The 143,629-nt window shown below is 50.4% G+C and overlaps 1 protein-coding gene across 1 annotated transcript; it reads right to left on the minus strand.

Annotated features, from left to right (window-relative positions):
* Positions 1 to 18,986: 18,986 nt before the first annotated feature.
* On the minus strand, positions 18,987 to 111,372 carry LOC134434472 (olfactory receptor 14J1-like). Its single transcript, XM_063183125.1, has 2 exons — positions 110,793 to 111,372; positions 18,987 to 19,252 (listed from the first exon to the last, which is right to left on the minus strand). Exons 1-2 carry the CDS (start codon positions 111,355 to 111,357, stop codon positions 18,987 to 18,989), a joined length of 831 nt encoding a protein of 276 aa, XP_063039195.1. The 5' UTR covers positions 111,358 to 111,372.
* Between the last annotated feature and the right edge of the window lie 32,257 nt (positions 111,373 to 143,629).

The following is a 143,629-nucleotide window of genomic DNA, read 5'->3' on the forward strand; positions in this document are numbered from 1 at the left end:
ATAGGAATTGTAATGCCAGAATCCCACGACATTCTGAGTTGAAAGGGACACACAGGATCATCAAAGGAATGTTTGAGCATTTACAGAGACTCCAGAACTGTAACTTTGGGTGGTCAGTCTCTGCTGGGAGCCTCCCAAAGGGCCCTCAGCCTCTCCTCAGCCCTGGACAGCAGCAGCATCACCTCTGCAGGGCCCAGCAGGGCTCTCCTGAGCTGCCCTTGCCCAGCTGCACACAGAGCCTGCCCCAGCCAGGGCCCTGTACACAGGCAGGTTTCTGTAGGGCCCCGGCCAGGGCGCACAGGCTGGGATGGGCTCTGTGAGCGCTGGCAGGGACAAGGCTCCTCTCAGGAGGGAATGTCCAGGCCCAGGGAGATGCTCAGGGAGGGAGAGAGTATTGCAGTGACTTGATGAGGGTTCCTCAGGGTGAGAGAGATAGAAGAGAATCTTGCTTCATGATCAGAAGGCTGGATTTATTGATTTATGATATATAATACATTATGACTATACTAAAAGGAATAGAGAGAGAAGTTGCAGAAGTTGCTAAGCTACGAATATAATAGAATAGAATCCAAAAACAAGAGAGCTGTCTGAGAATCTGTCCCCGAGCTTGGTCCTGTGATTGGTCCTTAATTCTAAACATGGAACATGAGCCAATCACAGGTGCACCTATTGCATTTCGCATCAGCAGATAATAATTGTTTACATTTTTCTTCTGAGGCCTCAGCATCCCAGAAGAGGAAAAATCCCAAAGAGAGGATTTTCTGAAAAAAAGTCTGTGACAAGAGAGGGCTGAAGAGAGCAGTGCTGGGGGAAGGAGGGCACTGTTGGTGTGTGGGAAGTGCCAGGCACAGCTGGGCATGGGAACACTTTCCTGAGTGCCCGGCTGTCTCTGCCCTGCCCTCTCAGGCACAGCACCACAACATCTTCTCTTGGTTCTGCACTGCCCTGATATTGTCACTGTTATCTGCTGCTCTCAGGGAGGCTCTGGCATTTGCAGCAGCTGAGTCAGGCACTGCCCTTGGCATTCCTGCCAGGCAGGGCTGTCCATGGGAATGGGGTGTCCAAGCTTCCCTGGCACCTGTGGGGCTGTGGGCAAAGCAGTCCATGGGAAAGGGGAATGAGCTGAGCCCCCTCCCTGAGATCCCATCATGGGCACAGCCGGGGATCTCCTTGCTGTGCCCTTCCAAGCTCTGAGCTGCCCTCCTGGGTGCAAATCTGTGCCAGAGCCTCTGGGAGCTCCCTGAATGTCCCACGGGGAAGGGCAGAGCTGCCAGAGCTGAGAAAATGCTGTTGGGTTTGCCAAGGGAGCCGTGAGTGTCCTTGGCACATGGGGGTTCTGAGACCTTGCCCAGAGACCTTGAGAGAGAGTGAGACATTCAGGGATCGCTCTGCTCTGGGCAGGGTCTGGTTTATCCCATGGTGATCCAGGAGTGTGATTGTGCTCTGATTGCAGCCTAAGGTGCAAAGCCAGGGCAGTTGGGAACCAGCCCATCCAGCCCCTCACCTTCCTTTAGCCACAGGGAATACTTTCCCTCTCACATGTCTAAGTGGGAAACTCTGAGTGCAGCCGAAATGCTGGGGATTTCTTACCTCAGAGAGCCAGGAATGATGTGTGGGGAGGAAAACAATTCCTAAAACCAACTCCTGCCCTCTATTTCGTTTAGAAATGGGAGTGCAGACACTACCAAGCCGTTCTGCATTAGGAGTGGTTCCTCTGACACATCCTGACTATCCAGGCTTGTCCCTCTGCCCCATGGCCACAAACCCAGGGCAGTGAGGCAGGGATGGCTCCTCAAGAGCCTCCAGGCACAAGCCTGGCTGCTTCTAGCAAACTCAGCCTGCACAACTGGAGCTCAGGCAGGGGACCCAGGTGAAGGTTTTCCCAGAGAAGGAACAAGGGTGGGTGAGTCCCAGCAAGACAGTCTGCAGGGAATGGCCCAGGTTTGGCTCCAAGCAGCCTCTCCTGACCTATCACTGTCCTTTCTCCATGAACAGGTCCCCAAGTGCAGCCCCAGCAAATGTCCAACAGCAGCTCCATCAGCCACTTCCTCCTGCTGGCATTGGCAGACACGCGGCAGCTGCAGCTCCTGAACTTCTGCCTCTTGCTGGGCATCTCCCTGGCTGCCCTCCTGGGCAACGGCCTCATCATCAGCGCCGTAGCCTGCGGCCACCACCTGCACACGCCCATGTTCTTCTTCCTGCTCAACCTGGCCCTCACTGACCTGGGCTCCATCTGCACCACTGTCCCCAAAGCCATGCACAATTCCCTCTTGGGCACCAGGGACATCTCCTACTGTGATGTGCTGCTCAGCTCTTTTTCTTTCTGTTCTTCATTGGAGCAGAGTTTTATCTGCTGACCGTCATGTGCTATGACCGCTACGTGTCCATCTGCAAACCCCTGCACTACGGGACCCTCCTGGGCAGCAGAGCTTGTGCCCACATGGCAGCAGCTGCCTGGGCCAGTGCCTTTCTCCATGTTCTGCTGCATACAGCCAATACATTTTCCCTGCCCCTGTGCCATGGCAATGCCCTGGGCCAGTTCTTCTGTGAAATCCCCCAGATCCTCAAGCTCTCCTGCTCACACTCTAATCTCAGGGAACTTGGTCTTCTTGCTGTTACTGTCTTTTTGGTATTTGGTTGTTTTGTGTTCACTGTTTTGTCCTACACTCAGATTTTCAGGGCTGTGCTGAGGATCCCCTCTGAGCAGGGACGGCACAAAGCCTTTTCCACCTGCCTCCCTCACCTGGCTGTGGTCTCTCTGTTCCTCAGCACTGGCATTTTTGCTTACCTGAAGCCCCCCTCCATGTCCTCCCCATCCCTGGATGTGGCAGTGACAGTTCTGTACTCGGTGGTGTCTCCAGCCCTGAACCCCCTCATCTACAGCCTGAGGAACCAGCAGCTCAAGGAATCTCTCAGGAAAGCTGTGACTGGATGCTTTTCAGCCTTTTTGTTGTCCCATAAGAGCCCTCACAGTGCTTTGCATTGGGAGCCCCAAAGGAGCTGGAAACACACCCCTGCTTTGGCTCCTGCTGTCTCTCAGCATTCTCCCTCTGTTAAGGGGCTGCAAGTGGGTCAGATCCTGGGAAGGGCCAGCAGGCCAGAGACCCAAATTAACCAAAGAGATATTCCAGACTGTGTGGCCCCAGTTCTGGTATAAAAGCTAAGGAAGGAGGAAGAATAGGGGGCATTTCCTATTTACAGTGTTTGTCTTCTTGATAAACCACTCCAACTGCTGAAGTTCTGCTTCCTAGGAAGTGGCTAAACATCACTTGCTGACAGAAGAAGAGATTGAAATTATTGGGGTTTTTCCTCATTGCTGGTGCCTGTAAAAACTTCCCCTTTTGCTATAGAAAACTGCCTTATCTCAGTCCACAATTTGTCCCCATAACATTTTCTTTCCACTGTGCAGCCAAGGAGGGGAATGCTAGAGTGGCTTGGTAGGCACATGGACTCCAGCAGAGGTAACCCACCAGAACAAGCCACAGAAGGCCTGCTTTCTTCTGTCAGCAGCTCTCAGTGCATATCATGAGAGGCCAAGTCTCCCCTTAAGTATATTTTAAATTTTTTTCTGCTTCTGATTCTATACAATAAAAGAAATGATCTTATCCACCCCCTTCAATTTCATTATCCCTCCTACTTGTGTGACTCAGAGAAATTGTGTAAGAAGGGAATCTCACATTGTGTTTAGGTGAAATAAATGAATATGCAACCATTTTGTAAAAAATTTTATACTATTCTTATCACAGCAGGAATGAACAGAAATGGGCACAGCTTTATGGCTGCCCCAGCTTTGGCATGGGCCCTGGGCCTGGAGCAGGAGCAGCTCTTGAGGGCCCCAAGGACGGGGCTCTTGTGCTGCCCTGGGCAGATGGGATGGCAGCAGGGGCTGCAGAGCTCTCAGCATCTCCAGCAGAGGAGAGCAGGGCAGCCAGGGAGCCTCCTTTGGCCTTGGCCCAGCACCTTCCCCCATGGCTGGGGCTGAGTCCTGTGGCAGCTGCAGCTGCTGCTGTGCCCTTGCCAGGGGCTGAGGCCGTGGGGCAGTGCCCAGAGCAGCCTGGCCTGAGCAGAGCTGTGGAGCCAGAGCTGGGCTGGGCTGTGCTGGGCTGGGGAGAGGCCCTAGGTGCTGCCCAGAGCTGAGGACAGCTGGGAGAGCTTGCAGGTAGCTGGGCTGTGCTCAGAGAGCCCAGCCCAGAAACCATCAGTGTCCATCTCAGCCTGGCTGAGCGTGCAGGGGCAGGACTCAGGCCAGGCCATGTGGGGCAGGGCCAGCGCCTGTGCAAGGCATTGCAAACAGGCAAGTGGCCCAGAGAGGAGGCTGCTCTGTGCCCTTGGTGGCATGGACAGAGCAGGGAGGGGGCCCAGGACATTTGTCAGCGCCAGCCTCTGTGCCCGGCCCTTGGCAGCCCTGGCTGCTGAGCCCAGCTTTGGCCTGGGCTGAGTTTGGCTGTGGCCCAGCTCCATCCTCCTGCAGGGCTCAGGGCCTGTTCCTGGCCATGGCCAGCCCTGGCTGCCTCTCTGCTGGCCCAGAGGCCGGCAGAGCCCGGGGCAGGGCTGTCTGTGCAGCCCCACAGGTGCCCCAGGCTCTGCAGGAGCTGGCAGAGGCTGCTCAGCAGAGAGGCCATGGGGCACAGAGCCCCAAGGCTGCTGTGGGCACCACGGCACAGGGGCCGTTCCCAGCCGCAGTGCTCCTGGCCTGGGCTGGGCCTGCACAGGTGCTGGGCGACCATGGCTGGGCCTGCACAGGGCCACAAAGGGGCCACGCAGCCGCTGCTGGGGCTGACAGCAAGGTCAGGCACACACAAGCAATTGCTGAGCATGGCCTGCGCTGGCCAGGCCTGACTGTGCCAAAGGCAGAGCTCAGCTGCCCCTGGGGGCTGCAGGAACATTCCAGAGCCCAAAGAGCCTCCATGGCTGTGCTGGAGACCAAGGCTGCAGGAGGGAAATGCAGGGCTGCTGCGGGATGGGGAGGACATTGAATTCCAGCACACACCTCTGCTCTCTGATGATCCCAGCACCATGCTGGGCCCTGTTTCAGACTGGAGCAGAGCGGATGTTGATGGGACAGGAGCCCTGTGGGGCTGTCAGGGCCTTGCAGCTTGCAAGGTTCTCTGCTCTCCCTCAGGTGCTCTTGGACACATGCAATCCCAGCTGGGCATCTCAGGGCACAAGTGGCACTGCCTGTTCATGGCCACACAGCTGATGTCTGCCTGGAAAGGGGCACAGGTTTTAATACCTGTTAGTTTCATCATATACAGGCACAACTTTATCATCTGGGTCATTTGAGTACTGTTAAGAAACGGCAAAGTTTTCCCACCAGGAACAGGGTTTTCCTGGAGGTGTACAGATGGCAGGAGAAGAAATACTGATCTTGCTTTCTACTGGTGTCACCAGTATTCATTCTATTATATAAATCTCTCTTTTCCATTTGGGGTTTCAAGCTCTCCTATTGAAATGGCCATGTCTAAGGACATCTCTTCACTAGACGAGCTGGATATTTATGCTTCCCATTGCTCCCAGATTTCCTCCTCCAGATGCTCTCTGGTCATGCCTCTCAACTGACTGGCTTCATGCTTTGAGCTGCAGGAAGTTGCCCAGTCATTCCAAAGTGCAAATAAATAATCAACATCTTTATGGTGTTTATATCTATCACAGAACTGCCTTTTCTTATGTCTTTGTCTAAAACTGTTCCTGTACAGAAATCCCTTACGGATGATGGACATGTCAGATGCTGCTGGGACATCATGGAGAACTCTGTTTGCTGCAATATTAAACTGTATCCTGTTCAAATTGTGTTTTTTGGCAAGAAACCCTTCTGTGCCCCTGAATGTCACCAGTTCCTGAGCCCAAAGGACACAAACCTGATAAGTTGTGGTTCCCACTGCAGGGGCTCTGCACAGGAGAGCTCTTCATCCCCTTTCTCTCTTTTCCTCCCTCTGGGCATGGAGGGAGCTCCTGACTTCAGCGTGGGACTCGTGTGTGCAAAGAGCAAAACTGGGCAGAATTGGGGCAGGAAGAGTTTGGGGGGACCTTGGGATCTGTGCTGGGCACAGAAGGTGTTTTCCATTGCGCTGAGACTGTCTGCTGTGGAAAGTGGATTTAATATCCAGCAGAGGAATGACTTTTGCATTTGATGGAGCTGTGCCTTCCCTTGGCTTTGTTGGCTGACAAGAAATGAACAGCCCTCTGTGTCTCGGGCAGCTCCTTCTCCAAGGAAAGCAGGTGGGAGTTGGAGCCAAGGAGCTGAAAGCTGCAGGTGCAGCCTGGGCTGCAGGGAGCTCAGATTTGCACAAGGGTGCTCTGAGTGCCAGGGCTTGGATGGGGGAAATGGTGGGGTGGGGGCAGGGACAGAGTCTGATTGATTGTCAGCCTTGAAGGGTCTTGATTTTCATATCTATTCAAACTGCATGAGGAGGTCCTTGGATTCAGTGTCAGCTGGAGATAGCACGTATCAATAAATTGACAGGGAAAAAACTCTTGAATTTGGCCTAAGTAATCTTTTCTCACTATCTTTTTAGATAGAATCGATTCACCTTGAAAAGACTCCTGGAATTCATCTAATTAACCACAAAAGATTTGAAAATTAAAATCAAATTATTCCCAGAGGCTTGGCTTGTTCAGCTGTTCTGAATGTTAATGAACCCTGGGACACGGAATTCCTGCACTGAAGAGGTGAAGGCTGAACAAGCCCCTGGAGCAGTGAAATTCAGCAGCAGCCTCCAAGGTGCTGAGGATGTCAGTAGCCCCCACTGAGGCCATCCCTGCCCAGAGACCGTGGGGGAATGGGCAGACAAGGAGAGCGTCCCTGGGGCTGGGGCAGAACAACTCAGAGGCAGCAGCGGCTCCAGCTGGGAAATGGAGTGTGGAATGTGGCTGGGAAAGCCCTGCCTGGGCTGGGCCAAGCAGGACAGACAAGCCCTGACTCCCATCCCCCAAAAAACTCTCTCAAGGAGACATTTAAAAGGAATTACAATTGTTTGTGTCCACTGAGTAGGATGTACTGGAGAACTACCAGCAAGAGATTTTCAGGACCCCAAAACAACAAAACAGACTTTGCTGGTAACTTCACAAAATGAGAGAAATTTTAGCAACTGGTTTAAAACGACATTCAATCAACACAGAACACTTCTTAAAGCACTGACTTGGCCCATTCAACTTCACAAACTCTAAACTATTTGAATTTTACATTACTCAAATTTACAAAAGGACAGAAATAGAAGGAAATGACAGAAAGAGGGAAAGGCAAAAAAATACAGAGGAGCACGAACAGAGGTACCAACTCCTGGATTCCAGCACATTTCAGATGGAAATTCCAAGAGGAGGTAGGGCCAAGATATGTGCTTGCCTTGTGGTCAGCCTTAAATACCCCTTGGTTTCCCTGGGCCCTTCCCCCAGGTGGGCCTTGGGCTCATTTGGTCCCTCAGGAGCTGGGCTGGGGCTGCAGAGGTGGCTGTGGAGCATTGCCTGTGCTGTGCCAGGGACTGGCAGACACTGCTGGGCTGGGATAGAGGCTCTGGGGGGATTGGGGTTCCAGGGCACAGAAGCATGGCAGTTCCAGGGCAGGGCAAGGCTGGACCTGCCCCTTCCTCCCCTGTGCAAAAATGTTTTGAGCCAACAATCTCCTCCAGTCTCTCACAACAGGGAATGTTGGAGGTGAAATCCCAATTCTGTCCTTGGATGCCTGGAGAAGAAGGACAGTTCTATTCCACAGGAAGGAAAACGCAGGACTCCAGTGTTTGGAAGGCAGCTGAGAGCCTCACAAGGCCAAGGCCTGTCAGACCTTCCAATAAGGGCAGATTTTGTCTGGGAGCATTTTTGAACTGAAGGAATTTTGGAGGTGGAAGGCCAGTCTTGGCCATGGGCACCTGAAGAAGCAGGACAGTTCTTTCCACAGGAAGGAAAGCATGGAGCCTTCCCCAGTATTTTGGGGACAGATGGGAAGTGACCCTCATGAAACCACTGGCAGCTAGACTTTTCCTGGCAATATTCCTATTGGAACAATCTCTGGATATAAGGAAATTTGGAGGTGAAATCCCAATTCTGGCCATGGGTGCCTGGCGGAAAAGAACGGTTCTTTTCCATTGGGAAGGAAAGCACAGAGTACCAGTGTTTCAGAAGCAGATGACAAGAGAGGTCAGCTGGACCAGTCAGGTGGCCCCGGGGAGGCCAAACCAGCAAGACCTGTTTCATCTTCCCGTGGTTTTGTGGGGCCCCATAGTGTCACAATGGTGCCTTGGATCCATGAGGCCCCACAGTGCCACAATGGTGTTACATGGCTTTGCAACAGTTCCTCAGGGGTGAAGAGATAGACGAGAATCTTGGCTTCATGATCAGAAGGCTGGATTTATTAATTCATTATATGTAATACATTATGACTATACTAAAAGGAATAGAGAGAAAAGTTCAGAAGCTGCTAAGCTAAGAAAAGAATAGGAATAGCAATAAACAAGAGAGTTCTCTGTGAATCTGTCCCAGAGAGCTTGGTCCTGATTGGCCCTTAATTGTAAACATGGAACATGGTCCAATCATAGGTGTACCTGCTACATTCCACAGCAGCAGATAACAATTGTTTACATTTTTCTTCTGGGGCCTCAGCTTCCCAGAAGAGGAAAAACCCCAAAGAAAGGATTTTTATGAAAAAATGTCAGTGACATATTGGTGTCTTGTTTCCATGGGGTCCAGCAGCGTCACAATGTCCCCTCGTCTCTACAAGGCCCTGAAGTCGCACAATGGTCCCACTGATTCCATGAGGCCTTGCAGTGTCACAGTGGTCTCCATGGTTCCCCAGGCCCCACAATGTCACGTGACTCCTCTGTTCCACGAGGCCTGCAATGTCACAATGGACCTTTGTACCCTGGGTGATTGCCGTGTCACAATGGTCTCCATTGGCTCCACAGTGTCACAATGGACCATTGATGACAGGAGGGCCTGCAATGTCACACTGGACCTTTGGTTCCAGGCAGCCCTGCAGTGTCACAAAGGCCTCTTGTTTTCACGAGGCCCCACAGTACCACAATGGTGCTCTTGGTTCTCTGGTGACCTCCAGGGTCCCAGTGGTCTCACTGGTTCCATGAGGCCTCACAGTGACACAATGCTTTAGTTATTCCATGGGGCCTCAAAGTGTCACAATGGTCTCCATGATTCCATGGTGCCCCTCAGTGTCACAATGGTCGCCTTCATTCCATGAGGCTGTAAAGTGTCCTAATGATCTCTCCACGGTTCCATGAGGCCCTGCAATGTCACAGTTTGGACCCTTGGCTCCGTGGAGCCTTGCAGTGTCACAATGGCCCCTCGGTTCCATGACACCCCAAAGTGTCATAATGGTCTCCACAGTTTGAGGACTCCCCGCATTGCCACAATGGACCCTTGGTTTGATGGTGTCTCTCAGTGTCACAATGAACCCTACATTCCATGGAGCCACACAGTGTCAGTACAGTCCCCTTGGTTCCATGAGGCCCAGCAATGTCACAGTGCTCTCCATGATTCCATGAGTACCCACAGTGTCACAATGATCCCTTGGTCTCACAGGGCCCCACAGTATCACAATGGTCCCTTGGTCTCACAGGGCCCCGCAGTGTCACAATGGTCCCTTGGTTCCATGGGCCCTGTGCTGCTGCATTCCCCCCTCCCCTTCTCAGGCAGGCCTGCCAGCTGAGAAATGCTCACTGGGCCTTGGCCTTGGCCAACAGTCCCTGGGCTCAGCTCCTCTGCAGCTCATCACAAACACTGTCTGTTCCAGGCACTGCTGCTGCCCAACCAGCTCCTGCATTCTGTAGGATCAGCCCTGGGAACTGTTTTTGTTCCCTCAGTGGCACAACATCCCTGTTCTCACACTGCCAAAGAAAGCTGTTGGTGCCAAGTGTTGCCAGGATGAGCCATTGCTGGGACTGCAGCCCCTCTCTTGGGGCCCTGCAAACAGCGCTCCAAAAGGAGCCCTTGGAGCTCTCCTGGGCCAGCCACTCCCTCTGAGTGGGGCCTCTCCCAGCCGGGAACTCTCCCATTTGCTGCACTCTGGGATCCCCAACAACGACGGAGCCTGGGCCGATCCTCCCACTCCTCCAGGCTCGGCCCTTTGCCCGCTGGGGAGATGCCAAAGGATCCACAGGGAGCATTCCCTTCCCTCAGGGGAATTTTTCACAGGTGCCTGGCACTGACTCTTTGTGTCTGTGTGCACACAGGAGTGCCTGTGCTGGGGAAATGTGGCAGAAATGCTGCTTCCTTAGGGGCTTCAGTGCCTTGGATAGCTGAGTCAGTCAGGCCTGTAAGTGAGGTTAAGTCATGAGGTCTAAGCTAAGTCAAATGCTTCTAAGAGTTGTTCTTTTGCTACGTATGTTAAATATAACTTATAAGCTAAGTTGAATATTGTTAAATTTTATTCCTCTGGTAAATTTCTAACATAGGTTTTAAGTTAGGTTAAATACTGTTAAGTGCTCTTCTTTTGCTAAATTGTGTAGTTGACTGTATCAGTTAAAATTAAGGTACAAATCCTGGTAAGTTCGAGCTCTGTTAAGCTTTTAGGCCATATTCCTTTAATCCTTGTATGACCGCGCCTGAGTGGGTCGTAGCTGGTGAGAGATAGACGGTGAATCTTGTTTCTCGAATCAGAAGCTGGATTTATTAAGATATTATATGTAATACATTACTACTATACTAAAAGAATATAGAGAGAGGTTTGCAGAGCAGCTAGGCTAGGCTAGGAATAGATAGAAGGAACCTACAACAAAGCGGTGGCCAAGGACTCAGTCCCCTGGCTTGCACTTTGTGATTGGCACTTAATTTTAAACATAGAAAATGAGCCAATCAGGAAACTCATGTTACATTCCACAGCATCTGATAATAATTGTTTACCTTGTCTTCTGAGGCCTCTGGCCTCCAGAAGACGCAGAAATCAGAAAGAAAGGATTTCTGTGGAGAACTGTCTGCGACATCTCACCTTTCTAAATTGTATAAAATAAAAGAAAAATGCTGATGTGGAATGAACAGGAAATTCCTTCACCTATAAAATATAGAATACTCACAAATCACTAAAACAATCCTACAATATAAGAAAAATCCAAAATACAATGTAAAGAGAATTTGAGTCCATGCAGCTGAGTTTCAGGAACAGTCCATCAGCTGAAGTTGTTTCTTTCGGACATCTGAGAGTCCTTTTTTTCCTGAAACAGCATAACACAATTTTAAACACAACTTTAAAACTATTTGAACAATTTTTAGAATGTCCTTTTCTGGCCCTTCAGTGCTTCAGCGCTTCAGAGCTGCTGCCCGCTATTTTCAATCTTTTTTATTTAATTTAATTTTTTTTTTTTTTAATTGAAAAGCAAAAGAGCAGCAGCCAAGCAGAGCAGTGCCAGAGAAGGAAAAGGCCCTGGGGGCCCTGGCCCATGCTGGACCAGGACCCCAAAACTGGCTCACAAAGGGGGACCAGGACCAGTAGGAGAAACCAGAGTCTCCAAAAACATCAGGAGGCCTCGCAGTGGGCCCAGCCCAGAAACTTTCTGAACCCAACAGCCCAGGCCAAACCCATAAAGCAGGCCTGAACCCTGCTGCCAGCACAATGGCAGCACAGGTAGTGAGATGCTTCCTTTCCCCAAAACCACTGAGGCATGCCAGCAGCAGGGAAATAGAAGCTTTCCCCAGAAATCCCATCTGGGGTCTGGAAATGTTTGTTTCCCACAGTAACACGGCACCACCCCCACCGGGCTGGGGATCAGAGGCAGGGCTCTCGGGATCCACTTGCCCCCCCATGCCACTAGGACGCAGGAGAGGTGGCAGAGATGGGAGCTGCCATGGGACAGCAAGCAAAACACCACCCCCCAAACTGCCGCTGGTTTTAAAATCTGGCAGCTGGACTGCCGCAAGAACCAGCTAGCGGGCAGCCCCCGCTCCACTGAAGGAGAGACCAGCCTCTGGGGCCGCTTCCTGGGGCGGGCCCAGGGCTGGTGGGCTGGCCATGGGGGGCGCCGGGCTGGGGTGGGGGCCCGCGGGGCTGTGGGTGATGCTGGGGCTGGCCCGGAACATGACAGTGAATCTGGCCGCGGAGGAGCCGGCCGAGGAGGGAATCATGCTGATTGTAAGATCAGCTGTGGGCTGCTCCGAGGGTCCCGCAGGTTCAGCGCTGTTTTCCGCCGCTGACTCTGGGACGGTCTTGGCTTGAGGCGGTGGGGACGTGCGGGAACACGCCATCGCCGTGTCCCCTGTCCCTGAAAGCGGCGGCAGGCGCGGCACGGGGCCGGCGCCGTCCCCTGCCACTGACTCCGGGGTTCACTGCGGAGGCGCAGTTGCAGTCTCCGTCGCAGCGCAGACAGACAGCAGCGGAGCCGGGAGAAGCGGCAGATCATCGCTGTTGCTTAGCAACAGGTCAATCACCGGAAGTGTTGTCTCTTCTGCCTTCTCTGACGCTGAGCCGGACGCTGGAGACGCACCCTCGTCATTGCCTAGCAACAGCTCAGGGGGCGGGGAGGCCGGTGAAACTGCGGGCGGGCCTGCCTGGAGAGGCGGAGACGGGATCTCCTGGAGTGACGGCTCTGGCAGGGGCGTGGAGGAAACCTCAGAGACCGGTGCCGCCCCATGTGTGAAGGAGGCGGAATCTGAGATGCCGGCGCTGGCTTGAGCACCACCTCCTCCTATCCCCCCGGAGAGAGAGAAGGGGGGGAAGGAGAAAACTCCATCTGAGCATGCTCCGGAGCAAGAGTAAAAAAAACTTCTTCGCTCGGTGAAATTTCAGCCCCCCCACCGTGAAGCAGGGGGGTCCGGGAAAAGCCCAAAGTCATCACCCACCGGGTCTTCTGCCAAGGCCGATGGAAACGGAGCTTGGCCATAACAGTTAGAGATCCATTGAAAGATAACTGCTCTGCGTCTCAGAACTGGGAAAAGATTTATAAATGCTGGGTAGATAGAAGGCAGGACACGTCCCTGGCTCCAGACAAACTGGAAAATGGAGTCAATGCACTCCCAGACAAAAACATCCAAAGTGTACAGGACATGAGTAAAAAACCCAAAAAGATTTGCCCATCTAAAGAATTTATAGAGATCTGTTTCTGAAAAAAAGAAACCGTCTTCCCTACACCAGTATGTCCAGAGGGCAATAAGCTTCTCCTCTGAAGGAGTAAAAGGAACCTCTTCCCGCAAGGCATGTGTCTGCCATACGAACAGCCACAGACTACGAAGGGCTGAATCCTCAGCGATGGAAAATTGAACAGCACCTTTTTCAAAAGTCCAGCTTGCTCTGGCCAGCTGCTCTTTTCCATCATCTTTCCTGAAGGTTTTCCAGAAGGTTCTCTTTGTGGTCAGCCTTGGCTGTGAACTCTGTCCGAATCAGGATCTTCAGTTCTTCAGCTCCTGGCTTGAATCCACTTTTGTGGTCACTTCACAGCAACCATCAAATGCTACACATACAGGATTTTTACCCAGTGCAGCAATTTTGCTCCTCCGGTCTTATAAAATTAATTTCTGCTCTGACACGTCGGGTCACCAGATATTACTGCTCTGACACGTCGGATCACCAGATATTACCGCGCCTGAGTGTGTCGCAGCTGGTGAGAGATAGACGGTGAATCTTGTTTCTCGAATCAGAAGGCTGGATTTATTAAGATATTATATGTAATACATTATTACTATACTAATAGAATAGAGAGAGAGGTTTGCAGAGCAGCTAGGCTAGGCTAGGAATAGATAGAAAGAATCCACAACAATGCTGTGGCGAAGGACACAGTCCCCTGGCTTGCACTTTGTGATTGGCCCTTAATAATAAACATAGAAAATGAGCCAATCAGGAAACTCATGTTACATTCCACAGCATCTGATAATAATTGTTTACCTTGTCTTCTGAGGCCTCTGGCCTGCAGAAGACATAGAAATCAGAAAGAAAGGATTTCTGTGGAGAAATGTCTGCGACATCCTTGCCCTCACTGTCCTTGTGTCACACACACACACAGGGACTGTTCTCGGTTCATTTCTGGTTTGATTGTCTGGATTTGGTTTGGTTTTGTTGTTGCTTTGTTTCCTTGGTGTGCCTTAAATGTCCCCTCAGGAGCAGAGTGACTCTTGCCAAGGAACTTTGTGCTGTTTGAAATAAACAGGGCCAGGAGACTTCTTCTCCTTTTTAATGCCTTTATTAAAAGTGATCAGCTCAGGATTGGGCAGCTCAGCGGGGCTTCAGTCCCCGTCGTCTCTCCCAGGGCGACTCAGAGGAGGAGGACGGCATGCGCAACTTTGTCCACAAGGGGCAAAGCTGGAGGTCCGGTCCTCGTGGGAGCCTTTAGGGCATCAACAATCTCTGATGTTGAATTGGTCTCAGTCTCACTTCCTCCCAGACCCGGCCCAGGGGCTCTCAAACGCAGGGTGAGGAACAACAAAGGTTTTCAGCATCTCTGCAGGCCCAGCACTCCGCTCCTCTCATCCAGACATCACTCCAATCTCTCAACTCTTAGCTGGCTCGTTGTTTTTGGGGTTTTCTCAGCGCATTCGGAACAGCGGTCCCACACAGCATGCTGGTCCTTGGAGTATTTTGCACATCCCTCCCCTCCAAAGTCTCTTCTCCTCGCTGTTCGGGATGTCCCCACCCTTCACCGTCTCAGAGCAGGGCCATTACCTCGCCCCAGCCTGGGCTTTCACTGATACAGAAACAACCATTAACAACAGCGACCCGTAACTACCATAACACAGGCAGAACCCCAGCAGCAACAGTGGTAACCTTTTTCTCACAGAAAAAAATCAACAGAATTTTTGTTCATAACAGTCTCCCCTCTTTCTCTTTGATCGAGCTTAAATTTTAAGCTCGCATCAACTCACAATTTTTGATTCGTGGGTTTCCTATTTAATTTCTTAAATCGACTGTAAATTTCTTGTGCACTTTGGTAATCACGGTTACTTAACTTTGTCACTTTCCTTGGTTTCTTTAGGTTGGTCTGCACGGCAAATGCTGTTTTAGTGAAACAGATAAATAAGTACAGTAAAAAGAGCAATCCTCCAAGTATACACACAGTGACAAAAACTACTCTTCCCCATACATCCTTTTTGAAAATCTCCGGGTTCTCCCACCAACTGGAATCAAGTGGTTTGGGTCCAAAAATGAGAAATTTGTAACACAAAGAAAAAAAGGAGAATTTGTGTCAAAGAAGGGAAAGTTTGGGACTAAAAATGGGAATTTGGGTGCTTAGGTGGGGAGTTTGGGGTCAAAAAGGGAATTTGGGGGATTTTGGGTGTCCCAAGGGGGGAATTTGGGGGGTTTTGGGGAATTTGGGGGATTTGGGGTGTCCTGAGGGGGGATTTGGGGGAGTTTGAGGCATTTTGGGGAAGTTTGGGTTTCCTGAGAGGGGAATTTTGGGGGAGTTTGGGGGGAATTCATGGGAATTTGGGTGTCCTGAGGAGGAAATTTGGAGGATTTTGGGGGGGATTTGGGGTGTCCTGAGGGATAATTCAGGGAATTTGGGGGAATTTGGGGGAATTTGGGAGGGTTTTGGGGGAATTTGAGGGGATTTGGGGCATCCTGAGGGGGGTTTTGGGGGCGTTTGGATGTCTTGAGGGGGGAATTTGGGGAAGAATTTCGGGCATTTTGGGAGAACTTGGGGGATTTGGGGCATCCTGAGGGGGAATTTTGGGGGGAATTTGAGGGAATTTGGGTGTCCCAAGGGTTTTTTTAGGGGGATTCAGGTTGTCCTGAGGAGGGAATTTGGGAAATTTTGGGCAAATTGGGGGAATTTTAGGGAAATTTGGTGGAGTTCATTAATGGGAATTTGGGGGATTTTGGGGGGAATTTGGGCATCCTGAGGGGGAAATCTGGGGCATTTTGGGGGAGTTTGGGTGTTCTGAGGGAGAATTTGGGCGATTTTGGATGTTCTGAGGGGGAGTTTGGGGGGAATTTGGGGACTTTGGGGATTTTGAGGGATTTTAGGTGTCCTGAGGGGGGGATTTGGGAGAATTTGGGGGTTCTGAGAGGGAATTTTGGGGTATTTGAGAGTAATTTGGGGGATTTTTGTTGTCCTGATGGGGGAATTTGGGTTATTTTGAGGAATTTGGGGGATTTTGGGTTTCCTGAGGGGGAATTTTGGGGGAATTTGGGTGTCCTGAGGGGGGAATTTGGGGGAATTTTGAGGGATTTGGGGGATCTGGGGAGAAATTTTGAGGATTTTGAGGGAATTAGTGGAAGTTTGGGAGGAATTGGGGGGATTTTGGGTGTTCTGAGGGGGAATTTGAGGAATTTGGGTGAATTTGGGTGTTCTAAGGGGGAATTTTGGGGGATTTTGGAGGATTTGGGTGTCCTGAGGGGGGAATTTGGGGAGAATTTGGGGAAATTTGGAGGATTTTGGGTGTCCTGAGGGGAGATTTTTGAGGGAATTTGGGGGAAGGAACTTGGAGGAAGTTGAGTGCCCTGAAGGGCAAATTTGGGGAATTTTGGGGGAAATGTGAAGGACTTTGGAAGGAATTTGGGGGATTTTTGAGGCATTTTGGGGGTTTTGGGTGTCCAGAAGGGGGAATTTGGGGATTTTGGGGGAAATTGAGACATTTTGGGTGTCCTGAGCATGGATTTTCGAGGCAATTTGGGGGAAATCTGAGGAGTTTTTGGTTTCCTGAGGGGGGAATTTGGGATGTCCTGAGGGGGAAATTGAGGGATTTTGGGGAGAATTTATGGGAATTTGGGTGTCTTAAGGGGGAATTTGGGGATTTTTGGGGGAATTTGGGGGATTTTGGGTGTCCTGACGGGGAGTTTGTAGATTTTGGGGCAATTTGGGGGATCCTGAGGGGGAGATTTGGGAGATTTTGGGTAAATTTGAGTGATTTTAGGTGTCCTGAGGGGGGAATTTGGGGAATTTTGGGGAGATTTTTGTGGATTTTGGGGTTTCCTGGGGGGAAATTTAGGGGATTTTGGAGGATTTTGGGGATTTGGTGGAAATTTGAGGGATTTTTGATGTCCTGAGGGGGGAATTTGAGGAATTTTGGGAGATTTGTGGATTTTGGGTGTCCTGAGGGGGAATTTGGGGGATTTTTGGAGGAATCTGGGGGAGAATCAGGGGAATTTTGGAGGATTTTTGATGTCCTGAGGGGGAATTTGAGGGAATTTAGAGTATTTGGGGGATTTTGGGGGATTTGGGGAAATTTGGAAAATTTGGGGCATCCTGAGGGGGAATTTGGGGGCATTTTGGGGGATTTTTGGTTTCCTGAGAGGGAAATTGGGGACTTAGGGAAGTTGGGTGTCCCGAGGGGGGATTTGAGAGATTTTGGGGGAATTTGAGGCATTTGGGGGAATTTTGGTTTCCTGAGGGAGGAATTTGTGGATTTTGGGGGAATTTGGGAGATTTTTGTTGTCCTGAGGGGGAATTTGGGTTATTTTGGAGAATTTGGGGGGAATTTGGGAGTCCTGAGGGGATAATTGAGGAAATTTGAAGGATTTGGGGGGAATTTGGGGCATTTTGGATGTCCTGAGGGGGAATTTGTGGATTTTGGGGCCATTTGGGGGATCCTGAGGGGGAAATTTGGGAGATTTTGGGGAAATTGGGGAATCTGGGGAAAATTTGGGGCATTTTGGGAGATTTTGGGTGTCCTGAGGGGCAATTTGAGAGATTTTGGGGGGAATTTGAGGGGGACATTAGGGGGATTTGGGGGGGGGGGGACTCTGATGGGGGAATGGGGACGATTTTGGGGGAATTTGGAGGATTTTTGGGGGGAATTTGGGGAATTTTGGGGGGAATTTGTGGGATTTTGAGTGTCCTGAGGTGGCAGTTTTGAGATTCTGGAGGAATTTTGGGGTGTCCTGAGAGGGGAATTTGGCGGGAAATTTTGGGTGTCCTGAGGAGAGGAATTTGGGGGGGAATTTTAAGGATTTTGGGGGGATTTTGGGGGAGTTTGCTTGTCCTGAGGGGGGATTTGGGATAATTTGTGGGATTTTGTGGGATTTTATAGGATTCTGTGTAATTTTCCCCTCAGAAAGTGTCCCCAGCCGGGCTCCCCACATGCTCGGCCCACCCCGCCCGCTTCTCCCCCGATGACAAATTCTCGCGGCACCACCTGGCTCTGAAACGGAGATTCAGGGTCCTGCCCACCCAGCGGGGCCGGGCCCTGCTCTGAGGGACCCCAAAAACCCCCAAAAACCCAAAATCTCCCCAAAAACCCCCGGTGGAGGAGATGGAGCTCAGTCAAACACGCTGAGCTGAACTCGATGGGAGGGAGGGTTTAAACAGGGGGAAATTGCGAATATTAAAGGATTTGGGAGCTCAGAGGTGTCTGGGTGTTGGTGGTCAAAAAAATTTAGTGTTTTTTCATTGTTTTGGGGGGTTTTTGGGGTGTGGGAGGGAATTAATGGCGATCTGTGGGGGGGTGATTGGAGTTGGAGGCGCAGATATAATGGGGCTATATGGGGCGCGGGGCATGATGGGAGTTGTATGCGCGGATATACTGGAGATGTGGGCGCGGGTATAATGGGGCCCAATGGGGCTTAGGGGATGATGGGAGATGTAGGCGCGGGTATAATAGGGATCTATGGAGCGTGACGGATGATGGGAGTTGTATGCACGGATATAATTGGGCTCTATGGGGCGCGGGGGATGATGAGAGTTGTATGCACGGATATAATAGGGATCTATGGGGCACAGGGGATGATGGGAGTTGGAGGCGCGGGTATAATGAGCTCTATGGAGCACGGGGCATGATGGGAGTTGGAGGCTTGTGTATAAGGGGGCTCTAATGAGCGCGGGGGATGATGGGAGATGTAGGCGTGGGTGTAATAGAGCTCTATGGAGGCCTGTGTATAATGGGGCTCAACGGGGCGCGAGGAATGATGGGAGTTGTATGCACGGGTATAATAGAGCTCTGTAGGGCTCAGGGGATGATGGGAGTTGTATGCACGGATACAATAGGGATTGATGGGGTGCGGAGGATGATGGGAGATATAGGCGCTGCTTTATTAGAGCCCCGGTGCATCAAAGCAGATGAAGGCTTTGTTTAATGAGGCCGGGGGGTCATCATGGGGGATAGAGGCCCTGCTTTAATGGTGCTTAATGGCGCCGCAGGGCACGATGGGAGCTGTAGTCCTGGAACTGCCTGTGACGAGCGCTCGAGGATCCGGGAGGGCACCTGAGAGGACCCTGTGGCCTCGGGGCGCCCTTGGAGGGCACCTGGGGGGGCTCTGAGGGGTCTCCGTGGGGCGCGGGACGTGAACGGGAGTGGCAGGGCCGGACCTCGGCCATGAGAGGGCTCTGTGGCCGCGGGGGATGACGGGAGATGTAGGCCCGAAAGCAGCACTCGGAGGCTTTTGTGTGCCCTGGGGCATTTGGGGGTCCCAGGAGGCATTTGGGGGTCCTGGATTAACTCTGGGGGGCAGCCGGGGGTCCCGCAGGGTCTGGGGGTGCCAATGGGGCACGGGAAGGTGATAACGGGCGCTGTGGGGAGCACGGGGCATGACGGGAGATGTAGGCCCGGTACCATTAGGGTCTATTGGGCCGCCGGGCATGACGGGAGTTGAAGGCCCGGCTCCATTAGGCGAGTTGAAGGCTAAAAGTTTCTAAAATGGCACCGCCTCCTGGCCCCGCCCCGAGGTCGTGTTCCCGGGCGCTGATTGGTCTCAGCAAGTGACGGGCGGGAGTGTCAGCCAATGGCAGGCGGTGGAGGCGGGAACAGCCCCTTTAACCCTCCAGTGCCTCCCAGTCCATCCCAGTATCGCTCCCAGTACATCCCAGTTTGCCCCAGTGCCTCCCAGTATCTCCCAGTCCATCCCAGTACGGACCAGTCCCTCCCAGTATCACTCCCAGTCGCTCCCAGTCCCTCCCAGTTCATCCCAGTATCACTTCCAGTATGTCCGAGTTTGCCCCAGTCCCCTCCCAGTATGTCCCAGTCCCTCCCAGTCCATCCCAGTATGCCCCAGTTTGTCCCAGTCCCTCCCCGGCCCCTCCTCAGCTCTGCCCCCGCCCCTTCTATGACCACGCCCCTTCTTTACTTGGCCCCGCCCCCTCCATTGGCCCCGCCCCCTCACAGTCCCATCCCTCCCGTTTCCAGTTCCAGCGGCTGCTCTGGGAAGGTGTGTGGGGCCCCAGTTCATCCCAGTTCATCCCAGTAACTCCCAGTAACCCCCCAGTAACTCCCAGTAACTCTCCAGTAACTCCCAGTAACTCCCAGTAACTCCCAGTAACCCTGCAGTAACTTCCCAGTCCATCCTAGTAACTCCCAGTTCATCCCAGTAACCCCTAGTACTCCCCAATCCATCCCAGTACCTCCCCAGTTCATCCCAGTACATTCCCAGTAATTCCCAGTAACTCCCAGTCCCTCCCAGTTTGTCCCAGTTCCCCTCCTGTCCCCCCCCAGTTTGTCCCAATCCCTTCCCAGTTCCCTCCCAGTATCCCCCAGTTTGTCCCAGTCTGTCCCATTCCCTCCTCTCAGTATCCCTCCATTCCCTCCCAGTTCATCCCAGTCCCTCCCAGTCCTTCCCAGTTCATCCCAGTCCCTCCCAGTCCGTCCCAGTTCCCTCCCAGTCCCTCCCAGTTCCCTCCCAGTCCATCCCAGTCTGTCCCAGTTCCCTCAAAGGTCACAGAATGGAGTGAGAGCGGCTGCGGGCACTGGTGATACTGGGACAAACTGGGAGGGACTGGGACAAACTGGGACAAACTGGGACAGACTGGGAGGGAACTGGGAAGGACTGGGAGGGAACTGAGGGAGGATTGGGAGGGACTGGGAGATACTGGTTTATACTGGGAGGGAACTGGGAGGGACTGGGGGAGACGGGGGAACTGGGAAGGGACTGGGATTGAACTGGGAGGGACTGGGATGGAACTGGGTTATACTGGGAGGGAACTGGGACAAACTGGGAGGGATTTGGGTTATACCGGGAGGGAACTGGGATGGATTGGGATGAACTGGGACAAACTGGGAGGGACTGGTTTATACTGGGAGGGAACTGGGGGGAACTGGGTCATACTGGGAGGGACTGGGACAAACTGGGGTTACTGGTTTATACTGGGAGGGAGGGTCTGTACTGGTCCATACTGGTTTATATTGGTCCATACTGGTTTATACCGGTCCATACTGGTCCATACTGGTCCATACTGGTCCTTACTGGTTTATACTGGTCCTTACTGGTCCATACTGGTCCGTACTGGTCCATACTGGTCCATATTGCTCCACACTGGTCCATACTGGTCCGTACTGGTTTATACTGGTCCATACTGGTCCGTACTGCTCCACACTGGTCCATACTGGTCCATACTGGTCCATACTGGTCCGTACTGGTCCATACTGGTCCGTATTGCTCCACACTGGTCCATACTGGTCCGTACTGGTTTATACTGGTCCATACTGGTCCGTACTGCTCCACACTGGTCCATACTGGTCCATACTGATCCATACTGGTCTGTACTGGTCTCTGACCCCTCCCCTCCCCCCCAGGTGCCTCCAGTCTGTTCCAGTACGGTGAGTGACAAACTGGGAGGGCCCCAAAATGTCCCCAAATGTCCCCAAATGGCCCCAAATGGCCCAAAATGTCCCCAAATGCCCCCAAAATGTCCCCAAAATGTCCCCAAATGGCCCCAAATGTCCCCAGCAAAGGCAATGAATAAAAATGGATGAAAAAATGGGATTTTGGTCCCTGGGGGAAGGGACACGGGGACACCGGTGGCACCGGGAGGGGACATCGGGGCCATCGTGGTCTTGGGGACATCGGGGCATTGGTGGCCTTGGGGACATCGGGGTGATGGTGGCACCAGGAGGTGGCATCAGGTCACCGGTTGGAGTGCCCCCAGCGTATCACCTGGACATGATGAGATCAGTGGTGGGACCATGGGATGGGTGATGGGAACATGGGGTGGTGATAAGACCATGGGTTGGGTCGGGTTGGGTTGGGCTGAGTTGGGTTGAGTTGGGTTGGGTTGGGTTGAGTTGGGTTGGTTGGATTGAGTTGGGTTAAGTTGCATTGAGTTGGGTTGGTTGGGTTGAGTTGGGTTGAGTTGGGTTGGGATGAGTTGGGTTGAGTTGGGTTGGGTTGGGTTGAAATGGGTTGGGTTGAAATGGGTTGGGTTGGGTTGAGTTGAGTTGGGTTGAGTTGGGTTGGGTGGGTTTTGGGCTCAGTGGTGGGACCATGGGATGGGTGGTGGGACCATGGGGTCAGCAGTGGGCCCATGAGATGGGTGGTGGGACCATGGGGTCAGCAGTGAGACCATGAGATGGGTGGTGGGACCATGGGGTGTTTGGGTTGGGTGGGGTTGGAGCCATCCCAGCACCATCACCTACCTGCACATGGGGTCAGGGGATCAGAGGTGGCTCACGTGACCCCAGTTGGCCCCCGTGGCCATGTGGTGACCATCATGACCCTGGTGGCCCCGCATAGCCCTGGTGATCCCCCTTGACCACATGATCTTAATGGAACCCCATGACCCCATGACCTTGATGGAACTGCATAACCCCATGACCTCCATGTACCCCCATGACCCCATGACCCTGATGGAGCTCCATAACCACACGGACCCTGATGGAACCCCATGACCCCATAACCTTGATAGAACCCCATGACCCCATAACCATGATGTACCCCCATGACCCTGATGGAACCCCATAACCACATGACCCGGATGGACCCCCATAACCCCATAACCCTGATAGACCCCCGTAACCCCATAACCTTGATGGACCTCCATAACCACATGGCCTTGATGGAACCCCATAACCCCATGACTCCATGACCTTGATCGGCCCCCATAACCACATGACCCCATAACCCTGATGGAACCCCATAACCACATGACCGTGATGGAACTCCATAACCCCATGGTCTTGCTGACCCACCATGACCCTGATGGACCCTCATGACCCTGATGGACCCCCATGACCCCATAGCCTTGATGGATCCCCATGATCCCATAACCATGATGGACCCTCATAACCACATGGCCCCATGACCTTGATGGGCCTCCATAACTTCATAACCATGATGGACCCCCATAACCACATGGCCCCATAACCCTGATGAAACCCCCTGGACCCATGACCCTGATGGACCCCCATAACCCCATGATCTATCCCATAACCATGATGGAACCCCATGACCCTGATAGACCTTCATAACCACATGACCGTGATGGAACTCGTAACCCCATAATCATGATGGACCCCCATAACCACAATAAATCCCCATGACCCTGATGGACCTCCATGTTGGGGTGATGAAACCTTGGGGATACTGGGGACATTGGAGACCTTGGGACATCGGAGACAGCTGGGGACCTTTGGGACCTCGGGAATATGGAGGGCATTGGGGACCTTGGGGACATTGGGGTGCTGGGGACCTTGGGGACATTGGGGCTTTGGGACATTGGAGAACGTTAGGGACCTTTGGGACCTTGGGAATATGGAGGGTGTTGGGGCCCTTGGAGATGTTGGGTTGATGGGACCTTGGGGACATTGGAGATGTTGGGGTGATGGGGCCTCGGGGACATTGGAGATATTGGGGACCTTGAGGACCTTGGGAGTATGGAGGACACTGGGGACATTGGGGATGTTGGAGCAATGGGGACCTTGAGGACCCTGGAGACATTTGGGATGATGGGGACCTTGGGGACACTGGAGATGTTTGGGACCTTGGAGACCTTGGGGACCTTGCGAATATGGAGGATGTTGGGGCCGTTGGGGACATTGGGGACCTTGGAGATGTTGGGGTGATGGAGACCTTGGGGACATTGGAGATGTTGGGGACCTTGGAGATGTTGGGGTGATGGGACACTGGGGACATTGGAGATGTTGGGGTGATGGGGACCTTGGGGACATTGGAAAACCTTGGGGACACTGGAGATGTTGGGGCACTGGGGACCTTGGGGACCTTGGGGACATTGGGGGCACTGGGGATGTTGGGGACCTTGGGGACTGTCCTGGTTTAGGGCAAATTTGTTAAAGAATCTGCAAAGGGGGCCCCTCCAGAAAGCAAAACCCACACGGCCCCTCCGCCCAACTGGTTTGGGAAAAAATTCCTTGGAGAGAGGTGGAAAGAACCTGTTTATTTCAGGCACAGCACCCCCCAGCACACAAAGTGAACAATACCAGATGACACTGCTCTGAGAAAGATGACAAAATCAGAAAGTCTCTTCCGGGGGTGGCTGCTCTGTTCTCAGTCCCTCCGGCGCTGGGGCAGCTGCTGCAGCCGAACCTTCGGTGTTCCCGGGTCCCAGTCCGGAGCAGGTTCGAGATGGTCACAGAAACAGGAGAGGAGAAACAGTCCAGGAAGGAATTTGGACTGTTTAGCTAAACTAGCTAATAAGCAGAGGCCAAAGCAGAGCAGAAGCGAGAGCAGAAAAGAGAGCAAGCAAAGCAGCAAGCTGAAAGCAAGAAGTGAAAAATAGCCCTATGTACTGCCTGTCTCTGTGTCCCTGATAAGAGAAACCCAAACAAAACTTCCACTCTTCAGAGCCGGGCTTAAAGGCACAGAACAGATGAATGGGGATACAAGCATCATAACGTCACCCCAGGATACAGCCAGGCAGCCCTGGCTCTGAGCAACAGCATCTGCTGTGGCACAGGGAACTCCCAGCTGACGGGAACAATTTTTCTGGCTGACTGCAGAAGCCAGGACAAAGCTGAGTGGTTTCCCTGGTGTCCCCAAGCCCTTGCTGGCCCCAGGGGCTGATGGCATTTGTGCTCCCTCAGGTTCATGTCCCCACACCAACAGCATTGGGGTGCTCCCCCTGCTGTGTGCAATGCAAACAGGGGCTGCTGAGCCAGTGCTGCCGTGTCTGTGCCTGCAAGGATGGGGCACCTGTGTGAGCTGGGGGAGAGGCCAGGGCTGCAGAGGGGGGATCTTGTTGGCAGCTCCATGAGGACGCTCTGGGACGCTGCCCTGGGCTGTGCAGCGCACTGGGGATGGATCAGCCCCTGCTCTGCTGCTCCTTCCCGTCTGCCCCAGGGCCCATGCAGAGCCCAGGGCCACCGGGGCAGCATGGCAGGGCCACGGCAGCAGCACTGGCAACACCAAGTGCTGCTGCTGCTGCTGGGCACAGCTTCTGGCCCAGCACTGATCTGCCCCCAGCTCGGCACACAGACATTGCTGCTGCAGCTCCAGAGGAGACAACTAAAGAGCATCTCTGCAGAAAACTCTGCTGGGAGATTTTAATTTCTTTAAAGCAACAAAGAGTGCAGTCCCTTATTGGACAGTCTGGGGCCGCAGGGAAGGTGGAGAGAAACAAAACGAAAAATGGCACAAATAATTATATTTATTAGTGGACAAGATTTAAAAAGTAAAATAAATAGATAAAGAACCACCAAAATGGAACCATCAAGAAGTATCAAAGATGACTTTTATTACATGTGATTTGCAGAAACTGGCCAGCAGTTTAATGCTTCTGAAACCATCCAGTCCTCAGTCTCCACACTGCAGCCTTGAGCTCCTGGTTCCTCAGGCTGTAGATGAGGGGGTTCAGGGTTGGAGGCACCACCAAATAAAGAACTGACAGGGCCAGATCCAGGGATGGGGAGGACATGGAGGGGGGCTTAAGATAATAAAATGTACTAGTGCCGAGGAATAGGGAGACCACGGCCAGGTGAGGGAGGCAGGTGGAAAAGGCTTTGTGCCGTCCCTGCTCAGAGGGGATCCTCAGCACAGCCCTGACGATCTGCATATAGGAGAAAACAATGAACACAAAACAACCAAAATACCAAACAGACACTAACTGCAATGAGCCCAAGTTCCCTGAGGTAGGATTTTGAGCAGGAGAGCTTCAGGATCTGTGGGATTTCACAGAAGAACTGGCCCAAGGCATTACCATGGCACAGGGGTAGGGAAAATGTATTGGCTGTGTGCATGAGAGCATTGAGAAAGGCACTGGCCCAGGCAGCTGCTGCCCTGTGGGCACAAGCTCTGCTGCCCAGGAGGGTCCTGTAGTGCAGGGGTTTGCAGATGGACACGTAGCGGTCGTAGCACATGATGGTCAGGAGGAAATACTCTGCTGACAGGAAGAAGAAAATCAGAAAGACTTGGGCAGCACATCCAGTGTAGGAGATGTTCGTGGTTTCCCAGAGGGAATTGTGCATGGCTTTGGGGACTGTGGTGCAGATGGAGCCCAGGTCAGTGAGGGCCAGGTTGAGCAGGAAGAAGAACATGGGCATGTGCAGGTGGTGGTCCCGGGCTACAGCGCTGATGATGAGGCCGTTGCCCAGGAGGGCAGCCAGGGAGATGCCCAGCAAAAGGCAGAAGTACAGGAGCTGCAGCTGCCGCGTGTCTGCCAATGCCAGCAGGAGGAAGTGCCCGGTGGAGCTGCTGTTGGACATTTACTGTGCCTTGGCATGGGGATCTGTAAAAAAGTAATCATGGCATAGTTGGGTTTGGAGAGGACTTTAGATATCCCAGCACAGCCGGTGGGCGCTTTCCTTCCACTGCCTGCCTAGGGCTCTGCTGCCTGGAGCTGTCCCTGCCAGCAGCTGCTTCCCTGTGCCAGTGCTGCCAAAGCCCAGCCCAGCCCTGGGGGCTCAGCTCTGCCCTGCAGACCCCTCCCAGCTCTGGCACTGCCCAGGAGCAGCTCTGGCTCTGCAGGCTCTGATGGCAACATCTGTGCAACCCTGAGGAATCTGGAAAAGTGACACTGATGCTGCCTTTGGTGTCCTGTGCTAATCGCTGTTGCTGCCTGTTTTATTAAGATCACAGAGAATTTAATTTTCCAACCTTAACTGAGTGATGAATATCTATGTGCAATTTCCAACCCAGACCAGTCGATTTTAAAAAGCAGGATTTTCCCTTTTCTGCAGCCCCTGCTTCACTATGCTCCCTGTATAATCTACTTGGAAATATTCTACAGTCAAATGCCCTGCTGGGAGCAGTCCTGAACAATGCAGCATCCTCCCCACACAAGGAGAACACTTCCAAGCCTGACCAACTTTCTCCTCCCACCACAATCTTGTCCCCCAGTGCCGGGAGCAGCTGCCAGGGCTGGCTGAGAGCTGTCCCTGGCAGGCAGCAGAGTCCCTGCCCTAAAAAGGCGCCCTGGACTGCAGGACCCTGCTCTGCACGACAGTCCTGGGCACCCTTAGCTACTCTGCACAAGAGACAGTCAGAGAATGTACTCATAGGGTCTGCAGGCATTTGGATGTTCCAGCTGCAGGAGATGGCTCCAGGAGCTGCAGCTGCATTGTCCTGCAGCCAGAGGTTCCTGTGCCAAGGGCTGGCAGTGATTCTGACCCAGGAACCTCTCGGCACCTTCCCAGCCCTGACTGATTGAAGCTCTCTGTGCCTCTGTGCTTTGCCCGGGGTGGCTGCAGGCCGTGCTCCAGCCCTGCTGGGCTGGCAGAAGAGCTGCTCATCAAGAGAAATGTGCTTTTGAAGCTCTTCTTGGTTACCAGGAGCTGCCTCTGTGCCAGGAGCCCAGCCCAGCTCAGCAGCACAGACACAGCACAAGGACTGTAATGAGCCTCTGGGGCTTTGTGCTCAGGCCCTGAACATCAGTCCCTGAGAGGGAGCTGAAGAAACTTCTCCAGAACTCCAAGGCAGAATCCAACTCCAAAGTTTCTTGGACTTTTAATGGGTCCCACTGAGGAGCACAAATGAGAAAGTGTCCCCAGGCCCCAGGCAGAGCAGAGAACTGGAGGCAGTGATGACAGGAGGGGACAAAGAGAAGCCAAGTCTTGGTGCCCTGGGGCACAGCAGGGTCTGTGCCACCAAGGGCTGTGAGGAGACACCTTGTCCTGAGGCCCTGGGGCCTCCTGGCACAGCCCCAGCCAGGCTGGGCACGGTCAGCCCCTTGTCCTGCCCTCAGCATCCCCCCCTAGCCCACATCCCAGTGGCCTCAAGGATCTGCTGGAAGGAGTCCCTGGAGAGCCTTGCTCAGGAATGGCCCTGGGGGCTCCTTCATGCTCCCTGTAGGGAATGCAGGTTTTTGAAAGGACTTTGGGTTTGGCTTTTGCCTTGGAGTCTCTGAGAGGTTTGTGCAATCATGGCCTCCAATTATCCGCTGTAATTAGTCCCTGGAGAGGCTTTCTCAGTAACAACACTCATTGGGGCTAATTAGTACTTCGGGGTACTTCAGTTATTTTAAGGTACTTGGTGTTTCCCTTTTGATACTGACTCTGTGAGAGGTTTGTGCAATAATGGTCCCAATTTTCTGCTTTAATGAATCCCTTGAGAACTTTGTACTGACACTCAGTGGGGCTCATTAATGGCTTTAGATACGTAAGATTTTTAATGTACTTTATGGATTTAAGAATACTTTTAGGTACTTTTAAGGATTTCCTTGCCCACACTGAGTGTCTGAGAGGTTTTTGTGCCATCCTGACCTCTGATTCTCTTGTCCAAGGAGTTCAGGAGGAGCCTATGTTGGGTATCTTCCCTCTTTTCCGCTTTACAACAAAGATGGAACTGAAAGAATTTTGTAAGACTTTCTAAAAGCATCCAAACAAACATGAGACAATTAACAATACAACAACAGCTAAGAAAATTAAATGTCCTGTTTTAGATAGACATCATCCAACCCTTTAGTCCCTTGGATTGGAAGAGTTCATTGACCCAGTCTTTGTTTTCCACTTGAAGCTTCTTGAACTCTTCATTCAGTACTTGAATGCTCTTGTGGATTGACTCTGTGGCTGGAGAGGTTCATGCAACACATGCCCTCAGAGCCTACACAGCCATGCCCATGTGCCCAGAATAAAAATTCTATCGCTGTTCTGCAATGTAGCATGTCTGATGGTCTCTATGTCTGAGAGCAGGCCACTCAGTGTGAGGGAGTAGCATTGGTTTGCTTACTTAACAGGCACCCAAGATGGTCTGATTGTCCTAAAGCTTTAGCTGCAGCCACCCAAGGTAGTCCAAATTGGGGGTACAACAATGCGATACCTTCATTAAAGCTTTCAAAGCCATCTCTTTGATATCATCCATTACTTCTCTGGGGATACCTGCTGCTTGATCATCTAGTCGGCTTTGCTGTCCTTCTCCAGCTAGATGGTTGATTGTCAGTTCTGCCCTTGCCTCATTATTAGCATAGTCTGCTCTTAATTGATTTAGTAGACACTTCCATCCCCCTCCCACAAGTTGTATTCTGTAGCCGACAACAACATGGTCCTAATACATTTTAAATCATAGGCAGTTATGATGTGCTGTAAACATGGCCCTCATTAGGTCATTAAAACAAAGTAAGTCCTTCCTATGGTCTTTAGCTGCCCTACACAGATCTTTGATTTCCCTGTAAACCAATGGCTGATACCTGGGATTCTGCCCCTTTCTTTCATAACATACCCGGGCAACGAGGAGTTTCAAGACTATTTGCCAGTCTCCTTCCTTAACTGCTTCCTTCCGAATCCTTTCCTAGGCACCTTCTGGGGTTGAGGGGAAAGGTGGCTCTGGGGAATCCAAACTGTCTTCCGGGGAGGAGGAATAACTTGGAGGAGAAACATTTGGATTAGAAATAGTGTGACAGTTGGGCTTAGTATCTGTGACCATAAGGTTATATTATTGCTGGAGGGTGAGGCAAAGGGTACTGCTATTTTGTCAAGGGAGGAAGGGCCTTGATTTATGATGGCGGACTTCTGGGGTAGAGTTCTGGAGGCATGGCCCAGGGTGAAAGTGGAATGATTGACAGTAGGGACACGACCCACAGTTGTGGGGATGGAGTCTGGAGGTTTGTTCAGGGCGGAAGAGAAGGTTGTGGTAGCAGGAAGTGGAGGAGCCAAGATGGAGGGAGGATGATCCGGCTCCCAAGCCACTTTCAGGCTCCTTCCATCTTGAGTCTCCAGGGCATGATATTCCAAGACCACGTGGCAATTGCCATCAGGACCATCGTGGAAGGTCTGAGAAAGGCATGTTTGATGGGAGGTCCTGAGTTAGGAGTGACCAACGGATTGAGTTTTTGAGACACTGCTTGCTGGTGAAGGGTCTCAAGGATGGTATGGAAGATGGGGAGCATGTGGGCTCCAATGGGCTCCCTTTTGATTGAAAGCTTGTACAGTTTAAGTCCCACTCAGTCCTAAAATTCAGTGGTATGGATTTCATCAGCAGAGGCATCTGGGAAATTTTTAATGATCCACCTCATGATTGATTTTAATTTGTTCTTTGAAAATATTTTGTCACGATCTGTTAGAATTAACTTAAAGCATCCATATATGCTCCTTTCTACTTTGGACATCTGGCTGCCCATTTTTGTCCTTCTCTGCCTTAGGGGCAACAGCCACCAGAACACACCAAATCAATAATGGGACTTGGGTGCATATTGTAAAAACACAGTGGCAAAATAGGCAATAAATGTCTTGCATTTCCCCAAACCCACCTGCAATCCTATGCAGGTGAAACCGTTTTTGCCCCTGCTGATCCTGGGCCAAGGTCCCTTGAAGCAACAATGAATCTGCCAGGCTTGGCACAATTCAAAATCCCGGGGAGCACTGACCTATCCATTAGCTAACCCCAGCTGACGTGACTGACACAGGGAGGCCTGAATGTCATGGTGCCTGTTCGGGTGCCAAATGTCACAGTGAGGGTTGCTGCGACAAACCTCTCTGAGTCCTTGACCTCAGGGCGAGGGTGGCAAAAATGAAAAGGAGTGGGTTCGATGGAATTTCCCAAAAAGAACTTTAATTACAGGGTGAAAAACAATAAACATGGAGAAGTTGAGCACAGTAGGAGGGACAGTATCCTAAAACCTGAGACAAAGAGGAAGTCACAACATAGACACCTGGGACTAGGAAACTAGAACAATAACCATATAGAAGAAACAAGTAACCAATAAACCAATACAGGAGTAGAACTTGGACAACTTAGCATAACAACACTAAATGCTTATGGGAAAAGTCTCAAGCTCACCCTAAGTAAATTGAATGATTCCTAGAACTTGAAACTCATGCCCAGTTCTTCCAGGGTAAAATCTCTCTGACTCTGAGTTACAGCTGGGCTAATTGCCACACCGCTGCTTTGCACTGGTCCCTTGGGACCATGCGGCCAAACAGAGCCACAATGCTGTCCTTGGTTCCACAAGGCTCTGCAGTGTCACAATGGCCCCTTCATTTCACAAGGCTCTCAAATGTCACATTGGTCTCCATAGGAAGGAAATCACAAAGCCCCAATGTTTCAGAAGCTGATGAACAGCAGCCATCAGCAGCCAAAGCAAGCCTGACCTGTCTGTCCTGGCAGGTTTGCTTGAAGCAACCCTTGGAGATTTGAAATTACGAATGCGGAGTCGTAATTTAGAACATTTGTGCCTGGAAAAGAGGGATTTTTTTTTCCATACAAAGAAAAGCAGAGAGCCCTTTCCAGTGTTTGGAAAATAGATGACTGCTGCCACTCAGGAGTCAATGACCAGTCAGACTTGTCTGTCTTGGCAACTTTAGTCTGGCAGCAATCCTTGAATACACAGATATTTGGAGGTGGAATCGTAATTTTAGTCATGGATGCCTGGAAAAAATGGACAGTTCTTTTCCATAAAACGAAAAGCTCAGAGCCCCAATATTTCAGGGGCAGATGGGAATGGCCTTCCACATTCCAAGGTCAGGCAGACCTGTCAGGTGACCCCTGGGAAGCCAAGGCAGCCACACCTATTTCATGTTCCCTTGCTTCCACAGGGCCCTGCAGTGTCACAATGGCTCCTTGCTTCCATGGTGCCCTCAGGTGTCATAATGGTCACTTGATTACACAAGTCCTTAAGGATCTTAATGGTCTCCATGGTTCCACAAGGCCCCACAGTGCCATAATGGTCTATAGGTTCCATGAAGTCCCGCTGTGTCCAATGGCCCCTTGGTTCCATTGGGGCCCAGTAGTGCAACAATGATTCCCTTGGTTCCACAACTTCCCATAGTGTCACAATGTCACCTTCCTTCCATGAGACCCTCCAGGGTCACAATTGTCTCCCTGATTCAATGGGGCCTTGCAATGCCACAATGCTCTCCATGGATCCACAGTGTCCTGCAGGATCACAATGGCCCTTTGGCTCCACAAGGCCCTGAAATGCAGCAATGGCCTCTTGGTTCCACAAAGTCCTGCTGCTTCACACTGGTCCCTTGGGACTGTGAGGCCCAGCTGGGCCACATGTTCTTGGTTCGAAGAGAACAGAAAGATGTCCTTGGTTCCACGAGGCCCCAGAGTGTCACAGTGGCCCCTGGGATCCATGGTGCCCTGCAGGGTCACAATGTTCCTCTTGGTTCCTCAAGTCCCTAAGTGTCACCATGGCCCATTGGTTCCACAATGCTCCGCAGTGTCACAATGGTCTCCATAGAAAGGAAACAATTGAGCCTCAGTGGTGCAGGGGCAGTCGCCAGAGAAGCAGTCAGCAGAGGTCAAGTTTAGCCCAACTTGTGTCATCCTGGTTTTTTAACATTTTCTAAGCCTTCTGATGTTGACATTCTTGTAGTGAACTTTCTCACACACTTTCTGAAAGTAACTCATTGTTTCGCATTCCTTTATGGAGGAGGAGAGAGTTGAAGGGCTGTTGGTTTGATCAGTGTCATTGGAGAGGTGGCACTGTCACCCTCCAATCCGCTGTTACTTTTGGAAAACTATAAATGTTGGAGTCAGAATATAAACTGCACATTTTTTCTTCACCTTGAGAACAGCCATGTGTGCTTCTGTTCTTTCCTGTCCTCTAGTGACATCAGGTGACTGACAAAGTGTACTGCAGCCTAGGCTGAGACAGAGTCCGGATTGACGGTGAGGTTTTATTGTCACCCCTCTTTGGTGCTTTGCCTGCTGTTCTTGGGGTAATGGCAACCGCTGTGGGTTTCAAGGAGAATTCCCTCATTTTGGATCTCTGGAGGGGGGGTCCTGGAGTGGAAACAGGTTTCTATTTCCTGGAATGATTTTGAGCGATTGCTGCTGTGGGCCCGAGAGCGAGGGCTCTTTTCGGACTCTGGGAAGGTGTTCTCCAAGGAGGAGTGGTCTCTCGTGGGGGTCCGCCGCATGGAGGCCCTCTTTGATGATTGCACCGTAGACGTGGGGTCGCTGCTGGTGCAGTGGAAAAAGTGTGAGGATCTTTGGCGGGGGTCTGGTTCTTGTACCCCTCGGAGTTCCCAGTGGAGCCCTTCTGTCTCGGACATGGACGAGGGGAAGTTTGAGTTTCTGTGTTATGTGGAGCTCTCTCCCCACCCTGGGACGATGTGCTGAGGGACGGGTCCAACACAGAGGATGGCGATGGTTCCCCTGGGGTGGATTTGGCTGTGCCAGTCTCCCTTGTGCTGCTCTGCAGTAATGCGGCTCCACGGGCTGCACCTCTCTTGGCACCCCTCCCCTCCTCCATGTCGGGGACAGGGCCCCGCGCCAGTCTCGTGCTGTTGCAGGCATCTTTTCATTAAAATCCTTTCATTAGGAGTTTTCCTCCCGAAGCTGAGAAGTTTCAGCACCAAATTGTAAACAATGGTAATCTGCTGCTGTTCAATGCAACAGGTGGATCCGTGATTAGTCTCCTGTGGATGTTTGGATTTACTGACCACTCTCAGCAGAGCTGCTCTTGTTCTCTGACGAGACACAGATCTTTGTTATTCATTCTTTTCGATTCTATTCTTAGCTTAGTCTTCCGAGAAATCTTTTCCTTTATATTACTTTTTAGTACAGTTAAAATGTAGTGTATATATATAATAAAGTAATAAATCAAGCCTTCAGATCATGGAGTCAACATTCGTGTCTCTCTCTCATCCTGAAAACCCTTGTGACCACCATCACATTGTCTCAGTCCACACTGGGTTTGCAGGCCGTGCTGGCCCCTGTGCCCGCCAAGGCGCCCCCTTCCAGGGCTGTGGAACAACAGGGCGCTGAGGTATTTACCTTTAGTGTGAATGCCAACATGGCCAGCGGAAGGCCGTTGGGTGCCCGGGGCCGTGGCGCTTCCTCACCGAATTTGTGGACACTTTCCTCATGCCAGGTGACCGTGTGTCCAAGGAACGCCGAACGTTTCTGGCAAGAAGCCAAAACCAAGTCCGATGAGATGTCTGAGCCTGCCTCCTCATGGCATCTGCAGGGTCATGGAGGGGGCTTCTCTGGCTGCAAGGGGTGCAGGGGCGAGTGGTGTAACCTGGCTCCCAGTCAATCATCTCCTCCTGTCCCTGTGGGGCTCAAGGACTGGGACAGAGCAGGTGCTGTGGCTTTGTCGGAAGGTCCCCAGGCTTTCCCTATGCTCAGGGGTGTTACTCATAACACCCATGAACCGCTTTTGTATAAGCTGGAGAGGGAAGTCCATGATGCGGTTGCTCAGCATGGTTTGGGGTCTGCTGAGGTTATGCAGACCCTCGGGAGGGTTGTTATGGATGTGCTGACATCTCATGACCTCTGTCGTGTAGGACATTCACTTTTTGACTTTGTGTAGTTTGATGTTTTTGAGACCAAGTGGGCTCGTTTGGTGGCCCAGCGGTGGTGCAGAATGCTGCACTGGCGCCGCAGGACCCCAGGCGTGTGGATGTCACTGACATGCTGCTGGGCACAGGGCTTTATGAAAATGCTCAGGGGCACGTTGGCTTCGATCCCCTTGTGCTTGACCAGTGCCACGCACTGGGCATGGCAGCGATTGTTCAGACCCTGGAAATGGCTGCTCCGAGGCAGCCATTTGCAACCATTGTCCAGGGGGATGATGAGCCTTTCATGGCATTTGCAGCAAGGCTGACTGCGTCTGTGGAGTGGCAGGTTCCTGATCCTGTGGCAAAGAGGATTGTGATTGCAAACCATGTGAGGTGTAATTGGAATGATGCTTGTAGGAGGGTCATATTGGCTCTGCCTGGTTTTCCTTCTGTCTCTCAGATGGCGGAGGCCTGTGCGGACATCATCCCCTCGGGCCAGAAGTTGGCTGCCGTGGCTGCCACCGTGCAGCCAGTCTGGGCAGTACCGCAGGGTGGGCGGCCACAGCAGGGGACTGCACAGGCTGGCAAGAAGCAGGGGAAGAAAGCACAGAAGTTCAGATTTCCCATGTTCTTATGAGGTCGGTGTGGTAGGTCGAATCACATGTCCAATATCTGCAAGGGGACTGTTGATGTTAATGGCCAGGCTTTACCGTGCTTGGGAAATGTGAAGCGGAGCACGCAGAAGGGACGCACCCAGACACAAGCTTCTCTCCATACCCAGGAACCGATGGAGGTCTCCTTTGCCGGCTTGTAGCCAGCACCCGCGGATCAGCAGGTGTGGATGTCTGCACCACAGCAACAGTTGTCTTAGAATCTTGTAAAATACACAAGGTTCCCCTGGATTCATTTGATCCCTTGGGTGGGGGCATGAGTGCTCTCCTGATAGGGAGATCTAGTGCCACCCTTCAGGGCATCATTGTGCCCCTGGGGCTCATTGATGCAGATTTCACAGGGCAGATTTTTTCCATGGTCTCCACACCCACCCCCTCCTGTCAACTTGTGCCTTTTAAGTCCTCTGTTGGCAGGACAGCTGACCGGTTGTGTGTAGCTGGTGGCTTTGGATCCACTGGGATGCCTCAAGTTAGCTGAGCTGCTGTCCTGACCAAGGACCGTCCCGAGATGCTGTGTACCCTGTCTGTTCCTGGTGCGATGCCATCAGAAATCCACCTCCGCCGGCTTCTCAACAGCGGTGCTGACCTCATGGTTCTCTCCCTTTCAGCCTGGCCCTCAGAGTGGCCCCTGGATCCAGTGGGGACATCTGTCGCGGGTCTGAAAGGGACAGCGCAATGCTATGTGAGCCTGCGGCCCATGCTGGTTGTGAACCCAGAGGGACAGACAGCCTGGGTTAGGCCTCATGTTACTTCAACTCCTCCCAACCTCTGGGGGAGGGATCTTCTTCTGTCTGGGGGTGTCGCAGGAAGGGGACCAGGACACCAGGTGGTTCATCACTGGTCCAGTTTATTGAAGAAAGCATCAAGCACTTATACAGCAAATAATAACCTTATGAATATTCTGTAAGCCAAGCAATCTACTGGTTAAACTATACCATGAACTCTTCCTCATTCCTTAGGGGTTACATCTCTCTTTTCTCATGTCTCTTTTACTATTTGTTATCCTAGTACAGCTAGGCCAAGGACACACTATCTCACAGGTGCAGGACTTGGAATTAGCCACAGCTTTGTAATTTTCCAATCTCTAGCAGCTAAATTCCCAACATCTCCCCTGTTTTTATTTTTTTAAAAAAGCAAAATTCTATGGGCTAACTGTGTCACACTCTTTGCAACACAAAAATAGGCAATTCTAACAACTAAACAATATTCTCAGCTAGCAAGGTTTCTCCCCTACAAGGGATCTAAGCCAGGGAAACAAACCAAAAAGGCTGTCACTATTTATAAGATATGCTATATAACAGATACAAAAAGAATTCTATGTGCTACAAGGCTCAAACCAAACTCAGCTGTGCTAATACAACCTACAAAAATAAGCTAAAGGAGTAACATGTGCGCAGGTTTCACCCATGTCAACTGTCTGGTCAGTTTGCTTTCTATTCTCAAGCAGCAGATATACTTCAAACAGGAATGGCTCTACTTACAAATGCTTCTGATTGTCCTTTTTTAACTAGAGTTTCTCTGATGTTCACAACAACACTTTACACACAAGTGATAAAAATAAACGCCTATCATAAAAGGATAAATCTATCTAACATCACTTAAACTTTATAGTACCTAGACTTAAAATAATTAAACTTAAAATATTTAAACTTAATAGAACTTAGCATTACTTAAACTTATCTTTACTTAAACTTAACAGATTTTTAAATCAACAGAACTTACATGTAAAATCACTTAAATCTAACAAAACTTTAACAAAACTTAACCGACTTTAAATTCTACATAACTTAAACCTAATATAATTTAAACAGAATCTAGCTCTACTTAAACTTAATAACACCTAATAGATAATTTAACTTTAACTACTTAACAACAGATAAAACTTAGTATAGAAATAGAATATAGCATTTACTATAACTTACTTACAGGCCTGATTCTAAAATACCAAGCTAAAACAACTTCCTTCTTCGTGTATTTGCTGCAGCATTTTTATACTTGAATGCACTTAAACATAAGAAATTTGTTCAAGGTATACCTGTGAAAAAATTCTTTTGAATTCAGTGCTTTAAAAATTTTAAATTTTTCAAAATATAATTTTAGAGTCTGATGTTTCACTCACTGAGTTATTTGGGCTTCTGATGTTAAAGTCTCTTTTACAGTCTCTGCTAGGAAGAACAAAAAGCCTTTTTAACTTGGCTGAGAAACGCTGCCACAATGGTCCTTGTGTCACTTGTTTATTTTCACTGGTCTCTTAATTGCAGTAGGAAGCTTTCTTTTGTTGACAAGAGTTACATTTATTAAGCTGTTAGGTCTCACACTGAAGCTTTTGCCAGCTGCGGGGCGGAGGGAGAGCGCTCCTGCTGCAAGAAGCGCTCCGGTCCCGCGGCGCTTGTGTCGGAGGGGGCAAACCCCCCCGAGGATGCCGCCGCTGCTGCCACTGCGCCCATGCCGAGTTTGGAGCGGCACAGCCCTGCAGCCACCCTGAGCCACAGCTGCTGCTGTGCACTCAGAGACGTGCTGAAGTGTATTGTATATCACCCGCCATGGCTTGCTCGGTTTCTTTGCTGACTTATCATCTTCTAACACTGCTTCCCACAGTATATCCCCAGATTTTCTCCCTTCCGAAAGTTCATGTGGGTTAAGGAAAGGTTCTTCAGCATAAAAGTAGGCTAATAACAAATCTATCCCCTTTATCCCTCGCCATTCTAGATACGGGGCGAATAACTTATATGGTGCTTGCCTTTTCATACCTCTTTCGTGAGCGCTCTTGCAGCTTTCCAGGCTTCTGGCAGCAAGTATGGCTCAGGTCACCGATGTGAACCCCGAGGGTGCCTCAAAATTCTGGCACCTATGATTTAAAATATATTATGTTGTTCTCATTTACAGAATACACCCTGTGGGAAGAGGGATCGAAGTGTTTATTATGCTAATAGCAATGAGTATGCTAATAATGAGGCAAGGGCAGAATTGACAATCAACCATCTAGTTGGAGAAGGACAACACAGCCTACCAGATGATCAAGCAGCAGGTATCCTGAGAGAAGTATTGGATGATATCAAAGAGATGGCTTTGAAAGCTTTAATCCAGGTATTGGATGGCAGCACCCCCAATTTGGACTAGATTGGGTGGCTGCAGCTAAAGCTTTAGGACAATCAGACCATCTTGGGTGCCTGTTAAGTAAGTAAATGTGACCTCACTCACATTGCGTGGCCTGATCTCAGACATAGAGGCCATCAGACATGCTACCTTGCAGAACAGCAATAGAGTTTTTATTCTGGGCACATGGGCATGGCTGTGTAGACTCTGAGAGTATTTGTTGCATGAACCTCTCCAGCCGCAGCGAGTCAATCCACAAGAGCATTCAAGTACTGAATGAAGAGTTCAAGAAGCTTCAAGTGGAAAACAAAGACTGGTTCAATAAACTCTTCCAATCCAAGGGATAAAAGGGTTGGATGATGTCTAGCTAAAACAGGACATTTAATTTTCCTAGTTGTTGTTGTATTGTTAATTGTCTCATCTTTGCTTAGATGCTTTTAGAAAGTCTTCCAAAATTCTTTCAGTTTTTTCTTTGTTGTAAAACAGAAAGAGGGAAGATACCCAACACAGGCTCCTCATGGACTCATTGGAGGAGAGAACTGGAGGTCAGGATGGCACAAAAACCTCTCAGACACTCAATTTTGGAAGGAAATTCCTTAAAAGTACCTAAAAGTATACCTAAATCCATAAAGTACCTTAAAAACCTTGAATATCTAAAGCTATTAATGAGCCCCACTGAGTGTCAGTACAAAGCTCCCCAGGGACTCACTAAAGCAGATAATTGGGGCCATGATTGTAAAACCTCTCACAGAGTCAGTATCAAAATGGAAACACCAAGTACCTTAAAATAACTTAAGTACCTTAAAGCATAAATGAGCCCCACTGAGTGTTGTTACTGAGAAAGCCTCTCCAGGGAATAATTACAGCAGATAATTGGAGGCCATGATTGCACAAACCTCTCAGAGACTCCAAGGCAAAAGCCAAACCCAAAGTTCTTTAAAAAACCTGCAGTGCCTGGGAGCATGAAGGAGCCCCCAGGGCCATTCCTGAGCAAGGCTCTCCAGGGACTCCTTCCAGCAGATCCTTGAGGCCACTGGGATGTGGGCTAGGGGGGGATGCTGAGGGCAGGACAAGGGGCTGACCGTGCCCAGCCTGGCTGGGGCTGTGCCAGGAGGCCCCAGGGCCTCAGGACAAGGTGTCTCCTCACAGCCCTTGGTGGCACAGACCCTGCTGTGCCCCAGGGCACCAAGACTTGGCTTCTCTTTGTCCCCACCTGTCAGCACTGCCTCCAGTTCTCTGCTCTGCCTGGGGCCTGGGGACACTTTCTCATTTGTGCTCCTCAGTGGGACCCATTAAAAGTCCAAGAAACTTTGGAGTTGGATTCTGCCTTGGAGTTCTGGAGAAGTTTCTTCAGCTCCCTCTCAGGGACTGATGTTCAGGGCCTGAGCACAAAGCCCCAGAGGCTCATTAATGTCCTTGTGCTGTGTCTGTGCTGCTGAGCTGGGCTGGGCTCCTGGCACAGAGGCAGCTCCTGGTAACCAAGAAGAGCTTCAAAAGCACATTTCTCTTGATGAGCAGCTTTTCTGCCAGCCCAGCAGGGCTGGGGCACTGCCTGCAGCCACCCCGGGCAAAGCACAGAGGCACAGAGAGCTTCAATCAGTCAGGGCTGGGAAGGTGCTGAGAAGTGCCTGGGGCAGAATCACTGCCAGGCCTTGGCACAGGAACCTCTGGCTGCAGGACAATGCAGCTGCAGCTCCTGGAGTGAATTCCTAAAGCTGGACCATCCCAATGCCTACAGACCCTGTGAGTACATTCTCTGATTGTCTCTTGTGCAGAGCAGCCAGGGGTGCCCAGGGCTGTCCTGCAGAGCAGGGTCCTGCAGCCCAGGGCGCTGTGCTGGGGCAGGGACTCTGCTGCCTGCCAGGGACAGCTCTCAGCCAGCCCTGGCAGCTGCTCCCAGCACGGGGGGACAAGATCTAGGTGGAAGGAGACAGCTGGTGCAGCTTGGAAGTGTTCTCCTTGTGTGTGGAGGTTGCTGCATTGTTCAGGACTGCTCCCAGCAGGGCATTTAACTGCAGAACATTTCCAAGTAGATTATACAGGGAGCACGGCAAGGCAGGGGCTGCATAAAAGGGAAAAAATTATTAATCTACTGCTTTGGGTTGCTGGGATGGAAAATTGCATGTAGATATTCATCTCTCAGTTCATGTTTAGAAAAAATAAATAATTTGATCTCAGCTCTGAATAAATCAAGCAGTGACAGAAATCAGCACAGGACCCCTCACAGGCAGTGTCAATATCACTTCTCCAGCCTCCTCAGGGTTGCACAGATGTTGCCATCAGAGCCTGCAGAGCCAGAACTGCCCCTGGGCAGGGAGGGGTCTGCAGGGCAGAGCTGATCCCCCAGGGCTGGGCTGGGCTTTGGCAGCACTGGCAGGTCATAGCCCTGGGCACAGGGAAGCAGCTGCTGGCAGGGACAGCTCCAGGCAGCAGAGCCCAGGGCAGGCAGAGGGGAGAAAGTGCCCCCATGCTGTGCTGGGATATTTAAAGTCCTCTCCAAACACAACTATTCCATGGTTACTTTTCTTACAGATCCCCATGCCAAGACACAGCCAATGTCCAACAGCAGCTCCACCAGGCACTTCCTCCTTCTGGCATTGGCAGACACGCGGCAGCTGCAGGTCCTGCACTTCTGCCTCTTGCTGGGCATCTCCCTGGCTGCCCTCCTGGGCAATGGCCTCATCATCAGCGCTGTAGCCTGCGGCCACCACCTGCACACGCCCATGTTCTTCTTCCTGCTCAACCTGGCCCTCACTGACCTGGGCTCCATCTGCACCACTGTCCCCAAAGCCATGCACAATTCCCTCTGGGACACCAGCACAATCTCCTACACAGGATGTGCTGCTCAGCTCTTTTTCTTTATGTTCTTCATTGGATCAGAGCTTTCCCTCCTGACCATCATGTGCTACGACCGCTATGTGTCCATCTGCAAACCCCTGCACTACGGGACCCTCCTGGGCAGCAGAGCTTGTGCCCACATGGCAGCAGCTGCCTGGGCCAGTGCCTTCCTCTATTCACTGCTGCACACAGCCAATACATTTTCCCTACCCCTGTGCCATGGCAATGCCCTGGGTCAGTTCCTCTGTGAAATCCCACAGATCCTGAAGCTCTCCTGCTCCAAATCCTACCTCAGGGAATTTTGGCTCATTGTGTTTTCCATTTCTTTACTATTTGGTTGTTTTGTGTTCATTGTTTTCTCCTATGTGCAGATCTTCAGGGCCGTACTGAAGATCCCCTCTGAGCAGGGACGGCACAAAGCCTTTTCCACCTGCCTCCCTCACCTGGCTGTGCTCTCCCTGTTTTTCAGCACTGGGTTTTTTGCCTACCTGAAGCCCCCCTCCATGTCCTCCCCATCCCTGGATCTGGCCCTGTCAGTTCTGTACTCAGTGGTGCCACCAGTCCTGAACCCCCTCATCTACAGCCTGAGGAACCAAGAGCTCAAGGCTGCTGTGAGGAGACTGCTGACTGGATGGTTTTGGAAATATTAAAGAGCTGGCCTATTTCTGCCAATCATTTGTAATAAAAGTAATTTTTTATACTTTTTGTTCATTTGGTTGTGGGTTTTTTCTTTTATTTACTTTTTTTAATCTTGTCCACAAAGAAAGGTCACTTTTTATGCCATTTCCCATTTTGTTTCTCTCTACCATCCCTATGGTCACAGACTGTGTCAAAGAGGGGCTATGCCCTTGCTTCCTTTAAACGAACTAAAGGATGTCCCAGCAAAGGTTTCTGCAGAGATGCCCTTTTGTTGCCTTCTCTGGAGCTGCAGCAGCAATGTCTGTGTGCAGAGCTGGGGCAGATCAGGGCTGGCCCAGCAGCTGTGCCCAGCAGCAGCAGCACTTGGTGTTGCCAGTGGTGCTGTCGTGGCCCTGCCCCGCTGCCCTGGTGGCCCTGGGGTTGCTGCAGGGCCTGAGTGCTCTCGGTGCCGGGCACAGCCCTGGGGGTGGCAGTGCCGGGGCTGCAGCAGGGACAGACCATGGGCACTGCTGGGGCAGCGCTGACGCCTCAGCCCAGGGCCTGGGGGCTCCAGGCTCCTTGCCCAGGCTCTCACAAGAACATGGACAGGCCAATGCTGAGCACAGAAAACCCCTGTGAGCAGCCCCAGGCTGGCCATGGGCAGGCTGGGGACAAACAGCATGGCTGGGGCTCTGCAGGGGCCATGGAGGAGATGGGAAGGAGTAGCAGAGCAGGGGCTGATCCATCCCCAGTGCGCTGCACAGCCCAGGGCAGCGTCCCAGAGCGTCCTCATGGAGCTGCCAACAACATCCCCCCTCTGCAGCCCTGGCCTCTCCCCCAGCTCACACAGGTGCCCCATCCTTGCAGGCACAGACACAGCAGCGCTGGCTCAGGAGCCCCTGTTTGCATTGCACACAGCAGGCGGGAGCACCCCCATGCTGTTGGTGTGGGGACATGAACCTGAGGGAGCACAAATGCCATCAGCCCCTGGGGCCAGCAAGGCCTGGGGGACACCAGGGAAACCACTCAGCTTTGTCCTGGCCTCTGCAGTCAGCCAGAAAGTTTGTTCCCATCAGCTGGGAATTTCCTGTCCCACTGCAGACACTTGCTCAGAGCCAGGGCTGGCTGGCATCCACCCCCAAAGTGCCCTGAGCATTTCCCTTACTTCACCTTTGCTTTCTGTAGTCTTTGCTTGTAGAAATTTCTTCCTCTTGCTCATCCCTGTTCCCTGCCCTGCAAACAGCTTATCCCTGTTTGCCCTTTCCCCTCTGGCCCCACTCCCCATTGCAGTTCCTGACTTGCCACCATGGGAATGTCCCTCGGGCAGCAGGATCATCCTACAAGTGCTGCAGGAATTGTCTGCAGGCTCCTGCAGTGCCTCCTGCTGCTCCCTTGCCAGAGGCACCCCAGGCCAGGGGGGCACATCTGGGCTGCTGTGTCTGGCTCTGGGGCTCCCTGTTCTGGGTAATGAGGAGGAGCTGCAGAGGCTCTGCAGGACTGACAGGATGGGCTTTGGGGCTGGCAGGAGAAGCTGAGGGACCTGGGCTGCTGGAGCTGCTGAAGAGGAGGCCCAGGGCTCATCCTGCAACTGCTCCAAGGGTGATTTCAGAGAACCCCAGAGTCAGCAAGGCCGGATAAGGCCTTGGATATCATACAGTCCAACCTGTGCCCTGGCACCGCCTTGTCTCCCCTGAGCTTCCTCTTCTCCAGGACAAACAACCCCAGCTCTCTCAGCCACTCCTCACAGCACTTCTGCTGCAGGCCCCTCACCAGCCTCGTTGCCCTTCTCTGGACACGCTCCAGCCTCTCCGTGTCCTTCCTAAACTGGGGGGCCTCAACTGGACACAGCACTCAAGGTGCTGCCCAAGCAGTGCTGAGCAGAGGGGAAGAATCCCTGCCCTGCTCCTGCTGGCCACACCATTCCTGATCCAGGCCAGGAGCCATTGGCCTTCTTGGCCACCTGGGCACACTGCTGCCTCATGTCCAGCCTGCTGTCCATCAGTCCCTGCAGGTCCCTTTCTGCCTGGCTGCTCTCCAGCCACTCTGTCCCCAACCTGCAGCACTGCAGGGGTTGTTGTGGCCAAAGTTCAAGATCCGGCACTTGGACTTGTTCAACCTCCCCTTGTTGGATTTGGGCCCTGGATCCGGCCTGTCCAGGTCCCTGTGCAGAGCCCTCCTACCCTCCAGCAGATCCACACTCACACCTAGCTTTGTGTCATCTGCAAATTTGTTGATGCTGGACTCAGTCCCCTCATGCAGATCATCAGTGCAGATATTGAAATCCACGCTGGCTGGCTCTGATCCCTCAGCCATCCTGTGGGTGCCCTGGGATGGCACTCAGGGTGATCTGTTCCATAACCTTGCTGGGCACCCAGGTCAGGCTGACAGGCCTGGAGTTCCCCAGCTCCTCCTTCCAGCCCTTCTTGGGGATGGGCTCACATTGGCACATCCAGTCCTCTGGGCCCTCCCTGCTGAGACAGCACTGGTGGTAAATGATGGAGAGCAGCTTAGGGAGCTCATCCACAGCTCCCTCATCCCCCTGGGATGGATCCCATCTCCTCCCAGAGACACCTGTGAGCATCTGAGTGGCTCAGCAGGTCCCCAGCTGCTTCCTCCTGGATTACAGGGGCTGTTCTGCTCCCTGTGCCCATCCACATGCTCAGGAGAACTCTTGTCCTGAGGACAACCTGTCTGATTTTTGAAAATTAAGACAAGGAAGCGGTTAGGTACCTCAGCCTTTCCCTCATATTTGGAAACCATATTTCCCCCAATAATGAATGGATATTTGCCTTGTACCTCCTTTTGCTATTAATGTATTTATAGAAACATTTTTATTATCCTTCACAGAAATGGCCTGGTTAAGCCTTAAGCTTTCACCTCTCTAACTTTCTTTCTGCATGACCTAATAACATCCTTAAACATTTCCTGAGTTACCTGCCTCTCTGTCCAAAGATGATGCACCTTCTTTTTTTACCCCAAGTTCCTGCAAAAGGCCCATCACGTACAGAACGTCACCTGTTGCCTAAGGTACACCTCACACGAGAAAAATACAAGAGTCTATAAAGTAAAAGAGGGAAAGCAATCTATTAAGGTAACAGAAGAAGAAGAGGCTGAGAAGGCTGACAAAAACTGGGACCCCCTTGACCACTTACTTCCTCCTACCCTTGCAGTACCTCAAATCCTTCCTCCAATTCCTCTTGCTGTGGACGCAGTTCCTTCTCCTCTCCCAGTTGTCATTCCTTTACCACCTGCTAACCCAGTTATACCTCCACCACCTTCCCCTCAACCCTCTGCTCACTCTCTTTACCCTTCACTACTGTTCCCTTACCTCTGCCATCTCATGCACCCTAATTCACCAGCAAGTTCCTGCTCTGCCTCCCCCACGACAAATGGGAAGCCAAACAACATCTCAGAATCTCATGCCCAAGAGTGAAGTTACCCAGTCAGCCTCCACAACTGATGTTGTAACACCCGGTCCAAAGTGGGTAAAGTGGAAAAATTGTTCCCCCTCAGAGAGGTTCCCATGTGCAGGGTGGCCAGTGAGATTGGCCAGTAGGAATAGCAAATCAAATAATCCATTTTTGGGGAGAATTGAACTCCACCTTTAACATCCTATTTTCCCCAGAAAAGACTCGATTAATAAGAACTGCAGGAATGAAAATTTGGGAGCATAAAAGCCAACCCAGGCCTCCAGGTGACAAAAAAAATGCCTTTAGTGGAGCCTAGCTGGGACTCTAATCAAGAAGAGGGGAGAAGGAACATGAGAGACAACAGGTCCCTGATGACCAGAGGGATAAAAGAATCAGTCCCTAGAGTGAGTAATACCAGGTTAGCGTTTGATGGCACCCAGGAAAAAGATGAGACCCCAGCACCATGGCTTAATAGGCTAAAGCAAAACTTCCAGATTTACTCTAATGTTGACCCAGACAGCCCAGAAGGCCAATCTTGGGTTCCCTGCAGTCGGGGATGACCCCAAGAATCCTTTTTTCTCAGCCTGATATTTCCAAGAAGGAGTCTGAATTCTTCGGCTCTGGTTTCCAAGGTTGTTTATTGTTTCTTATCTATAACATTTTTTCTCTGGCCTGCCAAGATGTTTTTAGCAGGTCAGACAGAGGCACACTCCCCATCCCAGGGCTGGTGTCTACATTTTATACTATGAACTATGTGTACTTTATTTATCATTATTTCCCAATACCTATCACCTATGTTAGACAGTCTACTTCTACTCTAAACCAATCCTAAAATGCCACCATCACCAAGAACATGGAGACTAAGTAGAAGAAGGAAGAAGAATAGGACAACACCCAAGTCCCTCCATCTTGCCTCCTAGACCTCTATATAAAAATCCCCAAAATACCATTTTATACCCTCTGACAGATTCATTATCATTCTACTTAAATTTTGTGACTTGTAATTCTTCATACAAGGGTGGTAATTTGCTCCATGGGTTAAGATCAAAATCCCAGGCGTCTTTGGCTTCCTGCCAGGACTCCCCAGCCCGCTGCCAGGGATCCCCAGCCCCCTGCCAGGGGCACATGTCCTCCAGGGCACCCAGAGGTGTGTCCTGGGTTCCGACAGGCCAAGTCCTTCTCAAGGTACAATTTGTCACTACATCCTGGCAAGATATCAGATGAAAGTTAGAAAGAATAGAGGACTGGCAGGAAAAAAGTATTAATGAACTGCTGTGAGAAGCCATAAGAGTATATATAGAAAGAGAACAAGAAAAGACAAAAAATAAAAATTAAAATTATGGCAGCCATAGCCAGAGAAAGTGTGGGAGCCAGTAGAAATACACGCCAGTAGAACCACTTAGAAGAGACAAAGGTTTTATTGGACCAAAAGGGGCAAGGGCTCTACTCAGTGACAAATATTGTTATTACTGTGGAGAGAAAGGACACCTAAAGAGAAATTGTGAGAAACTCCAATTAGATGAAGCCATAGCCTGGGAGCAAGAAACTCTAGAGAAAAACTTAAGAAGAGATGAGAGGTATGCGAAATAAGTTCTATGCCCTGGAGAATTTAATTAATCATCTAGAAGAGCCCTTTGTAAATTTTGAGATTGGTCCCCAGAATGATGAATTTAAAGTTTTAGTTGATACCAGAGCAGACAAGTCATGTGTGACTAAAATACCAACAGGAATCACAGTTGGTAAAATGGTCTGCAAAGTACAAGGGGCCAAAGGAGAACCATTTGAGGCCCAGATTATAGAAGATGTAGAAATTAGATGAAATTCAAGAGAGTGTTGAGCTAAGTTCATTTACATCCCCAAGTTAGGTTGTAATTTATTAGGACATGATTTACAAATCAAATTGAGAACTGGAGTAATGCCAAAAGAAGGAAAAATGGTAGTACAAATAATGGTCTTAACAAAGGGAGACATAGATGAAATCAACCCAAATGTGTGGGCAGAGGAGGGAAAATTGGTTGTTTGAATAGTTCACCAGTAGAAGTAGAGCTGCAGAAAGACATCTCCCCCATTTGGGTAAGGCAGTATCCAATTTCCCCAGAGGGAAAGAAAGGACTAGCCCCAGTAATTGACCAGCTATTAAAGGAAGGATTTTAGCACCATGCATGTCTCCACATAATACTCCCATACTAGCAGTGAGAAAAGCTGATGGAAGGTATCGATTACTACAAGATTCAAGAGAAGTTAATAAAAGAATGGTTGCGAGGCACCCGGTAGTACAAAACCTGTATACATCGTTTTAAGCCAAGTACCTGAGGAGCATGCATGGGTCTCTGTCATGGATTTAAAGGATGACTTCTGGGCATGTCCCCTGGCTGAAGAGTGCCAGAACTGGTTTGCCTTTGAATGGGAGGACATTGAAAAGAAAAGAAAACAACAACGAAGGTGGACACATCTTCCCTAGGGGTTTAAAGAACCCCCAACCTCTTTGGCAAGCTTTAGAAGAAGTCTTAGAACACTTTAAACCTGAGAATGGGGTGCCTATTTTACAATATATTGATGATTTACTTGTATCTGGGTGAGAACAAGACAAAGTTAGAAGTTCTAACATACTAGCATCTAAAATTCTTAGGGGAAAAAAGGCCTAAAAGTATCACAAAAGAAACTGCAATTTGTGGAACAAGAAGTAACATATCTAGGACATATAATGGGCCAAGGGTATAAAAGGTCAAGCCCCAAGAGAATTTTGGGAATTCCGTCCATCCCTGCCCCAAAGACCAAAAGAGACGTTAGAAAATTACTAGGTTTATTTGGGTATTGCAGATTATGGCTTGATCAGTATACTAAAAGTGTTAAATTTCCATATGACAAATTGATAGACTCAGGGCCTGCAACCTGGACCTCAAATGACGAGGAACAGCTTTGGAATCTGAAAACTAAATTGTCTTCTGCCCCTGTACTGAGCCTATCAGACCTTATAAAGAACTTTGACCTATTGGTAAACGTGGAAGAGGGGATAGCTTGCGGAGTCCTTACACGGGATTGGGGAGGATGCAGGAAGCCGGTCGCATCTCTCTGCAAGTTACCAGATCCAGTAGCCAGAGGGTGGCCAGCCTGTGTGCAAGTGATAGAGGCAACAGCCACCTCAATAGAAGACACACAGAAACTAACCTGAAAGGGGAAGATCCAGGTTCATACCCCACACAATGTGAAAGATGTTTTAAGTCACAAGGCCCCTCAGTGGCTAACCAACGCCCAAATACTAAACCATGAAGTCATCCTAATAAGTACCAAGGGCCTCGAATTAGTCACTTCAAAATGTTTAAATCCAGCCCAGTTCCTCATGGGAGAGCTGTAAACAGACCTGGATCATGATTGTTTAGAAATTATTGAAATGCAGGCTAAAGTGAGAGAAGATATAGAAGATGAGCCCTTCCCATATGGGAGAATTTTATTTACAGGTGGATCATCACAAACGGTAGCCAGTAAACAGGTCTCAGGGTGTTCAATCATAAATGGGCAGAACATGCAAGTTGAGGAAATGGGAAAGCTACCCTCAAATTGATCTGCCCAGTGCTGTGAAATCTATGCCCTGAAGAGAGGCTAGATTTACTAGAAAAAGATAAAGGAACAATCTATACTGACTCCCAGTACGCATTTGGAATTGTCCATACATTTGGAAAAATATGGGAAGAATGGGGGTACCTAAATTCTAAAGGCAAAAATTTAATACATTAGGAGATAAGAAAATTAGTACTAGAGTTCCTAAGGAAACCAATAGAGATAGCCAAAGGTCACATAGAAGGTCATCAAAAAGGAGACACCCTTGAAATAAAGGGAAATAATTTAGCTGATCAAGTAGCAAAAGAAGTAGCCTTGGACCAAGGTAGACCAATTAAAATTCTTAAGATAGAGGGAACACCTAGTAGAGAAAGAAAAGAGGAAAGACCCATCTTTGACGAGAACGAATTAAGAGAGTTAGAAAAGATGAGAGGACAGCAAAAAGAAAATGGAGAATGGTGGACCCCTGATGGATGGCAAATTTTAAATAAAGCTCTAGCCCGAAAGGTGATGACAGAGTTATATGAGTTGACCCATTGGGGAATACAAGGATTATGTGACCCCTTTCCAAGGGATCAAACGTGCATAGGAGTACCTAACATAGCAAAGGCAGTTACCAAGGGATGTTTAACTTGCCAACAAATCAATCAGAAATTAATGAGAAGAGTACTGTCTGATCTGGGAGAAGAGAGTTGTCCTTGCGGCCATTCCAAAGCGTGCAGGTAGACATCACAGAAATGTCCCCTGTCCAGGGACACAGACACTTATTAGTGACCGTGGATCACCTCACCCATTGGGTAGAGGCATTCCTGACAAAAACAGAGACAGCCCAAGCAGCCACAAAAGCAATCCTAGAAAACATCATTCCCCAATATGGGTTGATAAACAATGTTGATTCTGACCGAAGTCCACATTTTGCTGCCAAAGTCTTACAACAAGTTGTTGAGGCCCTGGGAATGAAATGGAGGTTGCACAGCCCATTGGCATCCCCAGAGCTCCAGAAGAGTAGAAAGAATGAATAAAACCATCAAAAACACGTTAACTAAATTAGTTACAGAAATCCAGATGAATTGGCTTAAATGTCTACCCTTAGCACTGTTAAAAATTAGAACAAGGCCTCGAACAGGTATAAGAGTCTCACCTTATGAAATTATGTTTGGACTCCCCTTCTTGAGAACCCCGTATAGCACGGGAATTTATCCAGAAGGAGAGACAGCCACCCAAAAATAGGTAAAGGCCATAGAAAGGAGATTCAAAGATCTTAGGAAAAAGGTCCTTCAAACCTCTCCCTTAGACACTAAGGGACATAACATCAATCCAGGAGACTGGGTGTTAGTTAAATCATGGAACTCTGCACCTTTAACCCCTAAGTTTGAAGGCAATTTTCAGGTCCTACTCACCACCAATACAGCCATACAGACCCAAGAGAAAGGGTGGACACATATAACCCAGACTAAAGGACCTGCATCACCTCCCACTGAAGAGTCAAAACCAACCACATCCCCTACTAAGTCTTCTAATGAATGGATTGTGACCAGTCACGGAGACATCCTAAACCTAACCCTCCAGAGGAGACCTAAAGACTATTGGAGACTGTCTATAGTCAAAAACTTGTTAAGAACTGTTTAAATAATCAAAACTTGTAAAGAAGTGTTAAAAATTTCAGTTAATGTTATTTATATTTTACTTTTGAGTTTGAAAAGCAGATATTTTCCTGCTGCATTTATTATTAGTTAGTGTTTATTAATGAATGTACAGTTTTTATTTTGTGTTGGAGCCTTTGTTTGTTTTGGTGTCTATTGTGATTTTGTAGGATTAGGCGTAAGAGTAAATACCTCGTTATTTGTTTGGAGTATTTTTTCTATAATTTTGGATACCGATAATTCTTAAAGTCATCTGACCATTGAGTTCAAGGTTTTTAGGTCATGTTTTTGTGTGAAAAAGTTTAAATACCCCAGTTAACTCCAATCTTAGTGTACAAAGCAATCTCCTATAAAACATCCCACAGGGCAAAAATAAATTAGTAAAGAAAAGTCAAATGTGTTCACACTGAGAGAATAAAAAACTCTGTACTAAAACCAACGAGCTCTTCTGTATGAGAAAAGCATAACCAGGAGGCAAGGCTGGGTGAGTCTACAGTCCACCTAAAAACAGCCACTCCAATCACTGGGTGCAGCTCAGTAGTTGTAGAGTTTAGGGGAATGCCTCATACCAGACTCCTGGGAATGCTCTTACTGATCTTACTTGTTTAACATCACGCTGGGAAGTCAGAAGAGCCCATGTGCTAAATGTTACTACCCCCTTTACAGAGGGGAAGAAATGGGATCTTTAATACAAGTACATAAAAATTTAAACCTAAACTGTGTAAACCTCTCTCTGTTAGCAACCTGTCAAGGGCACGGGAAGACTTACTGGATTTCACAAAATATAGAATGACTGCAATGACTGCTTGGGAAGCATCCTATAGGAGATGCTTGGCTTTGCTTTGAACGTAAGTCCAATCAAAAAGGCACAGAAAACTTAATAAAAGAGAAAGAAGTAACAACATCAGTAAATGAGAAAGAGGACCTAGAAACATCTCGTGGGAAAAACTTGTTCATAGATTTAGTGGAAAAGATCAGGAAAGAGTTATATTTAACTAATTGCTGGATCTGTGGAAATACACAAATGGCCAAAGTCTCGCCTTGAAAAAGGATCAGCTTAAGACCAATAGATATGTTAAAATGGACACAAACAAGGCAAAAGGTACCAGCTATTGGACAAAAAGGAAAAGAATGGTGGGAATTAAAGTCTAAAATAATTGGAGAAGAGTAGTGTATATCTAGGAAAGGGAAAATGTATAAAATGTATAAATTTATAAAACCCCAGTAGGAGAAATATCCTGTAAGAGATATTTAAAAATAAAACATCCAGTAGCTGGGTATGTCCCTAGAGAACCCAATAAATATTGTAAGTATTATTTATTATTTATATATTGGATAAATAAATATTATTTATTAAATAATAAATAATACCATTTTAGTTTATAATTTTCATATTTATTAAATAATTATAAATAATATTTTATTAAAATATTATTTATAAAATAATAGGAAGCAATATTATTTATTAAAATAATATTTTAATATAGTAATAATAACTATAAATTACTATATATTATTATTATATATAATAATATAAACTAATAATCAATATAAAAGTAACATAACATAACATAACATAACATAACATAACATAGCATAACATAACATAATATATATTATATTATATACTAATAAAGTATATTATTATTAACATGAGTATTGATATGAATATTTTAATATAATAAATTAAACACTGAAAATCCTTTGGGAAGAAAGAAACGGAGTGTATCTACCGAGAACGATCTAAACTCCATAGGTGTACTGGAAAAGGGATAAATAAAGGAATAAATAAAGGAAAAATAAAAGAGTAAATAAAGGAATAAAAGGAATAGACCCATTCTGGGGAGTGAGAGAAATATCCAAGTACTGGGAATTTCCAATGACTATCAGTGATGCTTCCTGGAAAGCTCCAGAAAACCTGGTTTGGATATGTGGGAATGTGGCTTACACTGAATTACCCGGGGAGTGGAGCAGCACTTGCACTATCGGAATTATTAAACCGTCATTTTTCTTACTCCCAAAAGAGTCTGGATCGAACCTAGGGGTCCCAGTATGTGATAATTTCAGCTAATCTAGCTGACCAAAAAGAAACTTAATTGAAATTGGAGGAACACAGACACGGAAAAATACAGTATGGAACACCCAGGAAATAATTTGCACTCATGGACTGGCAACCTGGGCTCAAGATGGGTCCTGGGGACACCGGACCCCAATTTATACGGGGTTAAATCGGATTCTGAGATTACAGGCAGTACTCGAGATGGTATCGAACTGAGCCTCTCTTGCTTTAGACCACTAAATAAATGACCAACTATCCCAGACTAGAACTGCGGTGTATCAAATCAGACTACCAGTAGATTATTTATTATTTGTGGAAAATTTAATTCCCCCAGTGCTGCTTAGAAATGGATGACTGCAGTGAAGTCATTAGAAATATCTCAAAGGAAATTCAGAAATTAGCTTATGTTGGAACACAAGAGTGGACCCCTACATTCGATAACAGCTGGTGGGACAATTTCTGGTCATTAAAAGGAAACTGGTGGGAAAAAAAACCTTTTTCATCCTATGTGAAATTGCTGGTTTGATCCTCTGACCTTGCATGCTCCCTTGTATAATCTGAGTTGTAACATCTGCTGTACAAGCAAGTTTAATGATACCAAAAGAGCTTAATAAAAAAGAAGTAAAAGTAATCATGGTAATGAATGACCAAGAACGTGAAGATGCCAAGCAAATTTACAACCAATATTAAAAATTGTACTTTCAAGAAGAAGTAATTGCTACATGATCAGGCTTGAGCCCAATTGAACAATTAGAGGGGGAAATAGTAGAGAATCGATTGTAAAGGAGTTGATATAAAGTTCATTGTTAAAGGAGCTAATATAAAGTTCCAATGTTAGTTATAGATTGTTTGTTGAATGTTTAATAGTTATGTCAAGTTCCAATGCCAGTTAAAGGATTTATAATTATGTAAATCCCCTCACTGTCAGGTGTCACCCCCACTGCTCCTGTCAGCGTTCAGAAGCTCATAATCATGAGAATGATTCTATGCAGGTGCTTTTATTGAAGAGCTCTGGGTGTCAGGGGTACAAACCCAAATCTGTCTCCGACATGCATTCGGGATGAAAATGTTTTTATAGTCAATCCTTATATAACTTTCATGTTAATTATTAAACTTATATTGTTCTATTGTATACATAGATTTCAGCCAAGCATAGGCTCCTCGTGACGTCCCCCCTCAAACATCTAACATAGTTTCTCATGATTCTTCTTATGATTATACAATAATTGTATTTAATTACTAAACAATCATCACATCTAACAATTATATGTTTTATCATATACTGCTTACGCAGGTGCAATTTCACATGATCTGGCAAACACAAATTCTAACATTTTCAGAGTCTATTTTTAACATTTTTCTAGGGCCCTCCTAAGTCTAACTTCTTTCTACTTCCCTGAATTTTATGATTTTAAAACCTTTTACTATCACTCCCACTCTCATCTAAGATGTTGAACCACCCGACACCATAAAGAAGAGGACTGTGTCACATAATAACCAAATATGAAAATCCCATAAGACCAGGATGAAAAGAATGACCTAACAAAAACCCCTAGAACAATGACCCACCGTGCAAATGAAGAATTAAAATAGCACCTCTTACCAGAGAAAACATAACATCAGGACCATGGTCAGAGCTTTTTGCCTTCGTCACCCTAACCAGAACACGCCAAGAGCAGCACAGGGACCATGGACCTGAAACCAGCAGTGCCTACCCAGAGACTCTTGAAAGGAGAGAAAACCCAGCTCTGCCAGGCCTTGCTCAGCATTGCAGTTCCCTGCTCAGAGCCTTGGGCTCCCTGCAATCCTGCCCTCAAGGATCTGCTCTCACCAGGCCCTGGGCAGCGCTTGGCACTCCCTGCCCTCCCTTGGGCCCAGCCATGCTCCAAGGCACTTGGAGCTTTGCTGCTGACTCCTTGAGCAGCTTCTCCATCCTTCTCTGTCTGCCTGAGGCTCCTGGAGCCAGCCCCAAATCCAGCATGGGGCTGATTAAAATACAGAAAGCTCTCAGGAGCTCTTTGTCTCCCTTCCATTGTCTTCCAGTCTCCGGGGCTTGTGCAGGGATTGGAGTCAGTTTGGAGTTCTCTTCAGGAGGGAGATTCCAAAAAGCACATCAGGATTTTTGGTTTTAGTCAAGGAAATATTTTTTTATTTTTATTTCAGAGAAGAGGGGACAGAAGCATTCCTCAGGTGATCTTGATGCTGAATGTCTCCTTAGGAGGTCTGGGCAGGGAGAAGAATGAGCCCCTTGCAGGCTGAGCCTGTTTGGACAAGCTGTTTCTCACCTCAAACCTCACCATATCTCACATCACAAAACACGAAAAAAATTTAAGCATTTTTCCTTCTAAATAAAATTTAATTAAGTAACAAAATTATATTTATATTATTCTAATTATGATAGTATTATTCAATATTTTACTACCTAATTTTTATATTTATATTTAAAAATCAATACAATTTTAGCAAACAAAAAAATTATTTCTCATTAGTTCAAAGTAAACACATCACCGTTCATTAGATAATTAAGCTTTATTGACTATTTATTTCTTCGTCTTTATGGTAACTAATAATATTTGTAGTCCTTTTGACACCATTTTTATAAACTTTTTCTCCAATAGGGTCAAGGGGCGGCACTTTGGGGTCCACGGAGACATTTCTGGGGCCCATTTAGGGGAGTTTTGGGTCTGGAGAGGGAATTCAGAAAGAACTTGAGGGTCTGGAGGACACTCTGGGGAGCCGGGTGGGCACTTGGAGGGGCACTCAGGGATTCTGAGGGACAGTTCGGGGTGCGGGGCAGCACTTGGGGGTCCAGGAGGGCCCTTGGAGGTCAGGGAGGGGAATTTGGGGCCCTTCGGGATCCGGGCGGGCCCTTGGGGGACTCCAACGGGGCGCTCAGGGGAGCAGGGGGTGATGGGAATTGTAAGCACGGGTATCGAAGAGTTAAACGGGGTCGCGGAGCATCACGGGAGTTCTAGGCGCAGCTGCAATGGCTCTCGGTGAGGCGCGGAGCATGGTGGGAGCTGTAGTTACGGAAGTGGTCAAAACACGATGTTTGGGGGTCCGGGAAGGCTCTTGGGGCACACTTCTGTGTCCAAGCCGCGACTTGACGACCTCGGGGGAACTTAAATGGTTTGGGAGCACTTGCAAGAATCTCTGGGTGTTCCAACCAGGCTCCTTAGAGTGCGGGACACGGCAGGATTTTTTGGCACAGGACTGTGTTCTGAGGGGCTCTGGGGCCGCGGGAGATGAGAGGAAATGAATTCCCAGAAGTGGCTGTACCGGACATCTGTGGGGTTGGGAGCACTCAGGGCATTCAGGGACGCTTTTGTCCAGAATGGGCACTGAGGGGGCACTGAAGGATACTGGAGGGTCTGGTGGACACTTAGGGAAGAGATGGGGGAGGATCCCGGGGTTCTGTGGAGCGCTGGACCTGACGGGCTTGTAGTCCCGGCTGCAACAGTGCTATAACCGGCCACGGTGCATGATGGGAGTTGTAGTCAAAAATAAAAGATGGCGTCCATCGAGGTACCGCCCCCAGGCCCAGATCTCTGGCGCTGATAGGCTGCTGGAAGTGATGGGCAGGAGCCTCGGCAAATGGTTTGGGGAGGAGGAGGGAACAGCCCATGCACCAGCCTCCACTCCATCCCAGTACAGCCCATTTCAACCCAAGTAGAACCCAGTACAAACCCAGTACCACTCCAATCCCTCCCAGTACAGCCCAGTCCCTCCCAATACACCTGAGTTTCCTCCCTGTCCCTTTCAGTTTCCCCCCAATGTCATGCACAGGATGCACCAGTGTCCCCAGCCTTCCCCGCAATGTCCCCAGTGTCCCAAGTATCGCTAATTATCACTCCCAGTATATCCTGGTACCTTCCAGTATGTCCCAGTGTACCCTCAGTGTCCATCCCAATCCACCCAGTTCAACCCCAGTGGCCCTCCAGTCCCTCCCAGTGCAGCCCTGTCCGTCCCAATACACCTGAGTTCATTCCGAGTCGTTCCCAGTTCCTCCCAATGTGATCCACATGATGCCGCAGTGTCCCCAGTTTTCTCCGCAATGCTCCCAGTGTCCTCAGGTTGTCCCAGTCCTCCCCAGTGTCACTCGTAGTATGTCTCAGTGTCTCCCACAGTGTTCGCAGTGTTCCCAGTATGTCCCATTCCTCCCCAGTGTTTCCAAGGACAGTTTCATTTCTCTCGGTGGCCGTGGCAGCCAAACCCAGCAGTGGGGTCAGTGCAGTGCCCATGGCCACAGCCCCTTGCAGGGGCCCAGTTCAGCTTGGGCTGATGATCCACCCTCACAGCTGGCCCAGGGCAGCTCTGCAGTGCCTTTGGTGGCACCTGGGGCTGGCACACGCCTGAGCAGTGTGTCTGTTTGCAGTGAGAAACTCAACAGTTTCAGATTGCTGCAAAAAGTACAAAAAGAGAAATCCGCTCTTAGGCTTAGTGCATCCAGCTCTGCAAGCACAGCAGGGCTCAGGGCAGTGAGGACAGACAGGATGGGGCTGGGCAATGTGGAGCAAGGTTGTCCACACTGGGTCAGAGCTCCAGGCACGGCTTCTGTGAGCAGACCAGATCTGCTGAGGGGAAACCCTGGGTCAATATCAATCACAGAATCCTGCAACCAGATCTGCTCAAAAGAGAAATAAAATAAAATACTTCCTTTAAAATAGGAATGTGTATTTTTTTACAAGGTGTTTGAAATCTTTCTCCATAACAGGACTTGGAAAATTTTAATGACCCTCTCAGGGCTTTGCTGTTGTTTACGTCAGACTCAGTCCCTGAGAGTGTCTTCAAAAAACTTCTCAAGAACTCAAACTTAAATTGAAAGTTTGAAGTTTCCTGAAGTTTTAATGGTTCCCACTGAGGAACACGACTGAGAAAGGGTCCCCAGGTTCCAGTTAGAGAAGAACACTGGAGGCAGTGATGACAGCTGGGGACAAACAAGGCAAAGGTGTCTCTGGTGCTGAGCAAAGCTGGATGTGTTTGAGGAATGCAAAGGGCCAAGGCCTGAGCTCCAGCCCCTGGCGAGGCAGATCCCGTCCCTCCCTCCTTGCTCAGGGCTCTTCCCGGGATGGGCACTGGCATGTGGGGCTGTGCAATGCCAAGGGCAGGAGCATGGGGCATCCCCTGCCAGGCTGCTGAGCAGGGACAAGGAGGCAATGAGGCCCCAGCCTTGCAAGGGTCACTTGTCTCCTGCTCCTGCCTCAGGCCCAGGGCCAGCAGCCATGGCCAAAGTGTTGCCCAAGGTGGCTCTGGCAGGGCCAACTGGTAGAACTACATGTCCATGTGAGATTGATGGTTATGCCTCCTAGACCTCAGGCCTGAATAAATGATACCCTCTGAAATAGCAAATGAGTGTTAAGGAGCCTTATTCTGATATTTAAGAGATTTGCTGACAGCGGGGCCTCATAGAAGCAAGGAGTCAGCTGTGACACTGAGCAAACCCATGGAACAAAGGGTCCATGGTGACACAGCAGAACCCCATGGAACCAAAATCCATTTTGGCACATTGGGTCCACATTGAACCAATGGCCTGTTGTGATACTGCGGATCCAAGGAGACCATTGTGACCTGAGAAATCTCTTGGAACCAAGGGGCCATTGTGACACAGCAAGGCCTGGTGGAACCATGGGTCCATTGTGACACTGCAGAACCTCACGGAACCAAGGTGACCGTGTTCTACTGCGGAACCTCATGGAACAAAGGGTCCATGGTGACACTGCAGAACCAAGGAGACTGCTACTGGCAGTGTGAAAGCTCATGGAACCACAAGTCCATTGTGACACAGCTAGGCCTCGAGGAACCAAGGGTCCCTTGTTAAACAGTGTGGTCTCATGGAACCATGAGCCATTGTGACACAGCGTGGCCACATGGAGCCAAGGGGCCACTGTGACACTGCGGATCAAAGGAGACCATTGGGACTGAGGAACCTGATGGAACTAAGAGTCCTTTGTTCCACTGTGGGGACCTGTGGGACTAAGGGGAGCGCAGTGACATTGTGGGGCCTCATGGAACAATGGAGACTGTTCTGACACTTTGGGACCCACTGGAACCAAGGGGCCATTAGAGCATGGCAGGACCTGGTGGAATCAAGGGGACAACAGTGAACACTGTTGGTGGCCATGGGATGAAGAGTCCATTCTAAAACCGTGGAAGCAACAATTCCATTGTGACACTCTGGGGCATCATGGAACCAAAGGTCTATTGTGTCACAGCAGGGCCTCATGGAACCATGGAGGCCATTTTTACACTTGGAGGCCTTGTGGAACCAAAGGGCCACTGTGGCATTTCAGAGCCTTGTGGAGCCAAGGGGACCACAGTGACACCGTGGGGCTCCATGAAACCAATGGTCTGTTGTGACACTGCAAGTCCTTATGGGATCATGGAGACCATTGTGACACTACAAGGCCTCATGGAAGCAAGGAACCATTGTGACGCTGTGGGGTCTTGGCAGGCCAAGGGGCAGTTGTCACACTGTGCGGCACCATGGAACCAAGGAGTCCATTGTAACGCTCCAGGGCCCCATGGAACTAAGGATTCATGGATCAGTGCAGGACCCCATGGAACCAAAGGTCCATTGTGACATTGTGAGGCCTCATGGAATCCTGGAGGCCATGATGACACTTGGAGGCCTTTTTGAATCAAGGGGTTCTGCAAGGCCTCATGGAACAAGGAGACCCTTCTGACATTGTGAGTCCCCATGGAACCAAGGGGCCATTGTGACACTGCAGCACCAAGGAGACCCCTATGACACTGCAAAGCCTCATTGAAGCAAGGGACCATTGTGACACTCTGGATCCCCATGGACACAAGAGGCCAGTGTGACACATCTGGGCCTGATGGAACCAAGGATCCAATATGACACCACCACTGTGACACTGCAGGGCCCCATGGATCCCAGGGAACAGGGAACAGGTCTGTTTGGCTTGGCCTGACTGGTCCAACTGCCCTTGGCATGTCGAGGGTCTCTTCTCACATACCCCTGAAACCCTGGAGCTCTGGGCTTTCCTTCAAATGGAAAAGAACTGCCCTTCTCATTCAAGCATTCATGGCCAGAATGGGCTTCCCCCTCCAAAATTCCCAATATCCAGGGTTGCTCCCAGACAAAAGCTGCCTTTCCCAACAAGCCTGCCTGCCCTTGACTTCCTGAGAGCTTCCTCACGTGCCTAATGGAACAATGCAGACCATTGTGACACTTCTGGGCCTTCAGAAATTAAGTAGACATTGTGACTCTGCAAGGTACCATGGATCCAAGAGACCATTGTGACACTGAGCACCAAGGCCATCAGTGTGGCTCTGCTAGGCCACATGGTCCCAAGGGCCCAGTGTGAAGCAGCAGGGCTTTGTGGAACCAAGAGGCCATTGCTGCCTTTCAGGGCCTCGTGGAACCAAAGGGCCGTTGTGATCCTGCAGGGCACTGTGGATCCATGGAGAGCATTGTGGAATTGCAAGGCCCCATGGAATCATGGAGACCATTGTGATACTGTGGGGCCCCATAGAATCAAAAGGCCACTGTGACCCTGCAGGGCCTCATGGAAGCACTGGGCCATTGTGACACTGCAGAAGCAAGGAGAACATTGTGATACTGCAGGGCCTCCTGGAACCAAGGGTAGATGAAACAGGTTTGGCTGGTTTGGCCTCCCAGGGTCCGCCTGACAGGTCCAGCCGATCTTGAATGTTGAGAGCTGCCTCTCATCAGCCCCTGGAGCACTGGAGCTCTGTGCTTTCCTTCCTATGGAAAAGAACCATCCCTCTTTCCAGGTGTCCATGGACAAAACTGATACTCCCCCTGAAAAATTCCCTATGTGCAAGGATTCTCCCAGACAAAACCTGCCAGGACAGAGAGCTCTGGCTGGCCTTGTCCTCTGCTGGTCACCTCTCATCTCAAGGAAGCCCTGAGGAAAGTATTTGAACAGGTTTGACCTCTGAAATATCAATGAGTCTCTCCTCCTCTGAAAAACTCAGATGCTCTTCTGATCATATATGTCTTTTATTACTTATTGTGTATTATGCATGAAATATTATTTTCAGGTAAATAACATTAATCTTCTAGTTCTACCAGTGTTATCTGACACAAAACACCTCCTCCACATATGGATCCAGGTAACCTGTTTAAGCAGACACAAGAAGGAATCCAGCAGGAATGATTTGTCTCTGCTCCCATCTGTCCCATCTCCTCTGGAGCTGGAGGTGCAGCCCCAGCACTTGGCAGGGCTCAAGGGCTCCCAAGCTCAGCTCCCACCCATAGAACTTGCAGACCCTGGGCTGCTCTTCTTGGCCCCTGCACACTCAGCCAGGCTGGGATGGACACTGATGGTTTCTGGGCCAGGCTCTCTGAGCCCAGCCCAGCTCCCTGCAAGCTCTGCCAGCTGCCCTGAGCTCTGGGCAGCACCAAGGGCCTCTCCCCAGCCCAGCCCAGCCGGCTCTGGCCCCACAGCTCTGCTCAGGCCAAGCTGCTCTGGGCACTGCCTCACGGCCTCAGCCCTTGGCAAGGGCACAGCAGCAGCTGCAGCTGCCACAGGAGTCAGCCCCAGCCATGGGGGAAGGTGCTGGGCCAAGGCCAAAGGAGGCTCCCTGGCTGCCCTGCTCCCTTCGGGCTGAGGTGCTGAGTGCTCTGCAGCCCCTGCTGCCATCCCATCTGCCCAGGGCAGCACAAGAGCCGTGGCCTTGGGGCCCTCAGGAGCTGCTCCTGCTCCAGGCCCAGGGCCCATGCCAAAGCTGGGGCAGCCACAAAGCTGTGCCCATTTCTGTTCATTGCTGATCTGATGGGAATGGATCCTCAGCACCTTGGAGGTTGCTGATGAACTTTAGTTTTCAGAGGCCTCTTCTTTGTTGAGCTCTTCAGTTCAGGAATTCAGTGACAAAGGCTCATTCACATTTGTTGAAACCATCCAAACAAGACAAGCCAATGGGAATAATTCAAATCTTCAGTTCTTCTGTGGTTAATTAGACAGATTTCAGAAGTGTTTTCAAAGTGAATCTACTATATCGAAAACAATGAAGAGAGAATTGTTTTGTTCTGTTTAGTTTTCCTGTTTATAGATTGATATCAGCAATCTCCAACTGATAATTCATCCCCAGCACCTCCTCATGCAGTCTGAACAGCTATGAAAATCAAGACCCTTCATGGCTGACAATCAATCACTTTGTCCCCACCCCTCCCCACCATTTCCCTAATCCAATCCCTGGCACTCAGAGCAGCTGAGGAAAGGAGTCACATCCAGGGGTGTCCCCAGGGCTCAGGATTGGGGCCAAGTCAGTGAAATCTCTTTATTGCTGATCTGGACGAGGCCTTTGAGGGCACCCTCAGTCAGTTCCCAGGTGAGCCCAAGCTGGGTGGGACTGTGGCTGTACTGAAGGGCAGGAAGCTCGGCAAAGGGATCTGGCCAGGCTGGAGCCATCCATGGGCCCAGGACAATGGGATGAGGTTCACCAAGGCCAATGGCCGGGTCCTGCCCTGGGCTCACAACCAGGCTCCAAATCCCTGGCTGTGCCCTTCCCCGATCCCCACAGCCTGTCCTGTTTCCTTCATCCCTGCATTGCCAGGGACTCTCTGGGACAAGGGAGCTCTGCTCTCGCCATGGAGGGAGGTGCAGGTGCCACCACTGGAGTGGGAACCAGAACTCACCGGGTTTGTGTCCTTTGGGGGTCAGGAACTGGTGGGACTCAGAGGCACAGGAAGTTTCTCTTAATGGCCAACAGACCACAGTTGAACAGGACAAAATTTAATATCAATCACAGCTCTTCCCTGAGCTATGTGCAATGTCCCAGCAGTGTCTGATGAGTGCACCATTCACGAGTGATTTCCATACTAAAATTATTTAGACAAACATGGTTCTATGATCGATGTAAACACAATTAAGTTCCTGTATCAGGATGCTCATCCTGGAGTGGGTGTAAAACAGCTCGAATGATTCCTGATTTGCAAAGCTGTCAGTGGTGGGTGGAGAAGGGAGGTCAGGCTGATTTTGGTCTTGAGGAAATGCTGAAACCAGCTTGACTCATTTCATCTCCTCATGCCCTGGCTGATGTCTCCTCTTTCGCCTTCCACCCATTGGCTTTTGTCTCCCACCAGCCCCCCAGTGAAGAGCCTGGCTCTGTGTTCTCCATCCCCTCCTCGCTAGCACTGCCAGGCTGGGATGAAGAGACCCTCAGCCTTCCCTGCTCTGGGCTGGACCAGCCCAGCTCCTTCAGCCTCTGCTCACAGCCCAAGGGCTGCAGCCCCACCTTGGAGGCCCTTCCCAGACCCTGCTCCCGCTGCCAGACATCTTTCCTGCCCTGGGCAACCCAACCCAGGCCACAGTGACCTGGATAATCCTTGTCCTTGATGTCCTGGTCACACAGCCCTGGTCCCTTGTCCCCCTGTCAGGCTCTGGGGTGGATCCTGTGGAACATCCTTTGGTGGAGGCTGTGGCTCCAGGTGGGCCAGGGGGATCCCGGGGGACAGGGACCCTGCTGGGCACGAATAGCATTGGACTTTTTGGGAGAAACAGTGAGGGGGAGCTGGGGCTGATCAACCCAGTGACCTGACACAGCCCTGCTGGGATGTCACACAGCCCCTCTGTGATGTCACAGCCCGCTCTGTGATGTCACAGCCACTGTCTAATATCACACAGCTGGTCTCTGATGTCACAGACAACTCTGTGATGTCAGACCACTGCCCTGGGATGTCACAGATATGGCCTATGATGTCACAGCTCCTCCATGACCTCACATCTCCCCCTTTGGAATGTCATAGTCCACGCTGTGACCTCATGCTACGAGATGATAAATTGTCTCCACCTGCTGAGCTGACACGTGGAGCTTGTTCTCCACAACCCCAAGCCTATGGAAACCACACAACGCCCATTGTGTGAGAAGGGGAACAGCAAGTTCAGCAGCCTCAGAGTCCTGCCAGCTCAGCCAGGGCCACTGGAACATTGGGGTCTGAGACCACCAGGGACCACCAGAGAGACCCCCGGGTCTGGAAGAACACATGGGTAAAGAGAAGGGGAAATATGTTAATGATTTTGGGGACATGATCATCATATGTGTGTTTAGTCAGGGAAAATCAATGAATATGTGTGCAAAATACAGAATATAAACAGAAACTTTTCTGTACTCACCATGCACGGCTTTGGGAGGAGCTATCCCCCGTGCATCCAGCTGAATAATGAATGCTGCTTCTTAATGCTACATTGGGGTTCAGGAGTTTTCTTTTTCACCAAATTTTTTGTAACAGTCCCACTGGCAAGGAAAGCTCTGTCTGCTGCTGTTCACAAACAGAGAAGGGCTGGTGGCAGATGTGGGGCTTGGAGGTTGCCTGGACCACAGTGACCATGAAATAATCAAGTTTTCAATGTTCTGGGAAAGAAGGAGGGGCAGCAACAAAACTTCTGGACTGGAATTAGGAAGGGTAGACATTGAACTATTTAGGATGCTGATGTGTGGGGTACTGAATCAGGCACTGATTTTTATTAAGGAAAACATCCCTTAAAAACAAAGGGGTCCAGGAAGGATGGACACATTTCAAGGAAGTAATCTTAAGGGGAAAGGAGCAGCCTGTCCCAGTGTGGCAAAAGATGAGCTAGTGTGGAAAATGACTGGCCTGACTGGCCGTGGAGATTTTGTGGGAACTCAAGGGTAACAAGAGGTGCATCAACTTTGGACAGAAGGTCAAGCAGCTGAGGAAATGTTTAAGGATGTTGTGTAGTCGTGCAGAAAAAAAGTCAAGAGGTGAAAGCTCAATTAGAGTTTAACTTGACCACTTCCGTGAAAAAAAAATGGACAATGTTTCCACAATTAAGTTAATAGCAAAACATGGGATATGGAAAACCTCTACTCTTTATTGGATGCAGTGGGGAATATAGTAACTGAAGATAAGGAGATGGCAGAGCTACTTAACATCTTGTTTCTCTCAATTTTCGATATTAGGACAGGCTGTCCTCAGGACAAGTGCTCTGCTGAGCTGGTTGATGGGCACAGGGAGCAGAACAGCCCCTGTAATCCAGGAGGAAGCAGCTGGTGACCTGCTGAGCCACTCAGATGCTCACAGGTGTCTCTGGGACCAGATGGGATCCATCCCAGGGGGATGAGGGAGCTGTGGATGAGCTCCCCACGCTGCTCTCCATCATTTACCATCAGTCCTGGCTCAGCAGGGAGGGCCCAGAGGACTGGAGGTGCCAGTGTGAGCCCACCCCGAACAAGGGCTGGAAGGAGGAGCTGGGGAACTCCAGGCCTGTCAGCCTGACCTGGGTGCCCGGCAAGGTTATGGAACAGATCACCCTGAGTGCCATCACAGGGCACCCACAGGATGGCCGAGGGATCAGAGCCAGCCAGCGTGGATTCCAGTGTCTGCATGGAATGGTCTGGATGAGGGGATTGTGTCCAACATCAGCAAATCTGCAGATGACACCAAACTGGGTGTGAGTTTGGATCTGATGTGGGATGGAGGTAGGAGGGCTCTGCAGAGGGCCCTGGACAGGCTGGATCCAGGGCCCAAATCCAACAAGGGGAGGTTGAACAAGTCCAAGTGCCGGGTCCTGCAATTTGGCCACAACAACCCCTGCAGCGCTACAGGCTGGGGACAGAGTGGCTGGAGAGCAGCCAGGCAGAAAGGGACCTGCAGGGACTGATGGACAGCAGGCTGGGCATGAGGCAGCAGTGTGCCCAGGTGGGAAAGAAGGCCAATGGCTCCTGGCCTGGGTCAGGAATGGTGTGGCCAGCAGGAGCAGGGCAGGGATTCTTCCCCTGTGCTGGGCACTGGTTGGGCAGCACCTCGAGAGTCTAGTTCTGGGTCCCCCGGGGGGGGGAATTAGTAGAAATTTGTATCAGGAAGAGTAAAGAAAGCCAAGGTGAAGCAGAGGAAATGCTCAGGGCATTTTGGGAGTGGCTGCCAGGCAGCCCTGGCTCTGAGCAACAGCGTCTGCAGTGGGACAGGAAACTCCCAGCTGATGGGAACAAACTTTCTGGCTGAGTGCAGAGGCCAGGACAAAGCTGAGTGGTTTCCCTGGTGTCCCCCAGCCCTTGCTGGCCCCAGGGGCTGATGGCATTTGTGCTCCCTCAGGTTCATGTCCCCACACCAACAGCATGGGGGTGCTCCCCCTGCTGTGTGCAATGCAAACAGGGGCTGCTGAGCCAGTGCTGCCGTGTCTGTGCCTGCAAGGATGGGGCACCTGTGTGAGCTGGGGGAGAGGCCAGGGCTGCAGAGGGGGGGATGTTTTTGGCAGCTCCATCAGGACTCTCTGGGCCGCTGCCCTGGGCTGTGCAGCGCACTGGGGATGGATCAGCCCCTGCTCTGCTGCTCCTTCCCGTCTGCCCCAGGGCCCTTGCAGAGCACCAGCTGTGTCTGTCCTCAGCTGCCACGGCAACCCTCAGGACAAAGCGGTGCCAGGGCTGTTCCAGGTACAATTGCAGTGACACTCGTTGGTGCCACCAGGTGCCATGGCAATGGCCACGGGGACCTGTTCCTTGGTTTGGTGCCATGGCAACCAATGCCCGGCCCCCTTGTGATGGTTGGTGGCCATGGAAAGCTGCCCTGGGCCCTTGCTCAGGGCTGGTGTCAGTGCCCAGAGCCAGAATGGATCCCTTGCTGGGGGCTGTGCCATGGCCACCTGCCCTGTGCCGCGCTGGCCGCTCAGGCACCAGGAACCAGCAGCCACCGGCACTGCCAGGGCCAAAGGCCAGGTCAGCCAGACAGAAAGGGGCAGGGCTGGGCACTGTTTCCATGGCAACCGGCACTGGGGGGGACACCTGGGTCACCTGGCCTGGCAGTTGCCATGGAAACCCCTGGCAGGGACTGAGGGCACAGCCCCTGGCACTGAGACACTGCTGGGCCGGGTGCTGAGCACAGGGCTGAGCACGCAGAGATGGTTTTGTTCTTGCTGAGCGGCAGCACAGCCAAGACCTGTCCTGCCCCTCATCCAGCCACGCTGGGGAGGGCTGGGGCTGCGGGGGAGCTGGGCAGGGGACACAGCCAGGACAGGGGACCGCAACTGACCCTGGGCATAGCCCAGACCAGAGCACATCATGCTCAGGGTATGAAGGGGGGAACAGGGAGAAAGGGGGGAATTTTGGAGTGAGGGCTTTTGCCTTCCCAGGGAACACTTAGGCAAGAGGGGGCCCTGTTTCACCAGTGGGCAGGGTCACGACCAAAGACACAGACACCAACTGAACGGAATTGTGTCATTTATATCATGCACAGCTGCAGAGATTTACAAAAGGATAAGCTCAGCAAAGCACATCATCATTAGCAAAGAATTACAAAAGAGGCTCAGCAATCCATCATAACCCATCATTACATTTTGATGACCAATTCCTTGGTGAAACACCAGATGTGTTTGTGGCAGACAAATATTCTGGCTGACTATCAAGGTACACCTTACAGACATCAGTAGTACTTTAGTGACACTGCTCTTCATTCTTTTTTTTCAATCTCATTCAAGTTAGGAACAAGAATTATGTTGTGCATGGAGCTGGCACCTTTTTAATTCCAGAATAATGCCCCGAGGCCCTTTGCTGTTCAGCTTTACCATGCTGTCTGTGGCTAACAGGGCTTGGGGGGGCCCTTTCCCCTCTGGCTGGAAGGGGCCGGGTCCCAGTCCCTGAGGGGCACCCAGGCTCCTGGATGGAATTCCTGTGCAAGTCCCTCAGTGTCAAAGCAGCCTTCCCATGGAGCCCCGTGGATCAGAGCATGTTCCAAAGGGCCCTTGGGGCAAACAGGGAGATCTGGTCTGGCAGGATGTGTAAAACAATCTCCTGGCAGATCTACTTGTTCTCACACAGAATCCTTGGCTGCAGGGACGCATTCCCATTGTTCCTGCCCAGGGTTCAGGACTCAGAGTTGTCTTTCCTAGGAGCTGCTCCTTCAGCTGCCTTGGGAGGGCCATTTGGCCTCCGGACCCACACTCTGGCTCCATTATCAGGGCTGCTGCATCAAACCCTTTATCTCCACAAATGGTGGTGACTGGAGGTGGATCTCTTTTTTTTCACAATCGTTCTTAAAATTGCAAGATTGATAATTGTGCTACCCTGTCATGGGGTTGAACAATCCAATCCTGGTCACTATAGTTTAACAGAATTACTGTAATTTCTCCTTGATATTCTGCATCATTTCCTCCTGACATGACAGGAATACTTTGCAATGCCAAGCTCCAAGGGAGCAGTTACCAAAGCAAAGTGTCCTGGAGGAATCTGAATTCCTGTTTCAGAATTGACAGCTCTCATTTGCCTTGAATTTCTTCTCATTAATTCCAATGCATGAAGGCCCAGCCCTGAAGCCTCTGGGCTGGCCCTGCCAGGGGCCATCACAGCCAGAACAATTTCCCAGGCAGCCCAAGTCTCACTGCCCATGGCTGGATTTGCAAACTGGGGGCAGCCGTGCACAGCCAGGGGGTTTCCATTTCCCCAGTGGGCCATTGTGAAGGGCATGGAGCACATCTGGGAGATGGGTTCTCCATGGGCAAAGGTTCCCATCTCCTCATTTTTCCAACTGCTCTTTTAACAACCCCTTCACCCTTTTAACCAATCCTGCAGCTTGTGCATAATCTGGTACATGAAAAACCCTGGAGGCAAAATCACTGTATTTTTCACAGGAACAGACAAAGCACTCTGCATCACAGTATCAGCAAACCCTGCAAAAATAGCCAATTTCCTCCCTTTCTCCCTTTTTCATTGTATACAATCTCAAAAAGTTGACCACTGACATGAGGGTCCTGGCCAATCCTGTTCTGTAGGGTATTTAGTGTTACATCCCTGAGCAGGTAAAACTACAAAATTAGTATTGTCAGCACTATTTCACATTATTATATAATTTTATACATAGATAGTGATATAGAAATATAGATAGATACAGACATAAATAAATATATATAAATAGATATATTGAGGTCTTATTATACTATAAATACATATATAATTGTTATGTATATAGATATTTCACTTGCACAAATGCATTTGAGCTCAGGATAAAAACCTTCTTCTCTTGCTCCATGTGGAAGCATTCCAACCATAACTGTTTCTTCTGAAGGTGCTGTTCCAAATGTATTCTCAACAAATTCATCTTTGTCTGCCCAAACCCAAAGGATCTTTTCCATTTGCAATTTTTGGATGCATTTGAAGCCATCCAGGGGTGCAGCTTCTTTTACCTGACTGCCCCACTGCCCACACAGGGATCCAACCTCAGCCCACTCCAGAGCCAGGGAACTCCAGGGAAGAGCTTCCCATCAGGGTATTTCTGAGGGGACTGATTCCTCACATTGACACTGAACAAGTGACATTTTGTTGGGATCTGGCCAGACTGTGCCAGTTTTGTTTTACCAGTGGGCAAAGTCAGCACCAGAGACACAGACTCCAACTGAAGGAATCAGTGTCATTTCCTGCAGTTCAGAGTAGCAAAGAATCACAAAAGGATCAGCTCAGCAATGCACCCAACCATCCCCACCAAAGACTGCCTGCAGTGATTAAGAAAGATCCAGCAGCATTTACCCTCAGCCTTTACCATCCCCCAGACCCACACAGCAGCTGGGGAAGCTGTCACAGCCAAGGGCTGCAGAGCCACTCCTGGGCACTGGGAATTCCTGCAGGTGCCTCCAGACCCAGGTGAGGCTCCAACCCCGCTGGGAGAGGGCCCAGCTCTGACAGTGCTGAATCAACAAGCTGACAGCACTGCTAGGGTGGCAACATCTGCTTTCATCCTCCTCTTGGGTCCCTCCCAAAGCCTGGCCAGGGCTCAAGGAGGAACCAAGGGAGCTGACTTTGATCCTTCAGCCCCAAACAAGGCCAGATGTCAGATTTCATGGCCTTGTCTGTCTTCTAAATACACAAAGGTCAATACATGTTTCACTAATGAGTGGCTACATCTATCTCAGTGCTAAAAACCATGCATACTTCATCAGGCAGCAGATACAAATATAACCTTTGCTTGGAAGGTTCATCCAGAGGCCACCTTTGGCTCAGGGCCTGCTGTCCAGGCCTCACTCAGGCCTGGTGTCCAGGCCTTGGCACTTCAGGGACGTGGTTTAGTGCTGGGCTTGGCACTGCTGGGTGAGCGGCTGCACTGGGCGAGCTCAGAGGGCTTTTCCAACAAAAAGGATTCTGTGATTCCATGATTATATCCACTGCATTCAGCTGGGGCTATTTTAGCAGCATTCCTTTGCTCCAAAAGTTCCGTCTTGCCCAGCTCCTGTGGCCTGAGGCTTCAGCTCCTGGTGCTGAGCTGCTCATGCTGAACGAGACGACTCGGAGAGAAGAACACAGCCCATGCAATTCCTTCTGGGACACGGAGAGGGGAGGCTGTGCAAACAGGAGCATTGTTTGCTGTGGCCTCCTCTCTGCCCTTCACGCCTTTCACTGCTTTGAACCAGCCAAGAGCTTTCTCCAAGAGTGCAATGGAGCAGCTGTTCCTGCTCCCGGGCCTGGCTCTTCCCAGTCTCTGCCCTTGCCTGCTTCTGTCCCTCTTGCTGTGCCCTCTGTTGCCCCAGGGCTCGCTGGCTGCTGCCCAGGACTGTGGCACTGGCACAGATCCAGTGCTCCAGAGCCTCCTTTCTGTGCCCTTGCAGCTGCCTGGGCACAGCAGCCTTTTCCATCTGGAAGCTCCCCATAGACAGGGAGTGCCCAGCTCTGTTCCTTTCACAGCCTCCAGGAGCCCAGGGCTGCCATCTCCAGTCCCTGCTGGCACTGGGGGCTCCCAGGTGCCTCAGGCTGCTGTGACACCGCTGCACACGGGAGGGAAGAGGGGCAGGGGCTGTGCTCAAAGTCAGCTCCATCTGCTGCTGCTGCTGCTGCTGTGGGGTCATTTGTGCAGCCCTGTCTGCCCAGAGTCAGGGATCAGATCCTGCCAGTCTCTTCCAGCCCTGGCTGCTCAGAGTTTGGGCCTTGGAGCCTCAGGTTGGCAAAGGCAGCTGCTGCTGGTCCCTCTGTGTGTGCCCGTGTTGAGCAGTGCTGCTCCATCAGTCTGTGCCCAGCAACGGGGAAAAGCCTCAGCCCTGCAGGGCCAGGAGCTGCCGGGCTCTGCCTGAGCAGCTCAGCCAGCAGGAAGGGAGCTGCTCCACACGGGAATCAGGAGCAAAGGACATTCCTTTTGTAGGACATGTTTTCTATTTAGAGGGAAATAAAAAGAAAAAGGAAAAAAATAGGTAAATTGTAAAAGTTAAGAATAAAATCCAAGTGTTAGTGAACAAACATAACACAACGTTAGTGAAAAAACCAAAACATAAATGCAAAGATACATTCTTTGCATTAAGAGGTAAATGATCTTTTTAAAAAGAGAACTCAGTCATTTACATTGTAAATGTGCTGATGGCATGGATCCATCTTACTGACCTCAGCAGCCTCTTAAAAGATTTTGGGCTTTGTTCCCAACACTGGTGTTTGAAATTGTGCTCGAAGCAAGAGGAAATTGCTTTGTGCCCTTCCAGCTCCAAGCAGGACTGGGAATGGAAACTCTGTCAAAGCCCAAATCCTTTAGAAGATGACCTTCCTTCTCAGCCTGGGAATGAGCTGCACATTCCCTTTGAAACCACCAGGAGTTTCTTAGAGTCACAAAGTCCCACTTACGGCTTTTTGCTCTGGTTTGGCAGTGCAGAAGGGCAATTCTCCATCCACCAGCTCCAGACTGCACTGCCTCAGCAGCACGGCCCACTTGCCAGCTTTGGCCCACTCACAGCACTTCTAGAGGAGGAACAAAGTGCAGTTGCACAATTCCATCCAATCAAGAAGGACGAATGGGACAGACAAAACACCCTGTGCAGATCCAGGCGCTCAGCTGGGACTGTGGAGAGTTTGGGTCCTTGCCAGTTGGATGTGTGTCCCCAGCTGCAATCTCTGGGCCTGCAGCAGAGTCTCACTCACCTGCCAAAGCAGAAAGCTCAGGCGCTGTGCTCACAATGGGCTCGTCTGATGCAAAGCTGTCAGAGCAATGTGAGGGCAGAGCCAGCCCAGCTGGGCCCAGGGCTGAGCCCAGCAGAGCCCTGGCAGAGCCCAGAGCAGCCTTAGCACCCGCAGAGCCCGGCTGCAAGGAGAGAAAGCAGAAAGTGCTCGTCAGCTGAGGGCTCCTGTGCCCTTGTGCCAAGGCCTGCGGTGCCCAGGCCATGCTGGCTGTGCCCAGAGCTGTGCCCAGAGCTGCCCATCCCTGCTGCCTTTGGCACAGAGCAGGAGGGCAGGACATGTTCCCAGCCTGCAGCCAGCCACGGCACATTCAGCCCTCAACAGCTGCCCAGAGCAGGATGCTCCTGTGCTCGCTGCCATCTCCCAAAAACTCTGATCCCACCCTGCCAAGCACACAGGGACCCACCTCACGCCACCCACGGCTGCAAGGAAAGCTGCTCCCAAACCATGGCCTCAGCCTTCTCCAAGGGCATGGCCCATCCACGCCACAGCTGCTCCCAAGTGCTTCCCCATCCACACTGGACCATCTGGAATGCTTCCTCTGGAGAAACAAACAACACATTATTAAAAAGAGTTTAGAGACAAAAAGGGAAAACAAGAAAAACGGTAAAAACTCTTATCTGTTTCAGGGCCTTGAGGAAGGCCCAACCCCTACATGGTAGGGAAAAACCCAGCCATGGCTGTGAAAAACCTACACTTTCTTCCCCCCTGCACTGCCCCCCAAAATCACGGTGACCCTGAAGCAAACAAGGGCAGTGGAGCAGCCCAGCCCTTCCTTGCCTGCACAGCAAATCAGCTGTGCACAGGTTCTGGAGCCCCACCTCTGCTCCCACCATGGGTCTTTGTTTGTGTCGGGCTGGCTTCACCAGCCCCAGCCCCAGCCCGGGGCACGGTGGGTGCTGGGGGCTGTTGGCAGGGCCAGGAGCCCACTCCCATTTCGTACCCACCCCAGCCCATCCTCCCAGCCCTGCCAAAAGCATCTGGGCAGTGACTGAAGAATGAGTTGCATCTGCCCCAGCAAAGGGGAGCCTTTGGTTCCCCGCCACGCTGGGTCATGCCCACATCTGGCAGAATTTCCCCAGATGGGGACTCATCTGCAAATTCCCTGTGGAGTTTGGCTTTGAAGAAGGTGCCAGAATCAAAGTGCATCACCTTCAGCCTCCCGTGGCCAGGCTGAGGAAGAGCTTGTCACCCCTGATGTCACCCTCGCTGTCTCCAGCAGCAACAGCAGCATCCCCACCGGGTACAGCTTCTCCAGGGGCTCCTTCTCCTTCCTTGGGGGCAGACCAGGCTCTCAGGGCTCTGCCCAGGGCCCCAGCTGTCAGGGAACCAGGACACACAAAACCAGCTGGGATGGCGGCCACCAGTGCTGGGCAGAGCAGCTCAGCTCCAGCACAAGGGCTGTGTGTTCCCATCCCATGACCCCAGTGCAGTGACACTGGCAGCACAAAAAGCTCTGGGTTCCTTTGCTTCTCATTGCCAAGGCATATGTAGAGCAGGAACTTACCAGGGCCCTGGATCAAAGTGTGCCTGTGGCTCTCTCCCTTCTTCTATGGCAAAGGAATATCCCACATCCAAGGATCACAGAACAGGTCTTCCAGTGCGGGTCTGTCCAAGGAGTTCACGGATAAACACCACCTGATCAGGTCTTTGCACTCTGGGGAGAGAAAGCAGAAACTGACGGTCAGCCAGAGAAGGCTCCTGTCTGCTTTACCCCACTATTCCCGTGCCCAGGCCATGCTGGATGTGCTCAGAGCTGGGCCTAAACTTTCCCATCAATTCCCTGTTTTGGAGGAGAGCAGGACATGTGCCACCTCCTCAGCAGCTGCCAGAGAGGGATGCCCATGACCTCGCTGCTGGCTCCCAGCACTGGCATTCCCCCCGTGCCCAGAGAAGAGGATCCACCTTGAGAGAGCCTTTGTGGCAGCGGGAGCTGGCCCCAGCTGAGGTTCTGGCCCCTCCTGAAAGGGTGCTCCCCGCAGACCATCTGGTGCAGCAGGATGCCCAGGGACCAGACCGTTGCTGCCTCGCCATGGTACCAGCCAAAGTCGTTCCATTCCGGGGGGCTGTAGGACAGTGTTCCTATGGAATACAGATGGAGTTCATCAGGGGGATGCTGCTGCTCCCAGAGCCTGGCCCCAGCATCCCTGCGGCTGCGGGGGCTGCATCAGGGGGACACAAGGTGACCACTGCCCTCTCGCCAGCACCTGGGACTTGTGCACAAAGTTAGGGTTGGAAAAGAAGCCTCTGGTGCTGGAAGAGGGCAGCCCTGGCTAGGCCCGACCATGACATGCAAAGGAAAAACCCACTCCATGCTGGGGAAAAAACCTGCCTTTATCCTCCCTGCCTACATTGCCCAAAAATATTATGAAGCCAAGGGAAACAGTGCGAGTGGAGCAGTCCAAGCCCTTCCTCTCATCTGCACACCAAAGTGGCTGGGGCACAGGTTCCAGCCCCCCTCTCTGCTACCCCCACCCACGGGGGTTTTGGTCGGGCTGGCTGCCCCAGCCCAGCCCCAGTCTTGGGCGGATTGGCTGGCAAAGGCTGCCAGCAGGGCTGGAAGATGGCTGCCCACCCAGCCCCACTCTAAAGCAACTCAGCTGAAGACTCAGTGCCCTGACTGGCAGCAAAAGGGAGAACTCCCGCTGCCACAGCCAGCTTGGGATGGGAGATGTTGGGCCATGAGATGTCAGCAGCGGGAGCACAGCCCTGTGTAGGCTCACCTGCAAAGTGAGTGTAGACTGTGTCCTGCAGGTAGGTGTCACAGCCAAAGTCAATCAGTTTGGCCTGCCCGGTGTCCAGGTCAACCAGGATGTTCTCTGGCTTGATGTCCCTGTGCAGGACCCCACAGCTGGTGCAGTGCCGCACGGCCTCCAGCACCTGGCGGAACAGCTCCCGCGCCTCCTCCTCGGGCAGGAACCGCCGTGCCCGAATGAAACGCTGCAGGTCCTGACACTGCTCTGGCCGCTCCAGCACCATCACGATGCAGTTGGGGAGCTCGAGCCACTCCAGCAGCTGGACCACACCGGGGAAGCCAGTGGACACCTTGGCCAGCAGCACGACCTCCAGGGGTGCGCTGGTGCCGTCGGGCTGCGGGAGGAGCACGATGCCATCAGTGGGGCTGATGCCATGCCGGGGCTCGGGGAGCCTTCAGCCAGCCCGGGATGCTCTGTGCCCTGTGCTGGCCCCACGCCCGCTCTCCCTCGGGGCATCCTGGCGGCTCCCACCGTGACGGTGCCCGGCTCATCCCCGGCCGGCAACCCCGGCTGCTGGCCCCGCTCACTCACCAGCTCGCCCCAGTGCCGGACGCGGTTCCGTGGCACCCTTTTGATGGCCACCTGCAAGTCAAGGGCAGCAGCGGGGTGAGCTCGCTGCCCGCACTACGAGCCCCATCCTCCGCCCTCTGCCCTCCTCCTCTTCCATCCCCTCCTCCTGCGCCCGCCGCCGGCCCCGCCGCTCACCGGGGCGCCGTCCGAGATCCTCGTGGCCGCGAAGACTCTGCCGAAGCCGCCGCGCCCCAGCAGCGATCCCAGCCGGTACCGCTCCTGCAGGGCCTCCTGCGCCGTCCCTGCGGGCGGGACGCGGCTGTCAGCGCTCGGCCCGGGGCCAGCCAGGGCCCCCGAGCGCCCCTCACCCGCCCCGGGCCGGCCATGCCCAGGCGTTCGCTCCCGGGAACGCGGCACGGGAGGCTCGGGGCCGGCGGCCGCGCTGCCGAGCGGCGGAGCTCGGGCCGGGGAAGCCGCAGCGGAGGCGGCGGCGGTGACCGCGCCGTGTGTCCTCCACGGGGTCCGGGAGGCGCCGGGGCCAGGGCCAGGGCCGGGGCCGGGGCTGGGGCTGGGGCCGGGGCCGCGGTCGGGACTGGACCCTGAGTCGGGTCCGGGGCCGGGCTCGGGCCAGGCGGAGCCGAAGGGTGGCGATGTCGCCCCCGCCCCAAGCACTGATGCCCGCCCAGCAGCGCCACCGCCAGCACGGCCAGAGCCGGGCGGAGGCGAGACCGCGGCGGGACGGCCGGGGCCGGGCACGGGGCAGCCCCGCCCGGGGCCGGGGGCGGGCCGGGGGCATGGCCTGGCCCTGCAGGGGGGAGGGAGGCGGGGAGAGGAGAGGGACGCCGGGCAAGGGACCCCGAGAGAAGGGTGCCCGACAGTGGGAAAGGGAGAGAAAGAGAAAGAGCGAGAGAAAGAACGATTTTTCTAATCTATCTGCTTTTGCTGCTGCCGCCGCTTCTGCTGCCGCTGCTGCCGCCGCTGCCGCCGCTGCAACTGAGGCACCGGGGCTGTTCGTCCCCGTGTCCGTTCCCCGCTCGCCCCACGAGCCCCACGTTCGAGCCCCGCACGCCCCGGGGACAGCCCCTCCGTCTGCCCAAACACGGGAACTTTGCAGTGCTGAGCCCAGATGCAGAGCCCTGACTCCTGCACTCTGCCACAGCGATGCCCTCGCTTGCTGCTGTGCATTGTCCTTGCTGAGCGTCAAACACTGTCGGGCCACCTTCCCTTGGGGTAGGATTCCTACCTGAGCCCAGTACTGCACTTACATCTCCAGTGTTGCTTTCCTGTAAAAACAGGGGAAGGAAAACTGTGTGTGGCTTATGGTATTTTGTAGCATCTAAAAATCACTAAGTCACCAATTTTAGAGGTGAGGCGCATCTGGAATTATTGGGCTGGAGAAGCAGTGCAACATGGAAAAGGGGACTATAGAAATAAACAGAGGAAAACATCTTGGATTGTTTCTTTCATTTTCATTTCACTTCTGGAAAGCTGTTTAAGTTTTCCAGGAATCTTCTCCTGTCTGCTCTTCCCAAGAACCTCTCATGGAGAACAAGGTCAAGCTTCTGTCACAAGATTGCCACCAGCTGCAGCTTCTCTTGGCTTTCCACACTGCGCAGTGTGTGCAGCAGGACTTTTGCAGCAAAGCAGTGTGAGATGCAAAGCTGTGTTTCATGTCAGGTACAAACAGGCGACGTGTATTTGTGAATGCGAAATGTGTGGACCCCGACAATGGGAGAGCTGTGAATTCTAATATTAACTGAAGAAAATAAAGCATGGAAAAAGGCTTTTGAGCTTATCTTTTGTTTGCAATTAACCCTGGTTGATTTAAGAGCACTGGAATTAAGGCGTTAAAGATGTTGCTTTTTGCTTGCATTTAATCAATAATAAGCTCTGCAATAATAACCTTTTGAAGTGTAATTTTAGAGTATTACTTTTATCCTTGAAACTATAGCTTTGGAATATATATAAAGGAAATATGCTTATCTCACGCCTTATTGAAGCAGAGAAAAACAGCTTGAGAAAGGAAGATGAGCATCACCTCAAGGATTTATGGTTTCGACCGAAGGGAAGCTGGACATCACTGTTATGAGATTTAGAGTCTCTGCAGGTCAAAGGTGGACACATCTGGGAAGCTGGACTCCACCAGATGGGATTCGTCTTTCTTCTTTCGGAAACTGGACCGTCACCATCTGAGAATACTCATTTGAGATACATCCTGAGAAATTAAAATCACAATAGTGTATAGAATTTTGATGTAGTAATTTGGAATAAAAATTGCTGATGAGTAAAAGGTTGGAAATAAAAATTGCTGAAAAAAACCTGATGAGTACCCCTATAAATACCTGTAACCCTCAATTATCGGTGTGCAGTTTGAGGGAAAACTTCCCCCACTGTACACAGAGCTGTATTGCTCATACTTTACCATATTAAATAATAAATTGATTGCTGCTTGAATATTGGCCTAGTGAAGCTTCTTATTCATAACAGTGCTGAGCAACCACATCACAGACTTCCCGCTCCAGCTTATGTGAAAGGGGTTCAGGGGTGTTGTGAGTGACACCCCTGAGCATAGGGAAAGCCTGGGAACCCCCTGGCAAAGCCACAGCACCTGCTGTGTCCTGGTCCTTGGGGCCCCACAGGGACAAGAGCAGATGATTGACAGGGAGACAGGTCAACACCACTCCCCCCTGCACCCGCTGCAGCACTGGCAGAGCCAGAGGAGGCCGCTCCACGACCCAGCAGATGCCATGAAGAGACAGGCTCAGTCATCTTGTCAATCTTAGTTTTGGCTTCTCGCCAGAAACGCTCGGGGTTCCTCAGACACACAGTCACCTGGCACGAGGGAAGCGTCCACAATATCAAAGAGGAGGGGCCACGGCCCCCGGAACCCACCAGCCTCCCACCGGCCGTGTCGGCATTCACGCTAAAGGTAAATACCTCAGCGCCCTGTCATGCCACAGTCCTGGCAGGGGCGCCTTGGTGGGCACAGGTTCCAGCATGGCCTGCAAACCCACTGCGGGCTGGGACAATGTGACCGTGGTAACAGTGGTTTTCAGGATGAGAGAGAGACGAGAATGTTGACTCCATGATCTGAAGGCTTGATTTATTATTTTATTATATATGTACTACATTATAACTAAACTAAAAAGAAATAGAAAGAAAAAGGTTTCTCAGAAGGCTTAGCTAAGAATAGAATCGAAAAGAATGAATAACAAAGATCTGTGTCTTGGCAGAGAGCGAGACCCACCTCTGCCGTGAGTGGTCAGTAAATCCAAACATCCACAGGAAACCAATCACGGATCCACCTGTTGCATTGCACAGCAGCAGATAACCATTGTTTACACTTTGTTGCTGAAAGGTCCCAGCTTCAGCAGGAAAAATCCTAATGAAAAGATTTTAATGAAAAGATGTTTGCGACAGGACGAGACCGGCGAGGGGCCCCTGTCCCCAACATGGAGGAGGGGAGGGGTGCCAAGAGAGGTGCAGCCTGTGGAGCCGCATCACTGCAGAGCGGCACAAGGGAGCCTGGCACAGCCAAATCCACCCCAGGGGAACCATCACCATCCCCTGTGTTGGACCCGTCCCTCAGCACATCGTCCCAGGATGGGGAGAGAGCTCCACATAACACAGAAACTCAAACTTCCCCTCGTCCATGTCCGAGACCCCGAAGGGGTCCCCTGGGAACTCCGAGGGGTACAAGAACCAGACCCCCGCCAAAGATCCTCACACCTTTTCCACTGCACCAGCAGCAATCCCACCTCTACAGTGCAATCATCAAAGAGGGCCTCCATGCGGCGGACCCCCACGAGAGACCACTCCTCCTTGGAGAACACCTTCCCAGAGTCCGAAAAGAGCCCTCGCTCTAGGGCCCACAGAAACAATCGCTCAAAATCATTCCAGGAAATAGAAACCTGTTTCCACTCCAGAACCCCCCCTCCAGAGGTCCAAAATGAGGGAATCCTTCTCGAAACCCACAGAGGTTGCCATCACCCCAAGAACAGCAGGCAAAGCACCAAAGAGGGGCGACAATAAAACCTCACCGTCAATCCGGACTCTGTCTCAGCCTAGGCTGCAGTACACTTTGGCAGTCACCAGATGTCACTAGAGGACAGGAAAGAACAGAAGCACACATGGCTGTTCTCAAGGTGAAGGAAAAAAGGGAAGTTTATATTCTGACTCCAACATTTATAGTTTTCCAAAAGTGACAGCGGATTGGAAGGTGACAGTGCCACCTCTCCAATGATACTGGTCAAACCAACAGCCCTTCAACTCTCTCCTCCTCCATAAAGGAATGCTAAACAATGAGTTATTTACAGAAAGTGTGTGAGAAAGTTCACTACAAGAATGTCAACATCAGAAGGCTTAGAAAATCTTAAAAAACCAGGATGACACAAGTCTGGCTAGGCTTGGCCTCTGGTGACTGCTTCTCTGGTGACTGCCCCTGCACCACTGGGGCTCACTTGTTTCCTTCCTATGGAGACCATTGTGACACTGCGGAGCATTGTGGAACCAATGGGCCATGGTGGCACTTAGGGACTTGTGGAACCAAGAGGAACATTGTGACCCCGCAGGGTACCATGGATTCCAGGGGCCACTGTGACACTCTGGGGCCTCGTGGAACCAAGAACATTTTTCTGTTCTATTCGAACATGCGGCCCAGTTGGGCCTCACAGTCCCAAGGGGCCAGTGTGAAGCAGCAGGGCTTTGTAGAACCAAGAGGCCATTGCTGCATTTGAGGGCCTCGTGGAGCCAAAGGGCCATTGTGATCCTGCAGGGCACCATGGATCCATGGAGAGCACCATGGCATTGCAAGGCCCCGTGGAATCATGGAGACCATTGTGACCCTGCAGGGCCTTATGGAAGGAAGGGGCCATTGTGACACTATGGGAAGTTGTGGAACCAAGGGAATCATTGTTGCACTACTGGGCCCCAATGGAACCAGGGGGCCATTGGACACAGTAAGGCTTCATGGAAACCAAAGTCCATTATGGCACTGTGGGACTTTGTGCTTGTGGAGCCATGGAGACCATTAGGATCCTTAAGGACTTGTGTAACTAAGGAGCTATTATGACACCTCAGGGCATCATGGAAGCAAGAGAATCATTGCGGCACTGCAAGGCCTCATAGAAGCAAGGAGCCATTGTGACACTGCAGGGCCCTGTGGAAGCAAGGGAACATGAAATAGGTGTGGCTGCCTTGGCATCCCAGGGTTCACCTGACAGGTCTGACTGACCTTGGAATGTGGAAGGTCACTCCCATCTGCCCCTGAAACTCTGAGGCTCTGCACTTTCTTTCTTATGGAAAAGAACTGTCCATCTTTTCCAGGCATCCATGGCCAAAATTAGTATTCCACCTCCAAATTTCTGTGTATCCAAGGATTGCTCCCAGACAAAAGCTGCCAGGACAGACAGTCTGGCTGGTCTTTGACTCCTGAGGGGCAGCACTCACCTGTTTTCCAAACACTGGAAAGGGCTCTGTGCTTTTCTTTTTATGAAAAACCCCCCATCCCTCTTCTCCAGGCACAAATATTTTAAATTAGGACTTCACATTCATCATTTCAAATATCCAAGGGTTGCTCCAAGCAAACTTGCCAGGACAGACAGGTCAGTCTTGCCTTGGCCTCTGGTGATTGCTGTTCATCAGCTCCTGAAACATGAGGGCTCCGCGATTTCCTTCCTATGGAGACCAATGTGACATCTGGGGGCCTTGTGAAATGAAGGGGCCATTGTGACACTGCAGAGCACCATGGATCCAAGGGACCATTGTGACACTGTGAAACCCAGGATATCTTTGTGGCTCTGTTAGGCCAAATGGTCCCAAGGGACCAGAGCAAAGCAGCGGTGTGTGAGTTAGCCCAGCTGTAACTCAGTCAGACAGATTTTACCTCGGAAGTATCGGGCTCGAGTTTCAAGCCCTGGGAATCATTTGTTTAACTTAAGGTGAGTTAGAGAGTTCCCCCATAAGCCTTTAGTGTATTATGCTAAGTTGTCCAAGTTCTCCTCCCCTACTGGTTACTTGTGTCCCTTATATGATTATTGTTCTAGAGTGTTCTACCCTCGAGTGTATATATTGTTGCTTCGCCTTTATCTCATGTCTTTGAATGCCGCCCCTTGCACTGCGCATGACTTCTCCATGTTAGTTGTTTTTCACCCTGTTACTAAAGTTGTTTTTGGGCAACTCCATTGATCCTGCTTGTAGGATCATCGGAGGCTAGGACGGTTGGGACGGATGGAGACCAGAGATTTCTGAAGCCAGGCCTTGGAAGTTGTGGTTTATTGCAAAGGGTGTGGGTGCAGGGACCTTGTTTGGAGCTGCCAGCCACAGCTCAGAGGAGGCCCAAAAGAGGAGATCGAAAGAGACACCCAAAATGGATGCCCAAAAGAGGAGGGGAGTTCCCATTATTATACCATAAATATTCCTCTGTGCTGTATATTCTAATTTTCACTAACCAATATAGTACAAGATAAAAATCTTATAGCATTTACATACAGCCTATAAAGATCATTACATTACCATACTGTGCTACATTTTAAACCCTAAAAACTACTCTTTGGACTCCTTCTGCCAAGCTAGTAGGGTCTGCTCTGACCCTTGGACCTGTCTGCAAGCAGAGGGTATTGTTTCATCAAAGGAAGATTACCTTCAGCCGGCCATACCATTGTTTTCCAGTTGTTCAGTAACTAAGGCTTGGTGTCTCAAAGCTTGCTTTCATTTCAATCTCACTTATAGTTTCCATATTCTCAAAATCTTTTGCCAGGCAATCATATTTATAAGGCTTTCCTGTTTCATCTTCCCCAGCATCTGCTTCTTTTCGTTTTCACCACCCTTGCCCTGAAGCTGGGGAACCAGAAAGGTTTGTCACACCCACCCTCATTGCGACCTTTGCCGCCTGAAGAGGGACCATGACATTTAGTCACGTCAGAGTGGTTAGCTGATGCATAGACCAGTGCTCCCCAGGATTTTGGATTGTGTCAGGATGGCAGATTCATCACTCCTTTGAGGGATCTCGGCCAGGATCCCCAGGGACAACGACAGTTTCACCTGTGTAGGATTGCAGGTGGGTTTAGGGAAACGCTGGACAATTATTGCCTATTTTGCCACTGCGTTTTTACAATACGCACCCATGTCCCATTATTGATTTGGGGTATTCCAGTGGCTGTTCCACCTAAGGTGGAGAAAGAGAAAAATGGGCAGCCGGATATCCAAAGTAGAAAGGTGCATATATGGATGCTCTAAGTTAATTCTCACTGATCATGACTATGTATCTTCAAAGAACAAATAAAAATCAATTGTGAAGTGGATCATTAAAAATTTTCCAGATGCCCCTGAGCCTGACTGTCCTCCCTCCATCTTGGCTCCTCCACTTCCTGCTACCACAACCTTCTCTTCCACCCTGAATGAACCCCCAGACTCCACCCCCAGAACTGCAGGTCATGCCCCCACTTTCCATCATTCAACCTTCAGCCTGGGCCATGCCTCCAGAATGCCAGCCCAGGGGTATGCCATCCTTAATCAAGACCCTTCCTCCCCAACACCTGACAAAATGGCAGTGCCCTTTGCCTCACCCTCCGGCAAAAATATAACCCCATGGTCACAGATACTAAGCCCAACTGTCACACTATTACTAATCCAAATGTTTCTCCTCCAAGTTATTCTTCCTCCCGAGAATTGGATTCCCCAGAGCCACCCCACCCTTCAACCCCAGATGATCCCTAGGAAACGATCTGGAAAAATCAGTTGAGGAAGGAGACTGGCAAATAGTCTCGAAACTCCTCGTTGCCCCGGTATGTTATGAAAGAAGGGGGCAGAATCCCAGGTATCAGCCATTGGTTAATGTGGAAATCAAGGATCTGTGCAGGGCAGCTAAAGACCATAGGAAGGACTTACCTTGTTTTAATGGACTAATGAGGGCCATGTTTACAGCACATGTCTCAACCTCATATGATTTAAAATATATTATGACCATGTTGTTGTCACCTACAGAATACACCCTTTGGGAAGGGGGTTGGAAGTGTTTATTAAATCAATTAATAGCAGACTATGTTAATAATGAGGCAAGGGTGGAATTGACAAACAATCATCCAGCTGGAGAAGGACAACACAGCCTACTAGATGATCAAGCAGTAGGTGTCCTGAGAGAAGTATTGGATGATATCAAAGAGATGGCTTTGCAAGCTTTAATCCAGGTATCAGATGGTAGCACCCCCAATTTGGACTACCCTGGGTGGCTGCAGCTAAAGCTTTAGGACAATTAGACCATCTTGGGTGCCAGTTAAGTAAGCAAACCAATGCTACCTCCCGCACATTGAGTGGCCTGCTCTCAGACATAGACACCATCAGACATGCCACCTTGCAAAAGAGCGATAAAGTTTTTACTCTGGGCACATGGGCATGGCTGTGTAGACTCTGAGGGCATGTGTTGCATGAACCTCTCCATCCACAGCGAGTCAATCCACAAGAGCATTCAGGTACTGAAGGAAGGGTTGAAGAAACTTCAAGTGGAAAACAAAGATTAATTCAATAAACTCTTCCAATCCTGAGGACTAAAGGGTTGGATGATGTCTACCTAAAAGAAGACTGCTAATTCTCTTTGTGGTTGTTGTTGTGTTGTTAATTGTCCCATGTTTGTTTGGATGCTTTTAGAAAGTATTACAAAATTCTTTCAGTTCCATCTATGTTGTACAAGAGAAAAGGGGGAAGATACCTAACACAGGATCGTCATGGACTACTTGGATGAGAGAACTGGAGGCCAGGGTGGCACAAAAACCTCTCAGAGACTCAGTATTGGAAGCAAAATCCATAAAAGTACCTAAAAGTATTCTTAAATCCATATAGTACCATAAAAACCTTGAGTATCTCAAAGTGTAATTAGCCCTACTGAGTGTCAGTGCAAAGCTCTCAAGGGACTCATTAAGGCACATACTTGGGGCCATGATTGCACAAACCTCTCACAGAGTCAGTATCAAAAGGGAAATACCAAGTACCTTAAAATAACTGAAGTACCTCTAAGTATTAATGCGTCCCACTGAGTGTTGTTACTGACAAAGTCTCTCCAGGGAATAATTACAGCAGATAATTGGAGGCCAGGATGGCAGACAAAACTCAGAGACTCCAACGCAAAAGCCAAACCCAAAGTCCTTTCAAAATCCTGCAGTCCCTACAGGGAGCGTTCAGGAGCCCCCAGGGCCATTGCTGGGCAAGGCTCCCCAGGGACTCCTTCCAGCAGATCCTTGAGGCCACCGGGATGTGGGCTAGGGGGGCCTGCTGAGGGGAAGAAAGGGGCTGACAGTGCCCAGCCTGGCTGGGGCTGTGCCAGGAGGCCCCAGCGCCTCAGGACAAGGTGTCTCCTCACAGCCCTTGGTGGCACAGACACTGCTGTGCCCCAGGGCACCAAGACTTGGCTTCTCTTTGTCCCCACCTGCCATCACTGCCTGCTGTTCTCTGCTCTGCTTGGGGCCTGAGGACACTTTCTCAGTTGTGTCCTTCAGTGGGACCCATTAAAAGTCCAAGAAATTTTGGAGTCGGATTCTGACTTGGAGTTCTGGAGAGGTTTCTTCAGCAGCCTCTCAGGGACTGATGTTCAGGGCCTGAGCACAAAGCCCCAGAGGCTCGTTACAGTCCTTGTGCTGTGTCTGTGCTGCTGAGCTGGGCTGGGCTCATGGCACAGAGGCAGCTCCTGGTAACCAAGAGGAGCTTCAAAAGCACATTTCTCTTGATGAGCAGCTCTTCTTCCAGCCCAGCAGGGCTGGGGCACTGCCTGCAGCCATCCCGGGCAAAGCACAGAGGGACAGAGAGCTTCAATCAGCCAGGGCTGGGTAGGTGCTGAGAAGTGCCTGGGGCAGAATCTCTGCCAGCCCTTGGCACAGGAACCTCTGGCTGCAGGACAATGCAGCTGCAGCTCCTGGAACCATCTCCTAAAGCTGGAACATCCTAATGCCTAAAGACCCTGTGAGTACATCCTCTGATTGTCTCTTGTGCAGAGCAGCCAGGGGTGCCCAGGGCTGTCCTGCAGAGCAGGGTCCTGCAGCCCAGGGCGCTGTGCTGGGGCAGGGACTCTGCTGCCTGCCAGGGACAGCTCTCAGCCATCCCTGGCAGCTGCTCCCAGCACTGGGTGACAAGATCTGGGTGGGAGGAGACAGCTGGTAAAGCTTGGAAGTGTTCTCCTTATGTGTGGAGGTTGCTGCATTGTTCAGGACTGCTCCCATCCCGGCATTTAACTGCAGAACATTTCCAAGTAGATTATAAAGGGAGCACAGCAAGGCAGGGGCTGCATAAAAGAGAAAAATTTATTAATCTACTGCTTTGGATTGCTGGGATGGAAAAATGCACGTAGATATTTATCTCTCAGTTCATGTTTAGAAAAAATAAATAATTTGATCTCAGCTCTGAATAAAGCAAGCAGTGACAGAAATCAGCACAGGACCCCTCATAGGCAGTGTCAATATCACTTCTCCAGCCTCCTCAGGGTTGCACTGATGTCACCATCAGAGCCTGCAGAGCCAGAGCTGCCCCTGGGCAGGGAGGGGTCTGCAGGGCAGAGCTGAGCCCCCAGGGCTGGGCTGGGCTCTGGCAGCACTGGCAGGGCCCAGTCCTGGGCACAGGGAAGCAGCTGCTGGCAGGGACAGCTCCAGGCAGAAGAGCCCTGAGCAGGCAGAGGGGGGAAAGTTCCCCCAGGCTGTGCTGGGATAGTTAAAGTCCTCTCAAAACCCAAATACTCCATGGTTACTTTTCTTACAGATCCCCATGCCAAGACACAGCAAATGTCCAACAGCAGCTCCATCAGGCACTTCCTCCTGCTGGCATTGGCAGACACACGGCAGCTGCAGCTCCTGCACTTCTGCCTCTTGCTGGGCATCTCCCTGGCTGCCCTCCTGGGCAACGGCCTCATCATCAGTGCCGTAGCCTGCAGCCAGCACCTGCACACGCCCATGTTCTTCTTCCTGCTCAACCTGGCCCTCACTGACCTGGGCTCCATCTGCACCACTGTCCCCAAAGCCATGCACAATTCCCTCTGGGACACCAGGGACATCTCCTACACAGGATGTGCTGCTCAGATCTTTTTCTTTATGTTCTTCATTGGATCAGAGCTTTCCCTTCTGACCATCATGTGCTACGACCGCTACGTGTCCATCTGCAAACCCCTGCACTACGGGACCCTCCTGGGCAGCAAAGCTTGTGCCCACATGGCAGCAGCTGCCTGGGCCAGTGCCTTCCTCTATTCACTGCTGCACACAGCCAATACATTTTCCCTGCCCCTGTGCCATGGCAATGCCCTGGGCCAGTTCTTCTGTGAAATCCCGCAGATCCTCAAGCTCTCATGCTCCAAATCCTACCTCAGGGAATTTTGGCTCATTGTTTTTTCCATTTCTTTACTATTTGGTTGTTTTGTGTTCATTGTTGCTACCTATGTGCAGATCTTCAGGGCTGTGCTGAGGATCCCCTCTGAGCAGGGACGGCACAAAGCCTTTTCCACCTGCCTCCCTCACCTGGCTGTGGTCTCCCTGTTTCTCAGCACTGGGTTTTTTGCCTACCTGAAGCCCCCCTCCATGTCCTCCCCATCCCTGGATCTGGCCCTGTCAGTTCTGTACTCGGTGGTGCCTCCACTCCTGAACCCCCTCATCTACAGCCTGAGGAACCAGGAGCTCAAGGCTGCTGTGAGGAGACTGCTGACTGGATGGTTTTGGAAATATTAAAGAGCTGGCCTATTTCTGCCAATCATTTGTAATAAAAGTAATTTTTTATACTTTTTGTTCATTTGGTTGTGGGTTTTTTCTTTTATTTACTTTTTTAATCTTGTCCACAAAGAAAGGTCACTTTTTATGCCATTTCCCATTTTGTTTCTCTCTACCATCCCTATGGTCACAGACTGTGTCAATGAGGGACTATGCCCTTGCTTCCTTTAAACGAACTAAAGGATGTCCCAGCAAAGGTTTCTGCAGAGATGGCCTTTTGTTGCCTTCTCTGGAGCTGCAGCAGCAATGTCTGTGTGCAGAGCTGGGGGCTGATCAGGGCTTCCCCAGAAGCTGTTCCCAGCAGCAGCAGCACTTCGTGTTGCCAGTGCTGCTGCCGTGGCCCTGCCCCACTGCCCTGCTGGCTCTGGTGTTGCTGCAGGGCCTGAGTGCTCTCGGTGCCGGGCACAGCTCTGGGGGTGGCAGTGCCGGGGCTGCAGCAGGGACAGGCCATGGGCACTGCTGGGGCAGCACAGACACCTCAGCCCAGGGCCTGGGGACTCCAGGCCCCTTGCCCAGGCTCTCTCAAGAACATGGACAGGCCAATGCTCAGCACAGAAAATCCCCACGAGCAGCCCCAGGCTGGCCATGGGCAGGCTGAGGGCAAACAGCATGGCTGGGGCTCTGCAAGGGCCCTGGGGCAGACGGGAAGGAGCAGCAGAGCAGGGGCTGATCCATCCCCAGTGCGCTGCACAGCCCAGGGCAGCGTCCCAGAGCATCCTCATGGAGCTGCCAACAACATCCCCCCTCTGCAGCCCTGGCCTCTCCCCCAGCTCACACAGGTGCCCCATCCTTGCAGGCACAGACACGGCAGCACTGGCTCAGCAGCCCGTGTTTGCATTGCACAGAGCAGGGGGAGCACCCCCATGCTGTTGCTGTGGGGACATGAACCTGAGGGAGCACAAATGCCATCAGCCCCTGGGGCCAGCAAGGCCTGGGGGACACCAGGGAAACCACTCAGCTTTGTCGTGGCCTCGGCAGTCAGCCAGAAAGTTTGTTCCCATCAGCTGGGAGTTTCCTGTGCCACTGCAGACGCTGTTGCTCAGAGCCAGGGCTGCCTGGCAGCCACCCCCAAACTGCCCTGAGCATTTCCTTGGCTTCACCTTTACTTTCTTTACTCTTCCTACTACAAATCTCTTCCTATAACACAGCCTTGTTCCCTGCCCTGCAAACAGACCATCTCTGTTTGCCTTTCCCTCTCTGGCCCCACTCCCCATTGCAGTTCCTTACTTGGCACCATGGGAATGTCCCTTGGGCAGCAGGATCATCCTACAAGTGCTGCAGGAATTGTCTGCAGGCTCCTGCAGTGCCTCCTGCTGCTCCCTTGCCAGAGGCACCCCAGGCCAGGGGGGCACATCTGGGCTGCTGTGTCTGGCTCTGGGGCTCCCTGTTCTGGGCAGTGAGGAGGAGCTGCAGAGGCTCTGCAGGACTGACAGGATGGGCTTTGGGGCTGGCAGGAGAAGCTGAGGGACCTGGGCTGCTGGAGCTCCTGAAGAGGAGGCCCAGGGCTCATCCTGCAACTGCTCCAAGGGTGGTTCCAGTAAAATCCCAGAATCAGCAAGGCTGGAAAAGTCTTCGGAGATCATCAAGTCCAGCCTATGCCCTGACACCGCCTTGTCTGCCCTGGGCCTCCTCTTCTCCAGGATAAACAACCCCAGCTGCTCCCTCAGCCACTCCTCACAGGACTTGTGTTCCAGACTCCTCCCCAGCCTTGTTGTCCTTCTATGGACATGCTCCAGCCCCTCCATAGCCTTCCTAAATTGGGGGACCCAGAACTGGACACAGCACTCGAGGTGCTGTCCAACCAGTGCCCAGCACAGGTGAAGAATCACTGCCCTTCCCCTCCTGGCCACACCATTCCTGAGCCAGGCCAGGAGCCATTGGCCTTCTTTGCCACCTGGGCACACTGCTGGCTCATGTCCGGCCTGCTGTCCATCAGTCCCTTCAGGTCCCATTCTGCTTGGCTGGTGTCCAGTCACTCTGTCCACAGCCTGTAGCACTGCAGGGATTGTTGTGGTCAAAGTGCAGGACCTGACACTTGGATTTTTTAAACCTTACCTTGTTGGATTTGGGCCCTGGATCCAGCCTTTCCAGGGCCCTTTACAGAGCCCTCCTACCCTCCAGCTGATCCACACTCCCAGACATCTTGGTTTCACCACGGTTCCATTGGGCCCCAGAGTGTCCCAATTTTCTCCACGATTCCATGAGGCCTCCTGGTGTCACAATGTCCCTTTGGTTCCATGGGACCCCTTGGTGTCACAAAGTCCCTTCGATCCTTGAGCTCCACAGTGTCACAATTGCCCTTGGTCCCCCAAGGCCCTGCAGTGTCACAGTGGATCCTTGGTTCCACGACCTCTGGCAGTGCAGCAATGCTCTCCTTGGTTCCATAGTGTCACAATGGCCTCTTGGTCCCAAGGGCCACCATGGTGTCAAACATGTTTCTTTCATTCCAGGAGTCCCTGAGGAGCTGTACTGGCCCCTTGCTCCCATGGGGCCTGCAGTGTCACAACGGCCCCATCATGACACCAGGTCCAGCTCCGTCACAATGCTCTGCATGGTTCCACAAGGCCCTGCAGGGTCACAGTGGCCTCTTGGTTCCATGAGGCCTCAGATTGCCACAATGAATTCCTTGGTGCTGCAGTGTCACAATCGAGCCCTGACGACACAAGATCCTGCTGTGTCACCAGGGATCCTTGGTTCCACGGGGCACCACAGTGTCACAATTGTTCCCTCAGTTCCCAGAGTCCTTGCAATGCTGCAATGTCTACTTGATTCCATTGTCCCCACGCTCTCCCAAGGGTCTCCTTGGTTCCACAGTGGCACAATGGCCCCTTGGTTCCACAAGGCCCTACAGTGTCCCAGTGGCCTCTGTGGTTCCAGCAGGACCCAGACTGTCTGTCACCATGGACTCCTTGCTTCCATTCAGTCCCACAGTGTCACAGTGGCCCCTTGGCTCTGTGCTGCCATGTCACACGCAGTGTCACCATTGTCCCCTTAGTGCTACCAGGCCCCTTGCTGAGTGTCACAATGGCCCCTTGCTTCCCCAGGGCCTTGCTTAGTGTCACAATCATCAGAGAATTAACCAGGCTGCAAAGGACCTTGGAGTGCATCAAGTCCAACCTGGAACCCAACATCATCATGTCACCCAGACCATGGCACTGAGTGCCACATCCAGTCTTTCCTTATACACTTCCAGGGATGGTATCTTACCTGTTCCTGATCCATACGATTCTCAGGGCTTGGATGAGGGAAATTGTGGGTAAGTGGTGGGGACAAAGCGTTACTGATCGTCAGCTTTAAAGCTCTTGATTTTAATATTTATTCAAACTGCATTAGAAGGTTATGGGGTCAATATGAATTGGACATTGCTGAAATCACTCTATAAAGAGGAAAAGAAAATTTAACAGGATAAATCAGTTCTCTCTTCATTGTTTTCAATACAGTATATTCAGTTTGAATAGACTTCAGAAATGTGTCTAATTAACCACGAAAGAATTGAAAACCTGGAGTATTCCCTGTGGCTTTTCTTGTTCAGGTGTTTTGAACAAATGTTTATGAGCCTTTTCCCATGAATTACTGAACTGAAGAGCTCAAGAAAGAAGAGGCCTCTGCAGGAGGAAAATTCATCAACAAACTCTGAGTGGCTGAGAAACAATCCCCATCAGAGCAGCAAGGAACAGAAATGGGCACAGCTTTGTAGCTGCCCCAGCTTTGGCATGGGCCCTGGGCCTGGAGCAGGAGCAGCTCTTGAGGGCCCCAAGGCCGGGCCTCTTGTGCTGCCCTGGGCAGATGGGATGGCAGCAGGGACTGCAGAGCTCTCAGCACCTCAGCCTGAGGGGAGCAGGGCAGGGCCAGGGAGCCTCCTTTGCCCTTGGCCCAGCACCTTCCCCCAGGGCTGGGGCTGAGTCCTGTGGCAGCTGCAGCTGCTGCTGTGCCCTTGCCAGGCGCTGAGGCCGTGGGGCAGTGCCCAGAGCAGCCTGGCCTGAGCAGAGCTCTGGGGCCAGAGCCGGCTGGGCTGGGCTGGGCTGGGGAGAGGCCCTTGGTGCTGCCCAGAGCTCAGGGCAGCTGGCAGAGCTTGCAGGGAGCTGGGCTGGGCTCAGAGAGCCTGGCCCAGAAACCATCAGTGTCCATCTCAGCCTGGCTGAGCGTGCAGGGGCAGGACTCAGGACAGGCCTTGTGGGGCAGGGCCAGCGCCTGTGCAAGGCATTGCAAACAGGCAAGTGGCCCAGAGAGGAGGCTGCTCTGTGCCCTTGGTGGCATGGACAGAGTAGGGAGGGGCCCAGGACATTTTTGAGCACCAGCTTCTGTCCCCATGCATTGGCAGCCCTGGCTGCTGAGCCCAGCTTTGGCCTGGGCTGAGTTTGGCTGTGGCCCAGCTCCATCCTCCTGCAGGGTTCAGGGCCTGTTCCTGGTCATGGCCGGCCCTGGCTGCCTCTCTGCTGGCCCAGAGGCCGGCAGAGCCCGGGGCAGGGCTGTCTGTGCCAGCCCCACAGGTGCCCTGGGCTCTGCAGGAGCTGGCAGAGGCTGCCCAGCAGGGAGGCCATGGGGCACAGAGCCCCAAGGCTGCTGTGGGCACCACGGCACAGGGGCCGTTCCCAGCTGCAATGCTACTGGCCTGGGCTGGGCCTGCACAGGGGCTGGGCCACCATGGATGGGCCAGCACAGGACCACAAAGGGGCCACGCAGCCACTGCTGGGGCTGACAGCAAGGCCAGGCACACACAGGGAATTACTGAGCATGGCCTGTGCTGGCCAGACGTGACTGTGCCAAAGGCAGAGCTCAGCTGCCCTTGGGGGCTGCAGCAACAGTCCAGAGCCCAAAGAGCCTCCATGGCTGTGCTGGAGACCAAGGCTGCAGGAGGGAAATGCAGGGCTGCTGCGAGATGGGGAGGACATTGAATTCCAGCACACAGCTCTCTGAGGATCCCGGCACCGTGCTGGGCCCTGTTTCAGACTGGAGCAGAGCAGATGTTGATGGGACAGGAGCCCTGCAGGGCTTTCAGGGACCTGCAGCTTGCAAAGTGCTCTGCTCTCCTTCAGGTGCTCTCTGAGAGATCTAATCCCAGCTGGGCACCTCAGGGCACAAGTGGCACTTCCTGTTCATGGGCACACAGCTGATGTCTGCCTGTAAAGGGGCAGAGGTTTTAATACCTGTTAGTTTCCTAATATACAAGCAAATCTTTATTATCTGACTCACTTGAGTACTTTTAGGAGATGGCATATTTTTCCACAAGGAACACGAATTTTCTGGATCTACTGGATTCTTGTACTGATTCCAGGAAAAAATATCAGTCTTCTTCTCTATGTTAGTCTCCAACACTTAGTCTAATATTTCATGATCCTCTTCCTTCCAGTGTTTCCAGTTCTCATGTTTAAATGGCCATGTCTAAGGACATCTCTTCACTCGACCAGCCTGATCTATGACCTTCCCATTGATCCCAGATTTCCTTCTTCAGATGCTCTCTGGTCATTACAGCGCCTCTCAACTGAATGGCTTCATGCTTTGAACTTCAGGGAGTTGTCCAGACATTCTGATGTTCAAATATATATCACATTAGACAACAACCTAATTGTCATTATATCTATCACAGAATTATATTTTCTTATGTCTCTGTCGACGGAAGGGAACCAGGACATCAGTTTGATCATCACAGGCTCAATTTTATTGATCAGTATGGCGGGTTAAATACAGTTAATAATGAGCTTCATACATATTGCAAAAGTTGAGCTCAGGATTGGTCAGTTACATATCAGCACCTACGCCTACTTCTACATTCCTATGGTTCTACTTTTGATACTTTCTACATATTCTTAGGATATATTCAGGACTAATCTCAACTCCCTATCCTCATGTTGCAGCAAGGTCACCGCTGACTTTTCCTTCAGCTTGCTGACTGCTGACTTTTCTCCTTCAGCTTAACCAGCGGCATTATGTCAGTAGGGCCTTTCTCAGCTAACCAATTATTAATAATACTCTCCACATTTCCCCCGTTTTCTTCTTGTGCAAGGAGATTAGTTTGTCATGTTTTTGCTATTGTACGGCTGACCATGTTTTGAATACAGTTAAAGATACAAGGCAAAATAAGCAAAAATAGTAAAATTACACCCAGCAGTCCTATAGCATAGATCACAAGGTTCCTCAGCCACGGTCCAAGTCCTAAGCCTTTAAGCCATTCGTCAATTCCTAAACCGTTTTCTTCTTTATGTTTGTGAAGTCCCTGTTGCAGTTCTTTTATCTTAGTGTGAATGGACACTGAATGATCAGACAAATTCATGCAACACATTCCCTCGAACTCTTCACATCCATGCCCTTGTGCTAAGAGCAAAAAATCTACAGCAGCTCTATTTTGCAAAACAGCATGGTTAACACTTTGCACATCTGCAGTTAGCATGTCTAGAATTTGTGATGTCTTGTTCAGCTCATCCCTTGCCCAGCATCCAAATTGTTTTGCTAAATTCATGGCTTTATTGGCAGATCCTCCTGGCAAGATAGTTGAAACCACCACCTGTTTGAATGTGCCCCAAAACCGTGGATCTCCTATCTTGCTGCAGTCTAAATCATGTATGCTACATTTTCTCCTGTTTGAATTTTGACTCAGCTGCATTAGCAAGGACACATTAGGATGAAACAGTGACAATTTTCCCAAAAAACAGGGTCCACCCTGTGGTTTAGCTGGTATACCATTCCATGCCCTGTCTCCACAAATCAAAAACATTCCTGTGGGGAATTTCATTGGTGCTGTGATATTTGTGCCGTTACATTGACTGTAATGCTGTGGAGAGAATTCACTCACATTCAGGGATGAATCTAGGGTGGCCCATGTTTCTTTAGGTTGGTTTAAATTCTGAGCACCCGACAGTTTGAAGCTAAACCATCCACCAGCTGTAGTGTTAGATAGGCTGGCATTTGTACTTCCAAAAAGATCCAATTCTTCAGGAGGAGAATGCAAAGAGGTGTTAAGCGATTGGATTAGTAAGCATTGACGATAGCCATCACTCTGACCTACAGTATACCCTTGTTGCACCTGCAATGTGATGTTTGACATGTTAGACATACATAAGGTTTGATTGTTTATCAAACTACAAAATTCTCCAGGAGACCACACCGGAAGTCCCACCAGGCATGTTCGAAATGGGTTAGTGACTCCTCCAAGACTAAGACAAAGTGATGATTGGTTAGTTTGATTAGCAAGTGTTACCCATAAATTTTCCCTTGGTTGACTAAAGTGTGTTACTCCTACTGCTTCACTTGCTACAGCATTGAGCAGTACAACAAAAACAAACCTCATTTTTCTTTCTGCTTGCTTTGCTTCTCCTTTTCTTCCTTCTGCTTGCATTGTTTTTCTTTTCTTCGCTGTCTTTTCCCTGGTTTGCTAGATTGTCTATTGTAAGGCTGAGTCAATTTTTGAATATGCTGGTCTAATTCTAAATCAGCATCCTTGCTCACAGGTATAGCATGAGGTAAGTTTGAAGGCAAATCAGCTTTACAGCGAGCTGCTATGATGCGTGAGGCTTTATTAATTTCAAATATTCTAAGTATTTCCTGCAACTTCCATCTAAGATATGCTATAACTACTTGTTCTGCACTTTCAAAAAGCTGTAATCTTGTCCGTCCTGGCAGGCCAGTACTTTGTTCAAGAGCTCTAACTCAGATAAAATTTCAAATCTACCTTCTAAAACAAGGTGCACACTATAAATAATCTACTGACTTCTGTGAATACCAATAAACTTGATTACAATCTGCAAAATGCAAAGCTACTCATGCATAGCACTTATCATTATCTCTTTTGCAAACATAACAAGGAAGTGAATATAAGTAAGGACCAGTATAAAAGTCTGTTTCTTCAATCTAAAGCAACCAATTCAATGGTGGTGATCGCAAAGCCTCTTCAGCTTTTTTACTATATGAGGCTAATAGTTCAAGCTCTTTCTTTAATACAAGGCGTATCTTATTTCGTAATCGTAGTTCTTGTTCGTTAACCTCCTCAACAACTATATCCTCTCGAGGGTCCCACAACTGTAAAATTGTTCTAATCATAGAAAATTAATTAGCAATCACTGATATCCTTATTCAAATGAGACCGTTCCATTTTTGTCTTCTTTTTCTTATCTGTCTTCAATCTTGCTGCTCTTGATTTTACCGGTCTTGCCACTTGCAAACTCAATTTTTGCAACTTGTCAATGCAGCAATCTAATGCCCTATCAGGATCCCCTTTGAAGGGTCTTACAATTGAATGCTGTGTTAAAGGCACTAATTTCCTACACCTTATAGAAACTATATGTGATTTACTTTGAACCTTAATTCTATTCACAATACATTGTACCTCCCATCGATAATAAGCAAGAATTTTCTGTTCAGGAGACTCATAAAGATTTAAAGCTATATATGCGTTTTGCCCTGTTTGTCTCCTTAATTCATCTTGCCAGCTTTTGCCCCACGTGTGCTCGTGTTCACAAGTGTGACACCACAAATCCCACAATAATGATTGTTCTATCCAAAAAGTTCTTTCACAACCCCTACAACGTAGAGCTATCCAGACAGCACAATGTGGATTGTGACAGTCAAGACAATGTTCTTTCGCTGGATTTGTTAAGCGAAAAGTTGATAATGAGTCAATAAAACCAATCAACTCCTGGGCTGTCCGGTAGTGACGTGTCAGTGCTCTTTCCACCGCTTCTGAGTACTCCTTCAATTGTAACAGTAGTGGTTGTAGGACTAGAAGCAGTTTCTTCCCCAGCCGCTCCTTGTCCTCCTCCGTAAGGCGATCCACCAGAGGCTGCATCAAAAACAGGTTTAGTCCACTTAGCAGGCACCCACAAAGGTCCTGTAGGTGAGGAAACACAAAGATACCCCCGACCCCAATATAATACTTTTGCAGGTTTTTCCCATAATCCTGTACTTGGGTTCTTATACTTAACCCAGACCTCTGTTTCCTTAGTATTTTCCTGACCTGACCTCGGATGATGTTTCATTGCATGAGGGGTATCATCTTCCCCAAAAATGCATAAATGATTAATCACATACAAAACCTTAGCCAAACATGCTTGTGGATCTGTCAAATCTTGATGTTTTTCAATATACTGCTTAAGGGTACCGTTTGCTCTTTCCACTATTGCCTGTCCAGTAGAAGAGTGTGGAATACCTGTCACGTGCTTAACAGACCACTGATTCAAAAATTTCCGGACCCTAGCACTTACATAAGCTCGACCATTGTCCGTTTTGATACTCTTTGGAACTCCCATAACAGCGACACAACTTAACAGGCATCTGATAACCTGTATAGCTTTCTCTCCTGCCTGAGCCGTAGCCCATATGTAATGACTATATGTATCTATGGTGGTGCACATGCTTGACCTTACCGAATCTAACTATGTGTGTAACATCCATTTGCCATTTCTCATTTATTTTTAAACCTCGACGATTAACCCCGATGCCTAGACCTATCCCACCATTATGATAACTACATGTTGGACATGCTCTGACAATGGCCTTGGCTTCTGACAAACTCAGCTCAAAGTGTTTTGCTAAACCTCTTGCATTTTTATGATATCTACTATGTGCTTCTCTGGCCAATGTGTGCTTGTCAATAGGACAAGAATTATCAATGGGTAGGGTAACCAATTTATCTGCACGTTCATTCCCTTCTCCTAAACCTTCAGACCATTTATGACTCCTAATATGAATCACAGAATACGCTGCATTTCTCTCTCGTAAAGCCTTCCTTAACTGTATCAGTAACTCATACAATCGTTTATTATTCACTTCCTTAATTGCTGCTTCCTCTATTCGTTTGACTACTCCTGCAACATACATAGAGTCTGTGACCACATTTAAAGGCTCCTGTAAGTTGGACACCGCCCATACTACTGCTAACAATTCCAAAGTTCTTAAGCTATCTGCAGGGTCTGCTGTGAGGAGTTGATGCTTCCATTGTCCTTTTTCTTGCCAGGTAACAGCAGCACGTCTTGATTTCTTTCCTGCATCTGTAAAAACTGTAATAGCTCCTTCTATGGGGTTTTCTTCTCTCAAAGGTCGAGTAATCCAGTTCCATTCTGTCATCCATTGCAAAACTCTAGGCACTAATTTACTAGTCTCTACTTTAGCACGTGACATCAATAATGCTTCTTGTAAATTCTTTGAATTTATCAAGTACCAGTCCAAGGTTTCTTTTTCCATAGGCAATCTAATAGTAGCAGGTTCCCTACCATCCACTTCAAGAATTCTGAGACGCCCCTTTTTGATTAATGCAGCCAATTGTTCAATTTTTGAAGATATTGTTTTCTTGTGCTGTAGTGGTGGTGATAACCATTCCAACACCCGTATCTCCCCCGTTTTCTTTTGCAACTGAGAGATAGCACCAAGCAAGTGGTAAGGGCTATTCCAAATAGTAAGGTCAATGGGGTAGTCGAGTTGTCAACGAGACACATACCCTTGCTGTACACAATTACTAATTTGCTGCAAGGCAAGACGATGCTCCTTTGTCAGGTGTACAGGAGTAGTAGGGTCCACGCCTTTTAACAAAGGCCGTAGGGCTTCTAATAAATGATTTGGTATTCCCACAATAGGCTTCAGCCACTGTAAGTCTCCCAGAAACTTCTGTGCATCATGTAGAGTTTTAATGTCCAATTGTAATTCCAATTTTTGTGGTATCACTATTTGATCCGTCAAAGTCCATCCCAAATATTTCCAGGGCTTTGTAGTCTGAATTTTCTCTGCAGCAATAACAAGTGAATATGCAGCAAGAGTATTTTTAATGGTGTTAATCTGTAAAGAGGAGAATGGCTGTTGCTGTGCAAACAAAATATCGTCCATGTAATGATATATTATAGTTGCTGGCCATTTACGACGTAGTGGCTGTAATGCAGCATCAACATAAAGCTGACATAAAGTGGGGGAGTTGCGCATGCCCTGCGGAAGAGATGTCCATTCAAATCTTTTATCTGGTTCCCCACGATTTATTGCTGGTAAAGTAAAAGCAAATCTCTTCATGTCATCAGGATGCAGGCCAATAGTGAAAAAACAATCCTTTAGGTCAATAATTAAAAGTGGCCAGTGTTCTGGAATCATAGCTGGATTTGGAAGACCAGGCTGTAAGGCCCCCATTGGTTCCATTTGGTCATTTACAGCCCTCAAATCATGTATCAAACGATATTTCCCTGATTTCTTTTTGATTACAAAAATAGGTGTATTCCAAGGGCTTGTGGACAGTCGTAGGTGCCCTTTTGTATATTGTTCCTGTACCAATTCATGGGCATGCATAAGACTCTCCCCTTTTAATGGCCATTGCTTAACCATCACCGGTGTATCCGTTTTCCAGGTGAGTGGAATGGGGAAAGTCCAAGCAATGGCAATTAGCCCAAAGGGTGCTGATTAGTTAACACCACTCCCAATTGTGTTAAAATGTCCCTTCCAATTAAGCAGGAAACTGTAGGAGGCAGTTGAACAATTGAAAACACAGCAGATATTTGTTGATTCTCGATGCACACAGACAAAGACGGTGACCTGCTTGCCAATGTAAATCCTCCCACTCCTGTGAGCATGTTTGATGAAGGAAATAGAGGCCAATGTTGTGGCCATGCTTCTGGAGAAATGATGCTAGTATCTGCTCCTGTATCCAGTAATCCATAAAGGGTTATGCTTTGATGCCCATAGGTAATTTAAACCTTTTGTTTTGGTCTATTTTGTAAATCCACAGTTAAAAGTGTAACACCAGTAGAGCCAAAACCTTTTTCATCCCGTGCGTGCCCAGTAAATGATTGTATTCCTGATGTCATTTGTGACAGTGGTACCAATTGTGCAATGCGTTTTCCTTTTGTAATTTTATTCGGAGGATAAAGGGTGTAAGCCATAATTTGTATTTCCCCTGTAAAGTCCGCATCGATAACACCAGGCAAAACAAATAATCCCAACATAGTTGTAGAAGAACGTCCCAGCAATAATGCTCCACATGTTTGTCCATTTAATATAAGAGGACCCTTTACTCCAGTGGGTATCCTCTCAGGCCGGTTCGTCATTAGTGTGACGTCTACTGCTGCTGATAAGTCCAAGCCGAGGCTCCCTGTTGTTGCGGGTTGCAGACAGGAGGTAGCAGCGATGTTATGGCAGCAGCTGGTGTCTCTGATGTCACGGTGGCAACTTGTATCTGTCCCTCATTGCCACACTTGATGAATGGTTTTGAACCTCCTTGCGTGAATGCCAGTGAGCCGCTTTGGAGAGGAGCAAGAGCAGCTAACACCTGATTTTGAGTAGACTATGCTTTTGCAACCCTAATCCTAATTCGTTTAAGGCTTCTGCTATAAATGCCTGTGAAGCTGTTGGCATTAATGCCATTCGCTCTAATGCTTCCTCAATAGTCCAATTTGCCCCTAAAGTAGCTAACACTCTTTGGGTTGCTGGACTGCTATTTTGCAAGGCACACTGCTTCAATAGCGCCCTGCAACACCAGCCCGATCTATAGCAGTAGCTGTTCTATCAATAAAATTTCCAAATGATTCTTCCCTACCTTGTTTAATGCCCATATAAGCTGGTAACCCTCCTGGCTCTTTAACCATATCTATTGCAGCACACACTAACCACATAGACTCTCTAAGTTTATCAGCTCCCGATATCATCTGTGCCTCTGTACCTAAAAATGCCTCTAAGCCCATCAGCTCCTTTACTGTTACTCCATGTAATGGGTCATGTGCATTAAACAATAACTGCTGATGCTGAGTGAATATCAACCAAACTATTCCTCTTAAATCATTAGGACATAAAATCTGAGTATTAAAAAGATAATCTAACATTTGCCTAACAGGTTCACTTTTTACTCCAAACTGACTAACCGTAGAACATAGCTGAGTTAACAGCTTCCAATCTAAGGGAGTATATTCTGCTATATTATGCGTAAGGTTCCCCTGTGCATCATACTGTGGTGTGTATGTAACTGGACATGCAAGACTAGAAGCTATTTCCACCGCTTCACCATCCCCCATTTGCATTACTTCTTTTGCCAAAGCAGCCCAAGCTTCCCTCCTCTGTTTAGCCATCTCCCCCCATGGATCACGGTGCGCCCCTGGGACGGGATCAGACTCTTTAAGGGTGCTATGCTGCTGGCGCTTCGGTGCAGACACCGAGGTTTCGCGCGGGGGGGGGCAGTGAAGCAGAGGCTGGCTCGCGCGGGGGAAGCCCCGCTGGAGCTGACATTGAAACCGGAGCCGACTCAAGCGGAGTCAGCTCACGCGGGGGAAGCAACCCCCCCGCCGGAGCTGGCTCGCGCGGGGGAAACGCCCCCTCGCCGGAGCCGTAACCGGAGCCGGCTCGCTGAGGGGTAGCGGCGGAGGCGAAGCTGGCTTGCTCCCACCCCCACCTTCCAACCCGCCTGAAGCTGGTGGCGGAGGCAAAGCTGGTTTGCTCTTACCCCCACCATCCGACTCGCCCTCCCCCTCTGACAGAAAAGGTGCAGACGGTTCCACTGCGCCTATAGGAAAATCCTCCACACCACTTTGCTGGGGACTCTTAGGCATAAGTACCTTAGTTACAGAAGGTGCCAGGGGATCATCTTCACGACCATACCCTATATCCTCTTATGAGCTTCTGCTGCCCTTTCTGCTGCCTTTCTCTCAGAGACCTGCTGAAGTAACGTGTTATACACCACCCGCCATAACTTCCCGAATTTCTTTGCTGACTTATCATCGTCTAGTACTGTATCCTACAATATTTCCCCAAACTTCTTCCACTCTGCTAGCTCATGAACTGTATGAGGATTAGAAAAGATACCCTTAGCATGGCCATAAGCTAATAACCCTGGTAACTCCTTTTTTAAATCTATCACTTTTATCCCACGCCGCTCTAAATAGGCGGTAAATAAATCATATGCCGCTTGCCTATTCATACCTATTAATCAGCGCGCGCTGTTGCAGCTCTCCAGGCTCCTGCGACACGTATTGGCTTGATTCGCAGTTGTGACCATCAAGGGTGCTTCAAATTCCGGCACCGTCCCGGCTGCAGGGACCCAAACCCAACTTCCTCGACTGTGGCGTAATACCTTTTCCTTTTAATCCGAGAAAAAGGGCAGAGATTCGGTTATGCCCGCATTCTCCACCATTTGTCGACGGAAGGGAACCAGGACATCAATTTGATCATCACAGGCTCGATTTTATTGATCAGTACGGCGGGTTAAATACAGTTAATAATGAGCTTCATACATATTGCAAAAGTTGAGCTCAGGATTGGTCAGTTACATATCAGCACCTACGCCTACTTCTACATTCCTATGGTTCTACTTTTGATACTTTCTACATATTCTTAGGATATATTCAGGACTAATCTCTACTCCCCATCCTCATGTTGCAGCAAGGTCACAGCTGACTTTTCCTTTCAGCTTGCTGACTGCTGAATTTTCTCCTTCAGCTTAACCAGCGGCATTATGTCAGTATGGCCTTTCTCAGCTAACCAATTATTAATAATACTCTCCACAGTCTCCTTGGATCTGCAGTGTCACAGTGGCCCCTTGCCTCCACGAGGCCTAGCTGTGTCACAATGGACTTGTGGTTCCATGAGCTCTCACACTGCCAGCAGCAGTCTCCTTGGTTCTGCAGTGTCACCATGGACCCTTTGTTCCATGAGGTTCTGCAGTAGGACACGGTCACCTTGGTTCCGTGAGGTTCTGCAGTGTCACAATGGACCCATGGTTCCACCAGGCCTTGCTGTGTCACAATGGCCCCTTGGTTCCAAGAGATTTCTCAGGTCACAATGGTCTCCTTGGATCCGCAGTATCACAACAGGCCATTGGTTCAATGTGGCCCCAATGTGCCAAAATGGATTTTGGTTCCATGGGGTTCTGCTGTGTCACCATGGACCCTTTGTTCCATGAGTTTGCACAGTGTCACAGCTGACTCCTTGCTTCTATGAGGCCCCGCTGTCAGCAAATCTCTTAAATATCAGAATAAGGCTCCTTAACACTCATTTGCTATTTCAGAGGGTATCATTTATTCAGGCCTGAGGTCTAGGAGGCATAACCCTCAATCTCACATGGACATGTAATTCTACCAGTTGGCCCTGCCAGAGCCAACTTGGGCAGCACTTTGGCCATGGCTGCTGGGCCTGGGCCTGAGGCAGGAGCAGGAGACAAGTGACCCTTGCAGGGCTGGGGCCTCATGGCCTCCTTGTCCCTGCTCAGCAGCCTGGCAGGGGCCGCCCCATGCTCCTGCCCTTGGCATTGCGCATCCCCACATGCCACTGCCCATCCCGGCAAGAGCCCTGAGCAAGGAGGGAGGGATGGGATCTGCCTGGCCAGGGCCTGGGGCTCAGGCCTTGGCCCTTTGCATTCCTCAAACACATCCAGCTTTGCTCAGCACCAGAGACACCTTTGCCTTGTTTGTCCCCAGCTGTCATCACCTCCTCCAGCGTTCTGCTCTAACTGGAACCTGGGGACACTTGCTCAGTCGTTTCCTCAGTGGGAGCCATTAAAACTTCAAGAAATTTTGGAGTTTAAATTTAACTTTGAGTTCTTGAGAAGTTTTTTGAAGACACTCTCAGGGACTGAGTCTGACGTAAACAACAGCAAAGCCCCGAGAGTGTCATTAAAATTATCAAAGTCCTGTTATGGAGAAAGATTTCAAACACCTTGTAAAAAATACACATTCCTATTTTAAAGGAAGTATTTTATTTTATTTCTCTTTGGAGCAGATCTGGTTGCAGAATTCTGTGATTGATATTGACCCAGGGTCTCCCCTCAGCAGCTCTGGCCTGCTCACAGAAGCTGTGCCTGGAGCTCTGACCCAGTTTGGACAACCTTGCTCCTCATTGCCCAGCCCCATCCTGTCTGTCCTCACTGCCCTGGGCCCTGCTGTGCTTGGAGAGCTGGCTGCATCCAGCCTAAGAGGGGTTTTCACATTTTTTGGGGTTTTTAAAAGTAATCTGAAACTGCTGAGTTTCGCCAGTGCAAACAGACACACTGCTCAGGTGTGTGCCAGCCCCAGGTGCCACCGAAGGCACTGCAGAGCTGCCCTGGGCCAGCTGTGAGGGTGGATCATCAGCCCAAGCTGCACTGGGCCCCTGCAAGGGGCTGTGGCCATGGGCACTGCACTGACCCCACTGCTGGGTTTGGCTGCCACGGCCACCATGAGAAATGAAACTGACCTTGGAAACACTGGGGAGGACTGGGACATACTGGGGAACGCTGGGAACACTGTGGGAGACACTAGGACATACTGGGAGTGACACTGGGGAGGACTGGGGCAAACTGGGGACTCAAGGAATGCTGAGGGGGAATCTGGGTGGATTGGGATGGACACTGAGGGTACACTGGGACATACTGGAAGGTACCAGGATATACTGGGAGTGATACTTAGCGATACTGGGGACACTAGGGACATTGCGGGGAAGGCTGGGGACACTGGTGCATCCTGTGCATGACATTGGGGGGAATCTGAAAGGGACAGGGAAGAAACTCAGGCGTATTGGGAGGGACTGGGCTGTACCTGGAGGGATTGGAGGGATACTGGGTTTGTACTGGGTTCTACTTGGGTTGAAATGGGCTGTACTGGGATGGAGTGGAGGCTGGTGCATGGGTTGTTCCCTCCTCCTCCACAAACCATTTGCCGAGGCTCCCGCCCATCACTTCCAGCAGCCTATCAGCGCCAGAGATCTGGGCCTGGGGGCGGTACCCCGATGGACGCCATCTTTTATTTTTGACTACAACTCCCATCATGCACCGTGGCCGGTTATAGCACTGTTGCAGCCGGGACTACAAGCCCGTCAGGTCCCGCGCTCCACAGAACCGCGGGATCCGCCCCCATATGTTCCCTAAGTGTCCACCAGACCCTCCAGTATCCTTCAGTGCCCCCTCAGCGCCCATTTCGGACAAAAGCGTCCCCGGATCCCCTGAGTGCTCCCAACCCCACAGATGCCCGGTACAGCCACTTCTGGGAATTCATTTCCTCTCATCTCCCGCGGCCCCAGAGCCCCTCAGAACACAGTCCCGTGCCAAAAAATCCTGCCGTGTCCCGCGCTCTAAGAAGCCCGGTTGGAACACCCAGAGATCCTTGCAAGTGCTCCCAAACCATTTAAGTTCCCCCAAGGTCGTCAAGTCGCGGCTTGGACACAGAAGTGTGCCCCAAGAGCCTTCCTGGACCCCCAAACATCGTGTTTGAACAACTTCCGGGACTACAGCTCCCATCATGCTCCGTGCCTCACCGAGAGCCATTGCAGCTGCGCCTAGAACTCCCGTGATGCTCCGCGACCCCGTTTAACCCTTCGATACCCGTGCTTACAATTCCCATCACCCCCTGCTCCCCTGAGCGCCCCGTTGGAGTCCCCCAAGGGCCCGCCCGGATCCCGAAGGGCCCCAAATTCCCCTCCCTGACCTCCAAGGGCCCTCCTTGACCCCCAAGTGCTTCCCCGCACTCCGAACTGTCCCTCAGAATCCCTGAGTGCCCCTCCAAGTGCCCACCCGGCTCCCCCAAGTGTCCTCCAGACCCTCAAGTTCTCTCTGAATTCCCTCCCCATACCCAAAACTGCCCCATTTGGGCCCCAGAAATGTCTCCATGGACCCCAAAGTGCCGCCCCTTGACCCTATTAGAGAAAAAGTTTATAAAAATGGTGCCAAAAGGACTACAAATATTATTAGTTACCATAAAGAGGAAGAAATAAATAGCCAATAAAGCTTAATTAATTAATGAACGGTATTGTGTTTACTTTGAACTAATGAGAAATAATTTTTTTGTTTGCTAAAATTGTATTGATTTTTAAATATAAATATAAAAATTAGGTAGTAAAATATTGAATAATACTATCATAATTAGAATAATATAAATATAATTTTGTTACTTAATTAAATTTTATTTAGAAGAAAAATGCTTAAATTTTTTTCATGTTTTGTGATGTGAGATATGGTGAGGTTTGAGGTGAGAAACAGCTTGTCCAAACAGGCTCAGCCTGCAAGGGGCTCATTCTTCTCCCTGCCCAGACCTCCTAAGGAGACATTCAGCATCAAGATCACCTGAGGAATGCTTCTGTCCCCTCTTCTCTGAAATAAAAATAAAAAAATATTTCCTTGACTAAAACCAAAAATCCTTATGTGCACTTTGGAATCTCCCTCCTGAAGAGAACTCCAAACTGACTCCAATCCCTGCACAAGCCCTGGAGACTGGAAGACAATGGAAGGGAGACAAAGAGCTCCTGAGGGCTTTCTGTATTTTAATCAGCTCCACGCTGGATTTGGGGCTGGCTCCAGGAGCCTCAGGCACACAGAGAAGGATGGAGAAGCTGCTCAAGGAGTCAGCAGCAAAACTCCAAGTGCCTTGGAGCATGGCTGGGCCCCAGTGAGGGCAGGGAGTGCCCAAGGCTGCCCAGGGCCTGGTGAGAGCAGATCCTTGAGGCCAGGATTGCAGGGAGCCCAAGGCTCTGAGCAGGGAACTGCAGTGCTGGGCAAGGCCCGGCTTGGCTGGGTTTTCTCTCCTTTCAAGAGTCTCTGGGTAGGCACTGCTGGTTTCAGGTCCATGGTCCCTGTGCTGCTTTTGGCCTGTTCTGGTTAGGGTGACAAAGGCAAAAAGCTCTGACCACGGTCCTGATGTTGTATTATGTTTTCTCTGGTAAGAGGTGCTATTTTAATTCTTCATTTGCATGGTGGGTCATTGTTCTAGGGGTTTTTGTTAGGTCATTCTTTTCTTCCTGGTCTTATGGGATTTTCATATTTGGTTATTATGTGACACAGTCCTCTTCTTTATGGTGTCGGGTGGTTCAACATCTTAGATGAGAGTGGGAGTGATAGTATAAGGTTTTAAAATCATAAAATTCGGGGAAGTAGAAAGAAGTTAGACTTTGGAGGGCCCGAGAAAAATGTGAAAAATAGACTCTGAAAATGTTAGGCTTTGTGTTTGCCAGATCATGTGAAATTGCATTTACTTAAGCAATATATGATAAATGATATAATTGTTCAATGTGATGATTGTTTAGTAATTAAATATAATTATTGTATAATCATAAGAAAAATCATGAGAAACTATGTTAGATGTTTGAGGGGGGACGTCACGAGGAGCCATGCTTGGCTGAAATCTATGTATACAATAGAAGAATATAAGTTTAATAATTAACAAGAAAGTTATATAAGGATTGAATGTAAAAACATGTTCATCCTGAATGCATGTCGGAGACAGATTTGGGTTTGTACCCCTGACACCCAGAGCTCTTCAATAAAAGCACCTGCATAGAATCATTCTCATGATTATGTGCTTCTGAACGCTGACAGGAGCAGTGGGGGTGACACCTGACACTGAGGGGATTTACATAATTATAAATCCTTTAACTAGCATTGGAACTTGACATAACTATTAAACATTCAACAAACAATCTATAACTAACATTGGAACTTTATATTAACTCCTTTAACAATGAACTTTATATCAACTCCTTTATAATCGATTCTCTACTATTTCCCCCTCTAATTGTTCGATTGGGCTCAAGCCTGCATCATTCAGCAATTACTTCTTCTTGAAGTACAATTTTTAATACTGGTTGTAAATTTGCTTGGCATCTTCACGTTCTTGATCATTCAATATCATGATTACTTTTACTTCTTTTTTATTAAGCTCTTTTGGTATCGTTAAACTTGCTTGTACAGCAGATGTTACAACTCAGATTATACAGGGGAGCATGCAAGGTAGGAGGATCCAACCAGCAATTTCACATAGATGAAAAAGGTTTTTTTTCCCACCAGTTTCCTTTTAATGACCAGAAATTGTCCCACTAGCTGGTATCGAATGTAGGGGTCCACTCTTGTGTTCCAACATAAGCTAACTTCCAGATTTCCTTTGAGATATTTCTAATTAATTCACTGCGGTAATCCATTTCTAATCAGCACTCGAGGAGTTAAATTTTCCACATGTGCTTCCTTCATGGGCTAGTAAATAATCTACTGCTAGTCTCATTTGATACACCACAGTTCTAGTCTGGGATAGTTGGTCATTTATGGGGTCTAAAGCTAGAGAGGCTCAGTTCGATACCATCTCGAGTACTGCTTGTAATCTCAGAATCTGATTTAACCCCGTATAAATTGGGGTCCGGTGTCCCCAGGACCCATCTTGAGCCTTGGTCACTGGTCCATAAGTGCAAATTATTTCCTGGGGGGTCCATAGTGTGTTTTTTCATGTCTGTGATCCTTCAATTTCAATTCTGTTTCTTTTTGGTCAGCTAGATTTGTTCAAATCATCACATACTGGGACCCCTAGGTTCGATCCATACTCTTTTGGGAGTAAGAAAAATGACGGTTTAATAATTCCAATAGTGCAAGTGCTGCTCCACTCCCTGGGTAATTCAGTGTAAGCCACATTCCCACATATCCAAACCAGGTTTTCTGGAGCTTTCCAGGAAGCATCAGTGATAGTCATTGGAAATTCCCAGTACCTGGGTACTTCTCTCACTCCCTAGACTGGGTTTATTCCTTTTCCAGTACACTCATGGAATTTAGATCCTTCCTGGTAGATACACCCCATTTCTTTCCTCCCAATGGACCAGTATTTATTGGGCTCCCTAGGGATCCGTCTAGCTACTGGATGTTTTACTTTTGAATACCTTACAGGACATTTCTCCTACTGGTGTTTTCTATATTTTCCCTTTCCTAGATATACAGTACTCTTCTCCAATTATTTTGGTCCAATAAAACCTTTGTCCCTTCTAAGTGGTTCTACTGGCCTGTATTCGTTGGCTCCCACACTTTCTCTGGCTAGGGCTACCATCATTTTAATTTTTATTTTTTGTCTTTTCTTCTTCTCTTTCTATATACACTCTTATGGCTTCTCACAGCAGTTCATTAATACTTTTTTCCTGCCAGTCCTCTATTCTTTCTAACTTTCATCTGATATCTTGCCAGGATGTAGTGACAAATTGTATCTTGAGAAGGACTTGGCCTGTCGGAACCCAGGACACACCTCTGGGTGCCCTGGAGGACATGTGCCCCTGGCAGGGGGCTGGGGATCCCTGGCAGCGGGCTGGGGAGTCCTGGCAGGAAGCCAAAGACGCCTGGGATTTTGATCTTAACCCATGGAGCAAATTACCACCTTTGTATGAAGAATTACAAGTCACAACATTTAAGTAGAATGATAATGAATCTGTCAGAGGGTATAAAATGGTATTTTGGGGATTTTTATATAGAGGTCTAGGAGGCAAGATGGAGGGACGTGGATGTTGTCCTGTTCTTCTTCCTTCTTCTTCTTAGTCTCCATGTTCTTGGTGATGGTGGCATTTTAGAATTGGTTTAGAGTAGAAGTAGACTGTCTAACATAGGTGATAGGTATTGGGAAATAATGATAAATAAAGTACACGTAGTTCATAGTATAAAATGTAGACACCAGCCCTGGGATGGGGAGTGTGCCTCTGTCTGACCTGCTAAAAACATCTTGGCAGGCCAGAGAAAAAATGTTATAGATAAGAAACAATAAACAACCTTGGAAACCAGAGCCGAAGAATTCAGACTCCTTCTTAGAAACATCAGGCTGAGAAAAAAGGATTCTTGGGGTCATCCCCGACTGCAGGGAACCCAAGATTGGCCTTCTGGGCTGTCTGGGTCAACATTAGAGTAAATCTGGAAGTTTTGCTTTAGCCTATTAAGCCATGGTGCTGGGGTCTCATCTTTTCCCTGGGTGCCGTCAAACCCTAACCTGGTATTACTCTCTCTAGGGACTGATTCTTTCATCCCTCTGGTCATCAGGGACCTGTAATCTCTCATGTTCCTTCTCCCCTCTTCTTGATTAGGGTCCCAGTCAGGCTCCAGTAAAGGCATTTTTTTTTGTCACCTGGGGGCCTGGGTTGGTTTCCTTGCTCCCAAATTTTCATTCCTGCAGTTCTTATTAATCGAGTCTTTTCTGGGGAAAACAGGATGTTAAAGGTGGAGTTCAATTCTCCCCATATATAAATATTGGGGGCTAAAAATGGATTAATTTGATTTGCTATTCCTACTGGGTCTTCCACTAAATTTTGAACTTCTTTCTTAAAATTTCAAAATTTGGATGCAGTCAAGGGAGCATTTACAAATCCAATCTCACTGGCCACCCTGCACATGGGAACTTCTCTGAGGGGGAACAATTTTTCCACTTTACCCACTTTGGACCGGGTGTTACAACATCAGCTGTGGAGGCTGACTGGTTAACTTCACTCTTGGGCATGAGATTCTGAGATGTTGTTTGGCTTCTCATTTGTGCTGGGGGAGGCAGAGCCGGAACTTGCTGGTGAATAAGGGGTGCATGAGATGGCAGAGGTAAGGGAACAGTAGTGAAGGGTAAAGAGAGTAAGGAGAGGGTTTAGGGGAAGGTGTTGGAGGTATAACTGGGTTAGGAGGTGGTAAAGGAATGACAGCTGGGAGAGGAGGAGGAATTGGGTCCACAGCAAGAAGAATTGGAGGAAGGATTTGAGGTACTGCAAGGGTAGGGTGAAGTAAGTGGTCAAGGAGGTCCCAATTTTTGTTAGCCTTCCCAGCCTCTTCTTCTTTTACTTTCCTAGCTTGCTTTCCCTCTTTTAATTTATAGACTCTTGTATTTTCCTCCTCTGAGGCGTGCTTTAGCCAACAGGTGACATTCTGTATGTGATGGGCCTTTTGCAGGAACTTGGGACAAAACAGAACGTGCATTACCTTCGGACAGAGAGGTAGGTATCTCAGGATATGTTTAAGGATTTGTTAGCTCATGCAAAATGAAAATTAGACAGGTGAAAGCTTAAGACTTAACCAGGCCACATCTGTGAAGAATAATAAAAGTGTTTCTATAAGTACATTAATGGCAAAACAAGGTACAAGGACAATCTCCATTCATTATTAGGGGAGATGTGGTTACCAAATATGAGGGAAAGGCTGAGGTACTTAACCCCTTCTTTGCCTCAGTTTTCAAGAATAAGTCAAGTTGTCCTCAAGAAAAGTATTCTCCTGAGCTGGTGGAAGGGCACAGGGAGCAGAACAGCCCCTGTAATCCAGAAGGAAGCAGCTGGGGACCTGCTCAGCCACTCAGATGCTCACAGGTGTCTCTAGGAGGAGATGAGATCCATCCCAGGGGGATGTGGGAGCTGGTGGATGAGCTCCCCAGGCTGCTCTCCATTATTTACCATCAGTGCTGGCTCAGCAGGGAGGTCCCAGGGGACTGGAGGTGCCAGTGTGAGCCCATACACAAGAAAGGCTGGAAGGAGGATCTGGGGAACTCCAGGCCTGTCAGCCTGCCCTGGGTGCCTGGCAAGGTTTTGGAACAGATCACCCTGAGTGCCATCACAGGGCACCCACAGGATGGCCGAGGGATCAGAGCCAGCCAGCGTGGATTCCAATGTCTGCATGGAATGGTCTGGATGAGGGGATTGTGTCCAACATCAGCAAATCTGCAGATGACACCAAACTGGGTGTGAGTGTGTATCTGATGGAGGATGGAGGTAGGAGGGCTCTGCACAGGGCCCTGGACAAGCTGGATCCAGGGCCCAAATCCAACAAGGGGAGGTTTAACAAGTCCAAGTGCCGGGTCCTGCACTTTGGCCACAACAACCCCTGCAGCACTACAGGCTGGGGACAGAGTGACTGGACAGCAGCCAGGCAGAAAAGGACCTGCAGGGACTGATGGACAGCAGGCTGGACATGAGGCAGCAATGTGGCCAGGTGGGCAAGAAGGCCAATGGCTCCTGGCCTGGATCAGGAATGGTGTGGCCAGCAGGAGCAGGGCAGGGATTGTTCCCCTGTGCTGGGCACTGGTTGGGCAGCACCTCGAGTGCTGTGTCGAGTTCTGGGTCCCCTGGGGTGGGGAATTAGAAGAAATTTGTATCAGGAAGAGTAAAGAAAGCAAATGTGAAGCAGAGGAAATGCTCAGGGCAGTTTGGGGGTGGCTGTCGGGCAGCCCTGGCTCTGAGCAACAGCGTCTGCAGTGGCCCCAGGGGCTGATGGCATTTGTGCTCACTCAGGTTCATGTCCCGACACCAACACCATGGGGGTGCTCCCCCTGCTGTGTGCAATGCAAACAGGGGCTGCTGAGCCAGTGCTGCCGTGTCTGTGCCTGCAAGGATGGGGCACCTGTGTGAGCTGGGGGAGAGGCCAGGGCTGCAGAGGAGGGATGTTGTTGGCAGCTCCATGAGGATGCTCTGGGACGCTGCCCTGGGCTGTGCAGCGCACTGGGGATGGATCAGCCCCTGCTATGCTGTTCCTTCCCATCTGCCCCAGGGCCCTTGCAGAGCCCCAGCCATGCTGTTTGCCCTCAGCCTGCCCACGGCCAGCCTGGGGCTCTTCACGGGGCTTTTCTGTGCTGAGCATTGGCCTGGGTGTGTTCTTGAGAGAGCCTGGGCAAGGAGCCTGGAGCCCCCAGGCCCTGGGCTGAGGCATCAGCGCTGCCCCAGCAGTGCCCATGGCCTGTCCCTGCTGCAGCCCTGGCACTGCCACCCCCAGGGCTGTGCCCGGCCCTGAGAGCACTCAGGCCCTGCAGAGACACCAGGGCCACCAGGGCAGCGGGGCAGGGCCACGGCAGCAGCACTGGCAACACCAAGTGCTGCTGCTGCTGGGCACTGCTACTGTGCCAGCCCTGATCTGCCCCCAGCTCTGCACACAGACATTGCTGCTGCAGCTCCAGAGAAGGCAACAAAAGGGCATCTCTGCAGAAAACTTGGCTGGGAGTTCCTTTATTTACTTTAAAGTCGCCCAGAGTGCAGCCCCTCATTGACATAGTCTGTGGCCACAGGCAAGTTGGAGAGAGAAAAAAAAAGGGAAATGGCAGAAACAACGACATTTTTTCTGGACTATATTTAAACATAAAACAAAGGAAAAGAACCTCCACACTTAAGCAAAAAAGAAGTAGTGAAGATGACTTTGATTACAAGTCATATGCAGATATTGCCCAGCAGTTTAATGTTTATGAAAGCATGCAGTCATCAGTGTCCACACTGCAGCCTTGAGCTCCTGGTTCCTCAGGCTGTAGATGAGGGGGTTCAGGGCTGGAGGCACCACCGAGTACAGAACTGACAGGGCCAGATCCAGGGATGGGGAGGAAATGTTGGGAGGCTTCAAATAGGCAAATGTGGCTGTGCTGATAAACAGGGACAGCACACCCAGGTGAGGGAGGCAGGTGGAAAAGGCTTTGTGCCGTCCCTGCTCAGAGGGGATCCTCAGCACAGCTCTGAAGATCTGCACATAGGAGAAAACAATGAACACAAAACAGCCAAATACCAGACAGGCACTGACAGCAAGAAGTCCCACTTCCCTTAGTTGGGATTTGGAGCAGGAGAGCTTTAGGATCTGTGGGATTTCACAGAAGAACTGGCCCAGGGCATTGCCATGGCACAGGGGCAGGGAAAATGTATTGGCTGTGTGCAGCAGCGAATAGAGAAAGCCACTGGCCCAGGCAGCTGCTGCCATGTGGGCACAAGCTCTGCTGCCCAGGAGGGTCCCGTAGTGCAGGGGTTTGCAGATGGAAACGTAGCGGTCATAGCACATGATGGTCAGAAGGGAAAGCTCTGTTGCAAGAAAAAAAAAATCAGAAAGACTTGGGCAGCACATCCAGTGTAGGAGATGTTCCTGGTATCCCAGAGGGAATTGTGCATGGCTTTGGGGACAGTGGTGCAGATGGAGCCCAGGTCAGTGAGGGCCAGGTTGAGCAGGAAGAAGAACATGGGCGTGTGCAGGTGGTGGCCGCAGGCTACGGTGCTGATGATGAGGCCGTTGGCCAGGAGGGCAGCCAGGGAGATGCCCAGCAAGAGGCAGAAGTGCAGGAGCTGCAGCTGCCGCGTGTCTGCCAATGCCAGCAGGAGGAAATGCCTGATGGAGCTGCTGTTGGACATTTGCTGGGGCTGCACATTGGGACCTGTTCATGGAGAAAGGACAGTAAAGACTTTGGGGAGGTACCTGTAAACAAAATCAAGGCCATTTCCCATACATCCTCCTCTGTAACACACAGACATTGTCTTTAATTTTTAAGAGTTCTGAGGTTTTCTTCATAAGCTCCCCCCATGTCTCTGCTGGTAGTTTTGGATATCAAACCATAAGAGTGTCTGAGGCCCTCAGGGAGAACAGAGTGAGTTCCCTGGGTCAAGGTGATGAATGCAGACTGAGGAGAGATGGTCTGTCATTCTGACCTGTTCAGAGTTTCTTTGGGCTTTAAACTTTCTCAGGTGGAAGGTGAGCACATTCTTATGCTTCCCTTAGAATGCCACCACCTACTGCTGAGAGCAGATGCATCCACCACAGCCCAGCTCCACATTTGTAGCCAAGGACTCACTTTGCTCATTTCACCAACCCAGCAGCATTTTCTGTGTCACAACACCTCTGCCTTTCCCCATCAATCTCATAACTCAGAGATGCTCTAGGACACGTTTGCACCCTGGATTGAAGCTCCCAGCTTGGACTGAGATCTCAGGGACACTTCCAAGTGTCCTTATGATGGCATTGGATGGAGGAAGATGCAGCTCCTTCCCTGGCTGCACTGACAGCATTGCCCAGAGCTGGGCACTGGGGACAGCATCATCCTGAGCCAGCTGTGACCCCTCCAGAGCCCCCAGGGCTGGGCAGCTGCTCCCAGCCCTGTTCTCTGCAGAGGGAACTGGGCCCGGGGCTGCAGAGCTGCCCCACAGCTCTGCTGCAGCTCTGCCTGCAAAGGAAGGGCTGCAGGCCTTGAAGCCCCAGCCCTGAGAGCAGAGGCTTGGCTGGGGGCACAGGAGGGAGGGGGCTTGTTCAGAGGGAGGGGCTGCACTGGAGGGGATCCTGTGCACATCTCTAAACTCTCCCTGCCACAGCATCTCTGGGTATTGTTTTCTCTCCTTGCCTGATCTTCCTTTTGCTTCCTGGAGATTTCCCTCCTGCAGGTGTTTCCCTGTACCTGATCACTCCTTGCCAGCACTCACAGACCACAAATCTCTGTGAACTTATTGATCACTTAAAGTAACAGTTCAGATGTCTCAGGTATTTGTCAAAAATCATAATCAACCTTTAATATTTATCTCTCCTCCCTGCCAATCTCCACTAGTAGGAAACTGAGTAAAAAGTATTAGGACATGTCCTTTTTTTGCCAAAATCATTATCTTGGAAATATTGTATGACTGATCAGAACCCCTCAGCATTTTAGACCTTCACGAGCATTTCACCTCCCCTGCACCAGAAATACCCAAAGTAGTACTCACAGGGTCTCTAGGCATTGCGATGTTTCAGCTTTAGGAGATGGCTCCAGGAGCTGCAGCTGCATTGTCCTGCAGCCAGAGGTTCCTGTGCCAAGGGCTGGCAGAGATTCTGTCCCAGGCACTTCTCAGCACCTTCCCATCCCTGACTGATTGAAGCTCTCTGTGCCTCTGTGCTGTGCCCAGGGTGGCTGCAGGCAGTGCCCCAGCCCTGCTGGGCTGGAAGAAGAGCTGCTCATCAAGAGAAATGTGCTTTTGAAGCTCTTCTTGGTTACCAGGAGCTGCCTTTGTGCCAGGAGCCCAGCCCAGCTCAGCAGCACAGACACAGCACCAGGACTTTAATGAGCCTCTGGGGCTTTGTGCTCAGGCCCTGAACATCAGTCCCTGAGAGGCTGCTGAAGAAACCTCTCCAGAACTCCAAGTCAGAATCCAACTCCAAAGTTTCTTGGACTTTTAATGCGTCCCACTGGGGGACACCACTGAGAAAGCGTCCCCAGGCCCCTGGCAGAGCAGAGAACTGGAGGCAGTGATGACAGGTGGGGACAAAGAGAAGCCAAGTCTTGGTGCCCTGGGGCACAGCAGGGTCTGTGCCACCAAGGCCTGGGAAGAGACACCTTGTCCTGAGGCACTGGGGCCTCCTGGCACAGCCCCAGCCAGGCTGGGCACTGTCAGCCCCTTATCCTGCCCTCAGCATCCCCCCTAGGCCACATCTCAGTGGCCTCAAGGATCTGCTGGAAGGAGTCCCTGGGGAGCCTTGCTCAGGAATGGCCCTGGGGGCTCCTGAATGCTCCCTGTAGGGACTGCAGGATTTTGAAAGGACTTTGGGTTTGGCTATTGCCTTGAGTCTCTGAGATATCTCTGCCATCCTGGCCTCCAATTATCTGCTGTACTTAGTCCCTGGAGAGGCTTTGTCAGTAACAACACTCAGTGGGGCTCATTAATACTACAGGGTACTTCAGTTATTTTAAGGTACTTGGTGTTTCCCTTTTGATAGAGACTCTGTGAGAGGTTTTACAATCATGGCCCCAATTATCTGGTTTAACGAGTCCCTTGCGAGCTTTGCACTGACACTCAGTAGGGCTAATTACACTTTGAGATACTCAAGGTTTTTATGGTACTTTATGGATTTAAGTATAATTTTAGGTACTTTTATGGATTTTTCTTCCGACACTGAGTCTCTGAGAGGTTTTTGTGCCATCCTGGCCTCCAGTTCTCTCGTCCAAGGAGTCCATGACGATCCTGTGTTGGGTATCTTCCCCCTTTTCTCTTGTACAACAAAGATGGAACTGAAAGAATTTTGTGATACTTTCTAAAAGCATCCAAACAAAATTGGACAATTAACAACACAACAACAACCACTAAGAGAATGAATAGTCCTGTTTTAGATAGACATCATCCAACCCTTTAGTCCTCAGGATTGGAAGAGTTTATTGAACCAATCTTTGTTTTCCACTTGAAGCTTCTTCAACCCTTCCTTCAGTACCTGAATGCTCTTGTGGATTGACTCGCTGTGGATGGAGAGGTTCATGCAACACATGCCCTCAGTGTCTACACAGCCATGCCCATGTGCGCAGAATAAAAACTCTATCGCTGTTCTGCAAGGTGGCATGTTTGATGGTGTCTATGTCTGAGAGCAGGCCACTCAATGTGAGGGAGTAGCATTGGTTTGCTTACTTAACAGGCACCCAAGATGGTCTGATTGTCCTAAAGCTTTAGCTGCAGCCACTCAAGGCAGTCCACATTGGGGGTGCTACCATCCGATACCTGGATTAAAGCTTGCAAAGCCATCTCTTTGATATCATCCAATACTTCTCTCAGGACACCTGCTGCTTGGTCATCTGGTAGGCTGTGTTGTCCTTCTCCAGCTGGATGATTGTTTGTCAATTCCGCCCTTACCTCATTATTAGCATAGTCTGCTATTAATTGATTTAATAAACACTTCCATCCCCCTTCCCACAGGGTGTATTCTGTAGGAGACAACAACATGGTCCTAATACATTTTAAATCATATGAGGTTGAGAAATGTGCTGTAAACATGGCCCTCATTAGTCCATTAAAACAAGGTAAGTCCTTCCTATGGTCTTTAGTTGCCCTACAGAGATCCTTGACTTCCCCGTAAACCAATGGCTGATACCTGGGATTCTGCCTCCTTCTTTCATAACATACCGGGGCAACGAGGAGTTTCGAGACTATTTGCCAGTCTCCTTCCTTTACTGCTTCTTTCTGGATCCTTTCCTGGGGATCTTCTGGGGTTGAGGGGCAAGGTGGCTCTGGGGAATCCAAACTGTTTTCTAAGGAGGAAGAATAACTTGGAGGAGAAACATTTGGATTAGAAATAGTGTGACAGTTGGGCTTAGTATCTGTGACCATGGGGTTATATTTTTGCCGGAGGGTGAGGCAAAGGGCACTGCCATTTTGTCAGGTGTTGGGGAGGAAGGGTCTTTATTTAGGATAGCATACCCCTGGGCTGGCATTCTGGAGGCATGGCCCAGGCTGAAGGTGGAATGATTGAAAGTGGGGGCGTGACCTGCAGTGCTGGGGGTGGAGTCTGGAGGTTCATTCAGGGTGGAAGAGAAGGTTGTGGTAGCAGGAAGTGGTGGAGCCAAGATGGAGGGAGGACAGTCAGGCTCAGGGGCATCTGGAAAATTTTTAATGATCCACTTCACAATTGATTTTTATTTGTTCTTTGAAGATATTTGGTCATGATCAGTGAGAATTAACTTAGAGCATCCATATATGCACCTTTCTACTTTGGAGATTTGGCTGCCCATTTTTCTCTTTCTCCACCTTAGGTGGAACAGCCACTGGAGCACCCCAAATCAATAATGGCACTTGGGTGCATATTGTAAAAACACAGTGGCAAAATGAGCAATAATTGTCCTGCGTTTCCCTAAACCCACCTGCAATCCTACACAGGTGAAACTGTCGTTGTCCCTGGGGATCCTGGCCGAGATCCCTCAAAGGAGTGATGAATCTGCCAGCCTGACACAATCCAAAATCCTGGGGAGCACTGGTCTATCCATCAGCTAACCACTCTGATGAGACTAAATGTCAGGGTCTCTGTTTGGGCAGCAAAGGTCGCAATGAGGGTGGCTGTGACAAACCTTTCTGGTTCCCCAGCTTCAGGGCAAGGGTGGTGAAAATGAAAAGAAGCAGATGCTGGGGAAGATGAGACAGGAAAGTCTTATAAATATGATTGCCTGGCAAAAGATTTTGAGTGTATGGAAACTATAAGTGAGATTGAAATGAAATCAAGCTTTGAGACACCAAGCCTTAGTTACTGAACAACTGGAAAAGAATGGTATGGCCAGCTGAAAGTAATCTTCCTTTGATGAAACAATACCCTCTGCTTGCAGACAGATCCAAGGGTCAGAGCAGACCCTACTAGCTTGGCAGAAGGAGTCCAAAGAGTAGTTTTTAGGGTTTAAAATGTAGCACAGTATGGTAATGTAACCATTCTTATAGACTGTATATAAATGCTATAAGATTTGTATCTTGTACTAGATTGGTTAGTGAAAATTAGAATATGCAGCACAGAAGAAGATTTATTGTATTGTAATGGGAACTCCCCTCCTCTTTTGGGCATCCATTTTGGGTGTCTCTTCGATCTCCTCTTTTAGGCCTGCTCCGAGCTGTGGCTGGCAGCTTCAAACAAGGCCCCTGCACCCACACCCTTTGCAATAAACCACAAGTTCCAAGAACTGGCTTCAGATATCTCTTGTCTCTGTCTGTCCCAACCGTCCTAGCCCCCAATGATCCTACAAGCAGGATCAATGGAGTTGCCCAAAAAGAACTTTAGTAACAGGGTGAAAAACAATTAACATGGAGAAGTCAAGCACAGAACAAGGGTTGGGATTCAAAGACCTGAGATAAAGTCGAAGCAACAATATAGTGACCAGTATCTTAATGGTCTATTGGTTCCATGAAGGCTCGCTGTGCCAGTGGCCCCTTGGTTCCATTGGGGCCCAGTAGTGCAACAATGATTCCCTTGGTTACACGAGTTCCCAAAGTGTCACAATGGCCCCTTCCTTCCATGAGGCCCTGCAGTGTCACAATGGTCTCCATGATTCCACGGGGCCTTGCAATGCCACAATGGTCTCCATGGATCCATGGTGCCCTGCAGGAACACAATGGCCCTTTGACTCCATGAGGCCCTAAAATGCTACAATTATCTTTTGGTTCCACAAAGCCTCATGGCTTCAAACTGGCCCCTTGGGATCATGCAGCTCAACAGAGCAACAATTATGCCCTTGGTTCCACAAGGCTCCACAGTGTCACAGTGGCCCCCTAGATCCATGGTACCCTGCAGGATCAAAATGTTCCCCTTGGTTCCACAAGTTCTTACAGTGTAACAGGTTCCACAAGGGCCTGCAGTGTCACCATGGCCCATTGGTTCCTCAATCCTCCACAGTGTCACAACAATCTCCACAGGAAGGAAACAAGTGAGTCCCCGTGTTGCAGGGGCAGATGAGAGGCAGTCACCAGAGGCCAAGTCTAGCCAGGTTTGACTGTATGGGCAGATTTTGTCTGGGAGTAACCCTTGGATATAGAGAATTTTAGACATGGAATCCCAATTTTGGTGAAGGTGCCTAGACAAGAAAGGCAGTTCTTTCCCACAGGAAGGAAAGCACAGAGCCCCAGTGCTTCGCAGCCAGATGGGAAGTGGCCCTTGACATGTCAAATTCAGTGGGACCTGTCAGACAGCCTCCAGGAGGCCAAACCAGGCAGACTTGTTCCATGTTCCTTTGATTTCATCGAGCCCCATACTGTCACAATGGTCTCATTATTCCATGAGGTCTCGCAATGTCACAATGGCTTCTTTGTTTCATGAGCCCCAACAGAGTCACAAGGGTCCATTGTCTCCATGTAGCCCTGCTGTGTCACAATGGTTCCTTTTATATATTGGTCCCACAGTTTCATTATTGACACTTCCTTCCACAGGGCCCCCTGAGTTGCACAACAGTACTCTTGATTCTTTGAGGTTCTGTAGTGTCACCATGGTGTCCCTGGACCTGCATTGTCACAACTGACCCATGAGGTTCCGTAGTGCCACCGTGGTCGCTGTCAGAGGCTAGATGAGATCAATGTCCCGAGACACCTTCGGATGCTCGGAACACCCATGTGGGGCCAGGGCTGGGTCAGGCCTTGGTTTGTGGTGGGACAGAACCCCACCCACAGCCCTGACCTGGCAGATCTCTCAATCATATAGCAGATGCTGTGCCAACCCCACTCTGATTGGCTGAGCTGTCAATGAATCACACACTACCAGCCGGTGCCTACCCTAAATCTGATTGGACAAGCAACTGGCAGTCCCAGCACACGGGCGGGCCCATGAAGGCCCAGGGGGTTAAAAGTCAGAGCACGAGGCCAGTCTCTGGCCTGCATCCCAGTTTCTCCTGGGGTTCCTCTATTGGTGTAGCTGGAATCTGAGTAGTTGGTAGCTATGTGTGTGTCTTTCTATGGATCTTCTGTCTTTCTGATGTTCTCTATTTGTTCTCCTTCTAATCCTACTTACCTGGAACATTTTACGTAACTAAACATCTTAAGGGTTGAAGGTCTTTAGGTTAAATGGGCTAAGTTAATGAAGTTAATGCTTTGATAGAAGTCTTATGTTAAAGTGGATGTTGTAATAAACCCTTTGCCCAAGTTCCTTGACTGTTGATATTTTGCCAGTAAAATTTTGAGTCATTTGGACATCTTAGCTCAGCCGGTTTTTGCATGGTGCTGGTATCACCGAGGCTGTGGATTCAATCCCTGTGTGGGCCATTCACTAAAGAGGTGGACTTGATGATTCTTGTGGGTCCCTTCCTACCAAGAATATTCTTTGCATCTGCTCATGTTGACAATATCTGGTTGGTGTTTCTCCTGTGCACCAAACACAAGTCAATGAACCTTTGGTTACCCCCAGCATTTCAGTGTTCTGGGGTGTTCCAGCCTTGTAGGCTCACAATGGCCTCTTGTTCCCAATAGGCCTCACAGTGTCACACTGGCCCCTTGGTTCCATGGGCCCCAACAGTGCCACAATGATCCCCTTGGTTCCACAACTTCCCACAGTGTCCCACTGGTCCCTTGGTTCCATAAGGATCTGGAGTGTCACACAGTTTTATGACATTCGTCCTTGCTGCCCCTCACATCCCCCTGCCCCACAAACAGCCCCGAGCCACTCGTGAGGGACAGGCCCTGCTGGCCCAGGCTGGGCTCAGGGCTTGGCCTTTCTGCTTTCCCCAGCCAGCCCAGGTCTTGCTCAGCATTGCAGTTCCCTGCACAGAGCCTACGGCTGCCTGCAATCCTGGCCTCAAGGATCTGCTCTCACCAGTCCCTGGGGAGCCTTTGGCACTCCCTGCCCTCAGTGGGGCGCAGCGATGCTCCAAGGCACTTGGAATTTTGCTTCTGACTTCTTGAGCAGCTTCTTCAGCCTTCTCTCAGTGCCTGAGGGTCCTGGACACAGCCCCAAATCCACTGTGGTGATCATCAAAATACAGAAAGCCCTCAGGAGCTCTTTTCCTTCTTTTCCTTCCTTCCTTCCTTCCTTCCTTCCTTCCTTCCTTCCTTCCTTCCTTCCTTCCTTCCTTCCTTCCTTCCTTCCTTCCTTCCTTCCTTCCTTCCTTCCTTCCTTCCTTCCTTCCTTCCTTCCTTCCTTCCTTCCTTCCTTCCTTCCTTCCTTCCTTCCTTCCTTCCTTCCTTCCTTCCTTCCTTCCTTCCTTCCTTCCTTCCTTCCTTCCTTCCTTCCTTCCTTCCTTCCTTCCTTCCTTCCTTCCTTCCTTCCTTCCTTCCTTCCTTCCTTCCTTCCTTCCTTCCTTCCTTCCTTCCTTCCTTCCTTCCTTCCTTCCTTCCTTCCTTCCTTCCTTCCTTCCTTCCTTCCTTCCTTCCATCTCCAGGGTTTGTGCAGCTGATTGGAGTCAGTTTGGAGTTCTGCTAAGGAGGAAGATTTCAAAATGCACCACATACTTTTTTTCTTTAATCAAGTGAGTATTTATTATTTTCCAGATCAGAGAAGAGCTGAGAGAAGCATTACCCAGGTGATCTTGATGCTGAATGTCTCCTTAGGAAGTCTGGGCACAGAGAAGAATGAGCCCCTTGAGGGCTGACCCTGTTTGGACAAGCTGCTCCTCACCCCCAGCCTCACCATGTCTGACATGGTCCACCTGGCACTGACATCCCTGTGCCCTGCAGCAGAACCTTGTCCCCTGAGCTCTGCAGCTCCATGTCCAGCCCATTGCACCATGTCCCACCTACTCTCCTCAGAGCTCTACCTCCACACAGGCCCAGGAGTTTTCCTTTTGGGAAGGAAAGAATGGCAAAGCCTGAGCAGGTTTCCTAAACAACAAACCCACTCAGGAACCACCTGCTCAGTCCAGGCTGCCTGGAATGGTTGTCAACTTTCTCCAAGGGACAGTGTGAGCAGAAATGATCTCTGGGAGCAGAATTCTCTGAGTCTCCCAGCTGAATTTTCTGTCCCTATCCTTTCCCTGGATCTCTGTTGCAGACAGAAGCTGCTGGTGCCATCCTCACCGTTAACATCTCTCTTGAATGCAAACAAATATTTCCAGGTGTATTAAGCAGGATTTTTCCTTGTTTCTACAAAACTTTTGTGTTCCTCAAGGAATGAAGAGGCCCTTTTTTGCAGTGAGGGGGTCACATGGAAGCAAGGAATCAATTGTGACACTCGAGTCCCATGGAACCAAGGGCCCATGCTGATACAGCAGGGCCACGTGGATCCAGTGGTCCATTGTGACACTGTGGATCCAAGGAGACCATGGAGACACCCCCAGAACCTCCTGGAACCAAGGAGTCCATGGTGACCCAGCGGGGCTGCATGGAGCCAATGGTCCATGGTGACACTGCCCATCCAAGGAGTCCATTGTGACACTGCAGAAGCTCATGGAGTGAGGGAGGCCATTGTGACACTGAAGAACTTCATGGCACCAAATATCCATGGTGACATCAGGATCAGCAGGGCATCATGGGAACCAAGGAACTGTTGCTGGCAGTAGGGAAACTCATGGAACCAGGGGCCCTTGTGGCACTGCAGAAGCAACAGAGCTGCTGGACCTTGTCCCCTGGCCCTGCACAGCTCCTTGGGAGGCACGGCAGGAGCAGCTCCCTAGGAGCCTCGGGAATGCCCCTCTGGGATCCATGGCACCCACTCCCAGGGGCTGGAATTCCACTTCCCAGCCAGGAAAAGATGTTTCTGCCCTCAAAGGCAAAGCTCTTAAGAAGGAGCCAAAAGCCAAGTGGAGCAAGATCTTACAGTGACGTTTCACTGCCAACCTCCATAACTTCACCCACGGTTGTTGTAGCTCATGGATTGGGATGTAAATCAGGGCAGGATCTTTGGTGGGAGTTGCCCTGGGTTAAGGGAGACACTGAGAGAGAAACAGAGCAGGCAAAGTGAGGCAGGAGAGAAAGGAGGACACAAACACAATCAGCTGAGAAGGTGACACTCTGAAAAACAGAACTGGAACTGATGGAAAATGAATGGGACAGAAATCGATAGTTCTAAAACTTTTATTTACTATCAAAATAGATCACACACACCCAGACCTACACAATCCTGATCCCACACCCTCAAATTTTGATCTCACTTCTCCCAATCTCCTTCCAACACTATCTCACCCTGGAGATTGTGGAATCAACTAGATATGGCATGGGACTGAGTTTTTCTGAGGTGGGAACAAGGCAATTTGACATGAATTGAGCCATTTTGGGGTAAAATTGAGGTGTTTTCAGTGGGATTGAATAATTTTGAGGTGACAGACCAATTTATCTTGAATTCTGGAGTGCAAGGATATGGAGAATACTTCCTGAAATCCCCCAAGAACACACAAATCTTCCAGAATATGTTCCCAAACCATAAATTCCACCTCAAACACCTTTGAAATAGTAGGATTTTAGATATCCTTGATCAATTACTTTCTTTTTTGTCATATTTCAGGTGTTTTTAAGTGATAAAGAAAAATCAGAAGAAAATTAGGGCCAAACCAAAAGGATAACCAGCCAGGTGTCCTCCCAACATGGATCACAGGAAATGTGGGTCACTAGGGCTCTGACCAATGTGAATCCTCCCATGGGGGATGAAGCTGGAGCGGTGCACGAAGCTCTTCGGCAGTTGGAACATTTCCAGGGCTTCCCTTACCGGTGCCTCCATTGGTGTCTGGTCAAGTCAGAGCTGCCAATAAAACTCTTCCCACACTGGGGACACTCGTAGGGCCTCTCCCCAGTGTGGATGTGCCGGTGGGTGATGGGGATGGAGTTGTCCTTGAAGCCCTTCCCACAGTCAGGGCAGCAGAAGGGCCTCTCCTCAGTGTGAGTCCACTGGTGGCTGAGGAGATTGGAGCTGGTCTGAAACCTCTTCTGACACTCGGGACACTCATAGGGCCTCTCCCCAGTGTGCATCATTTGGTGGATGATCAGCTGGGACCTATGACTGAAGCTCTTCTCACATTCCCCATACTTGTAGGGAGGGCATTCCCTGGTGTGGATCCTCTGGTGGCAGCTAAGGCTGAAGCTCCAGCTGAAGCTCATCTCACATTCCCCACACTCACAGGGCCTCTCCCCAGTGTGGATACGCTGGTGCCTGATGAGGTGGAGGTTTTGCTAGATACTCTTCCCGCAGTCAGGGCAGCGGAAAGGGCCTCTCCTCTGTGTGAATATGCTAGTGGCTGAGGAGATGGGACCTGATGTGAAAACTCTTCTGACACTGGGGACACTCATAGGGACTCTCCCTAGTGTGGATGCATTGGTGGGTCATGAGGGTGGATCTGTAGCTGAAGCTCTTCCCACATTCCCCATACTCATAGGGCCATTCCCTGGTGTGGATCCTCTGGTGGCTGATCAGGGTGCTGCTCTGCCTGAAGTTTTTCCCACACTCCAAGAACTTGTAGGGCTTCTCCCCATCATGAATCTGCTCATGGACCACCAGCTCCAAACTCTGTCTGAAAATCTGTCCACCTTCCTGGCTCAGGGTGGGTCTTTCCTCCTCAGCCACCCTGGGCTGGCTTTGAAGCCCATCCTCCTGCAGGATCTCTGGGGATTTTCCTCCCCATTGGCATTCTGCACTGTGGAGTCACTCAAAATGACATCTTCAATGAGGTTCTGCCATGGAGATTTTTCCTCCACTGTCTCTGAGCTTTGGCTTAAGCTCTGTCCACCTTCCTGGCACAGGGTGGGTCTTTCATCCTCAGAGCACCCTGGGCTGGGTTTGCAGCCCCTCCTCCTGTTCTACCTCAGAGGCTTTTCCTCCCTGCTGGATTCCAGACCGTGGAGCTGCTCACAATGGCCTTTTCTACCATGTCCTGCCATAAGGATTTGTCCTCCCTCCTCAGCTCCTTGTCTGGGGGAAGAAGGACAAGGAGAGGATGGGATTTCCCTCCGTGCCAGAGGGAAGGAGAAGGAGATCCCCTCAATGCATCCCCAGCAGGATGTCACTGGCACCGGGGTTGTCCTGCAGCTGGGGGCCATGCTGGGAGATGGAGCGGGAGAGAAGGGGAAAGGGCACTGATTTTCTCCTCACCTGTCTGGGGGTCCTGGGGGATCCTCATTTTCCTTGCAGCCTTGTGTTCCATCTGGTGAAGGTTTGGGGATGGGAAATTCTGTTGTGGGAGGAAAACAAGGGATAAGCACATTGAATTTTGTACTGGTTTGAAGGCAGACCTGGGGGAGAGTCTAAACCAAAACTGCAATGATACAGAAACTGCGGCGAGGTGTATCTGGCCTGGGAGGTCAGTGTCTGGCTAGCAGAGGGTAGGCCGAAACCCAGCTGCAATCCAAAGCGAGCACCCCTCGGCGTCTGAGGGCCTCGGGCTGTGCACACCTGCGGACTGATCTCGCTGCACACACGATGGCAAATAAGGAGCTGGACTCTCGATGGGGTCAAGTCAGGTTTAAGATGAAGCCCAAGACGACAACCAGGGAGAGACCAGGAATGGAGGGTGGAACAAGGTTATAAAGGGAGTTGGTGTTTCAGGGAGGGGTTTACACAGAACCAATAGGGAAGGGTGAAGGGATGAACTTAACATAACGGGCATGAGGGAATACCCAATCAATACAAAGTAAGGGAGGGGCCCCGGGACCACAGCCAATCATAACCCCCCTAGGGAAGAAGATTCTGGCAAAATAGGAGGAGTGGGGGTGATTGACTGGGCCCAGGGAGGAGAAACAAATGTACATATAAGGGTATTAGGGGGAGGAGGAATTATATAACTAAAAGGACTGACAACCCCAGTGGCAGGAGTTGCCATGGGAACAACATAATAGACAGGCGAGAAAAACAGGGAGGGCAGAACCATTATCAACCGGAGGGGGGAGCAATACAGAAAATAGGGGAGCAAACAAGGAAACTTAACAAACACACTACAACAAGAAACAGTGCCTTAAACTGACAGAGTCAGGATATAATCTGACAAACTGTTAGTCAGGGTGGTGGCAGCAGTCCCAATAAATGGTGGGTGCAGTCCTGTTGGAGTGATGAACGCGATTCTGTTGAAGCAGTGATCCTGTAGAAGGGTCTGGTCTTCCTCTGAAGGTCCCGTGATGGTTATGGAGCTCTTGTCCTCTGGCAATCCAGTAGGCAAGCTGCTCCTGCTGTTGAAAGACTCAGCTTATATCATGGTAGGAATGCTTGGATCCTCCCCCTGGGCGGAGCATCCCACAATGGGATGATGGAATTTTATCAGTCCTGCAGTAAAACTCAATGGCCCATTCACAGAAGATATCTCCCCTGGAGGATGTCATCAGGGGTGAGCCATGGAAGAGATAAAGAACACTGCCCCACCTGTTTATAGCAGTTGATGAAGATGGGAATTGAAAACATGCATTTGGTTACATCTTACATTGCAGCCTGAAACAGTGGGGTAATCCCTGCTCAGGGGGTGAACACCACCCCCCTTACCCAAACTGGCTCAGGTGTAAACCCCCAGCCTGGGATGGCCACACACACACAGGGGACAATGTCACACTTTGCCTGCTTCAGGGGAGGTCTCTGTCCCTGTCACTCCCTTGCTCTTCCCCCCTTTTCTCTTTCCATCTCTCTCTCTACCTCACATTTACTGTTCAATAAAATCCACTTTCGGTTTGGTCTTGTTAGCACCTTACTTGGGGCAGAGGCATCTTTCTAAGAATTTTCTTAACCAAATCGCGACATTATTTTGGCACAGTGAGTTCAGGGCACTGTTGTCTGACCCCAAGTGCCTTTGACAACCACATGGCTCCCTCCTCTGAGGAGGTTGTGGTTCTCTCTGGAGGAACTTCTGGAAACTTTGACACAGCTTCCTCAGAGAGACTTATGGGAGAACTGATGAGGAAAACAGCTGTTGAAGGTGGCCAGTGAAAAAGAAAATATTTTGTTGTCTTTCCTTGAAAACTTTACTAAAATCACTGCAGGAAAGGGATCATGTGATACGAGTGAGCCTGACAAGGTTCATTCACCCCTAGGTGAGGAACACAAGGGGCTGCTGGAAGTCCCACAAGAAGCCCAGCTCAAGTAGCTAAATTCCCAAATAACTCCTGAGTTCACACCGTGGGGGCTTTGCCAAATGTGAGAGTCATTATTCTCTTCGTCCCTGTCACCTTTGTGACAGCTACACAGAACTTCTCCTTCTTTTTAATAATCTGTATTGGGCCAAATTTGCACTTTTCTTTAATTGGAACCTGCAAGCAGCTGAGTTGGAGCTGTGCAAGAATTGATCTGACTTGTAATTGACACAGAATTGCTTCGATTTTCACTGTAATCATGTTTGGGATTTGTTTGCATTTACATCATATGTGACTTGTGGGAAAATCAAATATTCATCAAGTGATTTATGCAGAGTAAAGTTTGATTGCTGCCAAGTTTATTTTGCCCAGTGCCCAGGGGATTCTCAAGGGTCTCTGTGCCTCTCGCACTGGGGGATTCTTGGGAAGAGTTTGGGGGGGTTGTCCCTGTCCCTGTGACCCCAGGCCGTTCCCCAGTGGGTGTCCCTGTCCCTGTCACCCCAGACCATTCCCCAGGGGTCCCCCATCATTCTCACCCCAGGGAATGCCTGGGGGGTCTCCCTCCCTCTCACCCCTGTGCCAGGGGCTGCTCGGGGCAGTGTCTGTCCCTCTCACCCCAGGGGATGCTCGGGGGTCTCTGTCCCCTCATCCTGAGGGATGCTCAGGGGGTCTCCATCCCTCTGGCCTCCGGAAATGCCTGTTCAGGGCTGGGGACCAGGGACTCTGTGTCCCTCTCACCGCTGAGGGTGCTCGGGGCTGGGGGGGCTCTCCGACCTTCTCACACCTGGGGAGGCCGGGGGGGTCTCTGTCCCTCTCAGCCCTGCTGTGACTGCACCCAAACATCATCGGGCTCAGAGGGACAGAGACACCCCAAAGCCCCAGAAGGGCTGAACCTGGGATTTCGTTTGGGACTGCGGATTTAGGAAGGGACTGGAATTAGGGCTGGGGTTGGAGTTGGGACTGAGATTTGGATTCGAGTTGGGATTGAGGTTAAGGCGAGACATGGGATTGGCTTCAGGGCTGGGGTTGGGATTTGGTCTGGGGCTAGTCGAGTCTGGGACTGGGATGAGGTTAAATACAGAACTGTGAGTGTGTCTCAACATGGAGTGAGATTGAGACCAGGATCAGGGTCAGGTTTGGGACTGAGATCACCCAGAGCTGGACAGGGGGGATGTCACTGCAGGATGTCCCTGGCATCGTCCCAGCCCTCCTCAGGCACCTGCAAACATGGGGGGCAGCTGGGTGCTCCAAGATCCAGGTGCTCCCACGCTGCCCCTCAATACCAGGTGAGCATTCCCTAGGGCAGCCCTGACTGTGACCCTTGGGGCTCTGGGATCAGCCCTCACATCCCTGTGGGAGCATCTAGAGGCAGGGCGAGAGATTTCTGCCCCCCCTCTTCCCTGTGGAAGGATGATGCCCAGCTGCCCTTTTCTTCTGGTGCATCCTCCTCTCCTTCGACATGGATATTCAGGGACAGGAGTGGAGGGAACGGCTGCAGCTGAGGGGCAGGGTCAGGTTGGACGTCAGGAAAAGGTTTTTGCCCAGAGGCTGCTGGGGCCATGCCCAGGCTCCCCAGGGAAGGGTCCCAGCTCCAGGGCTCTCTGAGCTCCAGCAGTGTTTGGACAGCGCTGCCAGGCCCAGGCTGGCATTGTTGGGGTGTCCTGTGCAGGGCCAGTAGTTGGATTGGAGGATCCTGATGGGTCCCTCCCAGCTCAGCCAATTCTGTGGTTCTGGGATCCCATGAGCCTGGGGATGGGGTGGCCAATGGTTGCCGTGGCAACGGGCTCTGGCTGCAGGCCTGAGCTGGTGTCCATGGCAACCACCCCTGGCATGGCGTCTCCATGGAGCTGCTGAGGGACTGACCATAGCAACAGGGGGCTGGTGACGGTTGCCATGGAAATTGACCATAGCAACAGGGGTCCTGGTGATGGTTCCCCGCTAAGGGTCAGATTTGTCAGAGGCCTTCAGAGCGGTTCCCTGGGGACTTTCCAAGAGTCTCCAGGCTGTTCCACAGCTGGAATGTCACAGGCACAGACAGGGGCTCCATGGACACCTGGCAGGCATTTCTGGGGACTGTAAAGGGCCGTGTGGTCAGAGGCAGTCACAGCCATTCCATGGTGACATCCCAGGGGACCTTGGGCTGCAAAGGCACCGATCTGTAACAGGCACTCACTGGGGCTCTGTGGTGACATCCCAGGAGTCCCCTGGCTGCCAAAGAGCTGGGGTGTCCCAGACACTCACAGGCGTTCCTGTCATGGGCACAGTGAGACCTTCAGGCAAAATTTATTAGGGAAACTCCTGTTGGGTCACAACGTGCAGAAAGGATTCCCAATAGCCCCCATAGATGCCCAAACATCACCATTGAATCAGAGATGACACAGACTCAGATCAGAAGGCTAAGGGCTAACAGCCACCTGTTTTTTCAATCCTCTTCTTTTATACCTTGGTTTGCTACAGGTGGACTTCACTGGTCCTTTAATCAACACATTTCACATGATTGGCCAATTAAGACAACACCCTTCAGTAAACAATTTTATGGAAAAAAGCCAACTTATTCCAAACATTGTCAGCCAAGTGTTTCCACAAAAATCCACTCAGATAACACCATTTATTGATGTTCGTTTTATGTTGGGCCTTTCTTGGGGATCCCTGGATGGGGGAATCCCTCCTGTAGCAGTTCTATGCCAGGAAAAAAGAGATGCATGGGACTTTTTCAGTCTTCAGCTTCTTGTTTATTGATATCTCATCTAAAGTTTTGCATTGCTGTCCACACCAGGCTCAGTGCACTGGAAAAGCACTGTAAAATGGCCCCAAAATGTACAGTTTCAAGCTCTTTTAACATTGTCTCATCCAATAAACACTTGAAAGGTGCGTTATTTCTACTTATCTACCAATAACTCATCCCTTGACTGTCCACATATCCTCTGCACTGTGCTTTCCATGACCAATCACCTTGTGCTACCAACAGTGCAGAAAATAGAGCAGATGAAGAAGACAGGGACTACACCCCAATTCCTCCATCTTGCTTCCTATCTACACCATACTAACAACCTCAAAAACCTAAATTTCTCACCCAAGGAACATACCATAGTACTCTCTATTACCTATTTCACACTTTGGTAAATTCTAATCTATCTCAAAGTCTTGGAAATCCTCTCCATGGGGGAAGTTGAAAGGCAGTGTTTCTCTGGGGGTCAGGACCTCTCAGAGCAGACAGAGAAATATTCCCTGTGCCTTGGATTCCCACACATTTAACCTAAAATCCTTTAACCCTTAATATGTGAAGTTGCCCAAAAATGTTCCAGGTAAGTAGGATTAGAAGGAGGAGAAAGAGAGAACAACAGAAAGACAGAAGATCCATAGAACGACACGCACATAGGTACCAACTGCTGGGGTTCCAGCATCGCGAAGAGAGGAACCACAGGAGAAGGCAGGATCCAGACCCTGGACTGGCCTCGTGCCCCAGCTTTTAACCCCCTGCTCCTTCATGGGCCCGCCCCTGGGGTGAGACTGCCAGTTGCATGTCCAATCAGAGCCATGGTAGGCACCAGCGGCTGCTGTGTGATTGATTGACAGCTCAGCCAATCAGAACTATGTTAGCACTGCCCGTACTGTGTGATTGACAGCTCTGCCAGGCCAGGGCTGGGGGTGGGGTTTTGTCCCACCACAAACCAAGGCCTGACCCAGCCCTGGCCCCACATGGGCATTCTGAGCATCCCAAGGTGTCTCGGGACATCAATCTCATCCAGCCTCTGACAGCAACCACAATGAATCTCATGGAATCAAGGGTCAGTTGTGACCTCATGGTGCCTCATGGAATCAAGGAGACCATTGTGCAACTCAGGAGCAGTATGCATGCAAGGGTCAAAAATCAAACACTGGGGCCCATAGAAGCAAGGAACCATTGTGACACAGCGGGGCTGCATGGAGCCAATGGACCCTTGTGACTCTGTTGAGGCTCATGAAACCAAGAAGCCATTGTAACCCTGCAAGACTTCATGGAATCAAGGAGAATACTGTGACAGTGTGGGGACCCATGAAATCAAGGAACCATGGAACAGGTCTGCCTGCTTTGACCTCCTGGGGGCTGTTTGACAGGTCCCACTGAATTTGACATGTCAAGGGCCACTTCTCATCTGACTGTGAAGCACTGGGGCTCTGTGCTTTCCTTCCTATGGAAAAGAGTTCTCTTTCTTGTTAAGCTTCTATGCCTGGAATTAGGATTCCACCTCTAAAATTCCCTATATGCAAGGGTTTCTCCCAAACAAATTCTGCCAATACAGTCAAGTGTGGCAAGACTCGGCATCTGGTGACTGCCTCTCATCTGCCCCGGTGCTCAGTTGTTTCCTTTCTATGGAGACCATTGTGACAATGTGGGGGGTTGTGGAGCCAAAGGGCATTGTTACACTGTAGGAACTTGTGGAAGCAAGGGAATCATTGTGACACTGGGAGTACCATGGATCCAAGGGGCCATTATGACACTGTGGAGTCTTGATGAACTATGGGGGCCATTGTGACACTTTGGGGTCTTCCAAAATGCGGGGAACATTGTGACACTGCAGAGTACTACGGATCCACTGAGACACTGTGGAGCCTCATGGAACCAAGGACATCGCTGTGGTTCTGTTGGGCTGCATGGTCCCAAGGGGCCAATGTGAAGCCATGGGGCTTTGTGGAACCAAGAGACAATTGTAGCATTTCAGGCCCTCATGGAGCCAAAGGGTCATTTTGATCCTGCAGGGCACCATGGATCCATGGAGAAAATTGTGGCATTGCAAGGCCCCATGGGATCATGGAGACCATTGTGACACTGCAGGGCCTCGTGGAGGGAAGGGGCCACTGTGACACTATGGGAACTTCTGGAGCCAAGGGGATCATTGTGGTACCAATGGAGGCCATGGAACCAAGGGGCCACGGTGACAAAGAGGAGCTTCATGGAACAAATAGATAATTATGATAGCCTGGGCTTTTGGAACCATGGAGACCATTTAGATCCTTAAAGACTTGTGTAACCAAGGGGCCATTATGACACCTGAGGGCATCATGGAAGCAAGAGAACCATTGTGACACTGCAGGGCCCTGTGGAACCAAGGGAACATGAAATAGGTGTGGCTGCCTTGGACTCCCAGGGTTTACCTGACAGGTCTGGCCGACCTTGGAATGTGGAAGGCCACTCCCATCTGCCCCTGAAACACTGGGGCTCTGGGATTTCCTTTGTATAGAAAAGAATTGTCCATCTTTTCCAGGTATCCATGGCCAAAACTTGGATTCCACCTCCAAATTTCTGTGTATCCAAGGAATACTGCCAGACAAAAGTTGCCAGGACAGACAGGTCTGGCTGGTCTTTGACTCCCAAGTGCCAGCACTTACCTGTTTTGCAAACACTGGAAAGGGCTCTGTGCTTTTCTTTTTATGGAAGAAAAACATCCGTCTTCTCCAGGCACAAATGTCTGAAATTAGGATTCCACATCCATAATTTCAAATATCCAAGGGTTGGTCCAAGCAAACACGCCAGGACAGACAGGTCAGGCTTGCCTTGGCCTCTGGTGGTTGCCATGCATCAGCTGCTGAAACATGGGGGCTCCGTGGCTTTCTTCCTATGGAGACCAATGTGACATTTGGGAGCTTTGTGAAATGAAGGGGCCACTGTGACACTGCAGAGTGCCATGGATCCAAGGGACATTGTGACACTGTGGAGCCTCGTGGAACCAAGGACATCATTGTGGCTCTGTTGGGCTGCATGGTCCCAAGGGACCATTGCAAATCAGCAATGTGAGAATTAGCCCAGCTGTAACTCAGAGTCAGCCAGATTTTACCCCGGAAGAACTGGGCGTGAGTTTCAAGTCCTAGGTGTCATTCAAAGAACAAATTAAAATCAATAATGAGGATGATCATTAACAATTTTCCAGATGCCTGTGCTGATGAAATCCATACCACTGAATTTTGCGACTCAGTGGGAGTTGATCTGTATAATTTTTGATCAAAAGGGACCCCATTGCACCCTGCGTGCTCCTCATCTTCCACACAACACTTGACCAGCAAGCAGCGTTTTGAAAACTCAATCCGTTGGTAACTCGTAACTCGGGAACTCCCCTCAAACCTGCCTTTCTCAAACCTTTAATGATGGTCCAAGATGGCAATGGCCATGCTGTCTTGGAGCATCATGCCCTGGATACTCAAGACAGAACGAGCCAAAATATGGCTCAGGAGCCTGACCACCCACCCTCCATCTTGGCTCCTCCACTTCCTGCTACCACAACTTTCGCCTCTGCCCTGAAAAAAGCTCCAGACTCCAACCACACAACTACAGGTCCTGCCCTCACTGTCAATCATTCCCTCTCCACACTGGACCATGCCTCCAGTTAAGGAAGGAGACTGGCACATAGCCTCGGAATTCCTTATTGCCCTGTTATGTTATGAAAAAAGGGGGCAGAATCCCAGGTATCAGCTACTGGTTTGCAGGGAAATCAAGGATCTTTGTATCTAAAGACCATAGGAAGGACTTACCTTGCTTTAATGACCTAATGAGGGCCATGTTTACAGCACATGTCTCAACCTCATATGATTTAAAATATATTATGTTGTTGTCACCTACAGAATACACCCGATGGGAAGAGGGGTTGAAGTGTTTATTATGCTAATAGCAATGACTATGCTAATAATGAAGCAAGAGCGGAATTGAAAATCAACCATCTAGCTGGAGAAGGACAACACAGCCTACCAGATGATCAAGCAGTAGGTATCGCCAGAGAAGTATTGAATGATATCAAAGAGATGGCTTTGAAAGCTTTAATTCAGGTATTAGATGGTAGCACCCCCAATTTGAAATACTTTGGGTGGCTGCAGCTAAAGCTCTAGGACAATTAGACCATCCTGGGTGCCTGTTAAGTAAGCAAATCAATGCTACCTCCCTCACACTGAGGGGCCTGCTCTCAGACATAGAGACCATCAAACATGCCACCTTGCAGAACAGTGATAGAGTTTTTACTCTGGGCACATGGGCATGGCTGTGTAGACTCTGAGGGCATGTGTTGCATGAACCTCTCCAGCCACAGCGAGTCAATCCACAAGAGCATTTAGGTACTGAAGGAAGGGTTCAAGAAGCTTCTAGTGGAAAACAACGACTAGTTCAATAAACTCTTTCAGTCCAAGGGACTAAAGGGTTGGATGATGTCTAGCTAAAACAGGACTAATTATTCTCTTAGTGGTTATTGTTGTATTGTTAATTGTCCCATGTTTGTTTGGATGCTTTTAGAAAGTCTTACAAAATTCTTTCAGTTCCATCTTTGTTATAAAACAGAAAGGGGGAAGATACCCAACACAGGCTCCTCATGGGCACCTTGGACAAGAGAATTGGAGGCCAGGATGGCACAAAAACCTCTCAGAGACTCAATTTTGGAAGGAAATTCCTTAAAAGTACTTAAAAGTATACTTAAATCCATAAAGTACCTTAAAAACCTTTAGTATCTCAAAGTGTTAATAAGCCTTCTAAGTTTCAGTACAAAGCTCTCCAGGGACTCATTAAAGCAGATAATTGGGGCCACGATGGCACAAACCTTTCACACAGTGTGTATCAAAAGGGAAACACCAAGTACGTTAAAATAACTGAAGTACCCTGCAGTATTAATGAGCCCCACTGAGTGTTGTTACGGACAAAGCCTCTCCAGGGAGTAATTACCACAGAAAATTGGAGGCCATGATTGCACAAACCTCTCAGAGACTCCAAGGCAAAAGCCAAACCCAAAGTCCTTTCAAAAACTCTGTGAGCATGAAGGAGCCCCCAGGGCCATTCCTGAGCAAGGCTCCCCAGGGACTCCTTCCAGCAGATCCTTGAGGCCACTGGGATGTGGTCTAGGGGGGATGCTGATGGCAAGACAAGGGGGTGACAGTGCCCAGCCTGGCTGGGGCTGTGCCAGGAGGCCCCAGGGCCTCAGGACAAGGTGTCTCCTCATAGCCCTTGGTGGCACAGAGCCTGCTGTGCCCCAGGGCACCTAGACTTTGCTTCTCTTTGTCCCCACCTGCCATCACTGCCTGCAGATCTCTGCTCTGCCTGGGGTCTGGGGACACTTTCTCTGTCCTGTCCCTCAGTGGGACCCATTAAATGTCCAAGTAATTTTGGAGTTGGATTCTGACTTGGAGTTCTGGAGAGGTTTCCTCAGCTCCCTCTCAGGGACTGATGTTCAGGGCCGGAGCACAAGGCCCCAGAGGCTCATTAAAGTCCTGGTGCTGTATCTGTGCTGCTGAGCTGGGCTGGGTTCCTGGCACAGAGGCAGCTCCTGGTAACCAATAAGAGCTTCAAAAGCACATTTCTCTTGATGAGCAGCTTTTCTCCAGCCCAGCAGGGCTGGGGCAGTGCCTGCAGCCACCCTGGGCCCAGCAGAGAGGCACAGAGAGCTTCAATCAGTCAGGGCTGGGAATGTGCTTAGAAGTGCTGGGGCACAATCACTTCCAGCCCTTGGCACAGGAACCTCTGGCTGCAGGACAATGCAGCTGCAGCTCCTGGAGCCATCTCCTAAAGCTGGAACATCCCAATGCCTACAGACTCTGTGAGTACATTCTCTGATTGTCTCTTGTGCAGAGCAGCCAGGGGTGCCCAGGGCTGTCCTGCAGAGCAGGATCCTGCAGCCCCGGGCAGTGTGCTGGGGCAGGGACTCTGCTGCCTGCCAGGGACAGCTCTCAGCCAGCCCTGGCAGCTGCTCCCAGCACTGGGGAACAAGGACTGGGTGGGAGGAGACAGCTGGTCAGGCTTGGAAGTGTTCTCCTTTTTGGGGAGGATGCTGCATTGTTCAGGACTGCTTCCAGGATGGCATTTAATGTCAGAAGAAATAGATTATACAGGGAGCACAGTAAGGCAGGGGCTGCATGAAAGGGAATTTCCTGCTTTTTGAATATACTGTTCTGGGTTGCCTGGATAGGAAAGTGCACATAGATATTCATCTCTCAGTTCAGGTTGAGAAAAAAACCCCAAAAAAACCCCCAAAATTCTCTCAGATGTTAATAAACCAGGCAGTGATAGAAATCCTTGCAGGGCCCCTTAGAGGCAGCATTCGTGTTGCTTTCCTAGTCTCCTCAGGGTTCCTGTGATGTTGCCATCAGAGCCTGCAGAGCCAGAGCTGCCCCTGGGCAGTGCCAGAGCTGGGAGGGGTCTGCAGGGCAGAGCTGAGCCCCCAGGGCTGGGCTGGGCTCTGGCAGCACTGGCAGGGCCCAGCCCTGGGCACAGGGAAGCAGCTGCTGGCAGGGACAGCTCCGGGCAGCAGCACCCTGAGCAGGGAGAGGGGGGAAAAGTTCCCCCAGGCTGTGCTGGGATATTTAAAGTCCTCTCCAAACCCAACTATTCCGTGATTACTTTTCTTACAGATCCCCATGCCAAGACACAGCAAATGTCCAACAGCAGCTCCATCAGGCACTTCCTCCTGCTGGCATTGGCAGACACACGGCAGCTGCAGCTCCTGCACTTCTGCCTCTTGCTGGGCATCTCCCTGGCTGCCCTCCTGGGCAACGGCCTCATCATCAGCGCCGTAGCCTGTGGCCACCACCTGCACACGCCCATGTTTTTCTTCCTGCTCAACCTGGCCCTCAGCGACCTGGGCTCCATCTGCACCACTGTCCCCAAAGCCATGCACAATTCCCTCTTGGACACCAGGGACATCTCCTACACTGGATGTGCTGCTCAGCTCTTTTTCTTTATGTTCTTCATTGGATCAGAGCATTCCCTCCTGACCATCATGTGCCTTGAGCGCTATGTGTCCATCTGCAAACCCCTGCACTACGGGACCCTCCTGGGCAGCAGAGCTTGTGCCCACATGGCAGCAGCTGCCTGGGCCAGTGCCTTCCTCTATTCACTGATACACACAGCCAATACATTTTCCCTGCACCTGTGCCATGGCAATGCCCTGGGCCAGTTCTTCTGTGAAATCCCGCAGATCCTCAAACTCTCCTGCTCAAAATCCTACCTCAGGGAATTTTGGCTCATTGTGTTTTCCATTTCTTTACTATTTGGTTGTTTTGTGTTCATTATTTTCTCCTATGTGCAGATCTTCAGGGCTGTGCTGAGGATCCCCTCTGAGCAGGGAAGGCACAAAGCCGTTTCCACCTGCCTCCCTCACCTGGCCGTGGTCTCCCTGTTTCTCAGCACTGGGTTTTTTGCCTACCTGAAGCCCCCCTCCATGTCCTCCCCATCCCTGGATCTGGCCCTGTCAGTTCTGTACTCAGTGGTGCCTCCAGTCCTGAACCCCCTCATCTACAGCCTGACCAATCAGGAGCTCAAGGCTGCTGTGAGGAGACTGCTGACTGGATGGTTTTGGAAATATTAAAGAGGTGGCCTATTTCTGCCAATCATTTGTAATAAAAGTAATTTTTTATACTTTTTGTTCATTTGGTTGTGGTTTTTTTCTTCTATTTACTTTTTTAATCTTGTCCACAAAGAAAGGTATCTTTTTATGCCATTTCCCATTTTGTTTCTCTCTACCATCCCTATGGTCACAGACTGTGTCAATGAGGGGCTATACCCTTGCTTCCTTTAAACGAACTAAAGGATCTCCCAGCCAAGTTTTCTGCAGAGATGCCCTTGTGTTGCCTTCTCTGGAGCTGCAGCAGCAATGTCTGTGTGCAGATCTGGGGGCTGATCAGGGCTTCCCCAGCAGCTTTGCCCAGCAGCAGCAGCACTTGGTGTTGCCAGTGCTGCTGCCGTGGCCCTGCCCTGCTGCCCTGGTGGCCCTGGTGTTGCTGTAGGGCCTGAGTGCTCTCGGGGCCGGGCACAGCCCTGGGGGTGGCAGTGCTGGGGCTGCAGCAGGGACAGGCCATGGGCACTGCTGGGGCAGTGCTGACGCCTCAGGCCAGGGCCTGGGGGCTCCAGGCTCCTTGCCCAGGCTCTCTCAAGAACACACCCAGGCCAATGCTCAGCACAGAAAAGCCCCGTGAGAAGCCCCAGGCTGGCCGTGGGCAGGCTGGGGGCAAACAGCATGGCTGGGGCTCTGCAAGGGCCCTGGGGCAGATGGGAAGGAGCAGCAGAGCAGGGGCTGATCCATCTCCAGTGCGCTGCACAGCCCAGGGCAGTGTCCCAGAGCGTCCTGATGGAGCTGCCAACAACATCCCCCCTCTGCAGGCCTGGCCTCTCCCCCAGCTCACACAGGTGCCCCATCCTTGCAGGCACAGACACGGCAGCACTGGCTCAGCAGCCCCTGTTTGCATTGCACAGAGCAGGGGGAGCACCCCCATGCTGTTGCTGTGGGGACATGAACCTGAGGGAGCACAAATGCCCTCAGCCCTTGGGGCCAGCAAGGGCTGGGGCACACCAGGGAAAGCACTCAGCTTTGTCCTGGCCTCTACAGTCAGCCAGAAAGTTTGTTCCCATCTGTTGTATTCATATTGTTGTATAATTATATTTCCTGAGTCCATACCTTCTCTCGATGGTTTTCTCACGGCAGATCTTCACAGCAGTGGTGTTGTTGCTTCTCGGTCAGGGCTCCTCTCCCAGACTCTCCCTGACCACCCCGCCCCCTTTTATCTCAGCTACCTCCATGGGCTACAGCTGCTGCCCAATCAAGGACATCACAGCTGCAGCCCATTTACAATAACCAGAATCAGGGCAGGGTCACTAATACAATAGAGAGATCTTTAACTGCCATACATATACTTACAATACATAAGTTAACTCAGGCCCCCACATTTCCCCCTTTACTTTTAACAACTTTACAATTACAATATACATATCTGTCCCAGCTCTCAGGCTGCCACAGCTCGCAGCTGTCTAGTCCCAGCTCTCTGGCTGCCACAGCTCATACATAGAATATATACATATCCTCCTTTTTTTTTTTTTTTTTTTTTTTCTTTTTTTCTTTTTTTTCTCTTTTTTTCTTTTTTCTCTTTTACTTCTAGCAACACTACAACTACAATACACATATCTGTCCCAACTCTCAGGCTGCCATACACATATCTGTCCCAGCTCTCAGGCTGCCATAGCTCTCGGCTGTCTTTTCTTCTGTAGTCCCAGCTCTCATATTATTGTATAATTATATTTCCTGAGTCCCATACCTTCTCTCGATGGTTTTCTCACGGCAGATCTTCACAGCAGTGGTGTTGTTGCTTCTCGGTCAGGGCTCCTCTCCCAGACTCTCCCTGACCACCCCGCCCCCTTTTATCTCAGCTACCTCCATGGGCTACAGCTGCTGCCCAATCAAGGACATCACAGCTGCAGCCCATTTACAATAACCAGAATCAGGGCAGGGTCACTAATACAATAGAGAGATCTTTAACTGCCATACATATATTTACAATACATAAGTTAACTCAGGCCCCCACACCCATCAGCTGGGAGTTTCCTGTCCCACTGCAGACACTGTTGCTCAGAGCCAGAGCTGCCTGGCAGCCACCCCAAAACTGCCCTGAGCATTTCCCTTGCTTCACCTTTGCTTTCTGTACTCTTTGCTTGTACAAATTTCTTCCTCTTGCCCACCCCTGTTCCCTGCCCTGAAAAGACCCCATCCCTGTTTGCCCTTTCCTCTCTGGCCCCACTCTCCATTGCAGTTCCTGACTTGGCACCATGGCAACGTCCCTGGAGGAGCAGGATCATCCTACAAGTGCTGCAGGAATTTTCTGCAGGCTCCTGCAGTGCCGTGTGCTGCTCCCTTGCCAGAGGCACCCCAGGCCAGGGGGGCACATCTGGGCTGCTGTGTCTGCCTCTGGGGCTCCCTGTTCTGGGCAGTCAGGAGGAGCTGCAGAGGCTCTGCAGGACTGACAGGATGGGCTTTGGGGCTGGCAGGAGAAGCTGAGGAACCTGGGCTGCTCGAGCTTCTGAAGAGGAGGCCCAGGACTCATCAAGCAGCTGCTCCAAGGGTGGTTTCAGAGAACCCTAGAGTCAGCAAGGCCGGATAAGGCCTTTGAGATCATACAGTCCAACCTGTGCCCTGGCACCACCTTGTCTCCCCTGAGCTTCCTCTTCTCCAGGACAAACAACCCCAGCTCCCTCAGCCACTCCTCACAGCTCTTCTGCTGCAGGCCCCTCACCAGCCTTGTTGCCCTTCTCTGGACACACTCCAGCGTCTCCACATCCTTCCTAAATTGGGGGGCGACAACTGGACACAGCACTCAAGGTGCTGCCCAACCAGTGCCCAGCACAGGGGAAGAATCCCTGCCCTGTTCCTGCTGGCCACACCATTCCTGATCCAGCCCAGGAGTCATTGGCCTTCTTGGCCACCTGGGCACACTGCTGCCTCATGCCCAGCCTGCTGTCCATCAGTCCCTGCAGGTCCCTTTCTGCCTGGCTGCTCTCCAGCCACTCTGTCCCCAGCCTGTACTGCTGCAGGTGTTGTTGTGGCCAAATTGCAGGACCCGGCACTTGGACTTTTTAAACCTGACCTAGTTGGATCACACATCCCTGTTAACCACACCTGGATCCAGCCTGTCCAGGGCCCTGTGCAGAGCCCTCCTACCTCCATCCTCCATCAGATCCAAACTCACACCCAGTTTGGTGTCATCTGCAGATTTGCTGATGTTGGACACAATCCCCTCATCCAGACCATTCCATGCAGACACTGGAATCCACGCTGGCTGGCTCTGATCCCTCGGCCATCCTGTGGGTGCCCTGTGATGGCACTCAAGGTGATCTGTACCATAACCTTGCTGGGCACCCAGGTCAGGCTGACAGGCCTGGAGTTCCCCAGATCCTCTTTCCAGTCCTTCTTGGGGATGGGCTCACACTGGCACCTCCAGTCCTCTGGCACCTCCCTGCTGAGCCAGCACTGATGGGAAATGATGGAGAGCAGCTTGGGGAGCTCATCCACCAGCTCCCTGATCCCCCTAGGATGGATCCCATCTGATCCCACACACCTGTGAGCATCTGAGTGGCTCAGCAGGACACCAGCTGCTTCCTCCTGGATTCCAGGGGCTGTTCTGCTCCCTGTGTCCATCAACCAGCTCAGGAGAGCACTTGTCCTGAGGACAGCCTGTCCTAATATTGAAAATTGAGAGAAACAAGATGTTCAGTAGCTGTGCCTTCTCCTTATCTTTAGTTACTATATTCTCCACTGCATCCAATAAAGAGTAGAGGTTCTCCTTATCCCATGTTTTTCTAATAAATTAATTGTGGAAACATTGTCTATTTTTTTTCACGGAAGTGGTCAGGTTAAACTCTCATTGAGCTTTCACCTCTTTACTTTTTTTCTGCACGACTTCACAACCTCCTTAAACATTTCCTAAGCTGCTTGACCTTCTGTCCAAAGTTGATGGGCCTCTTGTAACCTTTGAGTTCCCACAAAATCTCCATGGCCAGCCAGGCCAGTCATTTTCCTCACTAGCTCATATTTTGCCACACTGGGACAGGCTGCTCCTTCCCCCTTAAGATTACTTCCTTGAAATGTGTCCATCCTTCCTGGACCCCTTTGTTTTCAAGGGATGTTTTCCTTAAAAAAAATCAGTGCCTGATTCAGTACTCCCCAAATCTGCATCCTAAATAGGCCAAAGTCTGCCCTTCCTAATTCCAGTGTAGAAGTTTTGTTGCTGTCCCTCCATCTTTCACAGAATATTGAAAACTTGATTATTTCATGGTCACTGTGCCCCAGTGCCCCACATCTGCCACCAGCCCTTCTCTGTTTGTGAACAGCAGTAGCAGGCAGAGCTTTTCTTGGCAGTTGGAGTGTTACCAAAAACTCAGTAAAATAGAAAACTCCTTCACACCAACGCAGCAATAAAAAGCAGCATTATTTATTCAGGGGGATGCACCGGGGGACAGCTCCTCCCAAAGCCCTGCAGGCTGAGAGCAGGAAAATTTCTGTTTATATTCTGTATTTTGCATACATATTCATTGATTGTCCCAGACTAAATATACATCTGATAATCATTTTCCCCAAATCATTAATGTATTTCCCCTCCCCTGTTCTCCTGGGGGTCTCTCTGGTGGTCCCTGGTGGTCGTGGACCCCAATGTTCCAGTGGCCCTGGCTGAGCTGGCAGGACACTTAAGCTGGTGAATTTCCAGTTCCCTTCTCACACAATGGGCATTGTGTGGTTTCCATAGGCCTGGGGCTTTGGAGAACAAGCTCCAGGTGTCAACTCACCTGGTGTAGACAATTTATCATCTGGTAACATGAGGTCACAGATGAGGCTATGACATCACAGAGTGGGTTAGGTAAGGTGTTTGAGCAGCTATGACATCATATACTGCCTCTGTGACATCACAGAGCCAGCTGTGACAGGGCAGAGGTCTGACATTCCAGAGCCGACTGTGACATCACAGATTTGGCTGTAACATCAGAGACCAGCTGTGTGACATTAGAGAATGGGCTGTGACATCACAGAGCAGGCTGTGACATCCCAGATGGCCTGTGTGACATCCCAGCAGGGCTGTGTCAGGTCACTGGGTTGGTCACTCTGCCCCAGCTCCCCCTCACAGTTTCTCCCAACAAGTCCAATGCTGTTCATGCCCAGCAGGGTCCCGGTCCCCTGGGATCCCCCCGGCCCACCTGGAGCCACAGCCTCCACCAAAGGATGTTCCACAGGATCCACCCCAGAGCCTGACATGGGGACAAGGGGCCAGGGCTGTGTGACCAGGTCATCAAGGACGAAGATTATCCAGGTCACTGTGGCCTGGTTTGGGTTCCCCAGGGCAGGAAAGATGTCTGGCAGCTGGAGCAGAGTCTGGGAAGGGCCTCCAAGGTGGGGCTGGAGCCCTTGGGCAGTGAGCAGAGGCTGAGGGAGCTGGGCTTGTCCAGGCTGGAGCAGGGAAGGCTGAGGGGCTCCTCATCCCAGCCTGGCAGTGCCAGTGAGGAGGGGATGGAGTACACAGAGCCAGGCTCTTCACAGGGGGCCTGGTGGGAGACAAAAGCCAATGGGTGGAAGGGGAAAGAGGAGACATCAGCCAGGGCATGAGGAGATGAAATGAGTCAGGATGCTTTCAGCATTTCCTCAACACTAAAAGCAGCCTGACTTCCCATCTCCATCCACCACTGACAGCTTGGCAAATCAGGAATTGTTGGAGCTGTTTTGCACCCACTCCAGGATGAGCATCCTGATAGAAGAACTTAATTGTTCTTTTGTCTGAAATTAATTTTAGTCTGGAAATCACCTGTGAATGGTGGAGTCATCAGATGCTGCTGGAACATTGCACATATCTGAGGGAGGATTGTGATTGTTATGCAATGGTGTCCTGTTCAAGTGGGGCCTCTTTGCCATGAAGAGAAATTTTCTGTGCTGTCGCAGACATTTCTCCACAGAAATCCTTTCTTTTGGATTTCTGCGTCTTCTGGAGGCCAGAGGCTTCAGAAGACAAGGTAAACAATTATTATCATCTGCTGGGGAATGCAACAGGGACACCTTGATTGGCTCATTTCCTATGTTTGTAATTAAGGGCCAATCACCAGTGCAAGCTACGGGACTGAGTCCTTGGCCACAACTTTGTTATACATTTTCTTTGCTGTCTATTCTTAGCCTAGCCTAGCTGCTCTGCAAACCTCTCTCTATATTCTACTTAGTATAGTCATAATGTATCATATATAATATCTTAATAAATAAGCCTTCTGATTCAAGAAAAAAGATTCACCATCTCTCTCACCAGCTATGACCCACACAGGCGCAGTAATATCTGGTGACCCCTCGTATAAGAGCAAAGATTAATCTGATAAGACCAGAGGAGCAAAATTGCTGTACTAGGTAAAAATCCTGTATGTGTAGCATTTGATGGTTGCTTTGAAGCGACCACAAAAGTGGATTCAAGCCAGGAGCTGAAGAACTGAAGATCCTGATTTGGACAGAGTTCACAACCAAGGCTGACCACAACAGAACCTTCTTCTGGAAAACCTTCAGGAAAGATGATGGAAAAGAGCAGCAGACCTGTGGAGCTGGCCAGAGCAAGCTGGACTTTTAAAAGAGTACTGTTCACTTTTCTATCCCTGATGAACCAGCCCTTTGTAGCTTGTGGCTGTTCGTATGGCAGACACATGACTTGCCAGAAGAGATTCAATTCTCCCCTTAAGAGGAGAAGCTTATTGCCCTCTGGAAATATTGGTGCAGAGAAGATGGTTGCTTTTTGTCAAAAACAGATGTCTATAAATTCTTTAGATGCGCAAAGCTTTTTGGGTTTTTTACTGATGTCCTGTACGCTTTGGATGTTTTTGTCTGGGAGTGCATGGACTCGATTATCCAGTGCGTCTACAGTCAGGGATGCGTGTTGCCTTCTATCTACCCAGCATTTATAAAGCTTTTCCCAGTTTTGAGTTGCAGAGCAGCTCTTTTCCAATGGATCTCTAACTGTTATGGACAATCTCCGTTTCCACCCCCCTTGGCAGAACAGCCGGTGGGTGATGACTTTGGGTTCCCCCCCACCGCGCTTCGCGGTGGGGGGGGCTGAAACTTCGCAGTGCGAAGAAGTTTTTTTTACTCTTGCTCCGGAGCATGCTCAGATGGAGTTTTCTCCTTTCCCCCCTTCTCTCTCTCCGTGGGGATGGGAGTGGCTGCTCAAGCCAGCGCCAGCCTCTCAGACTCCACCTCCTTCACACATGGAGGCGGCACCGGTCTCTGAGGTTTCCTCCACGCCCCTGCCAGAGCCGTCACTCCAGGAGGTCCCGCCCGCGGTTTCACCGGCCTCCCCGCCCCCGCCAGGGCCTGTGTCGGAGAAGGCAGAAGAGACAGCACTTTCGGCGATTGACCTGTTGCTAAGCAACAGCGATGCTCCGCCGCTTCTCCCGGCTCCGCTGCTGCCTGTTTGCGCTGCAACGGAGACTGCGACAGCGCCTCCGCAGCAGGCCCCGGAGTCAGCGGCGGGGGACGGCGCCGGGCCCGTGCCGTTCCTCCCACCGCTTTCAGGGCCGGGGGATGCGGCGACGGCGTGTTCCCACGCGTCCCCACCGCCTCAAGCCGAGACAGTCCCAGAGTCAGCAGCAGAAAACGGCGCTGAACCTGCGGGACCCTCGGAGCAGCCTGCAGCGGATCCCACGATCAGCATGATTCCCTCCCCAGTTCCGGCTTCCCCCCCGCTGCTTCCACCGGACGTCCCAGCGGCTTTGCCGTTGTCAGAGACTGCCGTGGCACCGGCGGCTTGTCCGAGCTCGGACTGTCCCGGGCCGTTTGCCCTTGCGGCAGCAGCTTCAGCAGCCAGCCTCTCCTTCCGTGGAGGAGGCGTGGCTCAGCAGCTGAGTG

This window comes from Melospiza melodia, unplaced genomic scaffold (assembly GCF_035770615.1).
Source record: "Melospiza melodia melodia isolate bMelMel2 unplaced genomic scaffold, bMelMel2.pri scaffold_37, whole genome shotgun sequence".
Lineage (NCBI taxonomy): Eukaryota > Metazoa > Chordata > Aves > Passeriformes > Passerellidae > Melospiza > Melospiza melodia.

Excerpts from the sequence above, each read along its gene's own strand:
- LOC134434472 (XM_063183125.1), bottom strand. The coding sequence starts at position 111,357 with ATGTGCTATGACCGCTACGTTTCCATCTGCAAACCCCTGCACTACGGG. Across the intron at positions 19,253-110,792 it reads TGCAGTGTGGACACTGATGA|GGCACACAAAAGCCTCCGAG; the intron begins CTGCATGCTTTC and ends CAAATGCCCCAG.